Genomic DNA, 143,243 nt, shown 5'->3' with positions numbered 1-143,243 from the left:
GTGGGGGAGGAATGAGGTTGCCCACAGAGGTTCTGAAGTGAAAGACCTAAGGACACGTGGTGCTGAGGAGCTGGTGCCTCATGGAGGGAGCCACAATGCCAGAATGCTGGAGGCCTCTTGGAAAGCTGCCGGATGCTGTGCCGTTCTAAGCCTGAGCTACGGATCTTAGGATGGCATGGAAACCCTGCGAGATTTAGGAGACATTGCAAGTGCAACTGGCAAGCTGGAAGGAAGAACCCTCCAAAGGGAGTGTGCTTTCCTGTACAAAACTGAGCCCACGTGGCTGAGGCCGGTAGCGTTTTACTTCACAGAACTGGTATCCTCGTATGCCTGTCGCTGACTCTAAGGAGACGACACTGTCAGCCAGCTCTTCGAGAAAGCTTTCGGAAACGGCTCCGAGGGAAGAGCAGCGCAGTGGAGGCACAGACCATTATCCTAGATACCAGCACAGTGTCTCTGGCAGCGATCGCTCCCTGGAGGGTACTTAGGCCACACCGAGATTCCAGCAGGGATTTTTGCCTCGTAGCAGTACAACTTACCCAGGAAACAGGGATGAGGTGGAGGGCTAATCTATGTGCGCTTCCTCTGCGTGTCCCGGAAAAGGTTTCAGGGAGCAGAATTCATCACCGACCACTACCACGTGTGTGCCCCGAAGAAGCGCAGGCCGCTGGTGGTTGTCAGGCCGACAGAGAAGACCCAGTTGTGTGCTGCGCCTCCTTAGTGCTCCACACGTTCTGTGACACTGTGCCTTTGGAAGATTTTCAGAACTGGTGACACCTCTGTGCTGCCAGCGCCAAGAGGCGCAGAGGCCTTCCACACTGAAAGAAGGGCTTGTAGCTCATGGAGAAAATATGTACTTCGCTCACCAGATGGAGGCGCACGGTTGACACCCGTTGTTCTGCGAGTTTAAAATCCAAGTAGGTGTACTCGATTGGGGCTGCCGGGAGAAATAAGCCTGTATTGGCAGCACCGTGAGGACCTTTCCTGAAGTTTGCTTCCTAGCTGGATAAACTCAGGGCAGGAGCTCCATGAGAACAAATTTGCTCAGCGTGAGGGGAAGAGCCTCGGTGCCCTGCGCTCAGTGTTTGTGCTTCTGGCGAGCGCCATGCAAGTGCTTTGACACATAGGGTTCTTATCTTTACTGTGAGCTGTCCCTGTTGGCTGAAGCAGCCGGCCTGTCTGTTTTGCTGCCAGCGGGGCACGGCGTGAGGGGAGTCTGCCAAGTGACTGGCCTCCATTGTAGCTAACTGAGAAACTGCGTCAAGGCTTTCGGAACACACTTCCAGGGAGAGGATTCGATTGGGAATGGGGGAATTTGCTACCAGTCGTCAGCAGCTCCTCTCCCTCAGAGTGCTCTCGGTGGGTCGACTACTAACAGGCACCACGGTCTGCAGCTTGTGAACGGTTCCGTGGCGAGCCGGTTACATCCGTGAAAGATCCACATGGGGCTGTTCTCCAGCAATCGGGCTCCATACCTTGAGCACTTGGAGCAGGGCAGTCCTGAGCCGATGTGCCCACCGAGGGATGCAACCAAAGTTTTCTCACCCCCGGAAAGTGCATCAAGGCCTCGTGTTCCCTCCATGAAATGAACGTGAGCTTGAAGCGTAATGTGTAAGAGTACATTTTGGAACAGCTCGGTGGTACCCCTCTCTTTCTGCCTCTCACGGTCTCATGCACCCGGGCTCAGTTCCGTGTAGGAATGCTGAGTGGGAGCGTCAGCTTCCATTCCGGACACTCAAGCCTTCCTCCACAAAGGACATGTCTGTGTGTCTCTTACGTGGGGGAGGAATGAGGTTGCCCACAGAGGTTCTGAAGTGAAAGACCTAAGGACACGTGGTGCTGAGGAGCTGGTGCCTCATGGAGGGAGCCACAATGCCAGAATGCTGGAGGCCTCTTGGAAAGCTGCCGGATGCTGTGCCGTTCTAAGCCTGAGCTACGGATCTTAGGATGGCATGGAAACCCTGCGAGATTTAGGAGACATTGCAAGTGCAACTGGCAAGCTGGAAGGAAGAACCCTCCAAAGGGAGTGTGCTTTCCTGTACAAAACTGAGCCCACGTGGCTGAGGCCGGTAGCGTTTTACTTCACAGAACTGGTATCCTCGTATGCCTGTCGCTGACTCTAAGGAGACGACACTGTCAGCCAGCTCTTCGAGAAAGCTTTCGGAAACGGCTCCGAGGGAAGAGCAGCGCAGTGGAGGCACAGACCATTATCCTAGATACCAGCACAGTGTCTCTGGCAGCGATCGCTCCCTGGAGGGTACTTAGGCCACACCGAGATTCCAGCAGGGATTTTTGCCTCGTAGCAGTACAACTTACCCAGGAAACAGGGATGAGGTGGAGGGCTAATCTATGTGCGCTTCCTCTGCGTGTCCCGGAAAAGGTTTCAGGGAGCAGAATTCATCACCGACCACTACCACGTGTGTGCCCCGAAGAAGCGCAGGCCGCTGGTGGTTGTCAGGCCGACAGAGAAGACCCAGTTGTGTGCTGCGCCTCCTTAGTGCTCCACACGTTCTGTGACACTGTGCCTTTGGAAGATTTTCAGAACTGGTGACACCTCTGTGCTGCCAGCGCCAAGAGGCGCAGAGGCCTTCCACACTGAAAGAAGGGCTTGTAGCTCATGGAGAAAATATGTACTTCGCTCACCAGATGGAGGCGCACGGTTGACACCCGTTGTTCTGCGAGTTTAAAATCCAAGTAGGTGTACTCGATTGGGGCTGCCGGGAGAAATAAGCCTGTATTGGCAGCACCGTGAGGACCTTTCCTGAAGTTTGCTTCCTAGCTGGATAAACTCAGGGCAGGAGCTCCATGAGAACAAATTTGCTCAGCGTGAGGGGAAGAGCCTCGGTGCCCTGCGCTCAGTGTTTGTGCTTCTGGCGAGCGCCATGCAAGTGCTTTGACACATAGGGTTCTTATCTTTACTGTGAGCTGTCCCTGTTGGCTGAAGCAGCCGGCCTGTCTGTTTTGCTGCCAGCGGGGCACGGCGTGAGGGGAGTCTGCCAAGTGACTGGCCTCCATTGTAGCTAACTGAGAAACTGCGTCAAGGCTTTCGGAACACACTTCCAGGGAGAGGATTCGATTGGGAATGGGGGAATTTGCTACCAGTCGTCAGCAGCTCCTCTCCCTCAGAGTGCTCTCGGTGGGTCGACTACTAACAGGCACCACGGTCTGCAGCTTGTGAACGGTTCCGTGGCGAGCCGGTTACATCCGTGAAAGATCCACATGGGGCTGTTCTCCAGCAATCGGGCTCCATACCTTGAGCACTTGGAGCAGGGCAGTCCTGAGCCGATGTGCCCACCGAGGGATGCAACCAAAGTTTTCTAACCCCCGGAAAGTGCATCAAGGCCTCGTGTTCTCTCCATGAAATGAACGTGAGCTTGCAGCGTAATGTGTAAGAGTACATTTTGGAACAACTCGGTGGTACCCCTCTCTTTCTGCCTTTCACCGTCTCATGCACCCGTGCTCAGTTCCGTGCAGGAACGCTGAGTGGGTGCGACAGCCTCCATTCCGGACTCTCAAGCCTTCCTCCACAAAGGACATGTCTGTGTGTCTCTTACGTGGGGGAGGAATGAGGTTGCCCACAGAGGTTCTGAAGTGAAAGACCTAAGGACACGTGGTGCTGAGGAGCTGGTGCCTCATGGAGGGAGCCACAATGCCAGAATGCTGGAGGCCTCTTGGAAAGCTGCCGGATGCTGTGCCGTTCTAAGCCTGAGCTACGGATCTTAGGATGGCATGGAAACCCTGCGAGATTTAGGAGACATTGCAAGTGCAACTGGCAAGCTGGAAGGAAGAACCCTCCAAAGGGAGTGTGCTTTCCTGTACAAAACTGAGCCCACGTGGCTGAGGCCGGTAGCGTTTTACTTCACAGAACTGGTATACTCGTATGCCTGTCGCTGACTCTAAGGAGACGACACTGTCAGCCAGCTCTTCCAGAAAGCTTTCGGAAACGGCTTCGAGAGAAGAGCAGCGCAGTGGAGGCACAGACCATTATCCTAGATACCAGCACAGTGTCTCTGGCAGCGATCGCTCCCTGGAGGGTACTTAGGCCACACCGAGATTCCAGCAGGGATTTTTGCCTCGTAGCAGTACAACTTACCCAGGAAACAGGGATGAGGTGGAGGGCTAATCTACGTGCGCTTCCTCTGCGTGTCCCGGAAAAGGTTTCAGGGAGCAGAATTCATCACCGACCACGACCACGTGTGTGCCCCGAAGAAGCGCAGGCCGCTGGTGGTTGTCAGGCCGACAGAGAAGACCCAGTTGTGTGCTGCGCCTCCTTAGTGCTCCACACGTTCTGTGACACTGTGCCTTTGGAAGATTTTCAGAACTGGTGACACCTCTGTGCTGCCAGCGCCAAGAGGCGCAGAGGCCTTTCACACTGAAAGAAGGGCTTGTAGCTCATGGAGAAAATATGTACTTCGCTCACCAGATGGAGGCGCACGGTTGACACCCGTTGTTCTGCGAGTTTAAAATCCAAGTAGGTGTACTCGATTGGGGCTGCCGGGAGAAATAAGCCTGGATTGGCAGCACTGTGAGGACCTTTCCTGAAGTTTGCTTCCTAGCTGGATAAACTCAGGGCAGGAGCTCCATGAGAACAAATTTGCTCAGCGTGAGGGGAAGAGCCTCGGTGCCCTGCGCTCAGTGTTTGTGCTTCTGGCGAGCGCCATGCAAGTGCTTTGACACATAGGGTTCTTATCTTTACTATGAGCTGTCCCTGTTGGCTGAAGCAGCCGGCCTGTCTGTTTTGCTGCCAGCGGGGCACGGCGTGAGGGGAGTCTGCCAAGTGACTGGCCTCCATTGTAGCTAACTGAGAAACTGCGTCAAGGCTTTCGGAACACACTTCCAGGGAGAGGATTCGATTGGGAATGGGGGAATTTGCTACCAGTCGTCAGCAGCTCCTCTCCCTCAGAGTGCTCTCGGTGGGTCGACTACTAACAGGCACCACGGTCTGCAGCTTGTGAACGGTTCCGTGGCGAGCCGGTTACATCCGTGAAAGATCCACATGGGGCTGCTCTCCAGCAATCGGGCTCCATACCTTGAGCACTTGGAGCAGGGCAGTCCTGAGCCGATGTGCCCACCGAGGGATGCAACCAAAGTTTTCTCACCCCCGGAAAGTGCATCAAGGCCTCGTGTTCCCTCCATGAAATGAACGTGAGCTTGAAGCGTAATGTGTAAGAGTACATTTTGGAACAGCTCGGTGGTACCCCTCTCTTTCTGCCTCTCACGGTCTCATGCACCCGGGCTCAGTTCCGTGTAGGAATGCTGAGTGGGAGCGTCAGCTTCCATTCCGGACACTCAAGCCTTCCTCCACAAAGGACATGTCTGTGTGTCTCTTACGTGGGGGAGGAATGAGGTTGCCCACAGAGGTTCTGAAGTGAAAGACCTAAGGACACGTGGTGCTGAGGAGCTGGTGCCTCATGGAGGGAGCCACAATGCCAGAATGCTGGAGGCCTCTTGGAAAGCTGCCGGATGCTGTGCCGTTCTAAGCCTGAGCTACGGATCTTAGGATGGCATGGAAACCCTGCGAGATTTAGGAGACATTGCAAGTGCAACTGGCAAGCTGGAAGGAAGAACCCTCCAAAGGGAGTGTGCTTTCCTGTACAAAACTGAGCCCACGTGGCTGAGGCCGGTAGCGTTTTACTTCACAGAACTGGTATCCTCGTATGCCTGTCGCTGACTCTAAGGAGACGACACTGTCAGCCAGCTCTTCGAGAAAGCTTTCGGAAACGGCTCCGAGGGAAGAGCAGCGCAGTGGAGGCACAGACCATTATCCTAGATACCAGCACAGTGTCTCTGGCAGCGATCGCTCCCTGGAGGGTACGTAGGCCACACCGAGATTCCAGCAGGGATTTTTGCCTTGTAGTAGTACAACTTACCCAGGAAACAGGGATGAGGTGGAGGGCTAATCTACGTGCGCTTCCTCTGCCTGTCCCGGAAAAGGTTTCAGGGAGCAGAATTCATCACCGACCACTACCACGTGTGTGCCCCGAAGAAGCGCAGGCCGCTGGTGGTTGTCAGGCCGACAGAGAAGACCCAGTTGTGTGCTGCGCCTCCTTAGTGCTCCACACGTTCTGTGACACTGTGCCTTTGGAAGATTTTCAGAACTGGTGACACCTCTGTGCTGCCAGTGCCAAGAGGCGCAGAGGCCTTTCACACTGAAAGAAGGGCTTGTAGCTCATGGAGAAAATATGTACTTCGCTCACCAGATGGAGGCGCACGGTTGACACCCGTTGTTCTGCGAGTTTAAAATCCAAGTAGGTGTACTCGATTGGGGCTGCCGGGAGAAATAAGTCTGGATTGGCAGCACTGTGAGGACCTTTCCTGAAGTTTGCTTCCTAGCTGCATAAACTCAGGGCAGGAGCTCCATGAGAACAAATTTGCTCAGCGTGAGGGGAAGAGCCTCGGTGCCCTGCGCTCAGTGTTTGTGCTTCTGGCGAGTGCCATGCAAGTGCTTTGACACATAGGGTTCTTATCTTTACTGTGAGCTGTCCCTGTTGGCTGAAGCAGCCGGCCTGTCTGTTTTGCTGCCAGCGGGGCACGGCGTGAGGGGAGTCTGCCAAGTGACTGGCCTCCATTGTAGCTAACTGAGAAACTGCGTCAAGGCTTTCGGAACACACTTCCAGGGAGAGGATTCGATTGGGAATGGGGGAATTTGCTACCAGTCGTCAGCAGCTCCTCTCCCTCAGAGTGCTCTCGGTGGGTCGACTACTAACAGGCACCACGGTCTGCAGCTTGTGAACGGTTCCGTGGCGAGCCGGTTACATCCGTGAAAGATCCACATGGGGCTGCTCTCCAGCAATCGGGCTCCATACCTTGAGCACTTGGAGCAGGGCAGTCCTGAGCCGATGTGCCCACCGAGGGATGCAACCAAAGTTTTCTCACCCCCGGAAAGTGCATCAAGGCCTCGTGTTCCCTCCATGAAATGAACGTGAGCTTGAAGCGTAATGTGTAAGAGTACATTTTGGAACAGCTCGGTGGTACCCCTCTCTTTCTGCCTCTCACGGTCTCATGCACCCGGGCTCAGTTCCGTGTAGGAATGCTGAGTGGGAGCGTCAGCTTCCATTCCGGACACTCAAGCCTTCCTCCACAAAGGACATGTCTGTGTGTCTCTTACGTGGGGGAGGAATGAGGTTGCCCACAGAGGTTCTGAAGTGAAAGACCTAAGGACACGTGGTGCTGAGGAGCTGGTGCCTCATGGAGGGAGCCACAATGCCAGAATGCTGGAGGCCTCTTGGAAAGCTGCCGGATGCTGTGCCGTTCTAAGCCTGAGCTACGGATCTTAGGATGGCATGGAAACCCTGCGAGATTTAGGAGACATTGCAAGTGCAACTGGCAAGCTGGAAGGAAGAACCCTCCAAAGGGAGTGTGCTTTCCTGTACAAAACTGAGCCCACGTGGCTGAGGCCGGTAGCGTTTTACTTCACAGAACTGGTATCCTCGTATGCCTGTCGCTGACTCTAAGGAGACGACACTGTCAGCCAGCTCTTCGAGAAAGCTTTCGGAAACGGCTCCGAGGGAAGAGCAGCGCAGTGGAGGCACAGACCATTATCCTAGATACCAGCACAGTGTCTCTGGCAGCGATCGCTCCCTGGAGGGTACGTAGGCCACACCGAGATTCCAGCAGGGATTTTTGCCTTGTAGTAGTACAACTTACCCAGGAAACAGGGATGAGGTGGAGGGCTAATCTACGTGCGCTTCCTCTGCCTGTCCCGGAAAAGGTTTCAGGGAGCAGAATTCATCACCGACCACTACCACGTGTGTGCCCCGAAGAAGCGCAGGCCGCTAGTGGTTGTCAGGCCGACAGAGAAGACCCAGTTGTGTGCTGCGCCTCCTTAGTGCTCCACACGTTCTGTGACACTGTGCCTTTGGAAGATTTTCAGAACTGGTGACACCTCTGCGCTGCCAGCGCCAAGAGGCGCAGAGGCCTTCCACACTGAAAGAAGGGCTTGTAGCTCATGGAGAAAATATGTACTTCGCTCACCAGATGGAGGCGCACGGTTGACACCCGTTGTTCTGCGAGTTTAAAATCCAAGTAGGTGTACTCGATTGGGGCTGCCGGGAGAAATAAGTCTGGATTGGCAGCACTGTGAGGACCTTTCCTGAAGTTTGCTTCCTAGCTGGATAAACTCAGGGCAGGAGCTCCATGAGAACAAATTTGCTCAGCGTGAGGGGAAGAGCCTCGGTGCCCTGCGCTCAGTGTTTGTGCTTCTGGCGAGTGCCATGCAAGTGCTTTGACACATAGGGTTCTTATCTTTACTGTGAGCTGTCCCTGTTGGCTGAAGCAGCCGGCCTGTCTGTTTTGCTGCCAGCGGGGCACGGCGTGAGGGGAGTCTGCCAAGTGACTGGCCTCCATTGTAGCTAACTGAGAAACTGCGTCAAGGCTTTCGGAACACACTTCCAGGGAGAGGATTCGATTGGGAATGGGGGAATTTGCTACCAGTCGTCAGCAGCTCCTCTCCCTCAGAGTGCTCTCGGTGGGTCGACTACTAACAGGCACCACGGTCTGCAGCTTGTGAACGGTTCCGTGGCGAGCCGGTTACATCCGTGAAAGATCCACATGGGGCTGTTCTCCAGCAATCGGGCTCCATACCTTGAGCACTTGGAGCAGGGCAGTCCTGAGCCGATGTGCCCACCGAGGGATGCAACCAAAGTTTTCTAACCCCCGGAAAGTGCATCAAGGCCTCGTGTTCCCTCCATGAAATGAACGTGAGCTTGAAGCGTAATGTGTAAGAGTACATTTTGGAACAGCTCGGTGGTACCCCTCTCTTTCTGCCTCTCACGGTCTCATGCACCCAGGCTCAGTTCCGTGTAGGAATGCTGAGTGGGAGCGTCAGCTTCCATTCCGGACACTCAAGCCTTCCTCCACAAAGGACATGTCTGTGTGTCTCTTACGTGGGGGAGGAATGAGGTTGCCCACAGAGGTTCTGAAGTGAAAGACCTAAGGACACGTGGTGCTGAGGAGCTGGTGCCTCATGGAGGGAGCCCCAATGCCAGAATGCTGGAGGCCTCCTGGAAAGCTGCCGGATGCTGTGCCGTTCTAAGCCTGAGCTCCGGATCTTAGGATGGCATGGAAACCCTGCGAGATTTAGGAGACATTACAAGTGCAACTGGCAAGCTGGAAGGAAGAACCCTCCAAAGGGAGTGTGTTTTCCTGTACAAAACTGAGCCCACGTGGCTGAGGCCGGTAGCGTTTTACTTCACAGAACTGGTATCCTCGTATGCCTGTCGCTGACTCTAAGGAGACGACACTGTCAGCCAGCTCTTCCAGAAAGCTTTCGGAAACGGCTCCGAGGGAAGAGCAGCGCAGTGGAGGCACAGACCATTATCCTAGATACCAGCACAGTGTCTCTGGCAGCGATCGCTCCCTGGAGGGTACTTAGGCCACACCGAGATTCCAGCAGGGATTTTTGACTTGTAGTAGTACAACTTACCCAGGAAACAGGGATGAGGTGGAGGGCTAATCTACGTGCGCTTCCTCTGCCTGTCCCGGAAAAGGTTTCAGGGAGCAGAATTCATCACCGACCACTACCACGTGTGTGCCCCGAAGAAGCGCAGGCCGCTGGTGGTTGTCAGGCCGACAGAGAAGACCCAGTTGTCTGCTGCGCCTCCTTAGTGCTCCACACGTTCTGTGACCCTGTGCCTTTGGAAGATTTTCAGAACTGGTGACACCTCTGTGCTGCCAGCGCCAAGAGGCGCAGAGGCCTTTCACACTGAAAGAAGGGCTTGTAGCTCATGGAGAAAATATGTACTTCGCTCACCAGATGGAGGCGCACGGTTGACACCCGTTGTTCTGCGAGTTTAAAATCCAAGTAGGTGTACTCGATTGGGGCTGCCGGGAGAAATAAGCCTGGATTGGCAGCACTGTGAGGACCTTTCCTGAAGTTTGCTTCCTAGCTGGATAAACTCAGGGCAGGAGCTCCATGAGAACAAATTTGCTCAGCGTGAGGGGAAGAGCCTCGGTGCCCTGCGCTCAGTGTTTGTGCTTCTGGCGAGCGCCATGCAAGTGCTTTGACACATAGGGTTCTTATCTTTACTGTGAGCTGTCCCTGTTGGCTGAAGCAGCCGGCCTGTCTGTTTTGCTGCCAGCGGGGCACGGTGTGAGGGGAGTCTGCCAAGTGACTGGCCTCCATTGTAGCTAACTGAGAAACTGCGTCAAGGCTTTCTGAACACACTTCAAGGGAGAGGATTCGATTGGGAATGGGGGAATTTGCTACCAGTCGTCAGCAGCTCCTCTCCCTCAGAGTGCTCTCGGTGGGTCGACTACTAACAGGCACCACGGTCTGCAGCTTGTGAACGGTTCCGTGGCGAGCCGGTTACATCCGTGAAAGATCCACATGGGGCTGTTCTCCAGCAATCGGGCTCCATACCTTGAGCACTTGGAGCAGGGCAGTCCTGAGCCGATGTGCCCACCGAGGGATGCAACCAAAGTTTTCTCACCCCCGGAAAGTGCATCAAGGCCTCGTGTTCCCTCCATGAAATGAACGTGAGCTTGAAGCGTAATGTGTAAGAGTACATTTTGGAACAGCTCGGTGGTACCCCTCTCTTTCTGCCTCTCACGGTCTCATGCACCCGGGCTCAGTTCCGTGTAGGAATGCTGAGTGGGAGCGTCAGCTTCCATTCCGGACACTCAAGCCTTCCTCCACAAAGGACATGTCTGTGTGTCTCTTACGTGGGGGAGGAATGAGGTTGCCCACAGAGGTTCTGAAGTGAAAGACCTAAGGACACGTGGTGCTGAGGAGCTGGTGCCTCATGGAGGGAGCCACAATGCCAGAATGCTGGAGGCCTCTTGGAAAGCTGCCGGATGCTGTGCCGTTCTAAGCCTGAGCTACGGATCTTAGGATGGCATGGAAACCCTGCGAGATTTAGGAGACATTGCAAGTGCAACTGGCAAGCTGGAAGGAAGAACCCTCCAAAGGGAGTGTGCTTTCCTGTACAAAACTGAGGCCACGTGGCTGAGGCCGGTAGCGTTTTACTTCACAGAACTGGTATCCTCGTATGCCTGTCGCTGACTCTAAGGAGACGACACTGTCAGCCAGCTCTTCGAGAAAGCTTTCGGAAACGGCTCCGAGGGAAGAGCAGCGCAGTGGAGGCACAGACCATTATCCTAGATACCAGCACAGTGTCTCTGGCAGCGATCGCTCCCTGGAGGGTACTTAGGCCACAGCGAGATTCCAGCAGGGATTTTTGCCTTGTAGTAGTACAACTTACTCAGGAAACACGGATGAGGTGGAGGGCTAATCTACGTGCGCTTCCTCTGCGTGTCCCGGAAAAGGTTTCAGGGAGCAGAATTCATCACCGACCACGACCACGTGTGTGCCCCGAAGAAGCGCAGGCCGCTGGTGGTTGTCAGGCCGACAGAGAAGACCCAGTTGTGTGCTGCGCCTCCTTAGTGCTCCACACGTTCTGTGACACTGTGCCTTTGGAAGATTTTCAGAACTGGTGACACCTCTGTGCTGCCAGCGCCAAGAGGCGCAGAGGCCTTTCACACTGAAAGAAGGGCTTGTAGCTCATGGAGAAAATATGTACTTCGCTCACCAGATGGAGGCGCACGGTTGACACCCGTTGTTCTGCGAGTTTAAAATCCAAGTAGGTGTACTCGATTGGGGCTGCCGGGAGAAATAAGCCTGGATTGGCAGCACTGTGAGGACCTTTCCTGAAGTTTGCTTCCTAGCTGGATAAACTCAGGGCAGGAGCTCCATGAGAACAAATTTGCTCAGCGTGAGGGGAAGAGCCTCGGTGCCCTGCGCTCAGTGTTTGTGCTTCTGGCGAGCGCCATGCAAGTGCTTTGACACATAGGGTTCTTATCTTTACTATGAGCTGTCCCTGTTGGCTGAAGCAGCCGGCCTGTCTGTTTTGCTGCCAGCGGGGCACGGCGTGAGGGGAGTCTGCCAAGTGACTGGCCTCCATTGTAGCTAACTGAGAAACTGCGTCAAGGCTTTCGGAACACACTTCCAGGGAGAGGATTCGATTGGGAATGGGGGAATTTGCTACCAGTCGTCAGCAGCTCCTCTCCCTCAGAGTGCTCTCGGTGGGTCGACTACTAACAGGCACCACGGTCTGCAGCTTGTGAACGGTTCCGTGGCGAGCCGGTTACATCCGTGAAAGATCCACATGGGGCTGTTCTCCAGCAATCGGGCTCCATACCTTGAGCACTTGGAGCAGGGCAGTCCTGAGCCGATGTGCCCACCGAGGGATGCAACCAAAGTTTTCTCACCCCCGGAAAGTGCATCAAGGCCTCGTGTTCCCTCCATGAAATGAACGTGAGCTTGAAGCGTAATGTGTAAGAGTACATTTTGGAACAGCTCGGTGGTACCCCTCTCTTTCTGCCTCTCACGGTCTCATGCACCCGGGCTCAGTTCCGTGTAGGAATGCTGAGTGGGAGCGTCAGCTTCCATTCCGGACACTCAAGCCTTCCTCCACAAAGGACATGTCTGTGTGTCTCTTACGTGGGGGAGGAATGAGGTTGCCCACAGAGGTTCTGAAGTGAAAGACCTAAGGACACGTGGTGCTGAGGAGCTGGTGCCTCATGGAGGGAGCCACAATGCCAGAATGCTGGAGGCCTCTTGGAAAGCTGCCGGATGCTGTGCCGTTCTAAGCCTGAGCTACGGATCTTAGGATGGCATGGAAACCCTGCGAGATTTAGGAGACATTGCAAGTGCAACCGGCAAGCTGGAAGGAAGAACCCTCCAAAGGGAGTGTGCTTTCCTGTACAAAACTGAGCCCACGTGGCTGAGGCCGGTAGCGTTTTACTTCACAGAACTGGTATCCTCGTATGCCTGTCGCTGACTCTAAGGAGACGACACTGTCAGCCAGCTCTTCGAGAAAGCTTTCGGAAACGGCTCCGAGGGAAGAGCAGCGCAGTGGAGGCACAGACCATTATCCTAGATACCAGCACAGTGTCTCTGGCAGCGATCGCTCCCTGGAGGGTACGTAGGCCACACCGAGATTCCAGCAGGGATTTTTGCCTTGTAGTAGTACAACTTACCCAGGAAACAGGGATGAGGTGGAGGGCTAATCTACGTGCGCTTCCTCTGCCTGTCCCGGAAAAGGTTTCAGGGAGCAGAATTCATCACCGACCACTACCACGTGTGTGCCCCGAAGAAGCGCAGGCCGCTGGTGGTTGTCAGGCCGACAGAGAAGACCCAGTTGTGTGCTGCGCCTCCTTAGTGCTCCACACGTTCTGTGACACTGTGCCTTTGGAAGATTTTCAGAACTGGTGACACCTCTGTGCTGCCAGCGCCAAGAGGCGCAGAGGCCTTCCACACTGAAAGAAGGGCTTGTAGCTCATGGAGAAAATATGTACTTCGCTCACCAGATGGAGGCGCACGGTTGACACCCGTTGTTCTGCGAGTTTAAAATCCAAGTAGGTGTACTCGATTGGGGCTGCCGGGAGAAATAAGTCTGGATTGGCAGCACTGTGAGGACCTTTCCTGAAGTTTGCTTCCTAGCTGGATAAACTCAGGGCAGGAGCTCCATGAGAACAAATTTGCTCAGCGTGAGGGGAAGAGCCTCGGTGCCCTGCGCTCAGTGTTTGTGCTTCTGGCGAGTGCCATGCAAGTGCTTTGACACATAGGGTTCTTATCTTTACTGTGAGCTGTCCCTGTTGGCTGAAGCAGCCGGCCTGTCTGTTTTGCTGCCAGCGGGGCACGGCGTGAGGGGAGTCTGCCAAGTGACTGGCCTCCATTGTAGCTAACTGAGAAACTGCGTCAAGGCTTTCGGAACACACTTCCAGGGCGAGGATTCGATTGGGAATGGGGGAATTTGCTACCAGTCGTCAGCAGCTCCTCTCCCTCAGAGTGCTCTCGGTGGGTCGACTACTAACAGGCACCACGGTCTGCAGCTTGTGAACGGTTCCGTGGCGAGCCGGTTACATCCGTGAAAGATCCACATGGGGCTGTTCTCCAGCAATCGGGCTCCATACCTTGAGCACTTGGAGCAGGGCAGTCCTGAGCCGATGTGCCCACCGAGGGATGCAACCAAAGTTTTCTCACCCCCGGAAAGTGCATCAAGGCCTCGTGTTCCCTCCATGAAATGAACGTGAGCTTGAAGCGTAATGTGTAAGAGTACATTTTGGAACAGCTCGGTGGTACCCCTCTCTTTCTGCCTCTCACGGTCTCATGCACCCGGGCTCAGTTCCGTGTAGGAATGCTGAGTGGGAGCGTCAGCTTCCATTCCGGACACTCAAGCCTTCCTCCACAAAGGACATGTCTGTGTGTCTCTTACGTGGGGGAGGAATGAGGTTGCCCACAGAGGTTCTGAAGTGAAAGACCTAAGGACACGTGGTGCTGAGGAGCTGGTGCCTCATGGAGGGAGCCACAATGCCAGAATGCTGGAGGCCTCTTGGAAAGCTGCCGGATGCTGTGCCGTTCTAAGCCTGAGCTACGGATCTTAGGATGGCATGGAAACCCTGCGAGATTTAGGAGACATTGCAAGTGCAACTGGCAAGCTGGAAGGAAGAACCCTCCAAAGGGAGTGTGCTTTCCTGTACAAAACTGAGCCCACGTGGCTGAGGCCGGTAGCGTTTTACTTCACAGAACTGGTATCCTCGTATGCCTGTCGCTGACTCTAAGGAGACGACACTGTCAGCCAGCTCTTCGAGAAAGCTTTCGGAAACGGCTCCGAGGGAAGAGCAGCGCAGTGGAGGCACAGACCATTATCCTAGATACCAGCACAGTGTCTCTGGCAGCGATCGCTCCCTGGAGGGTACTTAGGCCACACCGAGATTCCAGCAGGGATTTTTGCCTTGTAGCAGTACAACTTACCCAGGAAACAGGGATGAGGTGGAGGGCTAATCTACGTGCGCTTCCTCTGCCTGTCCCGGAAAAGGTTTCAGGGAGCAGAATTCATCACCGACCACTACCACGTGTGTGCCCCGAAGAAGCGCAGGCCGCTGGTGGTTGTCAGGCCGACAGAGAAGACCCAGTTGTGTGCTGCGCCTCCTTAGTGCTCCACACGTTCTGTGACACTGTGCCTTTGGAAGATTTTCAGAACTGGTGACACCTCTGTGCTGCCAGCGCCAAGAGGCGCAGAGGCCTTTCACACTGAAAGAAGGGCTTGTAGCTCATGGAGAAAATATGTACTTCGCTCACCAGATGGAGGCGCACGGTTGACACCCGTTGTTCTGCGAGTTTAAAATCCAAGTAGGTGTACTCGATTGGGGCTGCCGGGAGAAATAAGCCTGGATTGGCAGCACTGTGAGGACCTTTCCTGAAGTTTGCTTCCTAGCTGGATAAACTCAGGGCAGGAGCTCCATGAGAACAAATTTGCTCAGCGTGAGGGGAAGAGCCTCGGTGCCCTGCGCTCAGTGTTTGTGCTTCTGGCGAGCGCCATGCAAGTGCTTTGACACATAGGGTTCTTATCTTTACTGTGAGCTGTCCCTGTTGGCTGAAGCAGCCGGCCTGTCTGTTTTGCTGCCAGCGGGGCACGGCGTGAGGGGAGTCTGCCAAGTGACTGGCCTCCATTGTAGCTAACTGAGAAACTGCGTCAAGGCTTTCGGAACACACTTCCAGGGAGAGGATTCGATTGGGCATGGGGGAATTTGCTACCAGTCGTCAGCAGCTCCTCTCCCTCAGAGTGCTCTCGGTGGGTCGACTACTAACAGGCACCACGGTCTGCAGCTTGTGAACGGTTCCGTGGCGAGCCGGTTACATCCGTGAAAGATCCACATGGGGCTGTTCTCCAGCAATCGGGCTCCATACCTTGAGCACTTGGAGCAGGGCAGTCCTGAGCCGATGTGCCCACCGAGGGATGCAACCAAAGTTTTCTCACCCCCGGAAAGTGCATCAAGGCCTCGTGTTCCCTCCATGAAATGAACGTGAGCTTGAAGCGTAATGTGTAAGAGTACATTTTGGAACAGCTCGGTGGTACCCCTCTCTTTCTGCCTCTCACGGTCTCATGCACCCGGGCTCAGTTCCGTGTAGGAATGCTGAGTGGGAGCGTCAGCTTCCATTCCGGACACTCAAGCCTTCCTCCACAAAGGACATGTCTGTGTGTCTCTTACGTGGGGGAGGAATGAGGTTGCCCACAGAGGTTCTGAAGTGAAAGACCTAAGGACACGTGGTGCTGAGGAGCTGGTGCCTCATGGAGGGAGCCACAATGCCAGAATGCTGGAGGCCTCTTGGAAAGCTGCCGGATGCTGTGCCGTTCTAAGCCTGAGCTACGGATCTTAGGATGGCATGGAAACCCTGCGAGATTTAGGAGACATTGCAAGTGCAACTGGCAAGCTGGAAGGAAGAACCCTCCAAAGGGAGTGTGCTTTCCTGTACAAAACTGAGCCCACGTGGCTGAGGCCGGTAGCGTTTTACTTCACAGAACTGGTATCCTCGTATGCCTGTCGCTGACTCTAAGGAGACGACACTGTCAGCCAGCTCTTCCAGAAAGCTTTCGGAAACGGCTCCGAGGGAAGAGCAGCGCAGTGGAGGCACAGACCATTATCCTAGATACCAGCACAGTGTCTCTGGCAGCGATCGCTCCCTGGAGGGTACTTAGGCCACACCGAGATTCCAGCAGGGATTTTTGCCTCGTAGCAGTACAACTTACCCAGGAAACAGGGATGAGGTGGAGGGCTAATCTATGTGCGCTTCCTCTGCGTGTCCCGGAAAAGGTTTCAGGGAGCAGAATTCATCACCGACCACTACCACGTGTGTGCCCCGAAGAAGCGCAGGCCGCTGGTGGTTGTCAGGCCGACAGAGAAGACCCAGTTGTGTGCTGCGCCTCCTTAGTGCTCCACACGTTCTGTGACACTGTGCCTTTGGAAGATTTTCAGAACTGGTGACACCTCTGTGCTGCCAGCGCCAAGAGGCGCAGAGGCCTTCCACACTGAAAGAAGGGCTTGTAGCTCATGGAGAAAATATGTACTTCGCTCACCAGATGGAGGCGCACGGTTGACACCCGTTGTTCTGCGAGTTTAAAATCCAAGTAGGTGTACTCGATTGGGGCTGCCGGGAGAAATAAGCCTGTATTGGCAGCACCGTGAGGACCTTTCCTGAAGTTTGCTTCCTAGCTGGATAAACTCAGGGCAGGAGCTCCATGAGAACAAATTTGCTCAGCGTGAGGGGAAGAGCCTCGGTGCCCTGCGCTCAGTGTTTGTGCTTCTGGCGAGCGCCATGCAAGTGCTTTGACACATAGGGTTCTTATCTTTACTGTGAGCTGTCCCTGTTGGCTGAAGCAGCCGGCCTGTCTGTTTTGCTGCCAGCGGGGCACGGCGTGAGGGGAGTCTGCCAAGTGACTGGCCTCCATTGTAGCTAACTGAGAAACTGCGTCAAGGCTTTCGGAACACACTTCCAGGGAGAGGATTCGATTGGGAATGGGGGAATTTGCTACCAGTCGTCAGCAGCTCCTCTCCCTCAGAGTGCTCTCGGTGGGTCGACTACTAACAGGCACCACGGTCTGCAGCTTGTGAACGGTTCCGTGGCGAGCCGGTTACATCCGTGAAAGATCCACATGGGGCTGTTCTCCAGCAATCGGGCTCCATACCTTGAGCACTTGGAGCAGGGCAGTCCTGAGCCGATGTGCCCACCGAGGGATGCAACCAAAGTTTTCTAACCCCCGGAAAGTGCATCAAGGCCTCGTGTTCTCTCCATGAAATGAACGTGAGCTTGCAGCGTAATGTGTAAGAGTACATTTTGGAACAACTCGGTGGTACCCCTCTCTTTCTGCCTTTCACCGTCTCATGCACCCGTGCTCAGTTCCGTGCAGGAACGCTGAGTGGGTGCGACAGCCTCCATTCCGGACTCTCAAGCCTTCCTCCACAAAGGACATGTCTGTGTGTCTCTTACGTGGGGGAGGAATGAGGTTGCCCACAGAGGTTCTGAAGTGAAAGACCTAAGGACACGTGGTGCTGAGGAGCTGGTGCCTCATGGAGGGAGCCACAATGCCAGAATGCTGGAGGCCTCTTGGAAAGCTGCCGGATGCTGTGCCGTTCTAAGCCTGAGCTACGGATCTTAGGATGGCATGGAAACCCTGCGAGATTTAGGAGACATTGCAAGTGCAACTGGCAAGCTGGAAGGAAGAACCCTCCAAAGGGAGTGTGCTTTCCTGTACAAAACTGAGCCCACGTGGCTGAGGCCGGTAGCGTTTTACTTCACAGAACTGGTATCCTCGTATGCCTGTCGCTGACTCTAAGGAGACGACACTGTCAGCCAGCTCTTCGAGAAAGCTTTCGGAAACGGCTCCGAGAGAAGAGCAGCGCAGTGGAGGCACAGACCATTATCCTAGATACCAGCACAGTGTCTCTGGCAGCGATCGCTCCCTGGAGGGTACTTAGGCCACACCGAGATTCCAGCAGGGATTTTTGCCTTGTAGTAGTACAACTTACTCAGGAAACAGGGATGAGGTGGAGGGCTAATCTACGTGCGCTTCCTCTGCCTGTCACGGAAAAGGTTTCAGGGAGCAGAATTCATCACCGACCACTACCACGTGTGTGCCCCGAAGAAGCGCAGGCCGCTGGTGGTTGTCAGGCCGACAGAGAAGACCCAGTTGTGTGCTGCGCCTCCTTAGTGCTCCACACGTTCTGTGACACTGTGCCTTTGGAAGATTTTCAGAACTGGTGACACCTCTGTGCTGCCAGCGCCAAGAGGCGCAGAGGCCTTTCACACTGAAAGAAGGGCTTGTAGCTCATGGAGAAAATATGTACTTCGCTCACCAGATGGAGGCGCACGGTTGACACCCGTTGTTCTGCGAGTTTAAAATCCAAGTAGGTGTACTCGATTGGGGCTGCCGGGAGAAATAAGCCTGGATTGGCAGCACCGTGAGGACCTTTCCTGAAGTTTGCTTCCTAGCTGGATAAACTCAGGGCAGGAGCTCCATGAGAACAAATTTGCTCAGCGTGAGGGGAAGAGCCTCGGTGCCCTGCGCTCAGTGTTTGTGCTTCTGGCGAGCGCCATGCAAGTGCTTTGACACATAGGGTTCTTATCTTTACTGTGAGCTGTCCCTGTTGGCTGAAGCAGCCGGCCTGTCTGTTTTGCTGCCAGCGGGGCACGGCGTGAGGGGAGTCTGCCAAGTGACTGGCCTCCATTGTAGCTAACTGAGAAACTGCGTCAAGGCTTTCGGAACACACTTCCAGGGAGAGGATTCGATTGGGAATGGGGGAATTTGCTACCAGTCGTCAGCAGCTCCTCTCCCTCAGAGTGCTCTCGGTGGGTCGACTACTAACAGGCACCACGGTCTGCAGCTTGTGAACGGTTCCGTGGCGAGCCGGTTACATCCGTGAAAGATCCACATGGGGCTGTTCTCCAGCAATCGGGCTCCATACCTTGAGCACTTGGAGCAGGGCAGTCCTGAGCCGATGTGCCCACCGAGGGATGCAACCAAAGTTTTCTAACCCCCGGAAAGTGCATCAAGGCCTCGTGTTCTCTCCATGAAATGAACGTGAGCTTGCAGCGTAATGTGTAAGAGTACATTTTGGAACAACTCGGTGGTACCCCTCTCTTTCTGCCTTTCACCGTCTCATGCACCCGTGCTCAGTTCCGTGCAGGAACGCTGAGTGGGTGCGACAGCCTCCATTCCGGACTCTCAAGCCTTCCTCCACAAAGGACATGTCTGTGTGTCTCTTACGTGGGGGAGGAATGAGGTTGCCCACAGAGGTTCTGAAGTGAAAGACCTAAGGACACGTGGTGCTGAGGAGCTGGTGCCTCATGGAGGGAGCCACAATGCCAGAATGCTGGAGGCCTCTTGGAAAGCTGCCGGATGCTGTGCCGTTCTAAGCCTGAGCTACGGATCTTAGGATGGCATGGAAACCCTGCGAGATTTAGGAGACATTGCAAGTGCAACTGGCAAGCTGGAAGGAAGAACCCTCCAAAGGGAGTGTGCTTTCCTGTACAAAACTGAGCCCACGTGGCTGAGGCCGGTAGCGTTTTACTTCACAGAACTGGTATCCTCGTATGCCTGTCGCTGACTCTAAGGAGACGACACTGTCAGCCAGCTCTTCGAGAAAGCTTTCGGAAACGGCTCCGAGAGAAGAGCAGCGCAGTGGAGGCACAGACCATTATCCTAGATACCAGCACAGTGTCTCTGGCAGCGATCGCTCCCTGGAGGGTACTTAGGCCACACCGAGATTCCAGCAGGGATTTTTGCCTTGTAGTAGTACAACTTACTCAGGAAACAGGGATGAGGTGGAGGGCTAATCTACGTGCGCTTCCTCTGCGTGTCCCGGAAAAGGTTTCAGGGAGCAGAATTCATCACCGACCACGACCACGTGTGTGCCCCGAAGAAGCGCAGGCCGCTGGTGGTTGTCAGGCCGACAGAGAAGACCCAGTTGTGTGCTGCGCCTCCTTAGTGCTCCACACGTTCTGTGACACTGTGCCTTTGGAAGATTTTCAGAACTGGTGACACCTCTGTGCTGCCAGCGCCAAGAGGCGCAGAGGCCTTTCACACTGAAAGAAGGGCTTGTAGCTCATGGAGAAAATATGTACTTCGCTCACCAGATGGAGGCGCACGGTTGACACCCGTTGTTCTGCGAGTTTAAAATCCAAGTAGGTGTACTCGATTGGGGCTGCCGGGAGAAATAAGCCTGGATTGGCAGCACTGTGAGGACCTTTCCTGAAGTTTGCTTCCTAGCTGGATAAACTCAGGGCAGGAGCTCCATGAGAACAAATTTGCTCAGCGTGAGGGGAAGAGCCTCGGTGCCCTGCGCTCAGTGTTTGTGCTTCTGGCGAGCGCCATGCAAGTGCTTTGACACATAGGGTTCTTATCTTTACTATGAGCTGTCCCTGTTGGCTGAAGCAGCCGGCCTGTCTGTTTTGCTGCCAGCGGGGCACGGCGTGAGGGGAGTCTGCCAAGTGACTGGCCTCCATTGTAGCTAACTGAGAAACTGCGTCAAGGCTTTCGGAACACACTTCCAGGGAGAGGGTTCGATTGGGAATGGGGGAATTTGCTACCAGTCGTCAGCAGCTCCTCTACCTCAGAGTGCTCTCGGTGGGTCGACTACTAACAGGCACCACGGTCTGCAGCTTGTGAACGGTTCCGTGGCGAGCCGGTTACATCCGTGAAAGATCCACATGGGGCTGCTCTCCAGCAATCGGGCTCCATACCTTGAGCACTTGGAGCAGGGCAGTCCTGAGCCGATGTGCCCACCGAGGGATGCAACCAAAGTTTTCTCACCCCCGGAAAGTGCATCAAGGCCTCGTGTTCCCTCCATGAAATGAACGTGAGCTTGAAGCGTAATGTGTAAGAGTACATTTTGGAACAGCTCGGTGGTACCCCTCTCTTTCTGCCTCTCACGGTCTCATGCACCCGGGCTCAGTTCCGTGTAGGAATGCTGAGTGGGAGCGTCAGCTTCCATTCCGGACACTCAAGCCTTCCTCCACAAAGGACATGTCTGTGTGTCTCTTACGTGGGGGAGGAATGAGGTTGCCCACAGAGGTTCTGAAGTGAAAGACCTAAGGACACGTGGTGCTGAGGAGCTGGTCCCTCATGGAGGGAGCCACAATGCCAGAATGCTGGAGGCCTCTTGGAAAGCTGCCGGATGCTGTGCCGTTCTAAGCCTGAGCTACGGATCTTAGGATGGCATGGAAACCCTGCGAGATTCAGGAGACATTGCAAGTGCAACTGGCAAGCTGGAAGGAAGAACCCTCCAAAGGGAGTGTGCTTTCCTGTACAAAACTGAGCCCACGTGGCTGAGGCCGGTAGCGTTTTACTTCACAGAACTGGTATCCTCGTATGCCTGTCGCTGACTCTAAGGAGACGACACTGTCAGCCAGCTCTTCGAGAAAGCTTTCGGAAACGGCTCCGAGGGAAGAGCAGCGCAGTGGAGGCACAGACCATTATCCTAGATACCAGCACAGTGTCTCTGGCAGCGATCGCTCCCTGGAGGGTACGTAGGCCACACCGAGATTCCAGCAGGGATTTTTGCCTTGTAGTAGTACAACTTACTCAGGAAACAGGGATGAGGTGGAGGGCTAATCTACGTGCGCTTCCTCTGCCTGTCCCGGAAAAGGTTTCAGGGAGCAGAATTCATCACCGACCACGACCACGTGTGTGCCCCGAAGAAGCGCAGGCCGCTGGTGGTTGTCAGGCCGACAGAGAAGACCCAGTTGTGTGCTGCGCCTCCTTAGTGCTCCACACGTTCTGTGACACTGTGCCTTTGGAAGATTTTCAGAACTGGTGACACCTCTGTGCTGCCAGCGCCAAGAGGCACAGAGGCCTTTCACACTGAAAGAAGGGCTTGTAGCTCATGGAGAAAATATGTACTTCGCTCACCAGATGGAGGCGCACGGTTGACACCCGTTGTTCTGCGAGTTTAAAATCCAAGTAGGTGTACTCGATTGGGGCTGCCGGGAGAAATAAGTCTGGATTGGCAGCACCGTGAGGACCTTTCCTGAAGTTTGCTTCCTAGCTGGATAAACTCAGGGCAGGAGCTCCATGAGAACAAATTTGCTCAGCGTGAGGGGAAGAGCCTCGGTGCCCTGCGCTCAGTGTTTGTGCTTCTGGCGAGCGCCATGCAAGTGCTTTGACACATAGGGTTCTTATCTTTACTGTGAGCTGTCCCTGTTGGCTGAAGCAGCCGGCCTGTCTGTTTTGCTGCCAGCGGGGCACGGCGTGAGGGGAGTCTGCCAAGTGACTGGCCTCCATTGTAGCTAACTGAGAAACTGCGTCAAGGCTTTCGGAACACACTTCCAGGGAGAGGATTCGATTGGGAATGGGGGAATTTGCTACCAGTCGTCAGCAGCTCCTCTCCCTCAGAGTGCTCTCGGTGGGTCGACTACTAACAGGCACCACGGTCTGCAGCTTGTGAACGGTTCCGTGGCGAGCCGGTTACATCCGTGAAAGATCCACATGGGGCTGTTCTCCAGCAATCGGGCTCCATACCTTGAGCACTTGGAGCAGGGCAGTCCTGAGCCGATGTGCCCACCGAGGGATGCAACCAAAGTTTTCTAACCCCCGGAAAGTGCATCAAGGCCTCGTGTTCTCTCCATGAAATGAACGTGAGCTTGCAGCGTAATGTGTAAGAGTACATTTTGGAACAACTCGGTGGTACCCCTCTCTTTCTGCCTTTCACGGTCTCATGCACCCGTGCTCAGTTCCGTGCAGGAACGCTGAGTGGGTGCGACAGCCTCCATTCCGGACTCTCAAGCCTTCCTCCACAAAGGACATGTCTGTGTGTCTCTTACGTGGGGGAGGAATGAGGTTGCCCACAGAGGTTCTGAAGTGAAAGACCTAAGGACACGTGGTGCTGAGGAGCTGGTGCCTCATGGAGGGAGCCACAATGCCAGAATGCTGGAGGCCTCTTGGAAAGCTGCCGGATGCTGTGCCGTTCTAAGCCTGAGCTACGGATCTTAGGATGGCATGGAAACCCTGCGAGATTTAGGAGACATTGCAAGTGCAACTGGCAAGCTGGAAGGAAGAACCCTCCAAAGGGAGTGTGCTTTCCTGTACAAAACTGAGCCCACGTGGCTGAGGCCGGTAGCGTTTTACTTCACAGAACTGGTATCCTCGTATGCCTGTCGCTGACTCTAAGGAGACGACACTGTCAGCCAGCTCTTCGAGAAAGCTTTCGGAAACGGCTCCGAGGGAAGAGCAGCGCAGTGGAGGCACAGACCATTATCCTAGATACCAGCACAGTGTCTCTGGCAGCGATCGCTCCCTGGAGGGTACGTAGGCCACACCGAGATTCCAGCAGGGATTTTGGCCTTGTAGCAGTACAACTTACCCAGGAAACAGGGATGAGGTGGAGGGCTAATCTACGTGCGCTTCCTCTGCCTGTCCCGGAAAAGGTTTCAGGGAGCAGAATTCATCACCGACCACTACCACGTGTGTGCCCCGAAGAAGCGCAGGCCGCTGGTGGTTGTCAGGCCGACAGAGAAGACCCAGTTGTGTGCTGCGCCTCCTTAGTGCTCCACACGTTCTGTGACACTGTGCCTTTGGAAGATTTTCAGAACTGGTGACACCTCTGTGCTGCCAGCGCCAAGAGGCGCAGAGGCCTTTCACACTGAAAGAAGGGCTTGTAGCTCATGGAGAAAATATGTACTTCGCTCACCAGATGGAGGCGCACGGTTGACACCCGTTGTTCTGCGAGTTTAAAATCCAAGTAGGTGTACTCGATTGGGGCTGCCGGGAGAAATAAGTCTGGATTGGCAGCACTGTGAGGACCTTTCCTGAAGTTTGCTTCCTAGCTGGATAAACTCAGGGCAGGAGCTCCATGAGAACAAATTTGCTCAGCGTGAGGGGAAGAGCCTCGGTGCCCTGCGCTCAGTGTTTGTGCTTCTGGCGAGTGCCATGCAAGTGCTTTGACACATAGGGTTCTTATCTTTACTGTGAGCTGTCCCTGTTGGCTGAAGCAGCCGGCCTGTCTGTTTTGCTGCCAGCGGGGCACGGCGTGAGGGGAGTCTGCCAAGTGACTGGCCTCCATTGTAGCTAACTGAGAAACTGCGTCAAGGCTTTCGGAACACACTTCCAGGGAGAGGATTCGATTGGGAATGGGGGAATTTGCTACCAGTCGTCAGCAGCTCCTCTCCCTCAGAGTGCTCTCGGTGGGTCGACTACTAACAGGCACCACGGTCTGCAGCTTGTGAACGGTTCCGTGGCGAGCCGGTTACATCCGTGAAAGATCCACATGGGGCTGTTCTCCAGCAATCGGGCTCCATACCTTGAGCACTTGGAGCAGGGCAGTCCTGAGCCGATGTGCCCACCGAGGGATGCAACCAAAGTTTTCTCACCCCCGGAAATTCCATCAAGGCCTCGCGTTCCCTCCATGAAATGAACGTGAGCTTGAAGCGTAATGTGTAAGAGTACATTTTGGAACAGCTCGGTGGTACCCCTCTCTTTCTGCCTCTCACGGTCTCATGCACCCGGGCTCAGTTCCGTGTAGGAATGCTGAGTGGGAGCGTCAGCTTCCATTCCGGACACTCAAGCCTTCCTCCACAAAGGACATGTCTGTGTGTCTCTTACGTGGGGGAGGAATGAGGTTGCCCACAGAGGTTCTGAAGTGAAAGACCTAAGGACACGTGGTGCTGAGGAGCTGGTCCCTCATGGAGGGAGCCACAATGCCAGAATGCTGGAGGCCTCTTGGAAAGCTGCCGGATGCTGTGCCGTTCTAAGCCTGAGCTACGGATCTTAGGATGGCATGGAAACCCTGCGAGATTTAGGAGACATTGCAAGTGCAACTGGCAAGCTGGAAGGAAGAACCCTCCAAAGGGAGTGTGCTTTCCTGTACAAAACTGAGCCCACGTGGCTGAGGCCGGTAGCGTTTTACTTCACAGAACTGGTATCCTCGTATGCCTGTCGCTGACTCTAAGGAGACGACACTGTCAGCCAGCTCTTCGAGAAAGCTTTCGGAAACGGCTCCGAGGGAAGAGCAGCGCAGTGGAGGCACAGACCATTATCCTAGATACCAGCACAGTGTCTCTGGCAGCGATCGCTCCCTGGAGGGTACTTAGGCCACACCGAGATTCCAGCAGGGATTTTTGCCTTGTAGCAGTACAACTTACCCAGGAAACAGGGATGAGGTGGAGGGCTAATCTATGTGCGCTTCCTCTGCCTGTCCCGGAAAAGGTTTCAGGGAGCAGAATTCATCACCGACCACTACCACGTGTGTGCCCCGAAGAAGCGCAGGCCGCTGGTGGTTGTCAGGCCGACAGAGAAGACCCAGTTGTGTGCTGCGCCTCCTTAGTGCTCCACACGTTCTGTGACACTGTGCCTTTGGAAGATTTTCAGAACTGGTGACACCTCTGTGCTGCCAGCGCCAAGAGGCGCAGAGGCCTTTCACACTGAAAGAAGGGCTTGTAGCTCATGGAGAAAATATGTACTTCGCTCACCAGATGGAGGCGCACGGTTGACACCCGTTGTTCTGCGAGTTTAAAATCCAAGTAGGTGTACTCGATTGGGGCTGCCGGGAGAAATAAGTCTGGATTGGCAGCACTGTGAGGACCTTTCCTGAAGTTTGCTTCCTAGCTGGATAAACTCAGGGCAGGAGCTCCATGAGAACAAATTTGCTCAGCGTGAGGGGAAGAGCCTCGGTGCCCTGCGCTCAGTGTTTGTGCTTCTGGCGAGTGCCATGCAAGTGCTTTGACACATAGGGTTCTTATCTTTACTGTGAGCTGTCCCTGTTGGCTGAAGCAGCCGGCCTGTCTGTTTTGCTGCCAGCGGGGCACGGCGTGAGGGGAGTCTGCCAAGTGACTGGCCTCCATTGTAGCTAACTGAGAAACTGCGTCAAGGCTTTCGGAACACACTTCCAGGGAGAGGATTCGATTGGGAATGGGGGAATTTGCTACCAGTCGTCAGCAGCTCCTCTCCCTCAGAGTGCTCTCGGTGGGTCGACTACTAACAGGCACCACGGTCTGCAGCTTGTGAACGGTTCCGTGGCGAGCCGGTTACATCCGTGAAAGATCCACATGGGGCTGTTCTCCAGCAATCGGGCTCCATACCTTGAGCACTTGGAGCAGGGCAGTCCTGAGCCGATGTGCCCACCGAGGGATGCAACCAAAGTTTTCTCACCCCCGGAAATTCCATCAAGGCCTCGTGTTCCCTCCATGAAATGAACGTGAGCTTGAAGCGTAATGTGTAAGAGTACATTTTGGAACAGCTCGGTGGTACCCCTCTCTTTCTGCCTCTCACGGTCTCATGCACCCGGGCTCAGTTCCGTGTAGGAATGCTGAGTGGGAGCGTCAGCTTCCATTCCGGACACTCAAGCCTTCCTCCACAAAGGACATGTCTGTGTGTCTCTTACGTGGGGGAGGAATGAGGTTGCCCACAGAGGTTCTGAAGTGAAAGACCTAAGGACACGTGGTGCTGAGGAGCTGGTGCCTCATGGAGGGAGCCACAATGCCAGAATGCTGGAGGCCTCTTGGAAAGCTGCCGGATGCTGTGCCGTTCTAAGCCTGAGCTACGGATCTTAGGATGGCATGGAAACCCTGCGAGATTTAGGAGACATTGCAAGTGCAACTGGCAAGCTGGAAGGAAGAACCCTCCAAAGGGAGTGTGCTTTCCTGTACAAAACTGAGCCCACGTGGCTGAGGCCGGTAGCGTTTTACTTCACAGAACTGGTATCCTCGTATGCCTGTCGCTGACTCTAAGGAGACGACACTGTCAGCCAGCTCTTCGAGAAAGCTTTCGGAAACGGCTCCGAGGGAAGAGCAGCGCAGTGGAGGCACAGACCATTATCCTAGATACCAGCACAGTGTCTCTGGCAGCGATCGCTCCCTGGAGGGTACGTAGGCCACACCGAGATTCCAGCAGGGATTTTTGCCTTGTAGTAGTACAACTTACCCAGGAAACAGGGATGAGGTGGAGGGCTAATCTACGTGCGCTTCCTCTGCCTGTCCCGGAAAAGGTTTCAGGGAGCAGAATTCATCACCGACCACTACCACGTGTGTGGCCCGAAGAAGCGCAGGCCGCTGGTGGTTGTCAGGCCGACAGAGAAGACCCAGTTGTCTGCTGCGCCTCCTTAGTGCTCCACACGTTCTGTGACACTGTGCCTTTGGAAGATTTTCAGAACTGGTGACACCTCTGTGCTGCCAGCGCCAAGAGGCGCAGAGGCCTTTCACACTGAAAGAAGGGCTTGTAGCTCATGGAGAAAATATGTACTTCGCTCACCAGATGGAGGCGCACGGTTGACACCCGTTGTTCTGCGAGTTTAAAATCCAAGTAGGTGTACTCGATTGGGGCTGCCGGGAGAAATAAGCCTGGATTGGCAGCACTGTGAGGACCTTTCCTGAAGTTTGCTTCCTAGCTGGATAAACTCAGGGCAGGAGCTCCATGAGAACAAATTTGCTCAGCGTGAGGGGAAGAGCCTCGGTGCCCTGCGCTCAGTGTTTGTGCTTCTGGCGAGCGCCATGCAAGTGCTTTGACACATAGGGTTCTTATCTTTACTGTGAGCTGTCCCTGTTGGCTGAAGCAGCCGGCCTGTCTGTTTTGCTGCCAGCGGGGCACGGCGTGAGGGGAGTCTGCCAAGTGACTGGCCTCCATTGTAGCTAACTGAGAAACTGCGTCAAGGCTTTCGGAACACACTTCCAGGGAGAGGATTCGATTGGGAACGGGGGAATTTGCTACCAGTCGTCAGCAGCTCCTCTCCCTCAGAGTGCTCTCGGTGGGTCGACTACTAACAGGCACCACGGTCTGCAGCTTGTGAACGGTTCCGTGGCGAGCCGGTTACATCCGTGAAAGATCCACATGGGGCTGTTCTCCAGCAATCGGGCTCCATACCTTGAGCACTTGGAGCAGGGCAGTCCTGAGCCGATGTGCCCACCGAGGGATGCAACCAAAGTTTTCTCACCCCCGGAAATTCCATCAAGGCCTCGTGTTCCCTCCATGAAATGAACGTGAGCTTGAAGCGTAATGTGTAAGAGTACATTTTGGAACAGCTCGGTGGTACCCCTCTCTTTCTGCCTCTCACGGTCTCATGCACCCGGGCTCAGTTCCGTGTAGGAACGCTGAGTGGGAGCGTCAGCTTCCATTCCGGACACTCAAGCCTTCCTCCACAAAGGACATGTCTGTGTGTCTCTTACGTGGGGGAGGAATGAGGTTGCCCACAGAGGTTCTGAAGTGAAAGACCTAAGGACACGTGGTGCTGAGGAGCTGGTGCCTCATGGAGGGAGCCACAATGCCAGAATGCTGGAGGCCTCTTGGAAAGCTGCCGGATGCTGTGCCGTTCTAAGCCTGAGCTACGGATCTTAGGATGGCATGGAAACCCTGCGAGATTTAGGAGACATTGCAAGTGCAACTGGCAAGCTGGAAGGAAGAACCCTCCAAAGGGAGTGTGCTTTCCTGTACAAAACTGAGCCCACGTGGCTGAGGCCGGTAGCGTTTTACTTCACAGAACTGGTATCCTCGTATGCCTGTCGCTGACTCTAAGGAGACGACACTGTCAGCCAGCTCTTCGAGAAAGCTTTCGGAAACGGCTCCGAGGGAAGAGCAGCGCAGTGGAGGCACAGACCATTATCCTAGATGCCAGCACAGTGTCTCTGGCAGCGATCGCTCCCTGGAGGGTACTTAGGCCACAGCGAGATTCCAGCAGGGATTTTTGCCTTGTAGTAGTACAACTTACTCAGGAAACAGGGATGAGGTGGAGGGCTAATCTACGTGCGCTTCCTCTGCCTGTCCCGGAAAAGGTTTCAGGGAGCAGAATTCATCACCGACCACTACCACGTGTGTGCCCCGAAGAAGCGCAGGCCGCTGGTGGTTGTCAGGCCGACAGAGAAGACCCAGTTGTCTGCTGCGCCTCCTTAGTGCTCCACACGTTCTGTGACACTGTGCCTTTGGAAGATTTTCAGAACTGGTGACACCTCTGTGCTGCCAGCGCCAAGAGGCGCAGAGGCCTTTCACACTGAAAGAAGGGCTTGTAGCTCATGGAGAAAATATGTACTTCGCTCACCAGATGGAGGCGCACGGTTGACACCCGTTGTTCTGCGAGTTTAAAATCCAAGTAGGTGTACTCGATTGGGGCTGCCGGGAGAAATAAGCCTGGATTGGCAGCACTGTGAGGACCTTTCCTGAAGTTTGCTTCCTAGCTGGATAAACTCAGGGCAGGAGCTCCATGAGAACAAATTTGCTCAGCGTGAGGGGAAGAGCCTCGGTGCCCTGCGCTCAGTGTTTGTGCTTCTGGCGAGCGCCATGCAAGTGCTTTGACACATAGGGTTCTTATCTTTACTGTGAGCTGTCCCTGTTGGCTGAAGCAGCCGGCCTGTCTGTTTTGCTGCCAGCGGGGCACGGCGTGAGGGGAGTCTGCCAAGTGACTGGCCTCCATTGTAGCTAACTGAGAAACTGCGTCAAGGCTTTCGGAACACACTTCCAGGGAGAGGATTCGATTGGGAACGGGGGAATTTGCTACCAGTCGTCAGCAGCTCCTCTCCCTCAGAGTGCTCTCGGTGGGTCGACTACTAACAGGCACCACGGTCTGCAGCTTGTGAACGGTTCCGTGGCGAGCCGGTTACATCCGTGAAAGATCCACATGGGGCTGTTCTCCAGCAATCGGGCTCCATACCTTGAGCACTTGGAGCAGGGCAGTCCTGAGCCGATGTGCCCACCGAGGGATGCAACCAAAGTTTTCTCACCCCCGGAAATTCCATCAAGGCCTCGTGTTCCCTCCATGAAATGAACGTGAGCTTGAAGCGTAATGTGTAAGAGTACATTTTGGAACAGCTCGGTGGTACCCCTCTCTTTCTGCCTCTCACGGTCTCATGCACCCGGGCTCAGTTCCGTGTAGGAATGCTGAGTGGGAGCGTCAGCTTCCATTCCGGACACTCAAGCCTTCCTCCACAAAGGACATGTCTGTGTGTCTCTTACGTGGGGGAGGAATGAGGTTGCCCACAGAGGTTCTGAAGTGAAAGACCTAAGGACACGTGGTGCTGAGGAGCTGGTGCCTCATGGAGGGAGCCACAATGCCAGAATGCTGGAGGCCTCTTGGAAAGCTGCCGGATGCTGTGCCGTTCTAAGCCTGAGCTACGGATCTTAGGATGGCATGGAAACCCTGCGAGATTTAGGAGACATTGCAAGTGCAACTGGCAAGCTGGAAGGAAGAACCCTCCAAAGGGAGTGTGCTTTCCTGTACAAAACTGAGCCCACGTGGCTGAGGCCGGTAGCGTTTTACTTCACAGAACTGGTATCCTCGTATGCCTGTCGCTGACTCTAAGGAGACGACACTGTCAGCCAGCTCTTCGAGAAAGCTTTCGGAAACGGCTCCGAGGGAAGAGCAGCGCAGTGGAGGCACAGACCATTATCCTAGATACCAGCACAGTGTCTCTGGCAGCGATCGCTCCCTGGAGGGTACTTAGGCCACACCGAGATTGCAGCAGTGATTTTTGCCTTGTAGCAGTACAACTTACCCAGGAAACAGGGATGAGGTGGAGCGCTAATCTACGTGCGCTTCCTCTGCCTGTCACGGAAAAGGTTTCAGGGAGCAGAATTCATCACCGACCACGACCACGTGTGTGCCCCGAAGAAGCGTAGGCCGCTGGTGGTTGTCAGGCCGACAGAGAAGACCCAGTTGTGTGCTGCGCCTCCTTAGTGCTCCACACGTTCTGTGACACTGTGCCTTTGGAAGATTTTCAGAACTGGTGACACCTCTGTGCTGCCAGCGCCAAGAGGCGCAGAGGCCTTTCACACTGAAAGAAGGGCTTGTAGCTCATGGAGAAAATATGTACTTCGCTCACCAGATGGAGGCGCACGGTTGACACCCGTTGTTCTGCGAGTTTAAAATCCAAGTAGGTGTACTCGATTGGGGCTGCCGGGAGAAATAAGCCTGGATTGGCAGCACTGTGAGGACCTTTCCAGAAGTTTGCTTCCTAGCTGGATAAACTCAGGGCAGGAGCTCCATGAGAACAAATTTGCTCAGCGTGAGGGGAAGAGCCTCGGTGCCCTGCGCTCAGTGTTTGTGCTTCTGGCGAGCGCCATGCAAGTGCTTTGACACATAGGGTTCTTATCTTTACTGTGAGCTGTCCCTGTTGGCTGAAGCAGCCGGCCTGTCTGTTTTGCTGCCAGCGGGGCACGGCGTGAGGGGAGTCTGCCAAGTGACTGGCCTCCATTGTAGCTAACTGAGAAACTGCGTCAAGGCTTTCGGAACACACTTCCAGGGAGAGGATTCGATTGGGAATGGGGGAATTTGCTACCAGTCGTCAGCAGCTCCTCTCCCTCAGAGTGCTCTCGGTGGGTCGACTACTAACAGGCACCACGGTCTGCAGCTTGTGAACGGTTCCGTGGCGAGCCGGTTACATCCGTGAAAGATCCACATGGGGCTGTTCTCCAGCAATCGGGCTCCATACCTTGAGCACTTGGAGCAGGGCAGTCCTGAGCCGATGTGCCCACCGAGGGATGCAACCAAAGTTTTCTCACCCCCGGAAAGTGCATCAAGGCCTCGTGTTCCCTCCATGAAATGAACGTGAGCTTGAAGCGTAATGTGTAAGAGTACATTTTGGAACAGCTCGGTGGTACCCCTCTCTTTCTGCCTCTCACGGTCTCATGCACCCGGGCTCAGTTCCGTGTAGGAATGCTGAGTGGGAGCGTCAGCTTCCATTCCGGACACTCAAGCCTTCCTCCACAAAGGACATGTCTGTGTGTCTCTTACGTGGGGGAGGAATGAGGTTGCCCACAGAGGTTCTGAAGTGAAAGACCTAAGGACACGTGGTGCTGAGGAGCTGGTGCCTCATGGAGGGAGCCACAATGCCAGAATGCTGGAGGCCTCTTGGAAAGCTGCCGGATGCTGTGCCGTTCTAAGCCTGAGCTACGGATCTTAGGATGGCATGGAAACCCTGCGAGATTTAGGAGACATTGCAAGTGCAACTGGCAAGCTGGAAGGAAGAACCCTCCAAAGGGAGTGTGCTTTCCTGTACAAAACTGAGCCCACGTGGCTGAGGCCGGTAGCGTTTTACTTCACAGAACTGGTATCCTCGTATGCCTGTCGCTGACTCTAAGGAGACGACACTGTCAGCCAGCTCTTCGAGAAAGCTTTCGGAAACGGCTCCGAGGGAAGAGCAGCGCAGTGGAGGCACAGACCATTATCCTAGATACCAGCACAGTGTCTCTGGCAGCGATCGCTCCCTGGAGGGTACTTAGGCCACACCGAGATTGCAGCAGGGATTTTTGCCTTGTAGCAGTACAACTTACCCAGGAAACAGGGATGAGGTGGAGGGCTAATCTACGTGCGCTTCCTCTGCCTGTCACGGAAAAGGTTTCAGGGAGCAGAATTCATCACCGACCACGACCACGTGTGTGTCCCGAAGAAGCGTAGGCCGCTGGTGGTTGTCAGGCCGACAGAGAAGACCCAGTTGTGTGCTGCGCCTCCTTAGTGCTCCACACGTTCTGTGACACTGTGCCTTTGGAAGATTTTCAGAACTGGTGACACCTCTGTGCTGCCAGCGCCAAGAGGCGCAGAGGCCTTTCACACTGAAAGAAGGGCTTGTAGCTCATGGAGAAAATATGTACTTCGCTCACCAGATGGAGGCGCACGGTTGACACCCGTTGTTCTGCGAGTTTAAAATCCAAGTAGGTGTACTCGATTGGGGCTGCCGGGAGAAATAAGCCTGGATTGGCAGCACTGTGAGGACCTTTCCTGAAGTTTGCTTCCTAGCTGGATAAACTCAGGGCAGGAGCTCCATGAGAACAAATTTGCTCAGCGTGAGGGGAAGAGCCTCGGTGCCCTGCGCTCAGTGTTTGTGCTTCTGGCGAGTGCCATGCAAGTGCTTTGACACATAGGGTTCTTATCTTTACTATGAGCTGTCCCTGTTGGCTGAAGCAGCCGGCCTGTCTGTTTTGCTGCCAGCGGGGCACGGCGTGAGGGGAGTCTGCCAAGTGACTGGCCTCCATTGTAGCTAACTGAGAAACTGCGTCAAGGCTTTCGGAACACACTTCCAGGGAGAGGATTCGATTGGGAATGGGGGAATTTGCTACCAGTCGTCAGCAGCTCCTCTCCCTCAGAGTGCTCTCGGTGGGTCGACTACTAACAGGCACCACGGTCTGCAGCTTGTGAACGGTTCCGTGGCGAGCCGGTTACATCCGTGAAAGATCCACATGGGGCTGTTCTCCAGCAATCGGGCTCCATACCTTGAGCACTTGGAGCAGGGCAGTCCTGAGCCGATGTGCCCACCGAGGGATGCAACCAAAGTTTTCTCACCCCCGGAAAGTGCATCAAGGCCTCGTGTTCCCTCCATGTAATGAACGTGAGCTTGCAGCGTAATGTGTAAGAGTACATTTTGGAACAGCTCGGTGGTACCCCTCTCTTTCTGCCTCTCACGGTCTCATGCACCCGGGCTCAGTTCCGTGTAGGAATGCTGAGTGGGAGCGTCAGCTTCCATTCCGGACACTCAAGCCTTCCTCCACAAAGGACATGTCTGTGTGTCTCTTACGTGGGGGAGGAATGAGGTTGCCCACAGAGGTTCTGAAGTGAAAGACCTAAGGACACGTGGTGCTGAGGAGCTGGTGCCTCATGGAGGGAGCCACAATGCCAGAATGCTGGAGGCCTCTTGGAAAGCTGCCGGATGCTGTGCCGTTCTAAGCCTGAGCTACGGATCTTAGGATGGCATGGAAACCCTGCGAGATTTAGGAGACATTGCAAGTGCAACTGGCAAGCTGGAAGGAAGAACCCTCCAAAGGGAGTGTGCTTTCCTGTACAAAACTGAGCCCACGTGGCTGAGGCCGGTAGCGTTTTACTTCACAGAACTGGTATCCTCGTATGCCTGTCGCTGACTCTAAGGAGACGACACTGTCAGCCAGCTCTTCGAGAAAGCTTTCGGAAACGGCTCCGAGGGAAGAGCAGCGCAGTGGAGGCACAGACCATTATCCTAGATGCCAGCACAGTGTCTCTGGCAGCGATCGCTCCCTGGAGGGTACTTAGGCCACACCGAGATTCCAGCAGGGATTTTTGCCTTGTAGTAGTACAACTTACCCAGGAAACAGGGATGAGGTGGAGGGCTAATCTACGTGCGCTTCCTCTGCCTGTCACGGAAAAGGTTTCAGGGAGCAGAATTCATCACCGACCACGACCACGTGTGTGCCCCGAAGAAGCGCAGGCCGCTGGTGGTTGTCAGGCCGACAGAGAAGACCCAGTTGTGTGCTGCGCCTCCTTAGTGCTCCACACGTTCTGTGACACTGTGCCTTTGGAAGATTTTCAGAACTGGTGACACCTCTGTGCTGCCAGCGCCAAGAGGCGCAGAGGCCTTTCACACTGAAAGAAGGGCTTGTAGCTCATGGAGAAAATATGTACTTCGCTCACCAGATGGAGGCGCACGGTTGACACCCGTTGTTCTGCGAGTTTAAAATCCAAGTAGGTGTACTCGATTGGGGCTGCCGGGAGAAATAAGCCTGGATTGGCAGCACTGTGAGGACCTTTCCTGAAGTTTGCTTCCTAGCTGGATAAACTCAGGGCAGGAGCTCCATGAGAACAAATTTGCTCAGCGTGAGGGGAAGAGCCTCGGTGCCCTGCGCTCAGTGTTTGTGCTTCTGGCGAGCGCCATGCAAGTGCTTTGACACATAGGGTTCTTATCTTTACTGTGAGCTGTCCCTGTTGGCTGAAGCAGCCGGCCTGTCTGTTTTGCTGCCAGCGGGGCACGGCGTGAGGGGAGTCTGCCAAGTGACTGGCCTCCATTGTAGCTAACTGAGAAACTGCGTCAAGGCTTTCGGAACACACTTCCAGGGAGAGGATTCGATTGGGAATGGGGGAATTTGCTACCAGTCGTCAGCAGCTCCTCTCCCTCAGAGTGCTCTCGGTGGGTCGACTACTAACAGGCACCACGGTCTGCAGCTTGTGAACGGTTCCGTGGCGAGCCGGTTACATCCGTGAAAGATCCACATGGGGCTGTTCTCCAGCAATCGGGCTCCACCCCTTGAGCACTTGGAGCAGGGCAGTCCTGAGCCGATGTGCCCACCGAGGGATGCAACCAAAGTTTTCTAACCCCCGGAAAGTGCATCAAGGCCTCGTGTTCCCTCCATGAAATGAACGTGAGCTCGAAGCGTAATGTGTAAGAGTACATTTTGGAACAGCTCGGTGGTACCCCTCTCTTTCTGCCTCTCACGGTCTCATGCACCCGGGCTCAGTTCCGTGTAGGAATGCTGAGTGGGAGCGTCAGCTTCCATTCCGGACACTCAAGCCTTCCTCCACAAAGGACATGTCTGTGTGTCTCTTACGTGGGGGAGGAATGAGGTTGCCCACAGAGGTTCTGAAGTGAAAGACCTAAGGACACGTGGTGCTGAGGAGCTGGTGCCTCATGGAGGGAGCCACAATGCCAGAATGCTGGAGGCCTCTTGGAAAGCTGCCGGATGCTGTGCCGTTCTAAGCCTGAGCTACGGATCTTAGGATGGCATGGAAACCCTGCGAGATTTAGGAGACATTGCAAGTGCAACTGGCAAGCTGGAAGGAAGAACCCTCCAAAGGGAGTGTGCTTTCCTGTACAAAACTGAGCCCACGTGGCTGAGGCCGGTAGCGTTTTACTTCACAGAACTGGTATCCTCGTATGCCTGTCGCTGACTCTAAGGAGACGACACTGTCAGACAGCTCTTCCAGAAAGCTTTCGGAAACGGCTCCGAGAGAAGAGCAGCGCAGTGGAGGCACAGACCATTATCCTAGATACCAGCACAGTGTCTCTGGCAGCGATCGCTCCCTGGAGGGTACTTAGGCCACACCGAGATTCCAGCAGGGATTTTTGCCTTGTAGTAGTACAACTTACCCAGGAAACAGGGATGAGGTGGAGGGCTAATCTACGTGCGCTTCCTCTGCCTGTCCCGGAAAAGGTTTCAGGGAGCAGAATTCATCACCGACCACGACCACGTGTGTGCCCCGAAGAAGCGCAGGCCGCTGGTGGTTGTCAGGCCGACAGAGAAGACCCAGTTGTGTGCTGCGCCTCCTTAGTGCTCCACACGTTCTGTGACACTGTGCCTTTGGAAGATTTTCAGAACTGGTGACACCTCTGTGCTGCCAGCGCCAAGAGGCGCAGAGGCCTTTCACACTGAAAGAAGGGCTTGTAGCTCATGGAGAAAATATGTACTTCGCTCACCAGATGGAGGCGCACGGTTGACACCCGTTGTTCTGCGAGTTTAAAATCCAAGTAGGTGTACTCGATTGGGGCTGCCGGGAGAAATAAGCCTGGATTGGCAGCACTGTGAGGACCTTTCCTGAAGTTTGCTTCCTAGCTGGATAAACTCAGGGCAGGAGCTCCATGAGAACAAATTTGCTCAGCGTGAGGGGAAGAGCCTCGGTGCCCTGCGCTCAGTGTTTGTGCTTCTGGCGAGCGCCATGCAAGTGCTTTGACACATAGGGTTCTTATCTTTACTGTGAGCTGTCCCTGTTGGCTGAAGCAGCCGGCCTGTCTGTTTTGCTGCCAGCGGGGCACGGCGTGAGGGGAGTCTGCCAAGTGACTGGCCTCCATTGTAGCTAACTGAGAAACTGCGTCAAGGCTTTCGGAACACACTTCCAGGGAGAGGATTCGATTGGGAATGGGGGAATTTGCTACCAGTCGTCAGCAGCTCCTCTCCCTCAGAGTGCTCTCGGTGGGTCGACTACTAACAGGCACCACGGTCTGCAGCTTGTGAACGGTTCCGTGGCGAGCCGGTTACATCCGTGAAAGATCCACATGGGGCTGTTCTCCAGCAATCGGGCTCCATACCTTGAGCACTTGGAGCAGGGCAGTCCTGAGCCGATGTGCCCACCGAGGGATGCAACCAAAGTTTTCTAACCCCCGGAAAGTGCATCAAGGCCTCGTGTTCCCTCCATGAAATGAACGTGAGCTCGAAGCGTAATGTGTAAGAGTACATTTTGGAACAACTCGGTGGTACCCCTCTCTTTCTGCCTCTCACGGTCTCATGCACCCGGGCTCAGTTCCGTGTAGGAATGCTGAGTGGGAGCGTCAGCTTCCATTCCGGACACTCAAGCCTTCCTCCACAAAGGACATGTCTGTGTGTCTCTTACGTGGGGGAGGAATGAGGTTGCCCACAGAGGTTCTGAAGTGAAAGACCTAAGGACACGTGGTGCTGAGGAGCTGGTGCCTCATGGAGGGAGCCACAATGCCAGAATGCTGGAGGCCTCTTGGAAAGCTGCCGGATGCTGTGCCGTTCTAAGCCTGAGCTACGGATCTTAGGATGGCATGGAAACCCTGCGAGATTTAGGAGACATTGCAAGTGCAACTGGCAAGCTGGAAGGAAGAACCCTCCAAAGGGAGTGTGCTTTCCTGTACAAAACTGAGCCCACGTGGCTGAGGCCGGTAGCGTTTTACTTCACAGAACTGGTATCCTCGTATGCCTGTCGCTGACTCTAAGGAGACGACACTGTCAGACAGCTCTTCCAGAAAGCTTTCGGAAACGGCTCCGAGAGAAGAGCAGCGCAGTGGAGGCACAGACCATTATCCTAGATACCAGCACAGTGTCTCTGGCAGCGATCGCTCCCTGGAGGGTACTTAGGCCACACCGAGATTCCAGCAGGGATTTTTGCCTTGTAGTAGTACAACTTACCCAGGAAACAGGGATGAGGTGGAGGGCTAATCTACGTGCGCTTCCTCTGCCTGTCCCGGAAAAGGTTTCAGGGAGCAGAATTCATCACCGACCACGACCACGTGTGTGCCCCGAAGAAGCGCAGGCCGCTGGTGGTTGTCAGGCCGACAGAGAAGACCCAGTTGTGTGCTGCGCCTCCTTAGTGCTCCACACGTTCTGTGACACTGTGCCTTTGGAAGATTTTCAGAACTGGTGACACCTCTGTGCTGCCAGCGCCAAGAGGCCCAGAGGCCTTTCACACTGAAAGAAGGGCTTGTAGCTCATGGAGAAAATATGTACTTCGCTCACCAGATGGAGGCGCACGGTTGACACCCGTTGTTCTGCGAGTTTAAAATCCAAGTAGGTGTACTCGATTGGGGCTGCCGGGAGAAATAAGCCTGGATTGGCAGCACTGTGAGGACCTTTCCTGAAGTTTGCTTCCTAGCTGGATAAACTCAGGGCAGGAGCTCCATGAGAACAAATTTGCTCAGCGTGAGGGGAAGAGCCTCGGTGCCCTGCGCTCAGTGTTTGTGCTTCTGGCGAGCGCCATGCAAGTGCTTTGACACATAGGGTTCTTATCTTTACTGTGAGCTGTCCCTGTTGGCTGAAGCAGCCGGCCTGTCTGTTTTGCTGCCAGCGGGGCACGGCGTGAGGGGAGTCTGCCAAGTGACTGGCCTCCATTGTAGCTAACTGAGAAACTGCGTCAAGGCTTTCGGAACACACTTCCAGGGAGAGGATTCGATTGGGAATGGGGGAATTTGCTACCAGTCGTCAGCAGCTCCTCTCCCTCAGAGTGCTCTCGGTGGGTCGACTACTAACAGGCACCACGGTCTGCAGCTTGTGAACGGTTCCGTGGCGAGCCGGTTACATCCGTGAAAGATCCACATGGGGCTGTTCTCCAGCAATCGGGCTCCATACCTTGAGCACTTGGAGCAGGGCAGTCCTGAGCCGATGTGCCCACCGAGGGATGCAACCAAAGTTTTCTAACCCCCGGAAAGTGCATCAAGGCCTCGTGTTCCCTCCATGAAATGAACGTGAGCTCGAAGCGTAATGTGTAAGAGTACATTTTGGAACAGCTCGGTGGTACCCCTCTCTTTCTGCCTCTCACGGTCTCATGCACCCGGGCTCAGTTCCGTGTAGGAATGCTGAGTGGGAGCGTCAGCTTCCATTCCGGACACTCAAGCCTTCCTCCACAAAGGACATGTCTGTGTGTCTCTTACGTGGGGGAGGAATGAGGTTGCCCACAGAGGTTCAGAAGTGAAAGACCTAAGCACACGTGGTGCTGAGGAGCTGGTGCCTCATGGAGGGAGCCACAATGCCAGAATGCTGGAGGCCTCTTGGAAAGCTGCCGCATGCTGTGCCGTTCTAAGCCTGAGCTACGGATCTTAGGATGGCATGGAAACCCTGCGAGATTTAGGAGACAATGCAAGTGCAACTGGCAAGCTGGAAGGAAGAACCCTCCAAAGGGAGTGTGCTTTCCTGTGCAAAGCAGAGCCCACGTGCCTTAGGCCGGTAGCGTTTTACTTCACAGAACTGGTATCCTCGTATGCCTGTCGCTGACTCTGAGACGGCACTGTCAGCCAGCTCTTCCAGAAAGCTTTCGGAAACGGCTTCGACAGAAGAGCAGCGCAGTGGAGGCACAGACCATTATCCTAGATACCAGCACAGTGTCTCTGGCAGCGATCGCTCCCTGGAGGGTACTTAGGCCACAGCGAGATTCCAGCATGGATTTTTGCCTTGTAGTAGTACAACTTACTCAGGAAACAGGGATGAGGTGGAGGGGTAATCTACGTGCGCTTACTCTGCGTTTCCCGGAAAACGTTTCAGGGAGCAGAATTCATCACCGACCACTACCACGTGTGTGCCCCGAAGAAGCGCAGGCCGCTGGTGGTTGTCAGGCCGACAGAGAAGACCCAGTTGTGTGCTGCGCCTCCTTAGTGCTACACACGTTCTGTGACACTGTGCCTTTGGAAGATTTTCAGAACTGGTGACACCTCTGTGCTGCCAGCGCCAAGAGGCCCAGAGGCCTTTCGCACTGAAAGAAGGGCTTGAAGCTCATGGAGAAAATTTGTACTTCACCCACCAGATGGAGGCGCACGGTTGACACCCGTTGTTCTGCGAGTTTAAAATCCAAGTAGGTGTATTCGATTGGGGCTGCCGGGAGAAATAAGTCTGTATTGGCAGCACCGTGACGACCTTTCCTGAAGTTTGCTTCCTAGCTGGATAAACTCAGGGCAGGAGCTCCATGAGAACAAATTTGCTCAGCGTGAGGGGAAGAGCCTCGGTGCCCTGCGCTCAGTGTTTGTGCTTCTGGCGAGCGCCATGCAAGTGCTTTGACACATAGGGTTCTTATCTTTACTGTGAGCTGTCCCTGCTGGCTGAAGCAGCCGGCCTGTCTGTTTTGCTGCCAGCGGGGCACGGCGTGAGGGGAGTCTGCCAAGTGACTGGCCTCCATTGTAGCTAACTGAGAAACTGCGTCAAGGCTTTCGGAACACACTTCCAGGGAGAGGATTCGATTGGGAATGGGGGAATTTGCTACCAGTCGTCAGCAGCTCCTCTCCCTCAGAGTGCTCTCGGTGGGTCGACTACTAACAGGCACCACGGTCTGCAGCTTGTGAACGGTTCCATGGCGAGCCGGTTACATCCGTGAAACATCCACATGGGGCTGTTCTCCAGCAATCGGGCTCCACACCTTGAGCACTTGGAGCAGGGCAGTCCCGAGCCGATGTGCCCACCGAGGGATGCAACCAAAGTTTTCTAACCCCGGGAAAGTCCATCAAGGCCTCGTGTTCTCTCCATGAAATGAACGTGAGCTTGAAGCGTAATGTGTAAGAGTACATTTTGGAACAGCTCGGTGGTACCCCTCTCTTTCTGCCTCTCACGGTCTCATGCACCCGAGCTCACTTCCGTGCAGGAATGCTGAGTGGGAGCGACAGCCTCCATTCCGGACTCTCAAGCCTTCCTCCACAAAGGACATGTCTGTGTGTCTCTTACGTGGGGGAGGAATGAGGTTGCCCACAGAGGTTCTGAAGTGAAAGATCTAAGGACACGTGGTGCTGAGGAGCTGGTGCCTCATCGAGGGAGCCACAATGCCAGAATGCTGCCGGATGCTGTGCCGTTCTAAGCCTGAGCTACGGAAATTAGGATGGCATGGAAACCCGGCGAGATTTAGGAGACATTGCAAGTGCAACTGGCAAGCTGGAAGGAAGAACCCTCCAAAGGGAGTGTGCTTTCCTGTACAAAACTGAGCCCATGTGGCTGAGGCCGGTAGCGTTTTACTTCACAGAACTGGTATCCTCGTATGCCTGTCGCTGACTCTAAGGAGACGACACTGTCAGCCAGCTCTTCCAGAAAGCCTTCGGAAACGGCTTTGACAGAAGAACAGCGCAGTGGAGGCACAGACCATTATCCTAGATACCAGCACAGTGTCTCTGGCAGCGATCGCTCCCTGGAGGGTACGTAGGCCACAGCGAGATTCCAGCAGGGATTTTTGCCTTGTAGTAGTACAACTTACTCAGGAAACAGGGATGAGGTGGAGGGCTAATCTACGTGCGCTTCCTCTGCGTGTCCCGGAAAAGGTTTCAGGGAGCAGAATTCATCACCGACCACTACCACGTGTGTGCCCCGAAGAAGCGCGGGCCGCTGGTGGTTGTCAGGCCGACAGAGAAGACCCAGTTGTGTGCTGCGCCTCCTTAGTGCTCCACACGTTCTGTGACACTGTGCCTTTGGAAGATTTTCAGAACTGGTGACACCTCTGTGCTGCCAGCGCCAAGAGGCGCAGAGGCCTTTCACACTGAAAGAAGGGCTTGTAGCTCATGGAGAAAATATGTACTTCACCCACCAGATGGAGGCGCACGGTTGACACCCGTTGTTCTGCGAGTTTAAAATCCAAGTAGGTGTACTCGATTGGGGCTGCCGGGAGAAATAAGTCTGTATTGGCAGCACCGTGAGGACCTTTCCTGAAGTTTGCTCCTAGCTGGATAAACTCAGGGCAGGTGCTCCATGAGAACAAATTTGCTCAGCGTGAGGGGAAGAGCCTTGGTGCCCTGTGCTCAGTGTTTGTGCTTCTGGCGAGCGTCATGCAAGTGCTTTGACACATAGGGTTCTTATCTTTACTGTGAGCTGTCCCTGTTGGCTGAAGCAGCCGGCCTGTCTGTTTTGCTGCCAGGGGGGCACGGCGTTAGGGGAGTCTGCCAACTGACTGGCTTCAATTATACCTAACTGAGAAACTGCATCGAGGCTTTCGCAACACACTTCCATGGAGAGGATTCGATTGGGAATAGGGGAATTTGCTACCAATCGTCAAGCAGCTCCTCTCCCTCAGAGTGCTCTCGGTGGGTCGACTACTAAAGAGGCACCATGGTCTGCAGCTTGTGAACGGTTCCATGGCGAGCCGGTTACATCCGTGAAAGATCAACATGGGGCTATTCCCCAGCAATCAGGCTCCACACCTTGAGCATCTGGAGCAGGGCAGTCCTGAGCCGATGTGTTCCACTAGTTCTCCCTTTGCTCCTCCGCTGCGGAACAGAAAGACTTAGGACTGTGGGAAGGTATTCTAACAGTATTGGTAAAAATCACTACCATCTGTCCAGTGCTTCCCAGCCTGCAAAGTGCTTTTACTTTCATTTCTTCTTTTCCTTCTTCCTGCTGGCACTCTGGGGGGAAAGCAGAGTGGGTATTATTGTAAGGCAGTCTGAGATTCCGGATCTGCATACTCCACCAGCGGCTTCATGGAGTCACTGTCCTTCCCTGAATACACGGACAGGGCATCCAAGTTGTCCTCCAGCATCTCGCTGGGCACGTCAGGCATCAGGAGGCTGGGGTCCAGGTCCAAGTGGCTCAGGCCGTCATACAGCAGGTCTCGTGAGCCAGGCCCCAGATCCCGGTTGAGGGTGTCGCTGCATTTGAGCGCTTGGCTCTCGGGAAACGAAGCGAGGTGCATCTCGGATGGAAGGGTGCCCTTGTCCCCCAGGCTGCACTGGTCCATGGCTCTCCACTACCAGGTCTCAGCCAACAGCTACTCTCTAGACAAGCAAGGCTGTGTAAGGAGTCAGGGAGGAGAGAGCTCTTGGTGGTGTTTATTTCCTGAGAATGAACGAGGAGGAATCACAATTATGAGATGGCAACACACATGGTGGATAGAGTGTGGACTTGGAATTCAAACAGACCTGTATGGGGGTTTGTTCTAGGCCACTTAACAGCCACATGACCTTGGGCAAGTCACTTAAGGTCCATGAGCCCTAGTTTCCTCATCTGTAAACTGAGCGTAAGAGTACCTCCATCATAAGAGTGTTGTAAGGAAAAAGCAACCGAAAAGTCCATCAACAGAGGAATGGATAAAGAAGATGTGGTACATATATACAATGCAATATTACTCAGCAATAAAAGAGAACAAACTAATGCCATTTGCAGCAACATGGATGGACCTAGAGATTGTCATACTGAGTGAAGTAAGTCAGACACAGAAAGACAAATATCATATGATGTCACTTATATGTGGAATCTAAAAAAAGGGGGATACAGGGCCTCCCTGGTGGCGCAGTGGTTGAGAGTCCGCCTGCCGATGCAGGGGATACGGGTTCGTGCCCTGGTCTGGGAGGATCCCATATGCCGCGGAGCGGCTGGGCCCGTGAGCCGTGGCCGCTGAGCCTGCGCGTCCGGAGCCTGTGCTCCGCAACGGGAGAGGCCACAACAGTGAGAGGCCGGCATACCGCAAAAAAAAAAAAAAAAAAAAAAAAAAAAGGGGGATACAAATGAACTTATTTATAAAACGGAAGTAGAGTCATGGATGTAGAAAACAAATTTATGTTTACCAGGGGATGGTGGGGGGAAGGGATAAATTGTGAGATTGGGATTGACATACACACTACTGTATATAAAACAGATAACTAATAAGAACCTACTGTATAGTACAGGTAACTATACTCAATACTCTGTAATGGCCTATATGGGAAACGAATCTCAAAAAAGAGTTGATATATGTATATGTATAACTGATTCACTTTGCTGTACACCTGAAACTAACACAACATTGTAAATCAACTATACCCCTATAAAAATTTTTTAAAAAGAAGAAGAAGAAGAAAAAAAAAGATTGTTGTAAGGAATAAATGAAAGGATTTTGTCAACATGGTGGACTAAACTGACCTCTTTCTCCAACTATAAACACATAGAGATATGAGAAAAGACCATTTTTAATACAGAGTCAAGCTCAAGAGACAGGTAAGACCCCAAGTGCCAGCAACAATGAGGAAACTCAAAGCCACAGTAGCGAGCACAAGTTGGCCCAAGGGGAAAGTCAGACTCCAATACAGGGCCTGGAACTGTCATCCAATATGGTGGCCACCAGTCACATGTGGTGATGACACACTTGAAATGTGGCCCCAAATTGAGACCTGCTGTGAGTGTCAAATACACTGGATTTGGAAGACTTAGTACCCCAAATAATTCATTTTCATATTGATTACATGTTGAAATGATAATATTTCGGATCTACTGGCTTAAATGTAATATGTTATTGAAATTAATTTCATCTACCTCTTTATTTTTTAATGTGGCTATTTGCAAATTTTAAATTATATACATGGCTCATATTATATTTCTCTTAAAGAGCACTACCCTGGAGGCTGGGACCTGAGGTTGTAACAAACACATGGAAAAGGAAACAGGGACTTGAGTTCACAGGCAAGGGAGACCTGGGACCCTGGAAGAGCCAAGCCATCCACAGGAAAACTAAATAAATGAAAGAAAAACACCGCACACAAGCCTTGAAAAGCATCACAAGAACTAGTTAAAAACAGGACGAGAGACAACAAAACCTAGCAGAGAAAAGAAGAAGACACAAGGGGCAAGGACATTTTTTAAAAGAAACAAATGAAACTTCTAGAAATGAAAGACTTTTAAATTTAAAACTCACTGGGAGGGTTAAACAGCAGATAAACAGTGCTGAAGAGACAAATAACGAACGGGCAGAGCAATCTGAAGATAATTCTCCCCCAGAATTCAGTGCAGAGAGAGAAACAAATGGAAAATACAAATGAAGAAGCAAATGCAAAAGTCCAACATATGCCTAAACGGGGTCCTGAAAGGGAAGAGGAGAGGATGGAGAAGACATGGTACCTCAGGATGGCGGAGGGATTTCCAGAACTGCAGAAACACAGGGCTCCAGACTTAAAGGTATGATTCTTGAAGGTATATGGTTAATCATGAACAAGCACTGCAAGGCCAGAGCAGGACAAAAAAAAAAAAAATGAATTCACTCCTCGACACACAAGCAGAACTGTAGAACCCTAAAGACCAAGAGAAAACCCTAAAGTCTACCAGGAAGACCAGGCAGATCATTTACAACTTCTCAACAGAAACGAGGCTAGAAGACAAGGACTCCCACCACCTGCAGACTGAGGAAAGGCAGGAGTCAGCGCAGAACTCAATGCACAGGAAAACCAGTATTCAAGAGTCTACACAGACTTTTCCAGACAAGGCATAAGACTGTACCTTGTAGACTTTGGCTCAAACACTACCACAGGTTTTGAATCATTTAGTAAAAACAAAAAGAAAGATGAAGATTAACTTCATACTTTAAGTATTCACACTCAAAGAATCTAACCGTAACCGCCAGACAAAAGGAATAAACTATGTAACATGTAAACTAGTAGAATTGATCCTAAAAAGAAAAAGAGAGAAAAGAGTCAAAATATTAAAATCAGAAATTAAAGAAGGGACATCACTCATGATCTTACAAAATTAAAAGGATTGTAAAGGAATACTATAAACAACTGCATGCCAACAAATTAGGCAACTCAGAGAAAAACGGACAGATTTCTAGAAAGATATAAATTACCAAAACTGACTCGAGGAAACAGACTATCTGAAAAGACCTATAAGGGTAAAAAGCTTGAATTACTAATTTAAAAACTTCCCACCCATGCCAGCATAGAAACAGTGAAAACAATCTACCTTGCCTGAACTGTGGAAAATAGTAAGGTTTACAGCAACCAAGCAAACACTTATCAAGAGAAAGGTGAATGAACCACCCCCGCTTCCCCACTCTCCAGCTCAGCAGTGATTCTGAAGACAGCACCCCCCTTCTCTTGTGGGTTCCTGGTGTGGGAGGCAGCAGACAGGACCTTGTTCTCAAAGAACTGAGGCTGTCTGTCCTGACCTGTCAAATAGCTGCTCAAGGTCTAATGAAAAGGTGTTGCCTTTGGGAGTTGCCTTCTGAGTTGTGTCTAACTCAGAATTTGCTCAGAGCAGAGAGTGGCCATGGGGAAGGCATTTGTCAAAAACATTCAAGGCAGTCAACCAGTCACTGCAGCCTGGGGCAAAGGATATTAACTGAGTCCGACAACAGACAGCACCGAAAGCCAGAGAGAAAAGCTGGAGAGTGAGAAGAAGGGGAACAAGGGGAACAAGGGCTCTGAAATGGCTCCACACTGGCAGTTTCTTAAAAAGCTAAACATAAACAGGGCCTTACCATACCATCCAGCCATCGCACTTCTAGGTATCCACCCCAATAAGCTGAAAACTTATGTCCATACAAATGTTTATAGCAGCTTTATTCATAACTGCCAAAAACTGGAAGCAACCAAGATGTCTCTCAACAGAAGACTGGATAAACGAACTGCGGTACATCATATAATGGGATATTATACAGCAATAAAAAGCAAAGAGCTATTGGACTTCCCTGGTGGCGCAGTGGTTAGGAGTCCGCCTGCCGCTGCAGGGGACACGGGTTCGATCCCTGGTCCGGGAAGACCTCACATGTCGCGGAGCAACTAAGCCCGTGCGCCACAACTACTGAGCCCACATGCCACAACTACTGAAGCCCGCGTGCCTGGAGCCCACGCTCCGCAACAAGAGAAGCCACCGCAATGAGAAGCCCGTGCACCGCAATGAAGAGTAGCCCCCGCTCGCCGCAACTAGAGAAAGCCTGCGCACAGCAATGAAGACCCGATGTAAGCTGTAAGCTGCCTGCTGAATGTTGAAGGCCTGTCCCAACACTCACCCAGAAGTCAACTGCAGAGACTGTGAGTTGTCTGATGTGGGGTTTGTTTGTTTTGCTTTGAACATTTAAGGAAATCTCTGTCAAATGTCTCTTTGGACAATTAAGGAAATCTCTGTCAAATCTCAGAAAAGAGACTTCACTGACCACGCGTGACAAAAAATACAGTCTTTCTAAAAATAGCCTAGAGAAGTCACTAAACGAACAAACAATTAGAACCCACACTGGACAACAGCAAAGCCTGGGGTGGAGGTGCGGGGGAGAATCTGATTCCCAGAGGTACCATATTATAATATTCAAAACGTCCAGTTTTTCAACAAAAAGTTATGACGTATGCAAAGTATGGAGAGGGCCATCCATTTCACATAAATGGCATCAAACAATATGCAGCCTTTTCTGTCCGGCTGCTTTCACTAAGCATAGCATTTTCGAGTTTGATCCCCCCCTTGGGGCACATATCATCACTTTATTCCCTTTTATGGATGAACACTATTCCACTGTGTGGATAGAACACATTTTCTTCATCCATTCATCTGCTGATGAGTATTCGGGTTGTTTCCATTCTGGGCTATCACGCGTAATTCTGTCCATAGCGAGACATTTAATAAACGCTTGACGACTCACTGATAAATCGAGTGGATCCTAGAATAACTGGAGTTTGGGCTAGTTTCCTAGGCCATAGGTTTCGACTGTTTTTAAACCTTTCATGTTGCAATGGAATAGACTAGCTGCAAGTGTAACGTCTGAGTGTCACATTATGTGTCCACCTGTGTGTCTGTGTTAAGTAGCCTACTGAGGGGGCTCAAATTAAAGTTCAGTGCAGGTCTGAAATCCTGTACCAGAACTCCGGGACCCAAGTGAGTTTCAGAATTCACAATCTGAGGGATTCAGAAAGGTAAATCAATGCATACGCCACACTGTAAGTAACCGCCAGTGGGTCCAGGGCAGCACCTGGTGACCAAATCATTCTTTCTGCATTGAAACCCTGACAGCTCAGAGTAAACAGAATAAATAAAGACAGGAAAGAGCAATATGTGAGCTCAGGTGTGGCCACAAAGAGGTCTGAGCCACCTCAGCATTTTCAGAGCTTCTGGGAATTCTAAATTGCAGACAAGGGAATGTGGATGACAGAAGTTTATATTTTAAGGCAAAGTGAATTTCTCTGCCAATTCCAAAGTTTCTTCTACAGTGCTGCTCTAAAGTGTTCCCAGCACTCCAAGGGGAAAAGAACCCATCTCCTTCACCTCCCAACTATAAAAACAAGCAAATAATATAAAACATAAAGCATTACTTAAAAGGAACATAAAGCAACATCTTATAAAGTAAAACTGTAAGCGTTTTCTCCTTGTCAGGTAGCACACCAAGTGCTCTTTGGGCCTTAATTCACTCACCCCTCACAACGACCCCGAGGTCGGTTCTATCATTACTCCCACTTTGCAGAGAAGAAAAGGGACTCTGAGAGGGTAAATCATTTGTCCACAGTCACACAACGAACAGGTAGTTGAACCAGATCTTAAACCCAGATTATTATTTTTTTTGTATATATATTTTTTGGCGGTACGCGGGCCTCTCACTGTTGTGGCCTCTCCCGTTGCGGAGCACAGGCTCTGGACGCACAGGCTCAGCGGCCATGGCTCACGGGCCCAGACACTCCACGGCATGTGGGATCTTCCCGGACCGGGGCACGAACCCGTGTCCCCTGCATCGGCAGGCGGACGCTCAACCACTGCGCCACCAGGGAAGCCCAAACCCAGATATCTTGACTTTAGAGCTTGTGTTCTTACCCGCTGCACAATACTGATTCCCTATAAATTAATCTGTAGACTGCACTGCACCAATTATACTAGAAAACACAAAAGGTGCCAGTGGGGGCGGGGTGGAACACAGGATTATGTTTCGGGATTTCCCCAATGCCGAAATCGCCTTCCTTCCAACATACTCCTACAGTCCATAGAACAAACTGGTCCGGTTACAACCTCAGGCAGGCACGCCAGAAGTCCAAAGGCTGGGCTTTGACATTTACATCCTTTTCCAGATAGTAAAGGAACCGCCCAACCCCCCCCCCCCGGCTCAACCAGTACTGAACTTGCTCTTGTTCTGTCAACAGATAAATTCAATTCAACAAGTTTTAGCACCTTCTATGCACAGAGCTCCCCGCTAGTCCCTGTAGGGCAGGGTTTCTGGTCCCCTGGGGACATTCCCAAGCATCCAACTACTCTCTACAAGAATTTTGTAATTTTGTGCTTTCGTTTTAAGAACAATCTGAACAAGAAAATCTGTATATCTGGATTATTGGATTACCACTTTATAACCCAGTAATACTACCATTTGGTTTCAATGCCCGGGCTTTGTTTTTGATTGCACTAATGCCACTAACGCTGACTAGGACTACTTTAATTGCTGCAGGCTAATGAGAAGAGGATAGAGGTGGATTGAGCTCATGATAGTGCTTTTGGGCTCAACTAAAGCCAGTGGACATCATGGTACAAGTGGAGGTTTTGCTGCAGTTCAAACTGAAAAAGGGATGGGAGATCTGAGATACCACAGGGCCTGTTAAACCCAAAAGGGCCCGGTGTGGCAGTCTGCAAAGTATTTGTTTCAAGGAAGCCGTTAAATTCCAGCAAAATAGCAGCCCTCTCATTAAATTAATGTTTGTAATTTGAGTTACATTAGTTTGGTTGCTTTGTTTCTATTTGATTGGCAAATTGACTTTGGCTTTATGGTGGCACGAGAGCTGTAAGCTTTAGGAATTTGTGCCTCATTTTATCATCATTTAGGCCTTGTTTAATTGTTTAAAAAACAGTTTAAGTCAACACTGGGGATCCAAAGCAATTTTATTTTTTTTTTCTTTTGAAAAAGGCCTATCGGGGCTTCCCTGGTGGCACAGTGGTTGACAGTCCGCCTGCCGATGCAGGGGACACGGGTTCGTGCCCCAGTCCGGGAGGATCCCACATGCCACGGAGCGGCTGGGCACATGAGCCATGGCCGCTGAGCCTGTGCGTCCCGAGCCTGTGCTCCGCAACGGAAGAGGCCACAGCGGTGAGAAGCCTGCGTACTGCAAAAAAATAAAATAAAATAAATAAAACTAAAAATAATAAAAAGGCCTATCATTCCACGACTGGTGGGGTAGGAGGAGAAAGAGATTCTCCTGTGAAATGCTACAACCTCGTGGGAAAGTAACCCACCATAGATTCTAGACCGCAGCCATAAATCCACAATTAGGTAAATAATATTTACTGAGGCCTTGTTTGGAGGGAAGGGAGAGAACAATTTCAATATCTACCTGTTCTATAAAAATGTTTTACTCAGCCTGCAGTAAATTTCAATATTTTTCAATTAGTTACCAAGTTGAAAAATCTGTCAGAGTTTCTTTGGACAGAGTATCACTGTCCAAAAGAACTTTCTGAGCTGCTGGAAATGTTCTAAATCTGCATTGTCCAATGACAGCCACTCAGCACATGCAGTTAATGAGCAGCTAGAAATGCAGCTAGTGCAACTGACAAACTAAGTTCTTTATTTTATTTAATTTTAATTAAGTTAGCTACAAATGGCTTGTGGCTACCACCTGGGACACTGCATTGAAAATAAGGTTATCCAAATTCTAGTTAAAAACCTGGGGAAAAATATCTGATGCTCTGTCAACACTGAGTCCACAAAGCAACAACTGGCTGGAGCTGAGAAGCCACAGCTGCCTTTAGACACAGCATGCACTCTCCAGTTTGCCACAGTCCTCACCACTCCCTAACCTCTCACACCTGGCCATACCGCTCATCTATATGCCCTGCCCAGCCCCTCGAGACATCTGAATTTATGACACTGATTTGTGCCGTTGCCCTTGACCACCTTCTCTTCACTCGGCTTTACCAAATGAAACGCTTCCAAATAAGACCGAAACGCCCCCTCTACTGCAGAGAATACTCCCAACATAACTAAGTCTGAGATTATTTCCCCCTCCTCTGAACTCTGATAAGCACTTGTCTGAAAATCCATGTAACACTCATCCTGAATGGCTTCAAAATTTAATTAGCTTTCAGGTTCTTCTATTTTCCCCCGGGCTATAAGCTCTAGGATGACTTTGACTCTACCTTATGTGTCTATACTTCTTATAGCATCTTGCTGGTCACAGCACTCTGATCAAAGAAGGCTCTCAGCATCCCTTTCCTTATGAGTGACAGGATTCCATTGGGCCACCTCTCTTCCTCTTTGAGCAGCCCTAACCTGTTGGTGTGTCAGCTTTGCCACCTCCCCCTCCCCACCAAGAGCCACCTTCTCTTCCTCTCTGTGCATCAGTGTTACCAGGGAGACAGTGATCATGTCTCAGTAACATCAGGTTGTTGGGAGCTGGGAGGTAGGAGAGACTTGCAGCTTTTACCCCGCCGATGCCAATTCTTTCCTTATTTTCCCACTCCAAACATTGTTGTAAACTACAGGCTTCTTTTGTTTAACCTACACAGTGTTTTTAAAAATTGGATCAAAAAAAAAAAAGAAAAGAAAAAAAAATTGGATCAGATTGCCTGAATATCCCAAAAATAAAAAATAAATAAAAATTGGATCAGCCACCAACATTTTTTTTAATGGGGAGATTACACCTAGAGATATGACTTTCTGGCTTCTCTTGAAAATGATTAGATTTGATATTCCCGGATAGGTAATAAATAATAGGATAGAGTGAGGGACAACGGCCATCTCTGGATGGGGCAATGGCCTCCAGGTCCCACAGTCCCCACTTACCTTCCGGCCTGGCCCCCATAATAACCACCATCATAATACTAAGAATAGCAGCACACATTTACCAAAGCGTTATCATGTTTCAAGCATCACTGCAATCACTTATATATCACTTCATTTAATTCCCACAACATCCCTTTGAGGCATAAACTATATTATTGACCCTATATTATGGATGAGGTGAATAAAGTCCACACAAGTTAAGTAACTTGTCCCAAATCAAGCTTAGCATTCAACCCTGGGAAGTCTGACTTCAAAGCCCTCACCCTTAACCACTCACTGTGCTGTGATTCCACGCTTGACGCTGGGATTCCTGCCCTATACTCTGCACTTACATTCTTCAGTTGAACAACCAAGGAAAACTCCTCCTCTAGCCAGGGAACCAATATATAATTTTAACCGTAAGTTTCACTCATTTCCTCTGATTGCTCATTTAAAAAGCAGATATAAAGCTTATGCTGGAAAACAGAACGACATAGAGGAATCAGAAGGCTATGACTGCACTTGCCAGAGAGACTTCTTACATAGAATTAACTAAACGAGGAAAAGAGACATCAAAGTTTCTCACTCCACAAGCTCTTCCTACCACAAAATGCAGATAATCGTTAAAATCTAGAATAGACATTTTCGTAGTGAGGACAATGAGAGGACCCCCGGGGTCCTCGAGAGTCTTTCACGGAGTCTCTGAGGTCAAAATTATTTTCATAACAATATTTAGATGTTATCTGCCCTTCCCATTCAGTGAAACTTTCCAGGGGCTACAGGACTTATCTCAAAAGGCTGAATGCAGAAGCAGATATAAGACTCCAGATGACTCTAAAAATGTAAAATGGGACTTCCCTGGTGGCACAGTGGTTAAGAATCCGCCTAACAATGCAGGGGACACAGGTTCAAGCCCTGGTACGGGAAGATCTCACATGCCACAGAGCAACTAAACCCGTGAACCACAACTACTGAAGCCCATGTGCCTAGAGCCCGTGCTCTGCAACAAGAGAAGCCACCTCAGGGAGAAGCCTGTTCACCACAACGAGGAGTAGCCCCTGCTCGCTGCAACTAGAGAAAGCCTGCGCACAGCAGCAAAGACCCAATGCAACCAAAAAAATAGAAGTAAAATAAATAAATTCAAAAAGAAAGAAAGAAAGAAGCTGCAGTGCCACTATGGAAAACAGTATGGAGGTTCCTCAGAAAACTAAAAATAGAATTGGCATATGTTCCTGCAATCTCTTTCCTGGGCATATATTTGGAGAAAACCATAATCGAGCAGATACATGCACCCCAATGTTCATAGCATCACTATCTATAATAGCCAAGACATGGAAGCAACCTAAATGTCCATCGACAGATGAATGGATAAAGAAGAGGTGGTATCAATACATATACACGATGGAATACTACTCAGCCATAAAAAGAATGAAATAATGCCATTTGCAGCAACATGGATGGACCTAAAAGTGATCATACCAAATGAAGTCAAACAGAGAAAGGCAAATACCATAAGATATCACTTATGTGTGGAATCTAAAATATGACACAAATGAACCTATCAACAAAACAGAAACAGATGCACAGACATAGAGAACAGACTTGTGGTCACCAAAGGGGAGGGGGAGTGGGGGATGGAAGGATTGGGAGTTTGGAATTAGCAGATGCAAACTATTTTAGAGGGGATGGATAAACAACAAGGCCCTACTGTAGAGCACAGGGAGCTATAGTCAATACCCTGTGATAAACCATGAGAGTTTATCACAAAAGAATGTGCAAAAGAATGTATATATGACTGAATCACTTTGCTGTACAGCAGAAATTAACACAACATTGTAAATCAACTATACTTCAATAAAAAAAAGAAATCCTTTGAGACTATAATAATAAAGATATTCTCCTTAAACAAAACAAAGCAAATAACAGAAGAAACTGCAGTAAAAATTTATTGAATGAGTTAACGCTGCAGGGTGTGGAGAGGAAGGGGGGTGGGGAGTTTGGGAAATGTGTTCCAGGTCATTTCAGCTCCCTCTACTTCAAATCCTTTAAAGGGGGACTTTTGTCTCGTTTGCTGGGTTTTTTTTCAATGATGGGAAACGTCCAGCCTTCACAGAATGCGTTTTCTGAGCACGAGTAGCACTGGGCCAGCCTGGCAGATGGGTCCCTGCTCTGTCATGCCAGGTCCTTTAGGGCACAAGGCTCCAAGATTCCAAAGTGCAGCTCCTTCCATGAAGAAAAAAATTCAAGTGTGTCCTATGTCTGAGGCCACCCAGGATATTCATTTTCCTAACAGAAAACTCCAGATTCACAGATACTGTCCCTTCCTTACCAAAGTCGTTGAAGTTTCCCTGTGTGGGGTCCAGAAAAGAGGAAAGGGTGTAACAAAGGCAATTTGGCCAAAGCCATCTTTGCGCAGGTGACGTGGGTGGCTGAGGAGGAACTGTGCTTCTCTCCCTTCCACTAGTACCTCTCACCTTATTTCCTGAGATTCAGCAAGATCATCAACTGCTCTGAAATCAAGACCATTGTCCCTTGATTGCAATGATAATAATAGCTCTCACCAAAACATGGTCCAAGTTTCAAAGCTGTTGTTCTTTGTCCCTGCCATTCTCTCTTGAAATGTTAATTCAGCATCCCTGGAAGGGACATATTTTGTATTATTAGCAGCAAGCTACAAGCTGAATATCAGAATAAGAGTTTCAAGAGGAAGTTGTTGAGGGAAAGGTGAGAGATAATTTTGGATTTCTTTTGTCATTCAATAAATACTAAAATACTGGGTGTTGGGGATGCCCACACGTTCATCCTAGTGCTTAGCCTCTCTTTTGTATCAGTTAGCTACAGCTGTGTAAGAAACCATCTTGAAATTTAGTAGCTTAACACAACAACTTTTTCTTTTTCTCTCACGTGTTTTTGGGTCATCTAGACAGTTCTGCTAATCTGGGCCAGGCTTGGCTGACCTTGGCTGGTTTCACTCGTGAACCTGCCATCATCCTCTGGCAGGTTAACTAGAGGCTGGCTGGTTTCGAATTACTTCAGCTGGGATGACTCAGTTCTTCTTTACCTCTCCCCCACATCCCTCCAGCAAGCTAGCCCAGGCATGTTCTCATGGCAAAGGTGGAGAAGAAGAGAGAGAAGAGAAATACTCTGAGCCTCTTAAGGCTTAGCCTTGGAATTTGTGCACTCCTGCTGTATTCTACCGGCTAAAGCAAGTTGTAAATTTCAGTTCAGGGGATGGGAAAAGAGACTCCATCTCTCTTGTTTTAAATTTTAAAAAATATTTATTTATTTATTTTGGCCCTGCTGGGTCTTAATTGCGGCATGCAGGATCTTCGCTGCAGCATGCGGGATCTTTAGTTGCGGCATGCATTTGGGATCTAGATCCCCCATCAGGGATCGGACCTGGGCTCCCTGCATTGGGAGCGCGAAGTCCTGCCCACTGGACCACAAGGGGAGTCCCAAGAGACTCCATGTCTTGATGGGAGGAGCTGCGAAAGCACACCGCAAAGCGCCCGGATAAAGGGAGGGGTGGAGAAGGGCAGCCTCAAGGCAGGGAAGAGTGGTCCTTCTTATTTCTGCTTCTCCCATGAGCCAATGAAAGTCTGATTCCCATTGTCCACAGTTGCCTCATCTGCCCCACAGTCCTGTTATCTGACTTTAACCTTCACTTCTTTCTGTGAGTCCCTTAGGTCTCTTTTGGGGCAGCTCTATCCCATTCCTTACTCTCCAAGCCCCCAACCCCACCTCCACCCATCATTGGAGGCTGATGAATCCCCCTCCTACTTCAGGATAAGGCCGATTCCAGCTTCCCTGCCTTTCGTTTATTTCTTCCATCTCCTGTGGGAGGTGTTTGTTCTTGAATGCTCATGAGGGAGGGGTTCAAACTGGACTCCTCCCACTTTCTCAGATCCCCCCACCCCCACAGCCCCAAGTTAGTCACCCTTCTACCTCCCTGTGGGTCAGTCCTCTTGTTTCCATCCCCACGTTTCCATCCCGGTCCAGGCCCCACCATTATCTCTTGCCCTAGACTAACATCACTGTTGCGGCCTCTCCCGTTGCGGAGCACAGGCTCCGGATGCGCAGGCTCAGCGGCCATGGCTCAAGGGCCCAGCCGCTCTGCGGCACGTGGGATCTTCCCGGACCCGGGCACGAACCCGTGTCCCCTGCAACGGCAGGCGGACTCGCAACCACTGCACCACCAGGGAAGCCCGGTGTCTGGTTCTTAATCCTGGTTCTGCTGTTGATCTGCTGGGTGACCTCAGGGACCTGACTTTGCCTCTCTGTGCTTCAGTTTCCTCCTGCTGAAGACTGAATGTTTATTTCCCCCCCAGCCCTCAAACTCTATATGTTGAAACCTAATCCCCAATGTGATGGTATTTGTAGATGGGGCCTTTAGGAGGTGATTAGGTCATGAGGGTGGCATTCTCATGTATGAGATTAGTTCCCTTAGAAAAGAGACCCCAGAGAGCTCCCTCACCCTTTCTGCCACGCGAGGACGTGCAAGAAGATGGCTGTCTGTGAACCAGGAAGCACCTTGATCTTGGACTTCCCAGCCTCTAGAACAGTAAGAAATAAATTTCTGTTGTTTACAAGCCACCCAGTCTATGGTACTGTGTTCCAGCAGCCTGAACAGACTAAAATACCTCTTCTATAAGACACCTCACTTCTACAGATTAGTGATGATAATAGTATCTGCTTATAAGGTTGTTTGCTGTAAGGATCCGAAAAGCAACCTCATCTGAAGATCTGAAGCACTTGGGACTCTTCTGGTCCTGGAAATTGACAGGGCTAAATGGCGATGATAGGATGGGGGTGGGGGGATTAATTCCGTCCTATGTACTAGGTCTGTGCTCAGTATGTCACTGGTCCTCCCAGTGAGCCTAGGGGTCAGTTCCATTTTCCCGATGAGACAACTGAGGCGCAGAGAGCCTCAAGGTCACGGTTGCCCAAGGTCACGGTTACTGAATAACTGGGCCACGATTTGAACTGAGATCCATCTGATTCCTAAGTTTCTCTTTCTGACTGTGAGCACCGGCTTCTCCCTTGTCTCCCCGCTTCCCCTCTGACCCCCCAGTCTCTGCTCCCCAGTCCGCCAAAGGGAGGCAAAGAAGGGGTCAAGCTAATCAAGTCTCCCCCTTCCTAAGATTTTGCAGCAACATGACTCAGTCCAATGCATGATCCAAGATTGGATCCTATACTGGCGAAAACATGGCTATAAAGGACATTACTGAAGGGAAGCGAGAGATTTGAATTTGTGGATTAAACAACAGTATTACTGTATCAGTGTTACAGTTCCTGATTTTGATAACTGTCCTGGGGTTTTTGAAGAGAATGTCTTTGTTCTGTAGCTCCATGCTGAAGTATTTATAGGGATCAAGGGACAGGATGTCTGCCACTGCCTCTCAAATGTTCCGAAAAGAGTGAGATAAAACACATGTGGTTAAGTATTGTTGACTGATGAACCTAGGAGGATGGGGTTCTTTTTACTCTTCTTGTTTGAGAAGAGTAAACTGTCAAAGAGTTCTGTAGTTTGATCTTATTTCAGGTGAAAAACAAATCAGCAAAAACACACTCTTCATTCTGCTCCTCAGTAGGTACCCATGAGAAAGGAAAATCTATGTCCACACAGACACTTGTACCCGAAGGTTCAAAGCAGCATTATTCACAGCAACCAAAAAGCAGAAACAACCCAAATGTCTATCAACTGATGACTGGATAAACCAAATGTGGTGTATCCCAACAGTAGAAATGTTGTTTTATTGAAGTATAGTTGATTTATAATGTTGTGTCAGTTCCAGGTGCACAGCAAAGTGATTCAGTTTTATATATATCCTTTTCCATCATAGGTTATTACAAGATATTGAATATAGTTCCCTGTGCTATACAGTAGGACCTTGTTGTTTATCTATTTTATGTTTAAAAATTTTTTATTGCCGTATAGTTGATTTACAATGTTATGTTACTTTCTGCTGTACAGCAAAGTGAACCAGTTATACATATACATATGCCACTCTTTTTAAGATTCTTTTCCCATATAGGTCATTACAGAGTATTGAGTAGAGTTCCCTGTGCTATACAGTAGGCCTTTATTAGTTATCTATTTTATATATAGTAGTGTGTATATATCAATCCCAATCTCCCGTTTTATACCTCCCCCCTTGTAACCATAAGATTGTTTTCTACATCTGCGACCCTATTTGTGTTTTGTGAATAAGTTCATTTGTACCATTTTTTTAGATTCCACGTATAAGCAATATCATACGATATTTGTCCTTCTCTGTCTGACTTACTTCACTCAGTATGACAATCTCTAGGTCCATCCACGTTGCTGCAAATGGCATTATTTCATTCTTTTTTATGGCTGAGTAATATTCCATTGTATATATGTACCACATCTTCTTTATTCATTCCTCTGTCAATGAACATTTAGGTTGCTTCCATGTCCTGGCTATTGTAAACAGCACTGCAATGAACACTGGGGTGTATGTATCTTTTTGAATTACAGTTTTCTCTGGATATATGCCCAGGAGTGGGATTGCTGGATCATATGGTAGCTCTATTTTTAGTTTTTTATGGAACTGCCATACTGTTCTCCATAGTGCTTGTCCCAATTTACATTTCCACCAAGAGTGTAGAAGGATTCCCTTTTCTCCACACCCTCTCCAGCACTTATTATTTGTAGACTTTTTAATGTCGGCCATTCTGACCAGTGTGAAGTGATACCTCATCGTAGTTGTTGTTGTTGTTGTTGTTTTTGGCTGCACCATGTGGCATGTGGGATCTTAGTTCCCCAACCAGGGGTCGAACCTACGCCCCCTGCATTGGAAGTGTGGAGTCTTAACCAATGGACTGCCACGAAAGTCCTCTACCTCACTGTAGTTTTGATTTGTATTTCACTAATAATGAGCAATGTTGAGCATCATTTCATGTGCCTATTGACCATATGTATGTCTTCTTTGGAGAAATGTCTATTTAGGCCTTCTGTCCATTTTTTGATTGGGTTGTTTGTTTTTTTGTTATCAGGTTGTATGAGCTATTTGTATATTTTGGAAATTAAGCCCTTGTCAGTTGCATCATTTACAAATATTTTCTCCCAATCCATAGGTTGTCTTTTTGTTTTGTTTATGGTTTCCTTTGCTGTGCAAAAGCTCATAAGTTTGATTAGGTTCCATTTGTTTATTTTTGCTTTTATCTCTATTGCCTTGGGAGACCCAACAGGGGAATATTATTCAGCCATAAAAAGGAATGAAGTTCTGATTCATGCTACAGCATGGGTGAACTTTGAAAACATTGTGCTGGGAATTCCCTGGCAGTCCAATAGTTAGGACTCTGCGCTTTCACTGCCAAGGGCCTGGGATCAATCCCTGGTTGGGGAACTAAGATCTCACAGGCCATGAGGGGTGGCCAAAAAGAAAACATCATGCTAAGTGAAAGAAGCCAGACACAGAGGCCATATATTGTAGGATTCCATTTATATGAAACGTCTGGAATAGACAAATTCATAGAGATAGAAAGCAGATTCGTGGTTGCCTAGGGTTGGTGGGGAGGGGGACATAGGAAGGACTGCTAATGGTACAGGATTTCTTCTTGGGGTGATGAAAATGTTCTGGAACTAGATAGTGGTGATGGTTGCACAGCCTTGTGAATATACAATAAACCATGGAATGGTCCACTTTACATGAATAAGTTTTATGGTATGTGAATTGCATAGCAGTTAAAAGTAATAACGACAGTGACAACAAACCCTTCAATGACTGTGTATGGCTTTTGGGATCAAACCCCAAATCCCCGGTGTAAGGTCACCCAGTCCCTAAGCCTCTCTCAGCCAAGCTCTCAAGACTCCAGCAGCCCAACCTGCCTTCTTTCCCTGCCGCTGCCACCTCTGGGACTTTGCACCTGCCCTTCCCCTCCAACCTTGTCTGACTAACTCTATTTATCTTGCAAGTCTTAGCTTACAACTGACTTCCTTCACGCTGTTGTCCCTTAATCTCCAGAGTCTAAGTCACCGGGTTCCCAAAGTAGCATTTGGGATGATTTCCAGGTGACTTTTTTTTTTTTTCCTGTACACGGGCCTCTCACTGTTGTGGCCTCTCCCGTTGCGGAGCACAGGCTCCGGACGTGCAGGCTCAGCGGCCATGGCTCATGGGCCCAGCCGCTCCGTGGCATGTGGGATCTTCCCAGACCGGGGCACGAACCCATGTCCCCTGCATCGGCAGGTGGTCTCTCAACCACTGTGCCACCAGGGAAGCCCTCCAAGTGACATTTTAATTGTTATGCATTTATTTTAAAGCACGTTGGGGAAAAAAGGAACTGGCCCTTCACACCTGTGACTTCATGACTATTGTTCCCTGGGATCAGCCTAAGGTAGCCCCAGGGGAACCCATCAAAGGAAGAAAAGAAGTTGGTTGAACGAACAAGTTTTATTTTATTTTATTGAAGTATAGTTGATTTACAATGTTGTGTTGATTTCTACTGTACAGCAAAGTGATTTGGTGATACATATATATTTTTTCATATTCTTTTCCATTATGGTTTATCACAGGATACTGAATATAGTTCCCTGTGCTATACAGGAGGACCTTGTTGTTTATGAGAGAACACATTTTCAAGGTACAGACAATAGAGGCAGTACTCGGCAAAAGTTGTGAAATAGACCTTTAGGAATAATAGAAGTGGGGAAACCCCGGTGGGCTGAGTTAACTCCACCTGACCTCCCATAGCAGCCGTCAGGCTAATATCTGTCACACCGCGAAATGATTTGTTTTATGTCTGTCTCCCGCACTGGGGTGTGAGTCCCATGAAGGCAGGGCTGGGCCTGGCTCTTCCCCGCTGTTTCCCTAGCACTGCCCACGCAGGGCGGGGCATGGAGCAGGTGCTCACACAGGGTGTGCTGAATAAACTGAGGCCAAGCTGTTCCGGACTGTGGACTACCCCCAAGGGCACTAGGGAGCCTTAGGAGGGTTTCAATCAGGGGAGTGTCAAGGTTGATCTGTGCTTTACAAATTCCAGGCCCCCTTTCTACTTTGCACCCAGAAAATCCACATTCCTCCCTGTCTGACCTTTCCTATCAGACTCCTCTTTACCCTTCTCCTCCTCCAGGAAGCCTTCCTGAACTGCAGGCTGGGTCAGGTGCCTGCTCTGGGCTTCCACAATCCCCCACCTTCCCCCATCACAGCCCTGTCTAATCTGGGGGTGGGTCTGTATCCTCCAGAGACTTGTGAGATCTCCACAAGTTCTGCCCTAGGCTCTCAGGAACCACTCCAGAGCAGGTACATTGACTGGACCCCTCTCCACTGCCATGTCCCCAGATCCCCCTCCATTATTTTCCTCCACCAGTCCCTCCCTAGCTGTATTTGGATCCTCTCCTCGTATACACTGCCATGTGTATTATTTTTAAAATCGTGTGCTTAACACCACTGCTTTCTCACCATTTAAAATTTAAAAACAATTTTTGTGTCCTGAAATTGACTGTTGTCACCATTTAAAATGTACAATTCAGTGGCATTAAGCACATTCACAGTGTTGTACCACCATCACCACTATCTAATTCTCGAAATTTCCCATCACCCCCAAAGGAAACCCTATGCCCATCTAGCAGTTACTAGCCACTCCCCCCTCCCCCCAGGCCCTGGCCACCTCTGCTTTCTGTCTCTATGGATTTGCCTCTTCTGGACAGTTCATATAATGGACTCACCCAATATGTGGCCTTTTGGATCTAGTTTCTTACACTTAGCATCATGTTTTCGAGGTTCCATGTCATAGCATGGATCCGTTCCTTTTTGTGGCTGAATAATATTCCATTGTGTGGATAGACCACATTTTGTTGATTCATTCATCTGCTGGTGGACATCTGGGTTGTTTCCACCTTCTGGCTATTGTGAATAATGCTGCTGGGAACATTCATGTACAAGTTATTGTTTGAACACCTGTTTTCAACTATTCTGGGTATACACATAGGTGTGGCCATGTAGTAATTCCAGGTGCAACTTATGGAGGAAACAGCAAACTGTTGTCCATATTGGTGGCCCCTTTACCGACCAGCAGTGTGTGAGGATTCTGATTTCCCCACATCCTTCCTAACACTTGGTATTGTCCCTTTTTTGGATTATGGCCATTCTAGCAAGGGCGAAGTGGCATCTCATGGTTTTGACTTGCATTTCCCGAATAACTAATAACCTTGAACATCTTTTTATGTGCTTCTTGGTCATTTTCTCACTACCTTTTGCAAACTGACCTCAGCTCCTACCACCTTGCTAAAGCCATTTTCCCCATATTCACCAGTCCACTGGCTTCCCTTTTTAAAAAAATTTTTTTAAATTTATTTTATTGAAGAATAGTTGATTTACAATGTTGTATTAATTTCTGCTGTACAGCAAAGTGATAAAGTGATTCATATATATATATCTATATATATATATATCTGTATATATATCTATATATATATACTCTTTTTCATACTTGTTTCCGTTATGGCTTATTACACAATATTGAATATAGTTCCTTCGGCTATACAGTAGGACCTTGTTGTTTATCCACTGGCTTATCTTAATTCCCATTTTTTCCTGTCTCTCAGCAACTCTGGAGGCCTTCCTCTCTCTCCCACCATGACCTACCCATTCTTGGTCTTCCTCTTCTTTTTCTGGAGAGAGATGTGGGACCTTGGGCCAGTTATTTAACTTCTCTGAGCCTCGGTTTTTTCATCTGTGAAATGAGACCGCTAACTATTTCGACTTCTTGGTTGTTGTAACAATTCAATGAGCTTAGAAGTGTGCCGGATGATTACCTAGTAACGATCAGGGAATTATTTAATGGTGAGAGGAGTAGGAGGGCTGAGGGCAGAACATTTCCTCGTGAAAGGTACTTAAAAAAATTAAAAAGCTGGAGGGTGAAAAAATAAAATAAAATTTAAAAGCTTGCCCTGATACAGAATTTTAGGAAACACCATCAGAAATTCTTTTATTAAAAAAAAACCCCACAAGAATATTACTCAGCCATAAAAAAGAATGAAATAATGCCTTTTGCAGCAACATGAATGGACAAGGAGATTATCATACTAAGTGAAGTAAGTCAGACAAAGACAAATATCATATGATATCGCTTATATGTGGAATCTAAAAAGAAAAAAAGAAATACAAATGAACTTATTTACAAAACAGAAAGAGATTCACGGACATAGAAAACAAACTTATGGTTACCAAAGGAGAAAGGGGAGGGGGGTAGGGATAAATTAGTAGTCTGGGATTAACATATACACACTACTATATATAAAATAGATAACTAATAAGAACCTGCTGTATAAAAAAATAAATAAAATTCAAAGATTCAAAAAAAATCTGCATTAAGCTTCTTATAGCTTTTAAAACAATGCATCAAAAGACAAAAAAGTTTTTAGGGGCAAGTGTCATCTGGTGGTTAAAAGTATGAACTTTGGGGCTTCCCTGGTGGCGCAGTGGTTGAGAGTCTGCCTGCCCGATGCAGGGGACACGGGTTCGTGCCCCGGTCTCGGAAGATCCCACATGCCTCGGAGCGGTTAGGCCCGTGAGCCATGGCAGCTGAGCCTGCGCGTCCGGAGCCTGTGCTCCGCGGCGGGAGAGGCCACAACAGTGAGAGGCCCGCGTACCGCAAAAAAAAAAAAAAAAAAAGTATGAACTTTGGAGAAGGGCTGCCTGGGTCCGAATCCCTGTGATGCCTGATGTGGGCAATTCTATAACTCTCTGTGCCTCAGTTTCCACAGGCGTAAAACGGGGGGCTGTTAGAAGCTGCTAGGATCTTTCTGGGCATTCACCGAGTTTATCTATGTACCTGGGCCGGCAGCTCCCGCTCTGGTAGGCGTTAACTTAGAACATCTCGTAGCCGGTCAAGTTTTCACTCCAGGCCTGGGTGACTTTCCCAGCCATCTAAAAACAATGTTTCACAAACCCTGTAGCGAACTTACACACAGGAAGTCTTAACAAGTAAGATCCGTAACAGGTCAAATCTCAGCTGCAGGAAGTCGTTCTCATTCTCTGCTCCAGATCTCCCGGAACAGAGAGGAATAATAAAAGTCAAAACCCGGACAACTCTCCCTTCTGCAGGTGAATTCCACCAGCGTCGTTGTCCGGAGGAGGCAGGCTTCCCTTCTTAAAGGGGCCTCTCCTAGTTTTGACTTTCTCTTCTCTCTCCTAAGAGGGCCTGGCTGGTTTCTCCTCCTCATCCCCCACTTAGCATCTCTCAGGAAGCGGCCCCTCCCTCTCCGTTGGGATGTTAAATCCTGCAGTGATTACTAATAAATAAAGCCACTCTTCATTGAATCTGGATTTCTGTTGGTCCTGAGTACGTGAAGCAGCTCAATTCCCCAAATACCATTGTGGGTTGTAGGGGGCGCAGGTCGGGGTTCCATGGCCTCTATAGGCAAGTCAAGAATTTTCCTAGGGGCCGTTGCTTCGAGGTACGTGGATGAAAAGGGAGAGTTCTCAGAACTTATTATTTGTTTACAAGCTTCTAACTTTACAAAGGTCCAAATAGATCTACCCTCCACGCACCCCGGTCTCCCTCCCCACAGACGCTGCAGTTACCAGTTTGTTTCTGCTTTCGAAGATATTCTGTGCATTTAGCAAGCAGCAGCTTAGATTTTCTCACCTCCCCCTTAAATTATTATACACTCTTCTTCCTTCATTGCCTTTCCCCCTTAACTGAATTCATAGCTTATTCCGCGTCGGTTCATGTATTACTTCCTCATTTTACGGTTAGTTCATGTCCCCCTGTGGGCCAGACCACAGCTTATTTAATGAGTCCCCTATCCATGGACAGCTAGGTTGTTTTCGGGCTTGTTTATCCTTACCACTTTTTTATGCAAACAGAAACAATGTTCCCTACCCCCTTGGTTAGCATTTATCAAGAAACCTGCGGAAGCCTCAACCTGCCCGCCCCCACTGCCAGCCTCCACTTAGAGTATGCCCATCTCCAGGGTTCCAGTGCTTGGGCGGCGCGTCTTATGTGGGCTGCCTAGCTGAAGCTGTCAGGCGCAGGCCGGGGCCCTCTGGCGCCCCGCCCCGCGGCCGGCCCGCAGTCGGGCCGATTCAAATCCAGCCAATGGCAGCGTGTAAACAAGCCCATGAATAATTCCCCGGGGCGGCGCGAAGCCTATTTAACTAGGCGGGGGATGGGGGCGGGACGGAGATGTGGCCCCGCCCCCCGGCGTGGGCCAACGGGCGACTAGGCCCCGCCCCCCGCACTTGCCGCTCTGAGGACCCAAGGTCGGGGTGGGCTTGTAGCTGCCTGATTTGCCGCCGCTCGTGGTCTTGGCGCTCCAGGCGAGCCAGCGTAGCTGCGTGTTGGAGTAGCACTGTCCCGCTGTACGAGCCATATTTAAAGGGCGCGGTCAGAGGGCGCAGGTCGCTCCGGAGGCAGTGCTCTCCTAGTCCTCCTATTTTTCCCCTCCTGGCGGCTAGAATTCGGATCCTGGAGAGGTCTTTGATGAAAACTTTCCCCTGAAGTCGGATTGAACGAGAAGTGGAGGGACCAGCAGGGGTGTTTTGGGCCAGGCTTTTTCTTGCTTTGTTCCTTCTTGTTATTGAAGTGTTACATGCCTCCAGAAAAGTGCACGGATCCTAAGCGTGCTGCTCAACTGAAAACGAAAAACACCCGTGGAAACATCTTGCCAGATCAAGAAACAGAACTTGAGTTGGCCAAGTTTTAGACTTTGCAGTTGCGGGTGCGAGGGAGGAGCCGCGAAGGCCGTTCTTTTGACTTTCAGAGGCACAAACGACTTGTTAAGAAAGAAAGGGAGGGAGGGAGGGAGGGAGGGAGCAAAAGGAAAACCACGCCTCTGTAGAGAACCGGGAATCAGGCCAGGCTCTGGTCAGGGTAGGAACTGGGCTGTTGGACGGGTAGGAGGTGTAGGAGTCAGAGATAAAGGGTATTAGGATCTGGTTGGGAGAGCTGAGGGTGGGGTGGGGAAGGACTAGAAATTGGAGGGGACTAGAAATTGGAGGGGTTAGAAAATGCGCCGGTACTGGGGGTGGGAGAGGGGAGGTTTCTGGGCTGGAGGGTTGGGAGGACCAGGGGGACTTGGAGTTGGTGGGCTAAAAGTGGAACAAGGCATCACAGCCCCTGGGAGAGGGCAGGTTAATTCTCCAGTGTCCTGGACTTTCCACAGCAAATGGGTTTCCTGCTGTTCCTTTTCAGCTGCACGGTTATAATTAAAACAGTCCATTAAACGTTGAGATGAGGGGTCCAGAAATCCAAGCTCATTCAGCAAATATTTGTGAGGTGTCTGTCTCCTGCCCAGACCTATGTTAGGAGAGAGAAAATATCATGACCTATATGGGATTAAGTTCCATATTGGCAGGCAAGGACCCTGTGTCCAGAGCCCAGCTGAGCACAGAGGTGTAGCGTATTTGGTAGATGAGAAAAGGTGGGTGCATCTTCTCCCGTCCTAATTTCTCACATCTGGATGCTGCTCTGTCCCTGTCCCATAAGAGCTTCTATGTGCCTCGTCCCATTTCATCCTTTCCATGGCCTTCATAACGTCTGGACTCGGGACAAACAGAGCTGGGTTTGACTCCCCGGCTGTGTGACATTGATCCGGTTTCTTACCCTCCCCGTACCGGTTTCTCCACACAAAAAAGTTAGAATTGAGGTTTAAATGAGAGTCAGCGGCTGGCCCAGGGGTTGGTATTAACAGTTGTCAGAGTGTTTATCAAAGCGAAGAGTTAGTTAGGATTACCAGCTTAATGATGTGTTCGGGGGAGATAAACAGATGGCTGCAATGCATCAAAAACTGAGATGGATTTGATGGATGGATAGATGCACAGATGTGTGATTAAGCTAGTAGAGTAGGATGCTGATGGTTGAATCTAGGTGGTGGGTATTTATCCTATTTCTTCCACTTTTCCGTATTTGAAAATGTTCAGAATAAAATGTTGGGGGGCGATGGGTTTTGGTGTCTGACTATACGGTCCCATTTTACAGATGAGAAAACGGAGGAGCTGGAGAAGTGACTTGCCCCAGGTTCATGTGGTGACTCGTAACAGAACATTTGGGATTAGTCCCTCCCCTGGCTGGGTATCTCTGGGGCAAGTTGCTGAACCTATCTGGGTCTCACTGCCAACCCGATTCTGAACCTGGAACTTACAACTTACATCTGATTTTCAAAGGGCAGGGGTGTGTCACCCCCTAAAGAATAGCAGGTCTCTTCCCATTTGGGCCCATATAGACCCCTCCTCTGGCCTTGGACATTTGACCTCCCAGGCCTTTGCCAGCCATGGCTAGATTGGGGGCTTCTTTCACACCCATGCCCATTCCAGGCCGCCTGGCCTCAAGACCATCTCCTAAGAGGTCAGGTATGCCTGTGGAAAGGTGGGTGTTATCTCATTGCTCAGCAGATCTTTCTTGAGCCCTTATTAAGTGCCAAGCACTGTTCTGGGGTGTGTGTTGGGGGGGTTGGGGGGGTAGATACCATAATGCACCTAAGAAGCCTGGAACCTGCTACAGAGGGCAGGGGAAACTGATTTGCTTACTTGCTCATTGTCTGTGTCCCCTAATCGACTGTGAGCTGCGGAATGGGGGTGGGGGGTAGCGATGGGGCAGGAACCAGGGTGTTCTTGGTCACTGCTATATTCCTGGCACACACTAGATACCCATAAACAATACTTCCTGTATGAATGAATAAACTTGGACAGTCACCCCCCCGCAATGCCTCAGGTCTGCTACCTTTGAACCCCAGTCAGTTCCCTAGTTCCGAGTCCCCCAGGGTTGGCAGCTATAACAGACATCAGTGCCACCCAGCTCAGATCAGGTCCCACTTCCCAGTTGTGTGACCTTGGGCAAAACGCTTCCCCTCTCTGAGCCAATTTAGTTTTCTACACTGCAAGGTGGGAATAACTAAAGGTCTCTAGATGGGAGTTCCTGGAGGTCTCTTCTTGGTGAAGACTGGAAAAATGGCATCCAGGTAAATGAATACCCAAGGTGTAGCCCAGTGGCTCAATCTTAGCAAATGGAAGGGCAAGCTGCACAAAAATAATGTCCTTGTATGTTGCTGTTCCTGGAAGGGTCACATACCTCAGTGGGCCATGGATGACTACTATAACTATATGAGTTATAGACTGACCACTGTCTTATGTTTGGGGCAACACGTGTTCACTTCTGGAATTGATCAAGTTTCCTTTTTCTATAATAGTCAATAATAACAGCACTTATCTGGCACTTCCTGTCAGATGCTGCTCTCCATGAGAACATTTTCTCCTAATGACCTTATGAAATGAGGCCTATTAATTATTTCCTCTTGGAAATGGAGGCACGGAGAGGTGAAGTAATTTGTCCAAGGTCACACAGCAAAGAAAGTGGCAGGATGTGAAGCACAGGCTCACTGGTTTGAGTCAGCACGCTTAACCTCCGTGGTCTCTTAAATAACATGCGTAGTGCCACCAAGATGCCAGGATCAATTCTAAAGCTTAAAACACATAGATCTCAATCACTCATTTATTCAACACATTTATTGAGCTGCTTCGGTATACACATGGCTTTTCCAGGGCACCGGGGAAACAGGAGGTAAGAAGAGACCAGAATATAAGTCCCCTTGGCCTGTGCGCCCCGGCAGGGTAGCTCCGAGCTGTCTGGGTGCTCGATGGGCCCCGAGCAAGGCGCAGGGCACACAGCAGGCGCTCAGCAAGCGTTCCCTGAACGAACGTGCTAATCGAAGTGTCATGCCCGCAAGGCGTACACGGCCCCGCGGGGCGGAAACAGACCCAACACCACCGAGGCGTCCCGGGGCTTCTGGGAGTCCCAGCTGCGCGGCCCGAGAGGCCTCGAGGAGGCTCTAAGACAGGTCGGACCCACGTCCCAGGCGCCCTCCCCGGGGCGTAGCAGCTCAAAAGACCGATTGAGGTGAGTGAGCGAGCCGCGTTCGGAGTCCCGGCCAGTAGCCCCAAAGCACCCCCCGCCCCCGCGCCTTCCACCCTTTTGGCTCCGACTCCCGGCTCCTTCGCGATTCCACCTGCGGGGCCTCCCCTCTCCTCCAGCCGCGACTCTCGCTACCTTTTCGAACCTTCGGCGCTCCCCCTGGTCGCGTCCTCCCGCCCGGCGACCATCCCCCGCGTCGGGGCGCGCCCAGCGCGCACCGCGCCCGCTCCCCAGACGGGCTGGGCGCCCGGGATACGGGAGGGCGAATCCCTTTAGCCTTTCCGCCTAATCCAGAGCATCGCTCGATGCAGTCGGCAGACTCCACAGTAGCCTGGGAAGGCACGCCCCCGAACCCCCGGGACTAGGGCTGGGGAGGGGGCGGTGCCGGTGCGGAGGTCACCCTCCCGGGGCGTTCGTAGCCTCCCATTCATTCGCGGACCCGCAGCTCGAATCCCAGAGCCGAAGCTGGTTTGCTGAGTCGCGGGGCGGGGCCTCCCCAAGCCCGTCCCTCTGCGAGGGCGGAGGGAGGAGGAGGAGGAGGACGACGAGGGGGAGGGGGAGGAGGAGGGGGAGGAGGAAAGGGGGGGAGGAACACAAAACCTGCAAGTTTTTTTTTCTTTTGCACGTAATTAAAAAAAATATATATATATATTTTTTTGCAAACCCGAGGGGTCCCGCCCGGAGCGGGCGCCTGTCCGGGGCGCCCGGTCCGCGGCGCGGGGCGGCGGCAGGGGCCTGGCGGAGGCTGCCGGGCGGCGGCCATGCGATCAGGCAGTGCGCTGACCGGCCCGGCCGTTCGGCCCCTTCTGGGTCCTCCCTTTGCAGCCCGTGCGGGGCCGTCTCGGAGAGCCCGCGTCGACGGCTGCTCAAACATCAGGGTGAGTTTCTCACAATGTAGCAATTTCTCTTTAAATCTCTTAACTCTCTCTATCTGCGAGTCGGGGCTGTGACAGGGCGCAAAAGCGAGGGGGGAGTGGGGGTTGGCGGCGAGGGTGTGTGTGGGGGGAGCCGGAGCCGGGGCCGAACCCACTCCCCCGACACTCACGCACTTAGCCCCCCAACCGGGGCGCATCGCCCGCTGCCTCTTTTTCTGTTCGGCGCCCACCACCCCCGGCAGCCCCCCCTCACCCCCCGCGTCTCTCCATCACCGCCGCCGCGATTCTGCGGGGATCCCCCCACCCACCCACCCCGGGCTCCCCTGCCCAAACCCGGCGCCCGGTGCCTCCCCGGCCCTCCCGCCGGCTGCCGGGGATAAAATGGAGCGGCGGAAAAACGAGACCTAACGTCCCACGGGGGGAGGGGTGGGGAGACCCCCTCCCCCGGGCGGGGGCCCCCCCTCCCCTCGCCCTGCTCCCTGCCTTTTGGGGAAGAAGAGGGCAATGGGGCAGCGGATGGTGGTTTCCCGGCCGGAGCTGGCGAGCCTTCCTCTCCCCCTCTCGCCCGTCCCCTGCGCTCCCTTCTCAGATCCCTCCGGGGGTGCCGGAGAGAAACGGGGCCTCCGGCCTGCTGGGGAGGGATGGATGCGGAAGGAAGCCACTGGGTCTCCTCCTCCCCACCGCCCCGAAACAATGAAAGGAGTTGACTTGGTCCCCCACCCCCCAGCAATGAAAGGAGTTGACCCCCGCCCCCGCTAGCTGGTTGTTGCCGGAGGGGGCCGCTACGGGGGGTGGGGGGAGGAGGGAGGTGAGCCTTACCCATGTCACCTGCGAGATTTGGGGCGGCCCCCCATCTCCACCCCCTCGGCCTAGCAATGGGAGGCACCAGGCCCAGCCCGGGCACCGCGCTCGGGTGGTGAGCTTTAGCCAAAGGCAGCCGTTTCCCTGTGGTGAGCCCGGACGAGCCGGGCCTGAGGCCTCCCCGGGCCCCTGCGGAGGGCGGCCGGGCCGCGGGCACCCGGAGGGAGGGATGTAGCAGGAGGGCGGAGGGATGGAGCCATCTGGTTTTCCCATCCCTCGCTGCCCCTCGGCTGCTTCTCCGGCTCCTGTCACGGGCGGCCGCGGGGAGACCAGGGACCGCGGTCTGCCCAGGCCTTGGTCCGAGGCCAGCGGCGAGCGGGGCGAGCAGCCGCGGGCGGGCTCGGGAGGCAGCGGTGATTGGAAGGCACGGCGGCTCCTTCCTCTCCGCACGCCTTTGTTTTGCTTTGTGGTTCGGAGCAGCTGAACTTCCCGGGAGGTGGGGTCAGAGGCCGCTGTGTCAGCTGTCCCCGGAGGCCGGGGTGACAGGTCCCAGCTCTCTGGTGTACCCGGACCGGGGCTCCTGCCCGTGCTCGGCCTTCTGCCCGGACAGGCAGCCCCTTTTGTCACACAGCCCTCCGATAGTCTAGATCTGGGGATGTATTGAGGGTTTGCTTTTCCCTCACACCTCCTTTCCCAGGGCGCTTGTCAGGGAAACAGTTTTTAGAAACACCCCCAGACTTCACGGCCTGAGATTTCTGAGAAGTGCTCTGTGCTTTCACACCTCTCCCCTCGCCTGGGGTGGGGATGGGGGCCTCAGTCAACGCCGACCTGCTAGGGTGGTGGGAGAACAGGGGAGGAGGACAGCTGAGGAGCCACCCCCTTCCCATGTGCCAGCGTCCAGTGAGACTTAAGGGGTGTGCTTAGCTACACCCCCCCTCCCCCAGAGCTCCCCCACTCCTGGAAGGTGGAAATAACATCTCCTACCCAGAGAGCATTAGGGATTGGCTACTGTTAGGTGCGCTACCCACTGGCCGCCACCCGAGGAGGAAGTTGGGTCAGTTATGTGATTCCCATTTTGCAGACAAGCTAATGGAGGCTCAGAGAAGCTAAGTGACTTGCCCGGGGCCACACAGCCCCAATCTGTAACCGTCTCAAGTTTTTCCAACTCAGCTCAAAACTCTTAGGTTCTCCTGTACCCCTCTTTGGCAATTTGTCCCTTTGACTTCAGTTGAGTCTCAAATGTAGATAATACCAGGAAGGAGCCGCCGAATCCCCCCCACCCCCCAGCCCCCCGAGTGATCGTTTGGGGAAGGAGTAAGGAGCATCTGGAAGCTGGGCTGAGGGCAGGATGCTTTCACCTGTGGCTGGAGCAGAGCGTTTGCCTGCAGGAGCTGAGGATTGGAGGTGTGGAGTCAGGAGAAGGGGGGCCCCAGGCCTCGCTGGCTGGGGTTTGGGGGGCACTTGGTCGGTGGCCCCTCTGTCATCCTCTTCCTCTTCCATCTGAGCTGGGACTCAGCCCCGCTGGGCGGGAATCTGAGCTGCCAGGGACCTTCGTCGTCGCTCTGCCCTGTGACCCTCCGTGGCGCCGTGATGTAGCTGGCAGAGAACTCCCCTGTCCGTTCTCCCCTCGGCCTGGGTGGCAGACTCCCTGTCCCACTCTGTAACCTCAGGCACTAGATTCAACTCACCAGTCCTCAGTTTCCTCATCTGCAGGTGGGGATCAGTAGAGCTTCCTTAACTGACCTTGCGGTGACTGAAAGTTTTATCCAAGCGTGTTATTTTTATTTCTCCTTCAGCATACGGGGATATGGCAGGCCTGTAGGGTGGGGAGGAAAGTTGGGTGCTGGGTATTTTAGGGTGAATGGCAAAAGGCATCTACCTTGGAGGAATTCCCTGTGGTGGTGGGTGAGGGCAGGCAGTAAGTAAGGAGTTCCGCTTTGGTGACCCTGTCTCCAGCTCTCTGGGACCCCGCCCCTTCAGCACTTACTGGTGCCAAATACACATTTGGTGGCGGTGGGGGGGGGAGGAGGAGGAAGGGCTGGGGAGGGCCCAGCTTACCCAGTGAGGGGGGCAATCCGGGAGATCTTGCCATTTTACAGATGAGGAAACAGTCCAGCGGAAACCTGTTCCATGGCTGAGAGGGGACTCCAGCCCAGACTTCAGGGACGGGGGTGTGATTGGAGAGGGGCTAACACTTTGAGGGACACCCTGCAAATACCTTCCTGAGGTGACAGGCATCATAAGTAATCATAATTCCTGTGGGGTGGGGGCAGGAGGGGAGGGGCTGTAGGTCTCTCTAGGGTGAGTGCTTCCTGAAAGTTGGAACTGATTTTGGGGGGGCAGGGTGGCAGTGGAAAAGGGGGGAAGTGTGAGGCCCAAGAGTGACAGGCCTATGCCCCGCCCCCCTTTTTTGCCCGCTTCCTTCCCAGAGGCCTCAGGGGCCTTCCCCAACCTTCCCTGGGGATGTGGGGTCTTCCCCCTCTCCCCTCTGAGAGGCTGTGAAAGGGTCCAGGGGTCAGCACCAAGCCCAGGGGGCCTGGTAGGAGGGTCCTTGGGTGTGGTGTGGGTACCCCGGGGTCCTGGGGGGGTCACCTTTGAGCCCCAGGCCCAGCCACCATCAGAGTTCCTGCCCGCTCTCCCAGCTCTCCCCCGTGGCTGTCTTGATTCCTGGTCTCCAGAATGCGGAGGGCTGCTGGTGGGGGGAAGTTAATTGGAAACAGGAGAACATGGCATTCCTTTCTAGCTGGCCTGGGCCTGGAAAGCAGTGAGGGGCTGCCTTTCTCCCTCTCCCGCCCTGCAGGGGAGAGGTGGGGGGGGGAGCATGGTTCTCTCACCTCTGTCTCTTCGGGGTCTTTCCCCCACCAGGCTCCCTGACTTAGTGGAAACAGCAAGTTGCCTGTTTTACGTCCATGATGTAAAATGCTCTCCCACCAATCAGAATGACTTGCCCCCCTTTTTCACCAGGTCATATCCAAGTTTGTCCCCGCTCTCTGAGGGCAGAGGGCCTGTCTCAGTTGGCTCCCCAGTGTAGGCTGTGTCACACTAGAGACACATGGGAAATGTTTGGTTGACTGGTCCCCAAGGATTCCCTCCTCCTTCCTTCCCTAGACTTCTCCCCTGCCTGGGGTACCACCAATAGAGTTTTATCCCCATTGACTGAAGCCTTTGTGTCTCAGTGGCATGCAAGATCCCCCAACGGGAAAAGAGAAGGTTTTCTAAGACATTTCTCGTTTGGCGACAGTTCTGTGTCCTGAGTTTGCAGGTATTCATGGTGGCGGGGGATCTGTTGGCAGGAGAAGCTGGAGAGAGGGCCTGTCTGTCTGTAATTGTTCCCGATGAAACTTCCTGAGGGCCTACTGTGTGCCACGGACCTGGGGCCCAGTTATGATACTGGGACCCGATCTGGGAGAAGGCTCGAGAGAAGTGTTGTCTTCAAGGCTGCTGGGGGACTTTGATGCCTTCTGTCTGGGTGGTTTGCAAAGGCTCCAAGGGGGAAGCAGCTTCTTTCTCTCTTTCTCTTTTTTTCTAAGTGATACATCCACATGGGACAAATTCAAAACCTCAAACATAGTAAGTCTCCCCCTTTACCCTCCGGGGCATCCCTGGTCCCCCAACTCGCCTCCCCAGAGCACCGCCTCAATCCTGATGTTCTGTGCGCACACATTTATATACCTGTGTATGTCTTAAAAAATATTTATTTTGCACAGATGGTAGCCCCCTCTTCCCGTCGTTGTGCACGTTGCTTTTTTCACTTCATCTCCCTGGGAGATGTGCACAATACATGGAGGCGTTTCTTTGGCTTTTTCTCAGCTGCATTGTATTCCTCAGTGTGGGCAAATCCTCCTTGACTCAACATGGATATGGAGGTGTTTCCTAAAGTTTCAGCGTGCAGAGCCAGAGGGCGTGCATCCATTTGTCTTACTGGGAAGTGGGTATGCCAGCGGGGTGAACTCCTGGAGGCGGGATTGCTGGGTCAAGAGCCTGCGGTTTGTCATTCGGTCACTCTTGGGAGGCACCTGTGGAGCTGTATCTTGAAGGAAATCGTTTCCCCTCCTGTTCAAGTCATCCCACCCATCCATCCATTGTCTTTGCCTCTTGTGACCTCCTTGCCCCTTCCTTCCTGCCTGTGGCCTGCACCCTGTGCTTGCCACTTGGTGTAGAGGTCAAGGGTGGGGGCGCTGTTGATTCGAATCCCGGCTCTGCCGCTTGCTGGCTGAATGGATGCAGGCAGGGGGCTTGCTGGCTCTGGGCCTCACTTGTCCCCTCTGTTAAATGGGTTCACCTCAGTACCTACTTTTGGAAAGGTTGTCGTGAGGATTAAATAATACCCATCAAGGTGCATGGGTAGCCTAGCTGAGTCATTCGGTGGAGGTGTCATCTGTCATTCTATGGCAGTTCTGTCTCCTGGGGTGAGGAGCCCCTTAGTTCTGGGCTGTGAGCCCCCTTACTGGCAGGCAGGGGAGGGAATGCTGGCTTTTGCACTTACCTGCAGCGTGACCTTGGGCAAGCGATCCTTTTCTGGGTCTCGATTTCCTTGTCTGTAAAATGGGCCCATGATGGCTCCCTGGCAGGTGTGCTGTGAGGGCTGAAGGAGGCACTGCCCTCCCCAGCCGGGCGTGCAGTAGCTGTTCAGGAAGGAGCATCTGATGTTGCTGTTATTTTCACTATGGTTACTGTTCTCCTGTGGGCCCCACGCTGACTTCGCCACTCTGAAAGCTCTCCATTGTCTTCCTGAAAGGCACATAGGGAACATTGTTGGCATTCTAAACCGCACAGCAGCGGAGGGCACAGGGCAGGCTGCTGCGGTGGCATGGCCCTGGGGACAGACAGGGCTGTCCTGCTCTGGGTCTCGCTTTCCTCATCTGGAAGAACGGCTGTGATGGGAGACCTACCTGTGTGCTCACGGATGTTCAGTGCTTAACACAGTGCCTGACATATCACAAGTGCTCAGAAAATGTCAGTGGCTGTGATGGTGGTGGTGGTGGTGGTGGTGGTGGTGGTTTTGATGGTGTTGGTGGTGATGATGATCATGATGGTGGTGATGATGATGATGATGATGATGGAGAGAAATCTCCTGTGGAATTAGATACCTGCGTCCTTGCCTCCTTCCCCTAAAACCCCGGGCAGTCAATGTTGGCATTTTAATCAGAGGGAAGGTTCCAAGGCAATCAAATACCCTTTGGACCTCAGTTTCCTCATCTGTAACAGAACTCATGGGGTCTTTGTGAAGCTTAAATGAGTGAAGATGTAGAAAGCTTTTAAGACAGGCCCCGGCTTGCAGGAGTGCGGTGAAAATTCACTTTGCTTGTTATTATTTAAATTTTTTATCATGGAAATTTTAAAGTACCTACCAAGAGTTGAGAGAATAAAATAATCAACCCCTGTGTACCCATCGCCAGCTTCACCAATTTTCCGCTGATCCCTCCTCCCGCCCCACCCCCCACCCCCCGCGCCACCCTGCACTTTCTTTTCCCTTTTCTGCTGGAGTACATTTAAGCAAATTCCAGATAGCATATCAGTTCAATTGTATCATTATCGTTACTAATGGTGTTATTATTTTTGGTATCCAGAATCTGTTTCATCACCTCCGGGTTCTATCCTGTTCTGTGCTGGAAGAGACATTAGACCCATTTCATAGATTGCGGAAATCGAGGCTGCAGGCAGTAAACTTTGGTCAGGTTGTCCTTGATCTGTGTTCCCATCCTGTCTTGGCCAGCCCAGGCTTTGCACCTTGGTGGCTGTTTCTGATCACACGGGCTTGGGGATTTATGCCTGGATGTGGGTTCTGATATTCTGTGCAGAAATCACAGTCAGAGAAGGTGGGCCAGTGGCAGGGGGATGGACAGATGACCCCGGCAGTGAGGGGTTACTGGGTCAGCCGCCCGGGTTCGAGTCCTCTTTCTGCCGCTTCTAACCTTGTGACTTGGGGGCAAGTTACTTCCTTTCTCTAATTCCAGATTAGAGAACCAGAAGTACAGGAATAATAAATCGATGCTTCTTTCAAGAGCTTTTGCATCAGTTAAATCAGGTCCTGAGTGGAAAAGTGTTTTGCAAGTGCCTGGCTCAGAGTAAGCGCTCTGCAGAAGGTAGCAGTCACCATTGTCACTGTAGTTAGTTATCACTTCCGTGGAGGCTGTAACCAAACGCTCCTTCCAGGGGTAAGAGGGTCAGAGGAAGGGTTATATCCCTGGAGCCCCTGACCAGGCCTGGCTGCCTTAATCCCCCACTTTTGCTCACTCCATCCTCTATAATTCTCCTTCAAAGTGTTTCTTGTCCTTCGAGGGGCTGGAGGGGGCTGTTGGCTTCTAGGTAACCACCCCCCCCCAGCCTCCTGTGTCCCCTATGTCCCATCCTGGCAGCCTTGGGTGCAGAGTGAGGGAGGACCATCTCTATGGCTGTGGGACCCTCGTTAATGACCCCTGGGGCCCTGGAGGGAGCCCCGGTGGCCTCCGCAGCTTGGAGGTGAAGGGCGGTCCATTCGTCCAGGACACCTGCAGATCGAAGGTGCCTGGAGCCCCCTTTCCAGAGGATGGATGCCGCCCTGCCTCTCGTCCACTATGTGGTACTGGGCAGGCTGTTGCTCGCAGATGCTCACGGGATGATTGTGGCAGTTGGCTAGATTGTAACCTCCCTCCTGTCCTTCAAGGCACCTCACCCATCTTCGAACACCAAGCCCTCCAGGCTAGGTGACGGGGGCCCCCGGAAGAGTTCTCAGCTCTTTACCCTCTCAGGCCAGGCTCCCCTCGGCCTAGCAGGCTCTGGCCACGGTGGCCTCACTTCTCTCCCCAGAACATGCCCAGTGCCCTCCCGCTTTCGTGGACATACATCCCCCGTGTTTTTTTTTTTCTTTTTTTGGCGGTACATTGGCCTCTCACTGCTGCGGCCTCTCCCGTTGCGGAGCACAGGCTCCGGACGCGCAGGCTCAGCGGCCATGGCTCACAGGCCCAGCCGCTCCGTGGCACATGGGATCCTCCCGGACCGAGGCACGAACCCGCATCCCCTGCATCGGCAGGCAGACTCTCAACCACTGCGCCACCAGGGAAGCCCCCATGCATCCCCTTTCACAGAAAGTTTTGTGTGTGTGTGTGTGTATGTGTGTATGTATTTCTCCCCCATCCTCTCATTGAGTGTAATTGGCATACAATGAACTACACAGATTAAGGGTGCTTCTCCATGAGTCTTGCCAAACCATAGCAGCGTGTGTAATCCACACCCCTTCGAGATCCAGAGCGTTCGCATCGCAGCCAAAAAGTTCCTTTGTGCCCCTTCACCGTCAACACCCCCTCCCAGAGCAGCGGGTCACTGGCCCGCTGCTCGTTTATCCTGTTGTGGATCTGCCTTGCCTCTTCTTGAATCTCGCAGACGTGTGTGGTCCTTTGGGTTGAGCACCTCAGCTCAGCATCACTGTTTTGAGATTTAGCCTTTTTATCACTGAGCAGGAGTCCTTGGGAAGGCTTTACCTCCTTTCTCTCGGGAGAGAGAAATCTGCCCCCCCGCCCCCCCTTGAAGTCTCATCATCCCATTTGTCCCTCCCCTGGGTGCCCTTCCCAGCCTCAGCCTCCGGCCTAGGGCCGCTCTCCCATTTCACTGCTCCACCCCTCGTAGCCCCATTGGGATGTAGGTGTCCCGTGAGCTTTTCTTCAGGCCTGGCTTTCTCACTAGATTCTATAAACTACAGAAGGAGGGAAATGATGTGCCCCGTGTTCTCAGCTCCTGGTGTGCAGTAGGAATCCTGTAATGTTTGTTGCCTGACTCACTGACTGACTGAAGGATGGACATGTCACAGGCATGGAGAAAGGGAGCAGAGAGCCTGTGCTTGCAGTCGCTATTCTGTTTCTTAAAAAGTGTGACCCACCTGCTTCCAAAGCACCAAAAATGCCAATCTCGGGGTGCCACGCATCTCCTGGGAGTCCTGGTGGGTAGGGCCCGAGAGGCCCCCAGCCAGGCTCAGCTGCCTTCATTGCCCGCCCCCCCGGGCCCATCCCCCCACCACTTTTATCAAGCCCGACCCCTGAGTGGTTCCTTGGCTCAGGAAGCCCAGCCCTCAAAGCTGCAGGGCTCTGCCTGCAGTGGCAAAGCTCCACCGGCAGGCCCCTCACCCAGGACAGGCAGCCATGGGTCTCCCAACTGCACTTGACACTTGGTCCATGGACATTGCCCATCCTGCCCTAGCCACCTCCCCACTGCCCAGTACTCGCTCCCTAAGTGTCTTCAGAGACGGAGTGAATCAGGGCCCATGGGACAGGTCAGGACTGCCCACTGCTCAGCAGGGAGACTGAGGCTGGAGGGGGGCGCTCAGGTGCTGCCCTCCTCAGTTCAGCCAGGACTGGAAGCCACACATGCTGTGTTCACACAAGCCATTTGCTGTAAGTTATGCCTCCTCTTACAGAGATGCTAAAATGGGCAAAGACTCAGGTCTCGAAGTTGATAAAAATGTCCGGGAAACTTCTGCTCCGTCTTTGCCTCTGGTTTCTGTGGCCCTTCCGGGCTGCCTGTGCTTTGCCACCTAAAGTCTCAAAGCTGTTCCGTGAGGAGCTGTTTTCCTTTGTCAGATTTCTGTCTCCTTAGCTGGACCAGCAGAATTCCCTGACATCTGCCCAGCCCTTGCCCGTCCCCGAGCCTGTCCCCCTTCCACAGTCCTATTTTTTCTTTGCGACCTTTAAGGGGCAGGGAGTCGTGTGTGCATTGGTCACAGGGGACACTGAGCCAACTTCTGGGCCTGAAGAGCCCCCGGCCAGACTCTGTAGCAGAATAGGGAGATTTATTTAAGGGAGTTCCTAACAGAAGTCTGCTTTAAGCAAATGAACAGTAAAATATATATACCCACACACATACATTAATATATGTTACATATTATTATACTTTATGTAATAATTTAGTGGTAAATTTAAACTTAGCAGTATAATAGGCATGTAGTAAATGTATATATTATATACACATATATGCAAGTGCATATGTGTCTATATCTATATCTATATCTATATCTATATATCTGTATAAGATTCCCTTGTATTCTCATTTCCTTCCCTGGCCCAGTGCCCTGGCAAATTGTTCTGTGCCCTGGCAAATTGTTTGCTTTGTGTGGTGGATTTTTGCTTTCTACAGAGGATCCTGCTGTATTTTTCTTTCTGAGTCTTTTTCGCCCAACACCCACTCTCAGGCCTCCTGTGTTGCTACTTGTGCATCTTGTCTGTTGCTTCTCCTGGCTGTGGGACTCCGTGCGGTGCAGTTTTCATGGTTTGCTTAGAATTTTCCCAAGGGCCAGACCCCTGGGTTGCCTTCCTTTCCCAGTTACAGTGAGAGGTGAAGTGCCTTGTCCAAGGTTACACAGCTAGCTGCTGGCAGAGCAGGGATGTGCATCCAGGCGCATTGTACTGGTTAATTCAGATCCACATAGCAGGCCTCCCTTGTGCCGGGCCTCAGAGCTCTGCACTCGGGACAGGGGAGGGGGGTAAACCCAAAACACACCCATCCTCCCTGCAAGGTGAGCTCAGTGTCTCAGGAGTGTCAGCTGGGCTGGTGAAGGCCAGGAGGAGGCATTGCTTGTGGGGTATGTTGGTGCATCAGGGCAGGCTTCCTGGAGGAGAGGGCTTCTGGGGGCAGGCTTTGGGCTCCATGCCATTTCTAGCAGAGAGAAACCTGGGATGCTTTGCACAAAGGCCAGTTGAAGCTTCACGGGGAAAGAGGACCCAGGACACTGGGGCTGAGATCTGGGGTGCTTTGGTTTTGTTGATGGGAGGTAAGGGAAGGAGGGAGTCCAGGATGATCCAAAGTCACTGGCCTGAGCAACTGAGTGGATGCAGGTGCCCTTTCTTGAGATGCTGTAGTGGTGTCTATAGTTTTGGGAACACAAACCCCAGAGAGTAAAGCTCCAGCACCCTCTCGGCTGGTGGTTAGGTGCAGACGGAATGAATGAATGAACTGGAGGCATCATGAGTGAGAGACGGTGACATGGAGTGATCACTGAAGTCCCAGGGATGGGGATGATTCCCCAGGGGGAGGGCAGGAGAGGGTGGAGAGTCAACTTAGGCGGGCCACCCACGTGTAGGGAGGGGTGGGAGCTTCTTTGGCCAAAACAGAGAAAGGGAGGAGGAGCAGGATAAGGCAGGATCAGCTTCTCAGGAACAAAGGGGGAGAGTTTTTGGAAAGGTTTAACTTCCATGGACCTGAGGACAGGCTTCCTGGGTTGGATGAGGCTGTTGTGGAAGCAAAGGTTTCCTGGGTTTGATGGGTATGTAGGGGCGGAAGCCAGACTGGAATATGGTGAGGAGTCATGAGAGAAGGATGGCTTCGTGGATGGATGGATGGATGGATGGATGGACGGATGGACAGACGGAAGGCAGGCAGATGGAGCTCTTGGCAGCCAGAGATTGGAAAAAAAAATCCTGCTACCCTTTATGGCTCCCTAGTGCCCTCAGGTGAAAGTCTAATCTCACCTCCCCCCACAGAGCCCCATTAGTCTGGCCTGGGCTTATCTCCCTGACCTAATCTCCTGCCCTTTCACCTTGCATTCTTCCCACACCCAGCTTGTTCCTGCCTCCCCACCTTTGCCCTTGCCTCTACTTGCCATGATCTTCTCCCACTCCTTCCTGTCTCTGGGCTCCTCATCCTGTCCTGCAGGCCTCTGCTTAAATACCGCCTCCTCTGGGAAGCCTTCCTTGACGACCCTGTCCAACTTTCTCCATGTCACGCGGTTTGCTTCTGTGTGAGGATTCATCCCCCGGACCTGACTGGGAATGCGTCCAGACTCAGTATTCACTGCATGAGTGAGGGACCAGGCTTAGAGAGTTTTAGGATCTGAGGAGGCTTAGAGAAAAGGAAAGGAGCAAAGGAAGATTCTAGAAGAGGGAGGAGTGGGGGTGGTGGGTTGGGCTCAAGAGTGAAGCTTCCTTACAGGTCAGGAGGTGAGGAAGAGAGGGGTGTGAAGGCAGAAGAAAGATGTTTGTGCAGTTGGGAAGGAGTTCAGGAGGCCAGTGCAAAGCTGCTTGGAGACAGGAGGGGGTGGCAGGAGGTGGGGGGCGGGAGCGGGGGAGGCTGGTGGTATTGCCAGCTGTTGGGAGGGCGAGAGCTTTGGCCGTCCTGCCCCAGCTGGGAGAGGCAGCCGCCTTTTATCTTTTCCAGGACAAGGTCTTAAGAGCACGAGGTGGTCCTTAGTGTGGGGGAAGGAGGGCTGAGGTCCTTTGGGGAACCTGCTCGGCGGCCTCCGACCTTTCCCCCAGAGAAACGCATGCTTGACTCTACATCGCAACCTTTGGCGGAGGGTTTCAGGGGTGTTGTGGATCCAGTTAGGAGCTTTCCACAGCTCATGACCGTAGCAACAATAATAATAACAGCCCACACGGCCATGGGCACCAGTCTAGGGCCCTCACAAGTCCTGACTCCGTTACTCACGTTAGGACCTTAGGAGGTAGGTGCAGTGAGCATCCCCATTTTACAGATGAGGAAACTGAGGCACTGGGCGGTTAAGTGACTTGCCCAGAGTCACACATCTGCTAAAGGGTATACTGGGGATCCCCCACCCCACCCTGGGGGTCGCAGTCTGGCCCCAAAGCCCAGGCTTTTAGCCATAAAGCCTCACTGTTTGCTTGTTACAGGGACCAGGACTGAAAGCCCACAGTCAGGAAGTTGCCTTTGCCCCGCCCGCCTCCACTCCGCTTTTTGCCCTGGGATGCAGCTTGGGTCTCAGCTTAGCCAGTGGAGGCCCCGGCTCAGCAGGGTGCCGTCCCACCCTCCTCTTTCCCTTTTTACCCTCCGTGGTGTCTTCATTAACATAACTGTGGCGCCCCCAGCTTCCTCGGATGTGTTTGTGAGTTTGTGAGGGAACCCCGGTGGGTGACTGACAGGGAGACCTGCAAGGAAGGGGTCAGGACCCCGGAGGCAGATCTGGCCTGGAGGCAGCTGCGGGACTTGGAGCAGGGGCCCACCACCTCTCGCAGCCTCAGTTTCCCCATCAGCGAGGGGGGGCGCCTGATGCCTTCCTCTCGGAGGTTTCATAGATGACATCACATGTCAACAGATGTGCTGCAAATTTATGGCAGTAAGCAGCTTCCGAGGTGTGTCAACATTCAGAATATTTCAGACCACAGCGCAGGCTGCAGTGAGGTGGAACAGCCCTCAGCCAGGCAGGGCAGCTCTCCTTCCCCAAATAGGCTAAAGATTTCTGCAGCAAATACTATTCCTGCTGCTAATATATCTGTGGCTGTTCTACACTAAGAAGGATACATAAAGATAGTCATTGCAGGTTAGCTTTTGCCCCACAGTGAGTAAAGGGGAAAACAAAGGGATGGTTTTTAGAGATTTTTGGAGGTTGGAATTGCAGGTATGGGGTAGTAGATCGAGATGATCTGGGACATGGTGGGATGTCTGTGGCGTTTCATTGAGATAAGGTACCACCTGTCACTTAATAAGCCCGTTGTAAGTGCTGGCTGCTATTATTATCACTGACCAGCCTTTAGTCTGTACCTACTAAGTCTGTGCAGACAGATTGGGCTGTGTTGCAGATCAACAGTTTCTCAAACTTGAACGTGCACACGAATCCCTTGGGGAGCCTGTTCAAATGCGGGGTCTGATTCAGCGGGTCTGTGGCAGGCGTGAGACTCTGCATTTCTAGCAGGCTCCCAGGGGACACTGAGGCCGCTCCTTTGAGTAGCAAGGGGTAGAGTGGTTTCCGGACGATTTCCGAGTTGCTTCAAGGGCCCTGCACTGGATGCGGAGGCTAAGATCAGATTCCTTAACTCTTTGGGGTTTGCCAGTTTGAGGGCAGATCTGTATGAATTAATTCAACACGGAAAAAAGTCATATATAACACTATGAAAGTCTTTTCACTGTCCCCTGTCCTGCCCTCTCTAGAGGAGCCCTACGTGAGGAGTTTGGGTGCATTCTTTCTACCCCTCTATTCTGTGCATACATTTTTTTCCTCTTGCTCACACGTACCATATGAATTATTCTACAGCTTGCTTTTTAACTTGAACAAGTGTCTTAGAATTATTTCCATGGCAGCAATCTAGAGCTCCACTCTTTTTTTTTAATTGAAGTATAGTTGATTTACAATGTTGTGTTAATTTCTGCTGTACAGCAAAGTGATTCAGTTATACATATATATTTACATTCTTTTTCATAGTCTTTTCCATTGTGGTTTATTACAGAATATTGAATACAGTTCCTTGTGCTATACAGTAGGACCTTGTGTTTTTTTAAATATTTAATTAATTAATTAATTAATTAATTAATTTTTGGCTTTGTCGGGTCTTAGTTGTGGCACATGAGCTCTTCACTGTGGTGCATGGGCCTCTCTCTCCAGTTGTGGCACGCGGGCTCCAGAGCACGTGGGCTCAGTAGTTGCCGCGCACACGGGCTTAGGTGTGGTGTGCGGGCTTAGTTGCCCCAAGGCATGTGGGATCCTAGCTCCCTGACCAGGGATCGAACCCACGTCCTCTGCACTGGACAGCAGATTCTTAACCACTGGACCACTAGGTTAAGTCCCCAAGAGCTTGTTTTTGTTGTTGTTGTTGTTGTTTGTTTGTTCATTTGTTTTTTAAGTTTTTTTGTGTGTGTGGCTGCACTGTGCCGCACGTGGGATCTTAGTTCCCCAACCTGGGATCAAACCCACATCCCCTGCATTGGAAGCACAGAGTCTTAACCACTGGACCTCTGGGGAAGTCCCAGGACCTTGTTGTTTATCCATTCTGTATATAATAGTTTGCATCTGCTAATCCCAAACTCCCAATTCGTCCGTCCCCCACCCCTCCCCCCAGAACCCGTTCTTTTAGCAAACTAAAGGAGGAGTAGTAGTCCATAATTTATTTAACCTCTGCTCTATGGATTTTTTTTTTTTGGTTCCAACTTTTACTGTGAGCCTATATATGTCTTTATATTTAAAGTGTGCTTACATTTAAAGTGTGTCTCTTGCAGACAGCAAATAGTCTATGTCCTTTTGATGATTGGAATGTCGAGACCAGTGCTGTCCAGTAAGAAAATCCTAGCCACTTATACGTTACTTAAAATTTTCTAGTAGCCACAGGAGAAAGAAATAGGGAAAATTAATGTGAATATATTTTATGCAACCTGTTATATACAGAATACTATTATTTCAACACGTAATCAGTCTAGAAGTCACTAATGAGATATTTTACAGTCTTTTTTATTGTGGTAAAATGCACGTGACCTAAAATTTCCCATTTTCACCATTCTTAAGTGCACAATTCAGTGGCATTATGTATATTTGCAATGTTGTGTAACCGTCACCACTCTCCATTTCCAGAACTTGTTCATCCTTCCATACAGAAACTCTGTGCCCCTTAAACAATAATTCCCCATCCCCCTCTCCCACCACCTACTGGTAACCTCCATTCTACTTTCTTTCTCTATGAATTTGACCACTTCTTCCTCATATAAGTGGAATCATACAGTATTTATCCTTCTGTGTCTGGCTTATTTCACTTACCGTAATGTCTTCAAGGATAGTCATCACATTCGTAGCATCTATCAGAATTTCCTTCCTTTTTAAGGCTGAATACTATTCCATTGTCTGAATAGACCACACTGTGTTTATCCATCCAATAATAGACAGACACTTGTGTTATTTCCACCTTTTGGATATTGTGAGTAGCGCTGCTATAAACATTGGCGTACAAGAATCTGAGTCTGCCTTCAGTGCTTTTGGATATACACCTAGGAATGGAGTCGCTTGGTCATCTGGTAATTCTCTTTTTACCTTTTTGAGGAATCACTGTTGTCCACGGTGGCTGCACCATTTCACATTGCCACGAGTAATGCACAAGGGTTCCGATTTCTCCACATCGTCGCCAACACGTGTTGTACAGTGTTTTCCGCCTTCCACCCCGCACTGAGTTTTTGAAATCCAGTGTGTATTTTCCACTCAGAACATCTTATTGGACTAGCTCCGTTCCCAGGGCTGGGCAGTCACACGAGGCCTCTCTGAGTGGACGGTGCAGGGTTAGACCGTTCGTATTTGCCCTCATTACTGATGTGGCTGCATTGAAATCTTCTGTCTTACTGTTCATTTTTGGTTTATCTCTGGTGTTCTTTGTTCCTTATTCTCTCGTTTCCTGCCTCCTTTAGATTAATTGAGTAATTTGGCCTTCCATCTTATCTCCATTAGGAGCTGATTCATGCTACCTCTTTATTACTCTAGAGTTTCCATTCTGCGTCTTTGACCAGGACCTGGGCTCTGCTCCTGAGTGAGATGGGAGCCATGGCAGGCTTTTGAGCAGGGGAGTGACCCGACCTGGCATTTTTGTATCCACATCTGCAGTTGCTTGTGCAGGAGCGTTTCTACTGGCCAGATTCCTGGAAGAGGACTTGCTAAGGCAAAGGGAAGCGTGTGCTGAGGTTTGAGGAGGCCCTGGCAAATGGCATTCCAGAAAGGCCTCACTGTTCTCATCCCTTGCAAAGAGCAGCCAGAATTTACCGAGTGACTGCTTGGTGCCAGGCCCTAGAGATGCTGGCGAGAATCAGCCCAAGTCCTGCTACTTAAATAACTCTTGGTCCTGGAAACGCAGGGCAGTCTCTGGAGTGGCCTCTGAGCTCAAAGGAAGGTGAAGCTTTCGGAGGAACCAAAAAAGGAGAGGCCAGAGGCTATTCTAGGTGGCAGAAGGAGGCCTGGCACAGCCCTGGTGTGAGCTCTGGCTGGACCAAGAAGTGGAGTGTATTGGCCTGGAGACTGCTTGTGTGGGCCCCCCATCCATGTGGGACGTATCGAGGTACAGCTAAGGAGTAAAATAATAGCACCTCCCCCTTGGGGCTTGTCTGGGAGGGTTCAGCAGGAAGCAGACAGCACACGGTTGTTGTTTGGCTAACTTATCCCCCCTGGGAGGGGATCAGTATCAGGGACGGGGCGGCCTGACCTAGGGACAGGCATGATCCATGCTTTGGACATGTTTAGGCCCTGTGGCAGATAGACTTGGACTTGGAGCCCCAGCTGTCTCCTTCTTCAGGCCAGCTGCGCCAGGCCTCTGTTAAAAGAGGATACATAACAGTAGAAGCTGCTTCTCAGGAGAGTGATGAGGGCCAGGCAATGAGACGGTCACCACATGGAGCGCAGGGGCCTCCTGGACCAGAGTAGGGTTCCATGAAGGTTAGCCACTATTATTATTATTGCTGCTGCTGCTGTTGTCATTGTTGTTGATTTAAGGCTTATAGGCACCAGCCAGATCCTTCCAGACCTCCCCCCCAAGGACTGAGACCCCTGGAGAAGTGAGGTCAGTTGCTCAGGGTCAGGAAATCTCAGAGCAGGGATTTGAAGCCAGGTGTGTCTGACCTGAGCTCAGGGGCTCCCTGCTTCCAGGCCTTGGGGGAGCCTTGGGCTTAGCACAAAGACTCTTCCCTTCTTAGATCAACCAGGGAGCAAGGCGTGCTATCACAGTGACACCACCTCCATCAGTGATGATATCGGCAGCTCGCCCGCTGTGACTCAACAGGCAGCAGGACCTGACCCAAAGCCAAGCTATTCGTAGTCTGTCTTTGCTCTCCATGTGAATATTCATACATTTGGCTGCAGAAATATTAATGTTTGATTACTGGGTGGCGTCTCAGAGCTGGTTGTGGGTGTTCCGCCATAGACAGGTGCGCATCCCAGCACCTGGCAAAGTCTGGAAAAGAATCTGCTTTTCGGAAAGCATCTCCCCTCAAAGGTTTCGGATAAAGGCTCTTGGACCCCTTAGAATATATATTCTGTCTCGCGCTTGCCCACCCCCCAGGGTGCGTGTTGCCTGTACTGTTTGGCGACGTTGGATGGTGTTTACTATTCAGATTCCGCGCTCCTTGCTAGACGATGCAGAACGAGCAGCCGCATCGGGCCTTCATGGGCTCCAAAGGCGAGGAAGCTGGGTGGGTGGTAGGAGTGGGCAGGGAGGCTTCTGGAAGCCTGTTCCCTGAAAGCTGGGAGCCTGGAGGCTGTGTTGCGCTGTGACTGGTGATGAGGGAGGAAGGGGGAACGTGATGATGGGCCAGACTGGGGCCTGCCCTGTGACAGGATGCTCCTGCGCAGCTGGACACTGTGTCAAGGGAACCAAGAGAGAAGCCAGGCCCTGGAAATGGGCAGGAGAGGAATTAAGGGCAGATTTTATTCACTTTTGTCTCCAGCCCGTCCCGCTCTGCCGAGCCCTCCACTGGGTTGTCTCAGAGGCACCTCAAACTTAACACATCGGACCCCTCACCCCCACCCCCCAAGCAAACAAACAAAAGTAAAGCCTGCCCCCTCCAGTTTGTCACCATCTCGGTTCATCCTCCCAGTGGCCTGGGTCAGGTACTTTGGCATCATCCTTGACTCTTTTTTTTCCTCTCTCTTTTTAAATTTTATTTATTTATTTATTTATGGGTGCTGCTCAGCTTGCGGGATCTTAGTTCCCCAACCTGGGATCAGACCCAGGCTGTAGCAGTGAAGACGCCAAGTCCTAAGCACTGGACCGCCAGGGAACTCCCGATTTTAATTTTTCTTATTGTGATAAACAACGCATGACATAAAACTTACCATCTTAAGCCCTTTTTAGTCACATTGCTGTGTGGATGCCCCTTATCCTTCTGTCTTCTGCACCCCGTCAGTCCAGCAGTGTAGCCTGTGAGCTCTGCTTGTGGAAGATCTCCACCGTCTGGCCTGTCTCCCCACCCCGGCTGCGCCCACCCCGGTCCAGCCACCATCACCTCCTGCCTGGACCATCTCAGTCTCCTCCTCCTGGGGCTCCCTCCATCCCCTGCCCCCCACCGGCTATTTCCCTCACTCAGCCAACCAGACCCTGTTGTAACCTGAGTCAGCTCAGGGCCCTTCTCTGCTCAGAGCCCCCCCGTGCTCGCCCAAGAACTCCGCTCACCGATGCACTAACCACTGGGTGAGTGTAAGTGTTAAAAAAAAACAAACAAACACACTGGATTTCAAAGACTTCGAAGGAAGGGGGAAAAAGTCAGTTCCCCATTAATACTATTTTTATGTTGATGACACGTTGAAATGATCGTGTTTGTATATATCATATTACATAAAATGTATTCTTGAAATTAACATACGTTAAATTCACCTCTTCTTTCCACTAGAAAATTTAGAATGACATATGTGGCTTGCATTGCCTTTCTGGGGGGCAGCACTGGTTTAGAAGGCACCTCCCCTATTGGGTTGTCGGAGGGGTGAATGAATGAACATACGTAAAGCTTTGAGGACAGTGCCTGATACGTCTAATGCAACATGTTACTGTTGCTTTTTTTTTTAAATAGATATTTAACTGCTAGGATATTTTATTATTTTATATTTATTTTATTCATTTATTTTTGGCTGTGTTGGGTCTTTGTTGCTGCGTGTGGGTTTTCTCTAGTTGCAGCGAGCGGGGGCCACTCTTTGTTGCGGTGCACAGGCTTCTCATTGCGGTGGCTTCTGTTGTGGAGCACGGGCTCTAGGCGCACGGGCTTCAGTAGTTGCGGCACACGGGCTCAGTAGTTGTGGCTTACGGGCTCTAGAGCACAGGCTCAGTAGTTGCGGCACACGGGCTTAGTTGCTCCGCAGCATGTGGGATCTTGCTGGACCAGGGCTCAAACCCGTGTCCCCTGCATTGGCAGGCGGATTCTTAACCACTGCGCCACTAGGGAAGTCCTGTTATTGCTTTTTAATTGTGGGAAAATGTGCATACCATAACATTGACCATTTTCACCATTTTTAAGTGTCCAGTTCAGTGGCACTAAGTACGTTTATGGTGTTGTGCAGCCATCATCTGTATCCATTTCCAGAACTTTTTCGTCATTCCAAACAGAAACTCAGTACCCATGAAACAATAACTCCCTGTTCTCCCCTCCCACCAGCCCCTCATAACCTCTCATCTACTTTCTGTTTCCATGAATTTGCCTATTTTATGCACCTCATTTAAAAATTTTTTAAATTTTTTTAATCTTTTGGCTGCACCCTGCGGCATGTGGGATCTTAGCCTCCCGGCCAGGGATGGAACCCGTACCCCCTGCAGTGGAAGCACAGAGTCTTATCCACTGGACTGCCAGGGAGGTCCTGTATGGTCTCATGTAAATGGAATCATACCATATTTGTCCTTTTGAGTCTGAGTTATTTCACTTAGCATAATGTTGCCAAGGTTCATTGCTAATGTAGCATGTATCAGAATTTCATTCCTTTCCAAGACTGAATAATACATCCAGTGTGTGGCTGTACCGCATTTTGTTTCTACACCCCTCAGGTGATGGGCACGTGGGTCGTTTCTGCCTTTTAACTGATATTATTTTTAGTTCATGATCTGACCCCTGGCTTTCTATCTATCTATCTAACCTCATCTCCCACTAACTACTCTCCCCCTTACTCACTCCGCTTCAGCCTCACTGGCCTCCTTCCTTGACTCAGACACGTATCCACCTCAGGGCCTTTGCACTTGCTATTCCTCTGCTCCATGATTCCCTCCCTCCCCTCCTCAATCAAGCCTGCCTTTATTACTCTAGTTAAAATTACAAATACCTTGTCCTTCTTTTTCATTGCTTTTCCTCCACAGCACTTAGCAACTTCTGACATAATATTTATTTTACATTTATATTGATTTTACGTGTCCTAATCTTTTATAACATTTGTATTTTAAATATGATAAATAATTCTATACATGACATATATTCTAATATCTATTAAATATTTATTCAATAAAGCTAAATACATGTAAATTAAATATTTGTAAATACTTAGTATAATCTGTTATATTGTTCTTTCTTTGTTTCCCTCCTTACTCTCCTCAAAAATGTAAGCTCCACGTGAACAGGGATCTTTGTTTTGTTCACAGCCATCCCTCCAGCGTCTAGAACAGAGCCTGGCATGCAGCACATATCCCAAGCCTTAATTGCTGAATGGCTGGATATTTCGTGAATGAGGAACCCGGGAGGATGTGAATGAGCCAAAAGAAAGTGTGTTAATCGGGGAGAGGAGAGGAAGTTGGGAAGAGCAGAAAAAGGGCCCCGAGGCTTAAAAGCTGGTGTGATCAGGCCCTGGGTGAGTGTGAGGGACACTAGGGAACAGGCTGGCAGAAGAGACACAGTGCGTGCTTTGGGGGTGGTGGAGGTCTGAGCTTTGCCTGAAATGTGGTTCCCTCTTTTGCTGGGTAACCTTGAGTCAGTGACTTGTCCTCTCTGGGCCTCATTGCCTCATCTGTAAAAGGGGAGAAGAGCAGCTGTTCGTTCATGAATGCGACATGAACATACATATTTCCTGCATTCCTGCCATGTGCCGGGCACTGTGGTAGATGAGGCAGGCAGCGTCCTCACCCTCATTGATCTATTCCAGGCCCCCACCTCCAGGGTCATGTAGAATTAAGCACTGTGGTGGCCTGTGGTGAACCGCAGTTCCCGTCGTCAGGTTAGCTGTAGGCTTCAGCTTTGCTCATCGGTAAGGTAGGGATAGAGGTACCCACCGTGCGTGGTTGTCATGGAAGCCCGGTACCCCGTGTATGGTAATGGCGATTTCTAAATGAGGGCTTTGTTATTGGTGTGGTCTTGGGCTCGAGATGCAACTTGGATCCTTCCTCATTGAGCTTATGTTTCTTTTCTTTTCTTTTTTTTTCTGGACCACGCCACACAGCTTGCGGGATTTTAGTTCCCCGACCAGGGATTGAACCTGAGCCCCCCCAGGCAGTGAAAGCGCTGAGTCCTAACCACTGGACCGCCAGGGAATTCCCATGGAGCTTATGTTTCTTTTCAAAATATGAACTTGGCGTGGCTTAGAACGCATTTTGTGGATGCTAAATCTCTGGCCTTGGACGTGACCCTGATGCTTCACTAGGCTTTTCTGAGTTGGGCACATGTGCTGTTCTGTGAGGCGTCCAGAGACTCAGTTTCCTCTCCTCTCCTCTCTGGAACTTCAGCAAAAGATTCTTCGTTCAGCAGGCTGCTGAGTTAACCAACCTTCGTTTGGGGTGTGTGTAAGTTAGCACAGATCATGCTAGCTGCTGTAACAAATAAGCCCTTTCTTCTGAGTGGCTTCAGTGTACTAAATGGCTTCGAAGCATTTTTCTCACACGTGTTATAGACCAGTGAGGGTGTTTCAGGTGGGGCAGCCTCATGTGAACTCAATGAGAGAACCAGACTCCTTCCCTAGAGTGTCTTTGCCCTCCCTAAGTCTGTGGAGTCCACTTTAGATGAAGAAGTGTGGAGGGATGTCTTTTGTGCCAGGCCTGGAAAGTAGGAATGTGAATGTCACTTCCAAGTACATTCTGTTGGCCAGAATTCAGTCATGTGACCACACCCAGCTACAGGGGATGCTGGGAAATGTAGTCCAGGGAAAGAAAATGGTTGGGAGAAACATACAGCAGTCTTCACCATAGTGGGTGTGTATTTGTAGATGCCCTGGGTGGCCAGTGGAATGAGTGGGAAGGTCTCAGATCTATGGGAGGAGGCATCTGGATTAGCTGTTTTCCTGACCTTTGGACCTGCAGTCTCTGTTAAGACATATATATTTCACACCATGATCCAGGAGGGATACACACACACACACACACCTGAAACAAAGTTTTGTGGAATACTTAGCTAAACCACCTTTGAGTCATTCAATCTGTTTTTTCAATTTTACTCTCTTCTTTTTCCTTCATTTGTTTCAGTGATGGTTGAGACTCACTATACTGATTTCATCACTGCTCAAATTTTCCAACTCACAATTTGAAAAGCGCTGAAAATGAAAGTAGAAATGTGAGGAACCCTATGGGCAACTTCTACGCTCCTGAGAGAGTACCACCTCAGTTCCCCATGTGTCCCAAGCCCAGTTCCAGAAGCACGTTGGAGGCATTGGGGCAACTCTGGAAGGTTAGAACACTTAGGACAAAATCTACTGGCTTCCCGTGCTTACTGCCCCCCCCCTCCCAGCTACTTCTCTGATGTCCTTCCCAGCGCCCTCCCCCCACCTCACAGTGATCTAGTTGTTCTTGGTGCCTGTCAGGCACATTCCTGCCTTAGGGCCTTTGCACTCACTGTTCCCTCAGCCTGGGATGCTTTTCCCGCATCTATTTGCACGGCTCCCTTCATTTCAGTCTCTGCTTCAGTGTCACATGTATTGACCACCCTGTTTTAAAAGTAAAGCCTCCCCTTCCCCATCATTCCCTTATCCTGCTTTTTGAGCTCCTTCTGGCCACTTGCCACTAGCCAATATCACGTCGTAGATGACTTTGTTTACCAATTTATGGTTTGCTTCTTCCAGGAGAATTTAGCTCTATGAGGGGTCTCCCAGGGCCTGGGGCATAGTGGGTGTTCACTGAATATTTGTTGAGTGAATGAATGCACATGTTTTGGTTTTGTGGTTTTTTCTCCCTGCCCAGTGGGAAAGCAGCTTCCGCTCACCAGCATTTTGGGAAGGTGAATTGTCCACCGGGTGTTGTAAGAGAGGGTCTGGGTGGGGGTCGGGTGGGAGGGAGAGAACCGAGCTGGGAAAGCTGTTCCCAGGAATTCTGTGGAATCAATAGCTTGGTTGCTTGATGTGAGAACATATGGCTATAGGTTATTATTTCATAAAAGAATCGCTTAGAAAAAAAAAAAAAAGAATCGCTTAGGAACTGTGTGGGTTTTTCTGTCCCCCCTGCTGAAATAACAGTGCTAAATCTCACCTCCTAACCAACTTAATCTCCCAAGGCACCGTAGAGCGTGGCGGGGCAGAGGGGGGGTTCCCTCAGGTCCCTCTGGCCTGATTTGCTATGTGTGTGTGTGTTTTCACTTTTTGTTGAAGTCTAAAGGTTTCTATGTTTGCTTGGTTTTGTGTTTTGAAGTATAAAGTTATTTCTGCCTCCGAAATCAGCACTTTACACGCTTAGAAAATTCTACAAACCCAGCACATTTCACATGCCTCTGTGGTTTCTGTGTTTTCTTGCCCATTTTTGGCTTTGGTGGGGTTGGGGGGCGGGGTGTGGTGGATGGAATGAGAGGCTAAAGCTTCACACTCACCTCTCACACGTGGCGCCCCCATCCCAGGGCCAGTAGTGGGTACAGAGGGAAGTGACCCAGGGACGTGCTGGGGGTGTCCCACCTGGGTCATGGAGGGCACCCAGGAAATTCATCCAGGGCTGGAGGCGGGGGTCCCGGCGCTGCCCCATGCGTTTGAGGGGTGGGGGCCGTGCTGAGGGAACATGTTCTGGGAGGATGTGCAGCCTGGTAAGTGCAGGTTGGGAGTCATGGTCCAGGTGGGGGTGGGGGTGGGCCATGTGACCAGTTCCTTCCTCCCTCCCTCCCTCCCTCTCTCCCTCCCTCCCTCCCTTCCTCCCTTCCTTCCGTTTTTGCTTGCTTAAAATTTTGAGCAGCTTTACTGAGATATAATTCACATACCATAAAGTTCCCCCATTTAAAGCATACAGTTCAGTGGTTTTCTGGTACATTCGCAGAGTTGTGCAGCCATCCCCACAATCTAGTTCCAGGACATTTTCATCCCCCCAAATGGAAACCCCGTCTCCTTAACAGTTGCTCCCCATTCCCCCTTCCATCCAGCCCCTGGCAACCCCTAACCTGCTTTCTGTCTCATGAATTTGCCTGTTGTGGACATTTTCTATAAATAGAACCCTACACTATGTGGCCTTTTGGGTCTGGCTTTCATGCAGTGTGTTTTCAAGGTTCATCCATGTTGTAGCATGTGTCAGAGCTTCATTCCTTTCTTTTTTTTCTTTTTAAACATTGAGATATTTGCATGCCATTAATTTCTCCCCTTTAAGCGTACAATTCAGTGGGTTTTAGTACATTTACAGAGTTGTGCAACCATCCTCACAATCTAGTTCTAGAACAATTTCACTCAAAAGGAAACCCTGTATATTTTCCTCTAATCCCTGGCAACCATTAATTTACTTTGTCTTTGGGGATTTGCCTTTTCTGAACATTCGTACAAATGGAATCGTGCAAGATGTGGTCTTTTGCGTCTGGCTGCTTTCATTTCATGTATTGTTTCCAAGGTTCATCCCTGTTGTAGCATGGATCAGTGCTTCATTCCGTTTTATGGCTGAATAATATTCTGTTGTACAAATGTACCGCATCTGGTTTATCCGCTTGTCAATTGGTGGACATTTGGGTTGTTTCCACTTTTTGTCAACTATGAATAAAGCTACTTGGTGGCTGTTTCTTCAGTTGAGGTGGAAGATGGCATTTTCAGCCACCCCCTGCCCAGGCCTGTTCTTCCTTTGTGTGCTTACAGGTACACAGGCTTCCCTTTCCCTCTCTCCCTCCCCGCCTCCCCTTCCTCTTTTCCTTTCTCTTCCTAGTCTTCCTGTTCTTCTTGTGTTGTATCTCCTCCTCCCCCAGCCTCAGCCCAGGGCTTAGGAGTCTGGAAATCTTTTCCAGGGAGCCCTGGGCAGTCCCACAGGGTGGTTCTGCTCTCCCAGCAGGAACGCCTCAGCCCTGCCTGGCCTCCCACCCCTGGGAGGGAACAGAGGGGACAACCTGATCCTTCTAATCCAGCCCCAGGGGAGATGTGTGGGGACAGGGCCACATGTAGGAAACAGCTTTTCTTTGGGGCTTAAAAAATTGTTTTTTTCTTTTTTTTAAATAGGAACAACGCACCCAAGTAGAAAACTCGAATAATATCAGAGATTTCTAGTCAAAAGTCTCCCTCCCTCTCCCACCTCCCAGCTATCTGTACCCATATCCTCTTCCCAGAGGTAAATGGTTATTGTTTGGGGGCCTCTTTTCAAACAGACATTCTGTGCATGTGTAAGCATCTCTCCCTCTCTCTCTCTCTCTCTCTCTCCCCTTCCCCCTCCTTCCCTCCCTCCGTCTCTCTTCATGCCCCACCTCCCCCCATTTTTTAAGGCACTAATGACAAGTTCTTCTAACACTGTTCTGCCCTTTGCCTTTAGCTTTTAATGATATATCCTGGAGGTTCTAACTTGTCAAGTTCTGTGTCTTTCTCAGCTGCATGGTATTTATTCCATTGGAGGGCCCTAGCTTGCTGAAGCAGTCCCCATCTGCTGGACACTTAGGTTAGTTCTAGGCTATCACAAACAAGACTACAGTGAGGTACCGTGTGTACCACTGTTGATTTGCATGAATGCAAGCAATGTGAGTACCGTGTAAGTTAAAAGCCCAGAGGTGGAATTGCTGGGGCAAAGGGTGTGCAGAAGAAAATAAAATTTATTAATGAAAAATTCCAACTGTATACAAAATTAGAGAGAACTGCATAATGAACCCTCCTTACTTATCCCCAGGTTCCATAGATCGAGATCTGGCCACACTTGCTTGTATCGATATCTTTTTTGTTGCTGTTGAAGTATCAATATTTTAAAGCAAATCCCAGATCTCCTGTCATTTTAATTCTACAAACTCAAGTGTGTATTTAAAAAGCAAAACTAAGCATTTTCTTACATAGCCACAATGACATTGTCAAACCTAGTAAAAATTACGGTCATTTGGTATCATCAAGGGATGTGCTTTTTTTAATTACTTTTTTTTATGGAGATGTAATTCACATACCATAAAATTCACTGTTTGAAAGTATACAGTTCAGTGGTTTTTAGTATATTTACAAGGTTGTACAACCGTCACCGTTATCTGATTCTAGAATATTTTCATCACCCTCAAAAGAAATCCCATTTCCATGAGAAATCTCCTCATTTCCCCCAGCCCTCCTTCCCCACTACAAGCCCGTGATCACCATTAATCTACTTTCTGTTTCCATAGATTTGCCTGTCTGGACATTTCACATGAATGGAATCATCCAGTATGTGTGTGGCCTTTTGTCCTTGGCATCTTTCACTGAGTATAATGTTTTCAAGGTTCGTCCATGTCGTAGCATGGATCGGTGCTTCATTCTTTTTTCTGGCTGATTAATGTTCTATTATATGAATATACCAGGTTTTATTTATCCATTGATAGACATTTGGGTTGTTGCCACTTTTTTGTGTCTTGTGAATATGCATTTGTGCACAAGTCTTTGTGTGGATGTAAGTTAATTCTCTTGGGTCTATACCTAGGAGTGGAATTCCTGGATTAAATGATAATTCTGTGTTCAGGTATTGAGGTACTGCCAGACCTTTTCCCCCAGCGGCTGCACCAGTTTACTTTCCCACCCGTAATGCATGAGGATTCCAATTTCTCTTTTCTAACATAACCATCCTACTGGGTGTGAGGTGGTATCCCATTATGTTTTGTTTTTAAAATTTTTTAAATGTATTTTTGGCTGCATTGGGTCTTTGTCGCTGCGCATGGGCTTTCTCTAGTTGCGGTGAGCGGGGGTTGGTTATTCTTCGTCGCGGTGCGCAGTCTTCTCACTGCGGTGGCTTCTCTTATTGTGGTGCACGGGCTCTAGGTACGTGGGCTTCAGTAGTTGTGGCACGTGGGCTCTAGAGTGCAGACTCAGTAGTTGTGGCGCACGGGCTCAGCAGCTCCGCGGTATGTGGAATCTTCCTGGACCAGGGCTCGAGCCCATGTCCCCTGCATTGGCAGGTGGATTCTTAACCAGTGCGCCACCAGGGAAACCCCCCATTATGGTTTTGACTTGCATTTCTCTAATGGCTAATGATGTTGAACATCTTTAAATGGGCTGGGGGTGTGCATCTAAATTCTCATCTCTGTTTCCACTTGGCGGATGGGACCACTGGTTTTCACTGGCTTGTCTTTAATTTTCCCTGAAACACTCTCCTTCCCTCTTCCCTGCCTATTTTCTCTGCCCCTGCTTTCTCTGTCTTGACTGAGTAGTCTTTGTGTACAGAGACCGCCAATCGTTCTTGCTGCCTGTCATTCAGGGGAGGAAATCTGGGCTTCATGGTGGTCTGGGCTCATGCCCTTCTCTGGGGCAGCGTGCAGTGTGCAGTGTAGGTAGTTGGTGGTGTCAGCCTGCCCAGTGGGGACCCAAGCTCCACCCCTTCCTTGCTGTGTGACTTGGGGCCAGTGCCTTTGCCTCTCTGAGCTTCAGATCCTTGAGGTTAGTGGTGAAGCCCATTTCTTTCCATCTTCCCTTGTGCTTTCTCCTTCTTTCCTTGACTAGATACTTATTGAGCATTTTGCAGTTCACATCCCCCAATGGGAGTAACATGTATCCCTTAGCTCAGTTATTCAGCAGTTATTTACTAAGTGCCTATTGTGTGCCAGGCACTATTCTAGGAGGGGGGATATAGCATGAACAGGACAAAAATCCCCACTGTCTGGGGACTGGCTGGCTAGTGGGGGAGACCCATGATAGGACTCATCAGAAGGTACTGAATGCAGTGGAGCAAAAGGGAAAGTGGGTGGAGAGGGCTGGTGGTGCGAGTGGTCATTTTAACCTGCCTTCACTGAAAATGTGACATTTGAGCAAAGACCTGAAGAAGGTGAGCTGGAAGCCCCGTAGCTATCTGCAGGAAGGGTGTTCCTGACAGAGAACAGCAAGTGCAAAGGTCCTGAGGCAGGGAAGTGAAGGTACTTGCCCCAATTCACAGCTGGTAACTTGTGGAGCCACAGTTTGAACCAGGCAGTCTGGAGTTGGAGTCTGTTTTTGTTTTTGTTTTGTAATGAACTTCATTAAGATATAATTTATATTTAATGTGATACATCCATTTGAAAATGTTTTTAATTTAATTTTTCAAATTGAAGTGTAGTTGATTTACCATGTTTCAGGTGTACAGCAAAGTGATTCAATTATACATATGTATATTCTTTTATTTATTTATTCATTCATTCATTCATTTATTTATTTATTTTTGGCCGCATTGGGTCTTCGTTGCTGCGCGCGGGCTTCTCATTGTGGTGACTTCTCTTGTTGCGGAGCACAGGCTCTAGGCGCGCGGGCTTCAGTAGTTGTGGCTCACTGGCTTCAGTAGTTGTGCCTCGTGGGCTCTAGACCACAGGTTCAGAAGTTGTGCCACACAGGCTTAGTTGTTTCGTGGCATGTGGGATCTTCCCAGACCAGGGCTCGACCTGTGTCCCCTGCATTGGCAGGCGGATTCTTAACCACTGCGCCACCAGGGAAGCCCCACATATATATATTCTTTTTCAGATTCTTTTCCATTATAGATTCTTACAAGATATTGAGTGTAGTTCCCTGTGGTATACGGTAGGTCCTTCTTGTGTATCTATTTTATATATAGTAGTGTGTATCTGTTAATCCCAAATTCCTAATTTATCCCTCCCCCCAAGTGATGCATCCATTTTAAGGGTACTTATTGGATGCATTTTGACAAATCAGTACTATTGTGTAACCGCCTTCCCAGTCAAGGCACAGAACATTTTCTAGCGTTTGATGTAAGTAGAATCACACAGCCTGTATTCTTTGGTGTCTGGCTCCTGCCACCCAGCACAGTGATTTTGAGGTTCATCTATGTTGCACATCTTAGTGGTTCGTTCCTTTTTGTTGCTGTGCAGTAATTCCATTGTGCAGATATAATACATTGCGATGTGTTTATCCTTTCGGCTGTGGGTGCACCTTTGGGCTGTTGCCAGTGTTTGGCCATCACACATGAAGCTGCTGTGAACATTCGGGTACTAATCATTGTGTGACATATGCCATCCTTTCTCTTGGGTAAATACGTAGGCGTGGAATGGCTGGGTTGGATGAGGATACGTTTAACTTTATTAGAAACTGTCAAGCCATTTTCCAAAGTGCCCGGAACATTTAACATCACCCCCAGCCGTGCATAAGAGTTCCAGTTGCTCCACATCCTCACCACCACTTGCTGTTATCAGTCTTATAAATTTTCAAATGGGTATGTAGTGGTGTCACTATGGTCTTAATTGAAATTTCCCTCATGACTAAGGATGTCGAATATCTCATTGGCTTATGCGCCATTTGTAGGTCTCCTTTCGCTCATTTTTAAATTGGGTTGTTGGTCTTCTTATTGTGTTGTAGTATTTCTGAATATATGTCCTAGTCTGATATATGTGTTGTGAACATTTTCTCACAACATGTGAGTCCATTCTTGTTATTTGCAGTAGGTGTGTTCTGTAAAGTTGACAAAGTCACCACATTGGGGTCTTTTCAGAGATCCTGCTGGCTTTCCAAGTGGCGGGCAGCTAACTGAGGCCCCCCAGCTGATGTGCCGCTGTGGTGACTCCCCCCTCCAGCCTACATCCCAATTCAGATACCTCTCAAGACCACCCTGTCTCTTCTGCAAGCACCCAGGCATCCCTGTTCCCACCTTATGCCTCCTCTGGTGCTTCTCTTTAAATGGCTTTATGGGATGTAGTTCGTATAGCCTCCATTTCACCAGTGGCTCTTCGTATATTCACAGAGTTGTACGACCATCACCACAATCAATTTTTGAACATTTTCATTCCCCGCCAAAAGAAACTGGGAACAGTCCCCTGCCAGGTGGCCCTGGACAGACAGGCAAGGGAGAAGAAAGTTGAGGAGGCCCATGTCGCTGGAGCTGAGTGGAAAAAGGAGGGAGGGCAGGGAATGGGGGCAGTGGGAGCAGGGCCAGTTCCTATGTGGCCTGGTGGGCCTCAGTGAGGAGTTTGCTTTGACTCCGAGTGAAACAAGAACTCTGCTCGGATTCAGGGCAGAGGAGGGACAGGAGGTGACTCAGGATCAAACCAGATCTCTAGACTGGGAGTGGGGGTGGGGAGACTGTTGAGGAGGCCGCTGAAGAAATTCAGGCATAATGTGGGTTCGGGAAATATTTATTGATTTTTGAATTGAAGGAAGGAATGATTTCAGCAAAGCAGTAGGAGGCATTTGCTGAAGCAAATGCGCAGGGGAGAGGGCTGGAAGGTCTGTCCCAGCCACACCCCAAAAGCAGTCTCTCATGCTTCTGCCCCCTAGAACCAGCAGGGTATCGGGAGGACCCAGCCACTTAACAACCAAAAGCCCGGCTTCCAGGCAGACCTACTCTGTGACCTGGGGCATGCTCAGGGGGGTGTTGCCTCAATTTTCATTCTGTAAAATGGGAATAATCAGGTGCCTGGGTGTGGTCAGTACATGTTTGCTAGTTTTCTTTTTTTTTTAATTTTGAAATAGAGAGTTCATACAGAAGAGTAGAAAACGTGTCTTCCACCTAGCAACGATCAACTAACGCTCTCACAGTTACTTTGTTTTTAAACAGCTTTATTGAGCTTCAGTTCACGTATCATACAATTCACCCATTTAAAATGTACGACTCTGGTTTATGGTACATTCGCAGAGATGTGTAACCATCACCATTTCAATTTAAAACATTTTCATCACCCCCAAAATAAACACTGTGCCACTGAGCCATCACCCTCCCCCGCCACTCCCATCCATCCCAGGCCTGGCAACCACTGATGTACTTTCTGTCTCTATGGATTTGTCTATTCTGGACATTTCATATAAAGAGAATCATATAATATGTGGTCTTTTGTGCCTGGCTTCTTTCACTTGGCATGATGGTTTCTCTGTTCATCCATGCTGTAGCATGTGTCAGTGCTTCATTCCTTTTCGTGGCTGAGTAATATTCCATTGTGTGGATGGACCACATTTTGTTTCTCCCTCCATCAGTTAATGGGCATTTGGATTGCTTTTACCTTTTGGCCATTATGAATAATGCTGCTGTGAACATTTGTGTACATGTTTTTCAGTGCATACATATTTTCATGTTTCCTGGGTAATGTACCCAGGAGTGGAATTGCTGGGTCATAGGGTAACTCTGTTTAACCCTTCGAGGAGCTGCCAGACTGTTTCCCACGTGATCACACCATGTTACATTCTACCAGTAGTAGATGAGGAAGACAGTTATTCTTTTGTATTCTTCTGTCTTCTCCCCCTTTGGGGGAACTTGTTGTTGAATTACAACATGGAGAAAAGAGCACACATCATAAATGTCCAGTTGGATGAATTTTTTGCACATTGGACACACCCATGTAACTGGCTCCCAGATTTAAAAACAAAACACACAAAACACGCCCAGAACGTGACCTCCTCCCAAAAGATGCCCCAACCCTTTCTGGCCCCTCCATCTGCCCCCCGCCCCTCTGACCCCCAGGGAACCACCATCGTGATTCTAACTCCATAGTTAAAAGTGGGTGTGTACTTTACACATGAAACCGTACAGTGGTGTTTTCTTTCACTCAACACGATGTTGGTGTGATGATTCCATGTTGTACATACCAGTAGTTTGTTCCTTTTTCGTTGCTGTGTAGTATTCCATTATGTGATGGACCGCAGCGTATTCATGCATTCTTCCGTTGATGGACATCTGGGTTGTTTCCAGTTCAAGGGTGCTGTGAACATTCTAGAATGTTCTACATCTGCCCCATTATTCATAAGGGTGGACTTAGAGTAGCCGCAGGCTCTGTGTGATGCCAGGTAGAAATTATCTGTAGACTCCCCTCCCTTCTTGACGGAGGTGTGCCCCCCCATCGCATGTTCTAGAACCCTCCTTTCTGAGTGAGGGTTGAAAGCCATCATGGCAGTCCCTGCTGCTGTTGTTGGTTCTTTAACTCTTGCTCTGTGGACTTGAGAGATGTTCTCTTCCACAGCACCTGTGAACGAGCCGTCCACGATGTCGGTGGGGATGCGGGTGTTGTCTGGGCGTCCTGTCCCTGTGGAGGGTTCCTAACCAGCTTGACAGGGTTCATCCGGGTGGTGTCTGTACACATTCTGCACACTTGCCTGGAGTTTTTATTGTCTTCCATATTGGGGTGGCTCCTGGCATTTGGGGCAGGAGCCACTGGTGTAGACTGATTGGCTTAATTTGCCTCCTGGGTTGGTGTGCAGGGTGGGGCGGGTGGGTAAGTCCTGTGGAGCATCCCCCCACCGTCCTGGGAAGATGCGCCCACCTCCTCTCTCTCTCCGTGTCTGTCTCTGAGACGTTCTCTATGGCATCGGCCCCATCAGCACCTCTGCTCAGTTCTCCCTTCTCTGAGCAGCTTTCTGTGGTGGGGCCCAATTTCACCCCTCCCCCACCTGTGACCTTTCACCTCTTCTCCCATCTGCCCCTGACAGGTTCCCTCTGGGCCCCTGGGCCTTGCTCTCATCCCAGTGGCCAGTCCCCCATTGTGAGCCCTGCCCGATGGGTCCCTGGTCAGCCTGTGATGTGCCCCCCTGCCCACCACACCCACCCCCAAACCTGGTCACACACCTACTCTGTTCAGAATCAGCTGTGACCACGGAGAACGGTCCCCCTCTGTCGGGAACAAAACAGACTGAAAACTGGGCTCACACCCTCCTTGCAGAGCCAGGCAATAGATAAGACAAATCAGAGTCACACATGAGATAGTAATCAGAGCTCTGAAGTAAAGCAAAGTAGGAGAGGGAGGTGGACGTGCTGGGTGAGGGGGTGGGGATCACGACTGCCAGCAGAATCAGGTTGAGCCTCACCGATCTGGTGCCAAGGTCCTGAGGCAGGTGTGTACCTGGTGCATTGGAGGAATGTGGAGCAGGCTGGTGTGGGTGGAGGGGAGTGAAGGAGGGAGAGAGGGTGAGAGGTGAGGGCAGAGGTGGGATGGGGGCAGATGGTCACAGTAAGAACTTGGACTTTGATTCAGAGTGAGGCAGGAGCCATGGGAGAGCTCCGAGCAGAGGAGGGACGTGTGAGCAGACTTGCATTCTAACATGATCCCTTTGGTCACCATGTGGGGATGAGATTGTAGGAGAACCAGGGCAGAATCAGGGGGACAGAGGGGACAGAACCTGGTTGATGTTTGTCACAGCGAAAAACCAACATCACTATGAACCCAACTCCAGAATTGATTCAGATTTCCTTAGTTTCCCCCTAATGTCCTTTTTCTGTTCCAGGACTCCACCCAGCACACCACATTACACTGCGTCGTCATGTCTCCTTAGACCTCTCTTGGCTGTGACAGTTTCTCAGACTTTCCTTACTGCTGATGACCTCGACATTTTGGGGCACAACTGGCCAGGGATTTTGGAGAATGTGCCTCTCTCGGGATTAGTCTGATGTCTTTCTCGTGATTCGATAAGGGGTTAGGGGTTTGGGAGGAAGACCACAGAGATAAAGTGCCCTTCCCATCTTATCACATCAAAGGTACATAGTATGCACTCGACTTATCATGGCTGATGTTGACCTTGATCGCCTGGCGGAGGCCACAATACTTGTGATTCTACACTCGTGGCAGTAAAAATGGTAAGCATGTGCCTAATGCATATCTATTTACATGCATCCATTCGTTTTAATCCTCACAACCCTCTGAGGTGGGCACTACTTTTAATCCCATTTTATAGAGAAAGAAACTATAGGGAAAGGGAGACTGAAGTGACTCGCCTGAGGTCACACATCAATTAAGTGGCATTTGAACCCAGAAGGTCTGGCTCCAAAGTCCAGGCCTTAACCGTCACCTGTTTTTTATAAACTATACGTACATGACTCCACTTTGGTACATTATAAAAAAATACATAAAAAGTAGATTAAAAACAGGTGAGGATTTTTAAAAATCAAACATTTTACATAGCATTATATTTATCAATAGTCATTACTAATGATAAAACCTAAAGGCTCTATTTTGAATGATGTTCTTGATAATTAAAGTTTCAGTCAGCTTTTTGCCAGTTCTGTTGAAAACATCACTGATTTTCCTTTTTTTTTTTTCTTTTTTCTTTATTTTTGGCTGCGTTGGGTCTTCGTTGCTGCGCAGGCTTTCTCTAGTTGCGGCGAGCGGGGGCTACTCTTCCTTGCAGTGCGCGGGCTTCTCATTGCAGTGGCTTCTGTTGCTGCGGAGCACGGGCTCTAGGCACACGAGCTTCAGTGGTTGTGGCACGTGGGCTCAGTAGTTGCGGCTCGCAGGCTCTAGAGCGCAGGCTCAGTAGTTGTGGCACACAGGCTTAGTTGCTCCGTGGCATGTGGGATCTTCCCAGACCAGGGCTCAAACCCGAGTCCCCTGCATTGGCAGGCGGATTCTTAACCACTGCGCCACCAGGGAAGTCCCTGACTTTACTTTTTAATGTGGCTTAAAAAGAGCTTACAATAGGAACAGCTTACAATAGGAATGGGACCATCGTCTTTATTTTCTGCTTGCGTTAACTGTGTTTTCTTTTTTTGAGATAACATTCACATAGCATAAAAATTAACCATTTTGAGGGGGAAGGGATAAATTAGGAGTTTGGGATTAACAGATACACACTACTATATATAAAAGAGATAAACAACAAGGACCTACTTTGTAGCACAGGGAACTATACTCAATATTTTGTAATAACCTATAAGGGAAAAAGCAACTGAAAAATTATATGTATATATATATATATATATATATATATATATATATATATCTGAATTAATTTGCTGTACACCTGAAACTAACACAACATTGTAAATCAACTATACTTCAATTTTAAAAAGTTAACCATTTTAAAGTGCACAGTTCAGTGGCTTTTAGTACGCTAATAATGTTATGCAACCATCACCTCTATCTAGTTTCCTGCCAACCCACCTATCTGGGATAATTTCGTTTGCCCAAAAGGAAACCCTATACCCATTAAGCAGTTTCTCTTTGTTTCTCCTCCCCCCAGCCCCTGGCAACCACTAATTTGCTTTCTGTCTCTATGGATTTACCTTTTCTGGACATTTCTTAGAAATGGCATCAGACGATATGTGACCTTTTGTGTCTGTAGATTATGATTTGTAACCTTTTGGTTTCTTTGTTAGTACTTTCTTATGCCTTCTGTCTCTTGTGAAGATAGTTTCATTAAAAGTTGATAACGTGATATATAAGTCAAGTTACTCGAGAATGTATTGTCAAGCAAAGGGACATCACGGTCTCTGCTTTGGGGACCTTGTACCCTTCTGAGGCACCTTGCTGCCTGGACTATCCATCACCTTCTGCCCAGCATCAATGCATATATTGATTACCCGTCCAGCTGAATATGTTTTATCTCCGAGATTAGGGAATACATAGAAATTGACATTTTACCAATGGAAAAGAACAGAGAGCCCAGGATGAGAGCCAGGCAAGATATGGACATGTGGTCTGAGGCCAAAGTGGCCAGTGGTCACATTGATGGGGAAGGGAGAGACTTAATAAACCAAGCTGGGGACCAAAAACCAGTCATTCATTTGGAAAGAGATGAAATGGGATCCCTACCTTACACCATATAGCCCCAGATGGTTTAAGGATTCAAAGTCAGATGTAAACTGCCAATCTCAGTTTAGACTTTGGGGAAAGGCCAGGTTCTGAAACAAGACACACAAAGAGCTGCTGGGTGAGGAAGATTTGAAGGCCTTGCATATCTCAGCTATTTTTCTCTGTCTCTGAGGCTCTGAGCAGCAGCCCTCCCTGCTTTGTCCTGGGTGGGAGGCCAACCCCTCTCCTAATAACATAATTAGTAGCTTTGGGACCATCAGAATACCTTAGCGAGAAATGGCCTTAGCTGGAGCAGCTGCTTGATCAACCAGGAGAGCTGGTGTAAGGGTGCGTGTGCACTTCACATCCTGCCTGGCTGCCCACTTTTAGCTGCTCTGCCCTGCTGTCCGGCTCAAATTCCAGCGGGCCCTTGACTCTGCTCTTTCCCCTACACTTCCTGGTCAATCCGTCTGCAGACCCTATTGCTTTGCCATCAAATCCAGACTCCAACCACTTTTCGCCTCTTCCCCTGCCACCATTGCCACCTCTCTGGGCTCCCTGCTCCCATCCTTGCCTCGTGCAATTCTTTCTCCACTCAGCAGCCGGAGGGATCCTGTGAAAACCCAAGTCAGGTCACGTCCCTGGACTCACCCAGAATAAAAGCCCGAGTCCTCACCACGGCCCACCAGGCCCTCTGTGGCTGACCCTGATCGTCTCCTCAACCCCGCTTCACCTCCTTGCTGTTGCTCAAGCAACCCCAGCATGTTTCTGCCACAGGACCTTTGCATCTGCTGTTCCTTCTTCCTGGACCACCCTTCCCTGGGTGTCTGAATCACTCCTTCCCTTACCTCCTGCACATCAACTCAGACTCCCCTTTCTCTATGAGGCCGCCCCAACCACTTTCACTAAAAATGCACCCGCAGCCCTCCCTGCCCCCTCCCCACAGCACCTTTCTCCCGCCTTCTTGCTTTCCTCCTCTCGGCACCATGTCTCTGTTCTCTGTTTGTCATCTGACTCCTGCCCTAGAACGTCACCAGGAAGAGTAGGGATGTCTGTTGTCCTTGCCGCTGTCTCCCCAGCACTGTTTTGTTGAGTGGGGCAGTGGAGAGTCCTGGGAAGGGGAAACCACGTGACCTCAAATCAAATGGACCTCTTTGGCCCGAGTGGGGAGCTGAGTTTAGAAGGGACCCGAGAGGAAGCTGGAGGCTGGTTAGCCACTCCCCTGCAGCCCTCCAGACGGTGAGCACAGACAGGGTTAGACGGACGTTGCTGCTTGTAAGTAAGCCCTGGAGGAGGGTGGGGGGCATTTGTTAAGAAACAGGATGAAGTGTGACATCTTGAAACCAGGACCACAAACCCATGGCTGGCTCAGGACCTGCCCACCCAGCTCCCTGGCCCTCGTGGGGTAGACCTCAGGCTCCCACTTCTCAGGACTCCCCAGTGGTTCTGCCTCAAGCATCATGTGAGAGAAATCGGGCCATGATTAGGGAAGGCTCCTGACAAGTTCAGGAAGAAAAGAATTTCTGCCGGGGAAGGGTAGAGGGAAGGGAGGTCGTGCCAGCAGATGCCCAGTTTCCCAGCATTTTCATGGACACTGGAGTTGAGTCAGTGGGGAGTCCTGGAAGGCTGTCCAAGGATTTGGTGTCCCGAAGTCTGGGTTCAAATCCCAGTTCTTCCTTTTACCACTGAATAGCTTTTTAGTTTGTGTGCATTCGGCTGCAAGTAACAGTTTACGCTGATGAGTGATGGTGGAAACTGTCCTCTTATTTTTTTTAACACATTTTTTAAAATGTACTTTTTGGGGAATTCCCTGGTGGTCCAGTGGTTAGGACTTGGAGCCTTCACTGCTGTGGCCCGTGTTCAATCCCTGGTCAGGGAACAAAGATCCCACAAGCCTCGGGGCATGGCCAAAAAAAACCCCCCAAAACAAAAAACAAATTATAAAAAACCAAAAGCTATTTTTGAAACATTTGCAGCGGAGTGTCTCCGTCCCATCTTTGTCCCATCTGCTGGGTCCCCCTCCTAGTTCATAAGTGGGTTTAGTGCTGTAGAGATCCTTCTGGAAGTTCTTTAGACCTAGAAAGGCATTTAGGATATATAGTCTTTTTTTTTTTAAGTAGATGTATAGTTGATTTACTAGAATATATATTCTTGTATCTCCTCCCTACTGTCTTTAAGCAGATGGTAACGTTTTATACACTGTTCTGCATTTTACTTTCACACAGAACAATAGTCGTGGAGAACTTTCTCTGTCAGTATATGGAGAACATCCTTGTTCCTTTTTTAAAAATAGCATCTTTATTAACATATAATTCACATACCATGAAATTCACCCATCTAAAGTGTACAATTCAGCACTTTCTAGTAGATTCACAGGTTATATATTTAAGATTATATAATGTGCAACCATCACCACTATCTAGTTTCAGAACATTTTTATCACCCCCCCCCAAAAATTTTGTGCCCAAGAACAGCCACTTCAAATTCCTCCCTCTCCACAGCCTCTGGCAACCACTAATCTTTCTGTCTCTGTGGATTTGTCTATTCTGGACAGTTCATAAAATGGGATCATACAATATATGGTCCTTTGTGTCTGGCTTCTTTCACTCAGCATGATGCTTTCAAGGATCATCCATGTTGTACTGTGGTATATCAGTACCTCATTCCTTTTGATGTCTGAGTAATATCCCACCAAATTGAGAGACCACGTTTTGTGGATCCATGCATCCGTTGGTGGACATTTGGGTTATTTCAACCTTTTGGCTATTATGAATAATGCTGCTATGGACATTTGTATACAGGTTTTTGTGTGAATGCATGTATTCATTTCTCTTGGGTCTATATGTAGGAGTGATATTGCTGGGTCACATGGTAACAGTGTTTAACTGTTTGGGGAGTTTCCCAGACTACTTTCCACTGAGGCCCCGCCATTTTCCATTCCCACCAGCAGTGTATGAGTGTTCTGATTTCTACACATCCTCACCAGCACTGATTATTGTCTGTCTTTTTGATTGTAGCCATCCTAGTGGGTGAAGCAGTCTCCACTTGTGGGTTTTTTTTTTTTTTTTTTTTTGCGGTACACGGGCCTCTCACTGTTGTGACCTCTCCCGTTGCGGACGTGCAGGCGCAGCGGCCATGGTTCACAGGCCCAGCCGCTCCGTGACATGTGGGGTCTTCCCAGACCGGGGCACGAACCCGTGTCCCCTGCATCAGCAGGCGGACTCTCAACCACTGCGCCACCAGGGAAGCCCATCCACTTGTGGTTTTGATTTGCATTTCCCTGGTGGCTGTTGATGTTGAGCATCTCTTCATGGGCTTGTTGGCCATTTGTATTCTTTAAAAAAAATTTTTTTTTAAATTTTACGTTGGAGTATAGTTGATTTACAATGTTGTGTTAATTTCAGGTATACAGCAAAGTGATTCAGTTATATATGTACATATATGTATTGTTTTTCAGATTCTTTTCCCATATAGGTGGCCATTTGTATTCTTCATTCTTTTTTACAGCTGCATAGTATTCCCATTTAGATGGACCCAGTTTATTTCACCTGTTTTCCCGTGATGGCCAGTGGATTACTTCCAATATCTCGCTGGTAGACACACACCTTGCCCTAAAAACCTCCTAAATGTATAATTTTGGATATATCAGGTTGTACCTGTAGGATCAGACCATGAGTGAAATCTCCAGGTAAAGGGTAAATAAATGTGCTATAGTCTTGACCAATATTTCCCTGTACTGTTGATTCTCATTCCCACATGCCATATTTGTGAATTCATCTACCTGCTAAAATTCCTTTGTAACCCCCAGATCAGCACACCGGGTGCTTTCCCAGTCATTTACAGACATGTGCAGAGCAAGTGAAAAATTTGAGTTGTGCTGTGTGCCTGTTCCCAGCTGAGATCAACCAGGGCGACCCTCTGTCTTCTTGTTTCAGCTCTTACTGTAGCCAAGTGGCTTTTTCTTGGTCTGTTTAGTGCCACGTTTTTCACATTTTGGGGCTTTTGGTTGCTGGTTTAGCTGTTTAAAATGCCCCGCAAACATTGTGCTGAAGTGTTGGCTAGTGTTCCTAAGTTCCAGAAGGCTGTGATGTGTCTCAGATGAGCTTCGTTCAGGTGTGAGTTACAGCGCCGTTGGTTATGGGTTTACTGCGAATGAATCAGCCGTATATATTAAATCAGGCGTCATTAAACAGAAACACATGTAAAAACAAGGTTATGTATTGATCAGTTGATGAAAATGTTGGGACCAGAGGCTCATAAGAACCTGTATTTCCCCCAGGAGCAATAGTTCCTTATTCTCTAATTCAGTGTTTGTGGCAACTTTGTCGAACATAAGTACCACGAATAACAAGAATCGATTGTGTAGGGTTTTTTTGTTTTTTGTTTTTTTAAGCTGTGCTTTACTGGGATACAAAGTAAGTATAATAAAAGGCACAAACCTTAAGTGCACTGCTTGATGAATTTTGGCAAATATTACTTATGTAACCATCACCCAGATCTAGCTACAGACCATTTCCATCATCCCAGAAGATTTCCTCGTGGACCTTCCTAGTCAGTACTTAGCCCTCTCCCCCTCCTGCTGCTCGCTTAAGGCAATCACACCTCCGATTTTTTTCACTAGAACTTTACTTCAAGGGGATCGCACAGTGAATGGTCTTTTGTGTCTGGCTTCCTTTCCTCAGCATGGTGGATTTGAGATTCATCCATGACCTTGCGTGTATCAGTAGTTTATTCCCTTTCATTATCAAGCTGTATTCAAGTGCGTGGATATAACATAGTTTGTTTCTCCATCTACCAGTCGATGGACACTGTGCTGTTTCCAATTTGGGGCTTTTGTGAATAATGCTGCTATGAAAATTTCTGTACAAATGTTTTTGTAGACATACTTTTCACATCCATTAGGTCAATTCCTTGAAGTGGAATTTCTGGGTCATAGAGTAGGTGTATGTTTAACCTTAGTTAATTCAGGCTTTTAGTTCTCTTCTGGAACAACACATCTAGTTGAAGGCCATTCCAGGAATATTTGGCAGCTCAGTATTGCCAGGATGCTGGGTCTGTCTCTGATTCACTGGGCCTTCCCCCTCAGGAGTGCAAAATGGCTGCTGTAGCACTGGCCATTGTCACCATGCTTCACATCATTCTCTCAAGCAGGAAAGAGTAGGGGCAAATAATCTTCCCAATGTAAGGTTCTGTCTTTTTTATCCAAATGTAAAAATCTTCCCATGTCCACACTTGGCTGCAAAGGAGGCTGAGAAAGGAAGTCTCTGGCAAAGGGGCAAAAGGCCTATACTCACCGTGAGTCGTCCTCTTAGGAGGGTACATTGCTGAATGGAACCAAATCCAAGTTCTGTTTAAAAGGATATCAGACTGAGACTGGCTGTTGGACCCTCCTGAGCCTCGGAGAGCACCCTGCGAGGCCACATTGTCAGGGGCCTGGGCACTGGCTAGGAACTGGTGGCTTGTGTTCTATGCAAGAGCAAGAGCCCCAGAAGGAAAACTAAAGAGACAAAAGCTTCTAGAGCAGTGGTCCTTGGACCAGCAGCATCAGCATTACCTGGGAACTTGTTAGAAATGCAAATTTTCAGCACCCCCCGCCCCTGCCCCCAACCTGCTGATTCTGAAGTCCATTCTTTCATTCTTTATTTTAAAAGCCTTCCAGGTGATTCTGGTGCCTGCCCACGTTTAGGAACAAGTGGTCTAAAGCATGTGTGGAACGTTGTAGGGGCTTTTCTTTCCCCTTCGCTTCTCTTAACTCCATTTTTTCCTGAACTTGAAGTGTTCTCTTTTGCTTGATGCCCTGGGCAGCCCTGTGTCTGGTCAGTGTAATCGCTGCTTTTGTTCCCTTCACCCCACCCCGTTACCTGTTTCACTCCTCAGAGTTTCCCCCCTGTTTTTTATACACTAGTATTAAGAAAAAATTCAAAAACCTTTTCAGATGCCTGATTTTCTTGGCAAGTCTGTGGCTTTATAGCTTCATTTAGAACAGCGGTGAATGGCAAAAAGGGAAAGAGAGAACATACCAAACATTTCTAGTGTGTGACTACCTGTGTAAACAAGGCTTTTAGGAGCTAGACACCAGTTGCTTTATGAGCAATCCAAGTTTTATAGGGCACGCTTTTATGTTGTTAAACTAATTCAGTGATTTTAGAACTCTAAAGGTCACTGGACATAAAGGTGGTGTCGATTTTAATTGCTCTCCAAAGAGCTCTTTCTTTCTCTCTCCCCAAAAGTCTGGGTGGATGGATAGATGAAAAGAGAGATGGTGAGGCCTGGATCTGGGCAGGAATAGTGGTCATGGAGAGGAGGAGATAAAGTGGAGAGATTTGGGAGGTGGAATGGGTAAGACTTGGGTGAGGGGCTTCCCTGGTGGCACAGTGGTTAAGAATCCACCTGCCAATGCAGGGAACATGGGTTCAATCCCCGGTCCGGGAAGATCCCACATGCTGCGGAGCAGCTAAACCCATGTGCCACAACTAATGAGCCTGCGCTCTAGAGCCCGTGAGCCACAACTACTGAGCCTGCATGCCACAACTACTGAAGCCCATGCACCTAGAGCCCATGCCCCGCAACAAGAGAAGCCACCACAGTGAGAAGCACGTGCACCACAACAAAGAATAGCCCCCGTCGCCGCAACTAGAGAATGCCTGCACGCAACAATGAAGACCCAATGCAGCCAAAAATAAATGAATTAATTAAAAAAAAAAAAAAGAAAGAGTTGGGTGAGTCAGAGGTGTGAGGTCAAAGTTGGTACTTAGTCTCTAGAGAGGGCTGTATCAGCTAGCTGCTGCCACATAACAAATAACCCCCAACTTTAGAGGCTGTTCTGGTTACTGTCGCTGTTTAACAAATTACCCCAAAATGTAGCAGCTTAATGGAACAACTGTATTATGCTCACAGGTTTTATGGGCCAAGAATTTGACATGGAATTTGACATAGTGGGTCTCTGCTCCATGATGTCTGCAGTCTTGGCTGGGAAGACTCGCAGGCTGGGGGCTGAGGGCTTGTTCATATGCCATGCATGGCACCTGGGCTGGGATGACTTGAAGGTAAGACCATCGACCAGAGCATCTACTCATGGTCTCTCCATGTGTCTAGCTTAGGCTTCCCCATAGCATGGTGGCCTCAGAGCGGTAAGAATTCTATTAAGGTGGCTTAGGGCTTCCAGGGTAAATGTCCTGGTGGACATGGCAGAAACTGAGTTGACTTTTATGACCTAGCTTCAGAAGTCACATAGTGGCACTTCTGTTGCACTGTCCTGGTTGAAGTAGTCACAAAGTTTCCTCAATTCAAGGGGACTGGCAAGATCACACCTTGGTAGATCATGGGAGGTTGTAGACATTATTTCAGCCATCTTTGGAAAACACGATGCGCCACAGTGGATTAAAACAAAACTGTGGTTCCACTGGTTAGAATTTGGCCTTGGGTACCTCTGGTTACTTCTGTCTTACCTGGGTGTGGTCAGCAGTAGGTCAGCTAGGCAGCTCTGCTTCTAGGGCTTGGCTGGCTGTGAGCTGGGATGATAGAGGTGATGGGCATGTGTCTCTTGTCCTCCGAAAGGCTAGCCTGGACTTTGTCACATGGCAGCTGGGCAAAGAGTAGGCTCAGAAACGCACACCATCACTTCCACCACATTCTGTTGGCCAAGGCAAGTTAAAAGGCCAGCCCAAGTTCAAGGGTTGGATAATAAATAGGAGGAGCTGTAAACAGTGGGACTAGGGAGAAGAAGAGTTTTTGGCCCCAGTGGTCTTTTTTCCAGATCCCCTTGCCATCAGCCCTCTCCCATTTTGCTGGGCCTCTCTTCTCAATCAGCGGATTCACAGAGTACAGTCCTTGACCCACGGAAGGCTTTGAGAGTCCTTGTGATGGGCTGCAAAGATGTGTAGAAATGCCAACTCGTTTGTGTCAGGTTGTGTTTGACTGCAAATAACGGAAAACCTAACAGTGGCTTAAACTGTAAGGATTAAGAAGTCTGGAGGCAGGCAACCCATGAGGAGTTGTTAAGAACCTAGTCTTTTTCTCTCCTCTCATCAGTTATCCTCCGTAGGTGGGCTTACCAGCCTCAGATTTATTGCCTCATGATTGCAAAATAGCTGCCACAGCTCCAGTCTTCTCAACTGTATTCAAAGCTGGAAGCAGGAAGCAAAAGACTTTCTCCCTAGAGAAGCTCTGTCTTTATATTCTGGAAGAAAACCTTTCCCAAATTCTGTCTTCCCCAAAAGATTCATTGAGCAGAACCCAACTCTGTACACTTTGGCTTTTACTTATTTGCAAAACTATGGCTAGCCTAGCTGCTAGGAAGCCTGGGAAAGTGAATGGCTGATAAAGGGGAGAGCAGTGCCACTGGCCTCGTCCAATTATTTTAAAGCTATTTTGGCCACAGCCCACAGTCGGAAACATGTACACACAGAGACACACAAAATTGAAACGAGTATCACAAACTGATCCTTTTGCTTACCCTGTGTGATGCCTTTTAATATTTCCTATTCTATCCCATTCCATTTGACCCCATACTCTTTAACTGAAAACAAAATTCCTTGTCACAACCTGCTAATTTGATTTCACAACCCTCAAAGGCATGACCCATAGTTTGAAAAAGACTGACTGACTCAGAACAGCGTTTGTTTACATCTTGGAATTGGCAGGGGTTACCCCGAGCAGCATCAGGCTTCTGTGAGCAAGGCGAGGAGGGGTGGGGAAATGGTGTTTGGAAAAGCAACAGCTAGACTTTGCCACATCCTCTTCACCTATCACTTCCCATGAGCAAATGGTAGTGTTCCGTCGACTTTCATTTTTATGACTTGCAAATAACCTGAGGGTTACTAGCATTAAATTAAATCTAAATTAAAATTAGCCTGTTTCTGGAGCTTTGCGGGGACTTTTAATTCTGTATCCTGCTCAGCAGCCTGGCTTCTGCACAACTCCTGATGACAACGCAAAACTCCGATGGCATTCCAAGTGCCGGAGGAATTCACAGGATTTTCTGGAAGGACACTTTGTCATTGTTGCATCGTGGCTGTTCTCTTGAGCTGGTTGTGGTTTCGCAAGCCCATCTTTTCGTGCTTTTGATAGCCCAGTGGTGGAGAAGGAGGTTCTTCAGAATCACAGGGTCTGAGTTCAAATTCTGGCCTCACAGTGTGGTTTGGGGCAAGTGTCCTGACCCCTGGGAGCCTCAGTTTCCTGCGCTGTGGGAAATGTTCCTCCTGCCTCCCCGGGGCCTGGGAGGAATCAATAGGCGTGGGGTTAGCACAGGGCCTGATACCAAGGAAGCACTGGGGCAGGGTAGGCTCTTCCTAGATGTATCAGCCAGCTTCGGCTGAGTGCTTTGCAGTAATGAGCGAGCCCTAGATCTCAGCAGCTGACAGCAGCAAAGGCTCCTCTCTCGCTCGTGTGTCCGAGCTTCGTGCATTGGCTGTGGCTCCGTCCACGTACCCATTGTCATGCCAGGACTTGGGCAGAACCGTGCGATGGCTTTTAAAGCTTCTGCTCTGAAGGAGCGCAAGGCGTCCACTCCCCTGTGCGTAATTTGGGGTTGCAGCTTTGCATGCTAATTGTGTGTCCCCCACCTCCCCTGGTCACTTTTTCAAAAGCTTTTTGAGTATGTGTGTGTCGAGGAAGGAGAGGGGCGTCTAATGTCACCCCTGGTTGAGAACCACTAGTCCTGATCTTGCCCAAAGTCAAGGACTGGGTCTGCTTTTGTTCGTTACGGTATCCTCAGCTCTCCCCCATGCTGGGCACAGAGCGGGCAATTAGTAAATGCCTTTCTCACCAGGCTGCTCTTTGAACGAATGATTGGGTTTGTTTAACCACCTGTGCAAATTCATTTGTTCACCCCACAAATATTTAGTGACCCCCTACCACGTGCCATGCTCTGTGCAGGCTCTGGGTGTCCCACAGGGAACAAAACAGACAAAATCCCTGTCCTTGGGGGGGGGGTTGACATTTTGGTGGGGGAGACAGACGACAAAAAATCAGAGAGACGTATGATTTTTTGATGTTCAAGTATTTTCAAAATAAAAAAATTTTCATTTTGGAAAACTGCAAATGTGCACAAAGTAGAATAGTAAAACATGGACCCCATCAACCAACTCTCTGCCAATTTTCAGTTTTCCGCCACTCTGACAGACCAGCGCTGTCCAAGAGAGCTTTCTGCCACCGTGGGAATATTCTAGATCTGCGGTGTCCTGTGTGGTAGCCAGCAGCCCCGTGTGGCTGTCAAGCCCACGAAATGTCGCCACCGTGACCGCGAACTAAATGTTTAATTTCCTTTACACTCTTAAGGTAAATCTTTTTTATTTAAAACTTTCACATTCCTCCTTGTCCCCATTTTTTCCCATTTGTTTATTGCAGTAAAATATACATAACACAACCTACCATCTCAGCCATTTCGAAGTGTACGATTCAGCGACAGTAAGTGCGTTTGCATAGTTGTGCAACCTTCACCCCCATCCTTCTCCAGAACTTGTAGCATCTTGCAGAACTGAAACTCTGCACCCACTAAACAATAACTCCCGGTTTCTCCTCCCCTGCCCCCAGTCCCTGGCAGCTGCCATTCTACTTCCTGTCTCTCCGTCATAAGTGGCATCAGATGGTATCTTTGTCTTTTTGTCACTGGCTCACTTCACCTAGCTTAAGGTCATCCATGCCGTTGCGTGTATCAGAATTTCCTCCCTGAATGCTATTCCATTGTAAATAGACACCACATTTGGCTTATCCATTCATCTGTTGATGGACACTTGGGTTGTTTCTACCTTTTGGCTCTTGTGAATAGTGTTGCTGTGATCGTGGGTGTATAAATCTGTCTTCAAGACCCTGCTTTCAATTCTTTTGTGTATATATCCAGAAGTGGACTTGCTGGGTCATATGCTAATTCTATTTTTAATTTTTTGAGGAACCGCCGAAGTGTTTTTCGCAGCAGCTGCAACATTTTACATTTCCACTAACTAACAGAGCACCAGGGTTCCAGTTTCTCCAGGTCCTCGGCAAGACTTGTTAATTTTTGGTTTTTTGATAGTAGCCCTTCTAGTGGGGGTGGGGCGGCATCTGTGGTTTTGATTGCATTTCCCTAATGATTGGTGGTGTGGATCATCTTTTCCTGTGCTTATGGCCATTTGTATATCTCCTTTGGACAAATAACTACTCAAGTCATTTGCCCTAATTTCATTTCATTAGCTTGAACTTAAATGCGCGTAGTCACACATGGCTAGTGGCTTCCGTATTGGACAGCGCAGGTCAGTATGCCCCTGACCTCCCAGAACTGGATTATTTTGCAGTAAATCACAGACATTTGATCACTTCACCCCTATGTATTTTAGGATGTATTACTAAAAGGTAAGAACTCTAAAGGAAAAAAAGCAGAAAAACAAAAACACTATGCCATTGTTATACCTAGAATCTTAATCACAATTTCTTAGTATCATCAGATATCCAGACAGCATTCAAATTCTGTCTTTCCACTCTCAGTGGGTTCATTTGTGTCTTTCAAGGCTCCCTCTGTCTGCCGGGTTGAGAGCTGCAGGCTCCTGGGTAGCCCTGTGCATGAGTGGGTAGGGGGCACATATCACGGGTTGTGTGTGGCCCATGGTTTCCCATTCACCACTCTATTTAGCCTCGTTTATCTCACCTGACAAATGGGGTAACAACAGGGGTTTGGAAGGACCCAAGGAGACCTGGTAGCTGGCAGTTTAAGTCGGACCACGTGCATAATCAAATGATATGTAAACCCTTCCATATGGTAACTCCATTTTTAGTTTTTTAAGGAGCCTCCATGCTGTTCTCCATATTGGCTGCACCAATTTCCATTCCCACCAACAGTGCAGGAAGGTTCCCCTTTCTCCACACTGTCTCCAGCATTTATTATCTGTAGACTTTTTGATGATGGCATTCTGACTGGTGTGAGGTGATACCTCATTGTAGTTTTGATTTGCATTTCTCTGCTAATTAGCAATGTTGAGCATCTTTTCATGTGCCTGTTGACCATTTGTATGTCTTCTTTGGAGAAATGACTATTCAGGTGTTCTGCCCACTTTTTGATTGGGTTGTTTGTTTTGTTGTTATTGAGTTGTATGAGCTGTCTGTATATTTTGGAAATTAAGCCCTTGTCAGTCACATCATTTGCAAGTATCTTCTCCCAGGCTATAGGTTGTCTTTTCCTTTTGTTTCTGGTTTCCTTTACTGTGCAAAAGCATATAAGTTTGATTAGGTCCCATTTGTTTATTTTTGCTTTCATTTCTATTGCCTTGGGTGTAAACCCTTCAAAATGTGCTCAAGGGCCAAATGTGACAAAAGGCACCAGGTGGAAAAGCTGGGGCCTGGGGACTTTTGTCCAACCTGACTGTGCTGTGGCCAGAAAGCTTTGGGAGTTGGCCCACTAGGTAAGATTCACAATGGCAGCTAAAATGATTGTGTAACAGTATCTATCGCTTACAGAATACTTTACTACACCAGAGGATTAAAGGCCTAAGAGCCTCTCCACTGCCATACGTGAAAATAAGGACTATGATTGTGCCCATTTTACAGATGAGGGCACTGAAGCCTAGAGCGGTGAAGTCACTTGCCCGACTTCAGCCCATGTGTGGGGAAGTGGAGATTTGAACTGCTGACTCCAACCCCAAACTGTAACCCCATGCTGGGCCTCTTGGCATCAACCTGATAGGCGACATAGATGCCAACCCTGGCACCTGAACAGGGGACCCATCTCAGAGGAACCCCGGACCTGCTGATCATTGACGAATGGTTTTCTTTTTATTATGGAAACTTTCGAGAAGATGTACATTAACTAGAACGGTGTACTGAGCCCCCAGGTAGCCATCATCCAGCTCTAACAGTTACCAACATTTGCCATGTCTGTTAGCTCTCCTCCCCCACTACAACTCTATGCTGATTATTTATTTTGTACAGTTTTGGTTTGTTTTTTTGTTTTTTTGTTTTTTTTTTTGCGGTACGCGGGCCTCTCACTGTTGTGGCCTCTCCCGTTGCAGAGCACAGGCTCCGGACGCGCAGGCTCAGCGGCCATGGCTCACAGGCCTAGGCGCTCCGTGGTATGTGGGATCTTCCCGGACCGGGGCACGAACCCGCATCCCGTGCATCAACAGGCGGACTGTCAACCACTGCGCCACCAGGGAAGCCCTGTTTTGTACAGTTTTTTAAAGGTAAAATTAACATGGTTGAATTGATATGTGTTGACATACAGAAACCTGAGCTGTGAATTTTTAAACCCCCATGTAACAGACACCCCATCACCATGCAGAACCTTGCCCTCTCCCCGGAAAGTCCCCCTCGTCCATTGCTCTGCTGTTACCATCTGAATGAAAACACATGGATAACAGATTCTCACAGGCTGGAGCCTCCCACTGGACATTCACCCGCAGATCCCCTTTGGAGAGCCCTGTTCAGGAGACACCCACCTCCTGGCTCTACTTCTGGTCCGATGTTTACAGAACTTGGGCCACACCCAAAACTTGGGGCATGGAGGAGGGGGGAACCCACATGGAGCTGGCGGCGCTCCCAAAGCCACCTTGGGCGCTTGTGATCACCCTGGTCCAGGGCAGTGCACCTGGAATCTAGATGGGCCAGGATCCCGTGTTCCAGGGTCTTGTGACAGATGCTTTCTAGATCTTTCCAGGGCCTGGGGCTCTCCATAAAAAGGAGAAGCAGCTCTCGTTCCTGCTCTCTCTTCCATCTGCTCGCTTTATCACTTTTTTGGATCTGAGCTATCCCAGGCATTCACAAAATGCTAACAAAGGCTGTCACCCAGCTTCGTCTTATCTTGACCCTGTGGCGTGTTGGCTTCACATTTAAAAGAGAAACAATATGAGGAGAGGACCGTCTGTGGGATAGTGGTTAAGGGCGGGGACTCTGGAGTCAGCCGACCTTGGCTCAGACCCCAGCCTGACCACTGACCACTGGAGGGATATAGGGCGTATGGCTCACCGTTCTGAGCCTCGCCTTCCTCATCTGTGGAATGGGGCTGCGAAAAGCACCTGCTTCATAGGGATTCAAAGACGGTGAACAGGCTGATACGTGCAGAGTACTTCAAACCAGCAGCCATCATCATCGTCATCACAGCCACCATCATTACTGTCATCAGGTCAATCCTTGTTATTCGTGGATTCCATATTTGTGAATCTGCCTATTTGCTAACATTGTTAACCCCCAAATCAGTACTCACGGCGCTTTCCTGGTCACTTGCAGACGTGTGCAGAGCCGTGAGTCTATCTTGAGTCTCCCGATGCACGTGCTACCAGCTGAGGTTGAACGCGGCGACCCTCTGCCTCTCTGTTCAGCTCGAGAGCTATAAAGAAGCATCCTCTTTAGCGCCCTGTTGTTTTGCACTTTTGTGCTTTTTGTGGGTGGTTTTGCTGTTAAACCCGGCCCCTCCCGTGTAGGGCTGAAGGGCCGCCCACTGTCCATAAGCACAGGAAGGCTGCGATGTGCTCTGGAGAGATCGCGCGTGTGAGGTGACCTGCCCTCAGGCATGAGTTACAGCGCTGTGGGCCTTGAGCTCGGTGTGAGCGAATCAACCGTTTATGTTAAACAGGGTGTCTTTATTGTTTTTTTAAATTATTTTTAAAATAACTTTATTTATTTATTTATTATTTATGGCTGAGTTGGGTCTTCGTTGCTGTGCGCGGGATTTCTCTAGTTGCGACGAGCAGGGGCTACTCTCGTGGTGCGCGGGCTTCTCATTGCGGTGGCTTCTCCTGTTGCGGAGCACGGGCTCTAGGCGCGCAGGCTCAGTAGTTGTAGCGCACGGGCTCTGTTGCTCCACGGCATGCGGGATCTTCCCGGACCAGGGCTCAAACCCGTGTCCCCTGCATTGGCAGGCAGACTCTCAACCACTGCGCCACCAGGGAAGTCCCAAACAAGGTGTCTTTAAACAGAAACACACATAAACCAAGGGGATATATTGATGGGTTGATGAGAATGGGACCAGAGGCTGGCAGGAAGCTAACCCTGTCTTTCCCCAGGGGCTGCGGCTCAGCGGCCATAATCGCAAATTCACGGTGACCTTATAGGACATAAGCACCTCAGATGATGAGACCTGACTGTATTTTGCTAGATTGAAGTGCTGATGGATTATATCATATAATGTTATATACTATTGCATGATGTGTGTGTGTGTGATTATATATATATATATATATATATATATATATATATGTACACACACTGTATGTAGATATAGTGCAGTGTGTCTGCATATATATATGTGATAATGTACAGTGTTGTTTCCTCTGGGGTTTTTTTGTTTGTTTTTTTGTTTTTCTGCGGTATGCGGGCCTCCCACTGTTGTGGCCTCTCCCCTTGCAGAGCACAGGCTCCGGATGCGCAGGCTCAGCGGCCATGGCTCACGGGCCCAGCCGTTCCACGGCATGTGGGATCTTCCCAGACCAGGGCACGAACCCACGTGCCCTGCATCGGCAGGCGGACTCTCAACCACTGCACCACCAGGGAAGCCCCTTTCCTGTGGTTTTAAACTTGTATTTGACCTCTCGTCTCTCTGGCTACATCTTTCTCCTTTTCACTGACTGTCTCACTCACAGCCTCTCTCTCATTCTCTCTCCACAGCTGGCCCCCAAAAGGACCCTCCCCACATCCCCAGCTGGGGGCCCTGCGTAGAGCTGGAGTGGACGCCCCCTCCTTCCCTTCATGATTCGTTTGTAGCGCAGGTAACCAGCCAAGCATCCCGCTCTTTCCCGGAGGGGCCGTGGTCTCCCGTCCACCTCCCCGGAAGGGACGTTCCTTCTTGGAAGAGCCTGGCTCAGCCACATCCTTCAGCCCCGCCCTCTCCAGCCTGGGCCCCCTGGGTCATTCGGGCCATTCCCCCCCAACCTCCATGCCATCTGCAGGCAGGATCTCCCTCCCCCCTTTCCGTCTTCTCCAGATTCTCTGCAGATCCTGCCTTGTCATTCCCTGGCCAGGCCTTGCCCACCTTAGGCTGGTTGGGAAGGGCAGGGGCTCGTAGGCCACAGAGCTGGTGACATGGGAAGACAGTGGGTGTGGGCGGAGATATGAAGCCAGAGAGAGTGTGTTATCTTGCCGCACGGATGCAGCAAGAGCCTTGGAAGGGCCTCTCTGGGGACAGTCCCCGGGGCCAGCTCTAGAGGCGAGCGTGATGGGTGTGTGAGGCTCCGGGGCCATGTGTTTCTGTTCTAGACTGGGCTTGTTAACCCAGGGCCCGTGAAGTGTGTACGTGTGTGCATACGTGTGTGTGTGTGTGTCCCATGACACACTTCCCCCTGGGAAAGAACGTGTAACATTTCTGGCCCACATGCATGTTTCTGGCAAGAGGGTCCTTTGTTTTCATCAGACTCTCCAGGGTACTTACTGTTCAGAGAAGCCCCTGAACTAACCATGTGGGTTCCCTCCCTGAGATTCTTTACGTCACAGAGCCGTCGAGGGTAATAGGGGCTGTAGTGGTGATCAGGAAGTTCAGAGAATGCTATTGGGGGTTAGGGGTGGTGACCCAGCTGGGTGGGGGCACGACAGTCACCATGTCCTCAGTGAGTTCGGGACCATCCCCCTCCCCCTACCAAGAAGAAAAAGAGAGGGTAACAACTCCATGGCCCTGGACTGGGATTGTGTATGATTTCTCATCGTGTTCTGTCTGCATGGTTGGGAGGGAAGGATGCGTGGGCTGATGGAAGGATAGGCGGATGGGGACTTCCCTGGCGGTCCAGTGGTTAGGACTCAGTGCTTTCCCTGCCCGGGCCCGGGTTCAGTCCCTGATCGGAGAACTGAGATCCCGCAAGCCTCTCAGTGCGGCCCAAAACAGTAAAAAGGAGGAGCGGATGGAAGGACGGGTCACTTTGTGTGTTTGGAAGACAAGAAAGATGGGCGGTTGGGTGGAAGTTTGTAAAGATGGGTGCATGGAAGCTTGGTAGGATGTCTGGAGCAGTGGTGGTTGGCGCGGGGGTGGATGGGCAAACAGAGAACTTGTTTTCTCACTTGTAAACTGGAGCACACGGCATCCCTTTCCCATGGGGGCTGAACAAGCTAACATTTGTGAAACGCTTGGGACAGTGCCTGGCACATGGTAAGCAGGAGCCAAATGTTAGCCGTCCTCATCCTCATCATTCTGACAGGCTCGGCCCGGCTCTGGCGGTTCCTCTGACTCAGAGCGCCTGCCCTCCTGGCCCCTCTCCCTCTCTGTTCCCTTCCTTGAGAACCATGCTGCATGTGTCTTCCAGGGGGACCCAGAGCCTGGGCCCCTTCATGCCGCCTCCCCTCCCTCCCTCCTTCACCCAGTCACGTGTAGGACAGGAGCACAGGCTTGGGGCCAGACTTGTGGGTTCAGGGCTGGCTCTGCCACCTGCTAGCTGGGAGACAGAGAACCATGGTCTCAGCTCTTCCTTTTACTCATCTGCAAAGCGGGGGTGGCAGGACCCACCTCGAGGGATACTGTGGGGATTAAATGAGATACATGTGTGTGAAGCACTTAGCACGGGGCCTGCATGTGATCAGGACTCAGTCTGGGTTGATGTCATCACCATCGTCATCAGATGCTGGGGAGAGAGAGGGAGGAGGAAAAGGCAGCTGTCTGTCTCTGATCAGGAGGCTCTGGTACGGAGGGCACCTGCCCCACCCCTACCCATGCCCCTAGACTTAAGGGGACAGAAACCCTGACCCCTCCAGGGGTCTTGGCCCCAGGGAATGGTCCTTGCAGGGAGGGTCCTGGCACGCTGCCGACATCTAACTTGTCTCCCTTGCCCTCTTCCCGCCCCGCCCCGTCCAGTGGCGATGGATGATGAGGATGGGAGATGCTTACTAGACGTGATTTGGTGAGTAATGGGCTCCCCTCCCCACCCCACCCTCCCCCACCCTCTCCCTCCCCTCCCCTGTCCCTCATCTCCTCAAATGTCTCTCCCCTTCTCTCTTTCAGTGACCCTCAGGCCCTCGATGACTTCTTACATGGATCTGAGAAGGTGAGTGCTGGGGCAGGGAGAAGCATCCCCAGGGCAGGGGCCTGTGGAATTGGGAGCTGAGAGACACTCCCCGCTGATTCAGTAGACATCTGCCCCTTGCCTTCCATGAGCCAGGCCCCAGGGTTATGGCAGAGAGTGAAAGAGATGGCAAATCCCTGCCCTCACTCCATACACATTTCCTTGGTAAACAAAGCAACCGAGAGCTAATAAAGGTGATGGTGGAAAGCACCATGCAGAGCAGCATAAGAAATAATAATGTCACTTGCACAACAAAAGAGGTTTAAAAGAAAATGAATGGGAGGCGGAAGCAGGGGCTTCTTCTCTAGCTGGTGTGAACCTGAAGGATCAAAGGGAGGTGCCCAAGGCGCTCTGGGCAGGGGAAGGACAGGTAGGAAGCTTGGAAAGTTTGAGAAAGAAGGCCAGTGGGGCCGGAATGAAGGGGAAACTAGAAGGTGGTAAGACTGGAGTGGACAAAAATCACCAGGTCATGAAGGGCTTGGAGGACTTGATCGAGGAGTTCAGACTTTATTCTGAATGTGACAGGCAGTTCTGACGGGTTATTAAGCAGGAGAATGCCACATTCCGTTTGCCCTCCAGAGAATGGAACAAAGTGGGGGAGAGTGGATGTCTGTTGAGCCATGAGGAGCTGTATCAGTCACCTACAGCTGCATAACAAGTTATCCCATCACTTAGTGACTTAAAACAACATTTGTTAGAGCCCTCAGTTTCTGAGGGTCAGGAACTGGGGGAGTGCTTAGCTGGGTGTCTAGCTCAGTGTCTCCCCTGAGTAGCAATCAGGATGTTGCCTGGAGCCACTGTCATCTGAGGGCTTGTCTGGGGCTGGAGGATGTGCCTCCACAGTGACTCACTGCCGTGGCAGTTGGCTGGAGGCCTCAGCTCCTCACCATGTGGGCCTCCCCCTAGGATTGCTTGAGTGTCCTCACAGCATGGCAGCTGGTTCCCCCAGAGCAAGTGACCCAAGGGAGAGAGCCAGGAGGAAGCTCAGTGCCTTTTATGACCTAGTCTCCAAAGTCGCACACTGTCACTTCCGTCACACTGCATTTACTAGAAGCGCGTCACTAAGCCCGCCCACACTCACAGCGAGGGGACGGAGCTCAGCTCCTTGAGAGGGGATGTATCAAATCATCTGTGGAGCGGAGGCGAGTGCGGAGCAGAAGTTGGTGGCCTGGGCCCCAGGGCAGGCACGGGAGGAGGTACCAGACGCTGGCTCTGGGATCTGTCTGGGAGGCAGGATCACTAGACTTGCTGGTGGCTTAGACGGTGAGGAAGAAAGAGCATCCAGAATGCCTCCTGGACTTGACCTGAGCAGCTGAGTGGGTGGTGGTACCGTTCTCTGAGACTGGGAGTTCGAGGTGGATGCCAGAAGTCCAAGGGCGGCTATTGGGTATACCAGTCTGGGGTTCTGGAAAAAGATCAGCTGGACAGAGAAACTGGGGAGGCTTGGCTGTGGACAGCCATTCATTGGGCGCTTAGGGCCTGTTGTAGACATTGCCTATGTCTGCAGGAACGAGACAGGTCCCTGTGCTCCCAGACACGGGAACACACGCACGTTAGGCGCCCGGGTGGCAGGGCGTGCCGGGTGCTTGGGCTGGGCAGTGGAAGGAGTGACTTAGTAGGAAGGGACGGACAGTTGTCGGGAGGAGGTGACAAATGCGACAGGCCCTGCCAGATGTGTTACCAAAGACGTTTGAGCAAAGCCACGGAGGCAGTATTCTAGAGTTCAAGGCAGGCATGTCAGGAGAGGCTCGGACTCAGTGCTGGAGTTGCCTCGCATTTTAATCTTGCAGCCAAGCCCCTTTCTTTGGGGCGACTTTTCTGGAGGCGGAGTTTCCTGTACCCCTCGAATCTCCCCCCGCAACCCCCCCACCTCGTCTTTGTCTTTTTGTCCCATGTAACCCTCAATTGGTTTTTGTTCTAGAGGTGGGCCGGCCCACTGCCCAGCTGACCTTTGACCTTGGGTGGGGGCGGGTCTTGGTGCAGCTTGACAGTGATGAGCTCCTGGATAATCCCGGGGAGGTCCAAAGTGCCTTCTATGAAGGTCCTGGGGTAAGTGGCCCGGGGGCTCGGGGAAGGCCGTCGGCTCCAGGCATCACCCAAGTCGCCTGTGGTGGCAGCCAGTGGGGGAGGGGAGAAGGGGGTCACACTCGTCCCCTGAGGCACTTTGCCGGGAGGGGGGCAGGGGGCAGTCACTGAGGAGCAGTGTGGGGTGGAGGTGAGGCCGGAGCTGCTGGACCCCCAGCTGTGCCCTCCGGGCCCCTCAGAGAAGGAGGTGTGGTCCTGAGTCCCTGGCCTTGGAGGGCAGCTGCTACAGAGCTGGAACAGAGGCAGAGGCTGGCTCTGGAGTTCACAGTGGGCAGGGCGGGGGCGCTGGAGGGTCCTGTCCCGGCCCAGCCATGGGTGGGGTGTGTGACCTGGGGGAAGGGGATCGACTGTTGTGGACCTCAGTCTCCACCTGGAAGATGAAGGCAGGGGTGATGAGCAAAGCCCAGAGCGGGGAACACAGTGGACTTTTATTGAGCACCTACTGTGTGCCGGGCCCATTACTCAGTGCCAGTCGTCCCTCCCTCTTCTTCCTCTTCTGTGGCCTCTCCCCTCCCCGCTTCGCTCCCCATCCCTCCCCTTCCTTTTTCCTCCTCCCCCCTCTTCTCTCTCCCTCCCACTCCCCCCTCCTCCGTCTTCATTAACATAACTATCAGTTACCAAATACCTATCATATGCCAGGCCCTTTACAGTAATTTTCATTTAGTCCTCACAACAACCACAGTAACATTCCAAATAATTTATCTGGCATAATATAAATGACTCAATCCAGAACCCAACAAATACACATTGTGTTCATGTTATTACATTTACGGACCAGTAACAATGTGCATTATTCTTACCCGTGCCATCCTCTTAATGCCCATAACGTCCCTGGTCAGGTTCTCGGCACCTCCTGTACGTGACGTCAGTGAACGTCACGACTGTCCTAGGAGGCGGGTTTGGTTATGGCCATTTAGCGGTTAGGAACTCAGAACTGCCTGGTCCTTGGTTGGGGGCTGAGTCGGAGCCCCATCCTGCCAGGCACTGCCCTCCACTCAGCAGCAGGGTAACCCGTTTCCCCGGTCTGGGAGGCAAGGAGGGAGCAGTGCCCACCTCACTGAGCTGTTATTAACGACAACATGGACAGTAATAATGACGGTAACAACGATAGATGATGTTTCTCGTGTGCCAGCCAAGAGCCACGTACTGCTCTGAGCCCTCCACTAGGATTAACTCAGAATCTTTCAAACTACAGGTGTTGTTATTTTTTTTTAATTTTTATTTATTTTATTTATTTATTTTTGGCTGCGTTGGGTCTTCATTGCTGTGCGTGGGCTTTCTCTAGTTGCGGCGAGTGGGGGCTACTCTTCGTTGCAGTGCGCGGGCTTCTCGTTGCAGTGGCTTCTCTTGTTGCAGAGCATGGGCTCTAGGCATGCGGGCTTCAGTAGTTGTGGCTTGCGGGCGCTAGAGCACAGGCTCACTAGTGGCGCATGGGCTTAGTTGCTCCGCGGCATGTGGGATCTTCCCGGACCAGGGCTCAAACCCGTGTCCCCTGCATTGGCAGGCAATTCTTAACCACTGTGCCACCAGGGAAGCCCCCGAACTACAGGTTTTGATCCATCGCCTGGTCAAGTATCAGTGGGTTTTCCATGCCCTTGGCATAATTATTACTTGTGGAATATTTGCTCTAAAATGCATGTATAGATTACACACTCGTGTCCTGGATTGCCATCCCGGAAAGCATTTAAGAAACATCAGGTTCGGGACTTCCTTGGTGGTGCAGTGGTTGGGAGTCTGCCTGCCGATGCAGGGCCCTGGTCTGGGAAGATCCCACATGTCGCAGAGCAACTAGGCCCGTGAGCCACAACTACTGAGCCTGGGCGTCTGGAGCTTGTGCTCCGCAACGAGAGGCCGTGACGGTGAGAGGTCCGCGCACCGCGATGAAGAGTGGCCCCTGCTCGCCGCAACTAAAGAAAGCAATCGCACAGAAACGAAGACCCAACACAGCAAAACAACAACAACAACAAAAAGTTAAAGGGCATTAAAAACAAACCAACCAGATATATGTGGGTAGGCATTTTCCATCCCAGTTACAGAATGAGAAAACTGAGACTCAAACAGGGAAAATGACTTGCCCAAGGTGGCAAAGAAGGAAGAAGAGCCAGGCTGTAGATTCTGGTTCATCTGATGCCAGAGTCCTTTCCCCAACCACAGTGCCCAACTCAATTTCCTCCTCTGCTCCTTCTCCCTCCCCGTCTTTTCAGATGGACTGAACTGAAACCTGGCCCTTCTGTGAAGCCTCCTGACACCACCGTTTGCCCTGCTCCCCTAGCCAGTCCCTCCGAAGGCAGCACACAGTTACAGACACAATCACGCCTTTAAGCCATCAATCCTCTGAGGTGTCCCTCTTCCTCATCTCAGTTAATAGCATCTACTCAGTTGCTCAAACCCCAACCTGCCCTGCCAACCTCCATCTGTCCTTTTCCTTACCAGCTCTCCCTGTGACGTGTGACCCATCAGCAAGTCTGAATCTACTTCTAACCTGATCCCTAATCCTTGCGCTTCTGGCCTCTTCACTGCTACTCCAGCCCAGGCCACCATCTCTGCTGAGAGCCTTCCAGCTACTCTCCAGGATTCCCGTCTTGCCGCCCACGGCCCCCACACAGCAGCTAGAGCTTTGCACAGCCTCCCCTGGTTCCCACGGCAGAGTCTGTGCTTTGCCGCACCGTGGCCTGGAAGTGGGTCTCAGCCTCAGCAGCCTCCTCACTGTGGCTTCCCACCCCCGCGCCATCCACCTGCCAGCGTCTGCCACTCCCTGTCACTCCCTCGGACTTGGCCCCCTGCTGTACTTTCCTCATGTCGCTTTGTGTTGCACACAAGGTCTGACTCCCCAGTGGCCGTTTCTGCTTCCTCTTCTTTTCCTGGCAAATGGGATTCCAGTTTGGATCGTGCGACAACAAATTTGAGGGAGCACACTGGTTCTCCCCACTCCTGGAACTGGGGGGAACACAACTTACGCTTTTGTCCTGGAGAGAAATCTTGAGGGTCCGGGATAACGGTGGCCACTTCCCTTTCCACTGCCACGGATCAGTTTAGAAAGAGCACGGGCTACAGTTCTGGCCGAGGACACGTGAGGGGCGTTCTGTTGGGCGCTGCTACAAGCCTTCCTCACTTTTAAAAAGGGGAACAAGGAAGGGAGGGAGCTGTTCTCTGCCCTGCACCCTCCGAAGGTTTGGGTGCTCCGCGTACAAGAGGGGATTCTTGCTGCTGCTGCTGCAGCCGACTTGCAGACGCTGGCCACTGCTGGCAGGCCTTGACTTCACCGTGGAGCCACTGGCACCACCACGTGTCCTGAGAGCTTAAACCTACGCTGACTTCTCTGTTGTTATGGCCCAAGGCATACGCACTATAGATATCTAAACTCACCTTTTTGCTGCTTTATCACTGCTACCTTCCCGCTCCTAAACTGTAAGCTCTGTGACGGGAGGGGCCTGTCCCTCCATCACTATGTCCCCATCACGTGGACTGGGCATTGTCTGGCACAGCTACAGCAGGTGCTTGATAAATGCTGGCTGCATTCATGTATGAGGGTCCTCCAGGGCAGGGACTCAGTCACTGTGGCTTCTGGAAGCGGCAGGGGCTCAAAAGCCTTCGCTGGATCAACAGGCAGGGAAGCCAGAAGACAGCTTCTTAAGAAACAAATTTAATAATATATACAAGGGAAAACGTACAGAAACAACAAAGGAGACGCAACAGGGCTGGAGGTGCCCATCCCAACTAGCTGCCCACGCAGAAGGCCGATGCCAGCCCCTAGCTCGCCCTCCTCCTCCTACACTTGGAAGGGCTGCACGGGCCACCTTGCCCTGGCGGTAGGATCCACGTGGTCCTGAAGCCGGTGCCACTTCATGTGGGCATTCCGACCCTTGATCTTGCCAAACACCCTGAGGAGGCACCAGAGGACACAGGGGTCAGAGCAGGGGGAGGTGGGTAGCCCTGAGGGGGGCACCCCAGAGGGCTGAGGGCAGGCGGTGTGGGAGCATCCAGGGAAAGGGCGGTACCTCTCACACTCCCGGCAGGGAAAGAAGCCCTGGCCCTTGCTGCTCCCCGGCAGCTCAGGGGTCCGCTTCGAGCCGGTGTTTGGGCTGGAGTTGGGGATGGACTCCCTCCTGTAACTCTCAGTAGTCCTCTGTAATTCGGGGGTTGGGCGGTGGCTGGGTTTCCTCCGAGGGCTACGAGTGACCTGCAGAGGGGGCAGAGGTGATGAAAGGGTGCTGACCGCCCCGCCGCCCTTCTAAGGGAGAAGCAGGTGTCCAGAGCGTCCAGACGTCGCGGGGTGCACCCCCCATCGCCAGCCAGCTTGGATGAGCACCGGGCATCCAGATCCGTGAACTCCTGAAGCCCTATCCCGAGACCCTCTACCTTCGCTTCTGTCCTGTCTGCTTCACCCAGCTCTCTCTTGACCCTCTTTTCCGGCATTGGGGCTCGGCCGCAGTCAAAATCGATCATTATTTTCTGCGTGTAGTAGTACTCGACACACTGGGCTACTGTTTTTGTCTGGACCTAGTGGAGGAAGACAGAAGCCGGCTAAGGACAGTGCCTCAGGAGCAGCAGTGAGGATGGCCTTGACGCCCTAAATCCCCTCCCCATGGGGCCAGCCGCCACTTTTTGAAAGCCCTCCTGAAACGTCTCTCCCCTACGGCTTGGTATGCTCCTCTGCTACGGGGGACAGAGAATCACAAAGTCCTCCTGGGGATGAAGGAGTTCAGAGAGAAGCCACCAGAGTCAACACCATCTAAGCTCTGCACGCTCTGAGCAACAAGGCTGGCCCAGGAAGGCTTCTCTCCAGGAAAACGCACACAAAGGTACACACGAGGACGCTCACTGTGACATCATGTGGAGCCACATGTCTACCGACAGGGACTAATTAAAGCAGAGTGTCCTTACGTGGTGGATACCTCATAGCCTTATGCGACAGCTAGGCAGAGCCCTCCAGAAAACTGAAGAGGGAGGAATACTTCCCAACTCAGTCCATAAGTTCAACATTTCTCTGACACCAAAGCCAGACAAAGATATTACAAGGAAAGAAGGCTACAGAGCAATGTCCCTCATGAACATGGATGAAAATTTTTAAACAAAACTTTAACGAACAGAATCCAACAATATATATATGTATATGTATGTATGTATATATATATATATATATATATATATATATATATATATAAAGGACAATATACCATGACTAAGTGGAGCTCATCCCAGAAACGTGAGGTTGGTTTAACAATCGAAAATCAATGTAATTCATCATATTAAACTTAGAAAAGAGAAATCATATGAGCATCTTGATAGGTGCAGAAAAAGCATTTGATACAATCCAATGTCCATTCCTGATGGAAACTCTCAGCACAATAGGAATAGAAGGAACTTCTCTTCAACCTGGTCAATGATACCTACAAAATCCCTACAGCTAATGGTGGAGCGGTTTCCCCTCAAATATCATGGACAAGACAAGGATTTCCACTCTCACCACTTCTACTCAATACTGTACTGGTGGTTCTAGAGTGCAAAAAGGCAAGAAAAAAAGTAAAGGCATCCAGGTTGGAAAGGAAGAAATAAAAGTGTCTTTATTTGCAGATGATATGACTGTCTATGTAGAAAATTCAGTGGAATCCACAAAAACGTTACCAAAACTAGTAAGTTAGTTTGGCAACATTTCAGAACACAAGATCAATATAAAAATCAATTTTATTTCTATACATACTAGCAACAAACCATTGGAAACTGAAATAAAAAAGAACTCTATAACATCATAAAAAACACAAGTACTGGGCTTCCCTGGTGGCGCAGTGGTTGAGAGTCCGCCTGCCGATGCAAGGGACACGAGTTCGTGCAATGGTCCTGGAGGGATGCCACGTGCCATGGAGTGGCGGGGCCCGTGAGCCATGGCCGCTGGGCCTGCGCGTCCGGAGCCTGTGCTCCGCGGCGGGAGAGGCCACAATGGTGAGAGGCCCGCATACCGCAAAAAAAAAAAAAACCAAAAACAAAACAGAAAAATACCAAGCGCTTAGGAATAAATCTCACAAAAAGTATGCAACAACTGTACACTAAAAACTTCAAAACATTGCTGAAAAATTAAAGATTGAAATAGATATACCCTGTTCACGAGTCAGAAGACTCAATATTGTTAAGGTAACAACTTTCCCCAGTTGACGTAGAGAGTCAAAAACAGTACCAATCAAGTTCCTAGCAGGAATTTTTATTTTGAAATTGACAAGTTATTTCTAAAATTCATAGGGAATTAAAAAGGATCTACAATACAAAAAATAACTTTGAAAAAGAATAACAAAGTTGAAGGGCTAACATTTTCTAATTTCAAGACTTAGAATAAAGCTATAGTAATAAAGACAGTATGGGAATAGCTTAATAAAAGACAAACAGATCAATGGAACAGAATACAGGGTCCAGAAATAGATGCATATATATATGGCCAACTGATATTTAACAAAGGTACAAAAGCAACTGAGTGGAGAAAGTATGGTCTTTCCAACAAAAGTTCTTGGAATAAATATCCATATGCAAAAATGAACTCACCTCGCACCCCATACAAATATAAACTTAAAATGGATCATAAATCTAGAAATAAAACCTAAAACTATAAAACCTCCAGAAGAAAACATAGGGGAAAATCTTTGTGACTTTGGATTAGGCAAAGATTTCTTAGATACAACACGAAAAGCACAGACTATAAAAGAGAAACTAGTAAGTTATGCTTAAGCAAAATTTAAAACTTTTCCTCAAAAGACACTGTTAGAAGACTGACAAATGGCATATTGGGAGAAAATATTTCCAAAGCATATATCTGGATAAAGGACTGGTGTTCAGAAGAAAATAAGAACTCCTACAGCTCAATAAAAACACAGACACTCCAATAAAAACAGAGGCAAAAGATATGAACAGACAGCTCACCAGAGAAGGTGCACATATAGCAAAAAAACACAAAGATGCTCAGCATCATTAGTCATTAGGAAAATGGAGTCAGAGGCTACTGTACACTCATTAGAATGGCTAAAATTAAAGAGACTTAGCATACCAAGTGTCGACGAGGGTGTGGAGCAACTGGACCTTTCATAACCGGCTGGTGGGAATGGGAAGTGGGAGAGCCACTTTGGAAAACAGTTTGGCAGTTTCTTAAAAAGTTAAACATACATCTACTATAAGTTACCCTCATTCCCCTCCTAGGTATTTATAATCCCAACCCCGTGTCCGCAAAAAAAAAAAAAAAAAAAAAACCCGTACATGTCCGTACAAAGACTTGTATGTAAATGTGCAGAGCAGCTTTATCTGTAGTCATCAGTAACTGGAAACCACCAACAGGTGGATGATTAAATGAACGGTGGTCCGTCCACACAGTGGTATACTCCTCAACAGTAAAGGGATGAACTATGGGTACACACGACAACAGAGATGACTCTCAAAATCATTAGGTTGAGTGTAAGAAGCCAGACAAAGCAGATCACATGCTATATGATTATTCCATTTATATAAACCTCTAGAAAATGCAAACTCATTTAGAGTGACAGAAAGTAGACAAGAGTTGACTAGGGACCCGGGTGGCAGGAAGGAAGGGTTGCAAAGGGGCAGGAGGGAACTTTTGGGGGTGACAGATATTCTCATTATCTTGATCATGGTGGTGGTCTTACAAGTGTATAAATATGTCAAAAACATTAAATCTTACACTTTGATTATGTGCAATTTTGCGTACATCAAGTTAAAAAAAGCAAACTAATCAGCAGGATATTAAGTATATGATGTCATCCTTTTTTGAGAAAGTGCATATAGGTGTGTAAAATCCGTATGGGCAGTAAATACCTATCAGGTTATCAATCAGACGTAGGATTGTGGGGAGGGGCCTGGAGGGCTTTATTTTGAACATGAGATTCATTTCTGTACCGTTTCAGGTTGTTCCAAGCAATGGCATTGTAGTTGTCAACTGTTCACAGCATGAGCAGAGTATCGCCCCTGACAGGCCCTGCAGTTCTAGCGCCTCGGCTGTGTGAAGGAGCCTTGTCTACACCAGCCTGCCATGTTCGCCTTACCATCTTGTGTATCAAGTAGAAGTCCTTCTTGTAGGCACAGAACGCCTTCTTAAAGAGCCTCTTCTCCATGGAGGTCCAGATGTCCGAACCTATTGGAGAAACAGCCAAGAGGAGGAAGGCTGTTTCTCCTTCTGGGACCACAGCCACGGCTGAAGTGCAGACTCCCCTCCTTTTTCAGGCCACCGAGCACCACTTATATGCCAAGATTTCTGCTAAGCCTCTTACTTGCTTTATCTCACACAATCCTCACAAAAACCTTAGCAGGTAGGGGCTATTACCATACCCACTTGACAGGTGCAGCAACTTGAGGCTTCCTCTGGTTAAGAGACTTGCCAAGGGCAGGCGTGGGCCCCTGGTTGCCTGACTCCAACGCTGGAGTGCTCAACTGGGAAACCTGAGCCCACCCCAACCTGGCACCCCCCTTTGGCCAGGAAGAGCCCACGAGGGAACCAGTGGAAAGGGGAAGGTTGGATCCAACTAGAGAACAGCATCCACTGAGTCCCCCAGAGAGGACGGGCCGTTCTGGGAGGGCAGGTGTAGGCCCCAAGAGAACTCCGGGAGGCACGTGCAGAGCTTGCCATGGAAACTGACTGGCTCGCAGGGGCCTCAGCCAGGCCAAAACCACGCGGGCCGCCACGCTCGTTACCTGTGTAGTGATAGTTGGCGAGAGGGTGAGTCCGTGGCTTCTGGGGTCCTCTCAGTAAGAGGGTCTCCAGGGCAACCTGGAACGACAGGAGTGGTGGGCAACTCTCTGAGGGAGGGAAGGTGAGGTAGAGGCCCGCCTTCATTCTTTCATCCATTCAGAAAATATGTGCAGCCCTCCCTAAAGCCACCCCTACCCCAGGGCGACTCAAAGTGTGGTCGGTCTGTGGACCGGCCACCAGCTGTGAACCACTTGGGACACATTGCCTACAGCACTAAGCGGACTGTTGAGTGCAGCTGACGTTACCTTTTTCATAGCAAGATTTACTTGATGACCAAACAGTGTGTGGACTTATTCTGGCACAAGCTCCTTATTTCTTCAGGGAGCAGCATTTGGAGTGGCACTGCCCCCGCCCTAACCCATGTTATGGTCCTCATAGCACTAATCATTATCTATCACTTTTTAAAAATGTATTTCATGTGCTCACTCTCCTAAAATGTAAGCCCTGCAAAGAGAGGGCATTTGTCTTGCTCAACAGCGTAACCCCGGTCAGGACTCGCTATGCAGTTTGCAGGACCCAGCGCAAAATGGAAACACGGGGCCCTGTGCTCACAAACTATTAAGAATTTCAAGATGGTGGCAGCAGAGCATTAAACCAAGAATGGGCCCCTGAGCTGGCCCCAGCCTGATACCATGACATCACCAGGTATCGGGAGGACCCAGTAAATGTGTGCTGATTACTCTGCTGAGCACCCACCACGTGCCAGCCACTGCCTCTCAGCTTGAGAAATAGCACCATGTAGCCCTGACTCTTGGGTCTCCAACTCGGGTGACGTGACTTCCTCTCCCACTACACACAGTTGGACTTCTTCATTTTCTAAACTTCAGGATTGTGAGGAGGGTCCTTGGAGGAGCCAGAGGCATTTCTGTTGCATCAGAGGTTTTCATACACCGTTTTTAATCCAAAAGTTCATGTTCAGTAAATAAACCAGATTAATGCAGGCCCTGAGTTGGTTCTGCTAGGCACTGCCTCCCCAGTGCCGCGCTGACATGAGGTAACGCTGGAGGAACCCTGGTGCTCTGCTGTCACCCCAGATAAATAACTGCTTGAGCCCGTATGTGTGCATTTCCCCTACGTTCAAAAGGACACCACCACTCCCAAAGCGACCAGGGAGAAGGGTGGGTGGCCAGCCTTTGGTTCTCGTGAGCTGCAAAGCCCCAAGTAGAAGGCACGTGTCTTGCGCCTAGAGCCCCTGGCCCTAAGAGAGCAGGGAGCTTCCCACAGCTCCTCTGAGCCCTCCCTCGCCTGCACCGCACCTGGATGTTGCCCTGGGCTTCATGCAGGCAGTGCAGAGCGAGCTCCAGGTTGGTGCCCCCACCCGGCATCACGCTGGAGCAGGCCACGTTGAAGAGCTCAGTCACTGTTTCCAGCAGGCAGCCCGGCAGCGGGAAGGAGAGGAGACACAGAGGGTCAGCAAGTGCCAGAGAGGAAACCTCCCCAACAGCACAGATGGGGCGGGGGGCTCCTGTCACCATCTCCCTCATCTCTCTGCTAAAAGCAGACTGAGGGAAGGGAGGGACAAGGAGGATGGGCAGAAACCCTGCTCCTGGCACCTGCTCTGGATGGCCTGCCCAGCTACTGGGTGAGAGGAGAGGTGGGCCAAGGGACTTCAGCACAGCAAATCCGTCCTGCGCTGAAGGCCAGCTCTGCCCACCCCACCCCCGCCTGGGGATCACTGCTTCTTGGTCAAGGTGAGAACTGGGAGGAGAAAACCCTTGGGGATGGAGGAGGGCCCTCGGGAACCTGGCCCCAAAGTCTCAGCCACCTCTATCCTGTGTTTTCGGGTTGGTCATCACATCTCCCCATGGCTTCCAGACCAGAGTAGCTACATGCTCGTCACTTCCAGCCAGTGATCTGTCCTGGAGCTCTGGGATCTCAGCCTGAAACTGGCTTCCTATGTTGATGTGTCTGAAATGAGGCCACACACACGGACATAGAGACATATGTGTGTGACCAAGATGGGAAATACAAGAGAGATGTGCGGTGAGCCCTGCTCACCAGGGCTGTGGAACCCACCTTTTGGCCATCTCTCAGACACAGGGAGTGCTCATCAGCCCAGTAGACACGCGCAGGTATTCCAGAGACCTCTTGAGGGATACTTCCTTCCTTCCTGCAATTTGCTTTATCGCCAGATTTCTGGCTTCAGGCGTTTGGGGTCTAGGACAGGGGAGGTATGTGCTGATACCTGGCATTCTTCTGTATCCAAGGTAACATCCAAGCTACAAAAGAGTATCTCATTGTGCCATCATCAATTCTATCTAGAACCCCAGGGTGCTGGGCATTCTGTCCCCAGAGATCCAACTATGGTATGTCTGGACAGAAGGAATATTGGGGACATGCCTGGAAAAATCCACCACTTCTCTCCTAGGGAGGCTCTGGATCTAGACCTGACTTTCCCGTGATGAAGGCTCCCTTGGGGAAAACCGACACTGGAATGCAAGGAGGGTAAAAGCATCCCCACATTGCAAGGACCCTCAGGTTCTAAGTCTGTTCCAACTCACGGTTCAGTGCTGATCTTGCTGTTGTCCTTCACCACACTGATGCCAAAAGAGCCGTCCATGTGATCTGGAAAACACCCAAAGAAGAGCCTCAAGAAGACTGGCTACAACTGACCCATGAGGCCCGTTTTGCCTGACTTTCCAGAGCAGCTAAAAGCAGGCTCTTCAAGATTGCATGGTATACACACACTACTGTATATAAAATAGATAATCAACAAGGACCTACTGTATAGCACAGGGAACTATACTCAATGCTCTGTAATAACCTATATGGGAAAAGAATCTAAAAAAGAATAGATATGTGAATATGTATAACAAAATCACTTTGCTGTATACCTGAAACTAACACATTGTAAATCAACTCTAATCCAATGTAAAATTGAAAATGACAAAACAAAGATTGCAGGGTATGGAGTTTCCTCAAAAATTAAAAGTAGAACTACCATATCATGCAGCAAACCCACTTCTGGGTACTCATCCAAAAGAACTGCAGTCAAGACCTCAAAAAGATATCTGAACTCCCATGTTCACTCCAGCACCATTCATAATAGCCAAGATGTGGAAACAACCTAAATGTCCACTGACAGATGAGCACATAAAGGAAATGTGCCATAAACATACAATGAAATACCATTTAGCCTTAAAAGGAAATTCTGCAATATGCAACAACATGGATGACCATTGAGGACATTATACTAAGTGACATAAGCCAGTCACAGAAAGAGAAACACTGCATGACTCCACTTATATAACATATCTAAAGTAGTTGAATTCATATTGATAGAATCAAAGAGTGGAATAGGGGTTACCAGGGGTTGGGGCAGTGGGAAATGGGAGGTTACTAATCAATGGGCATAAAGTTTCAATTAATCAAGCTCTAGAAATCTGCTGTAGAACATTGTACCTATAGTCAACAATACTGTATTGCACACTTCATTCAATATTTGTTAAAAGGGCAGATCACAGATTAACTGTTCACATCACAATAAAATAAAATAAAAAGATTGCATGGAAGGGGGATAAGACTTCTGAAAAACTAGAGTAAGAAACTGGGCAAAACAACAAATTTACTGACAAAAATCATTAAAAAGAGAAGAACAGTAAGCTAAAGTCTCTGCAAGTTGTCCTAAAGGCATACAGCATTTTAAGAAATACTCATTCAAGGAAATCTACTAAATCGTGGGAAGAACAGTGAGAGTCTGTGGCACTGGAGCCATGGCCCACTCCCTTACCCACCTAGCCCCCAGCTCTTTGTAATGGAAGCTCTACCCAGGTAGGTGCAGCCAAGGAGATGGGGACTTCTTCTTCCCCTGGCTCCCATGCTTAAAGAATTAAAGTAAGATAAAATAAAAATTTCTCATCAAAGAGAAAATGCCATCAAGAGATGGAAATTATTTTTTAAAAAGAAACAAATGTGGACTTCACTGGCGGTCCAGTGGTTAAGATTCCACGCTTCCACTGCAGGGGGCACGGGTTTGATACCTAGTCGACGAACTAGGATCCTGCATGCTGTGCGATGCAGCCAAAACAAAACAAAAAAAAAAAAAAGAAGAAGAAGAAGAACCAAATGGAAATAATTCAGGGGTTAAAAAAGTACAATAACCAAAATAAGGCTCAACAGTAGATCTGAGCTCGCAGAAGAAATGATCAGCAAACCTGAAGATAGAACAATGGAGACTATGAAATCTGAAGAAGAGAGAGAAAAAAAATGCAGGAAACTGAAGAGAGCCTCAGAGAAATGTGAGATGTCATTAAATGCAACAATATATATGTAGTGGGAGTACCAGAAAGAGGGGAGAAAGGGACAGAATATTTAAAGTATTAATGGCTGAAAATTTCCCAACGTTGATGAAAAACAATATGTATATCCAGCAAACTCTACAAACTCCAAGAAAGATTAAACACAAAGAGCTCTACATCCAGACATAACATAGGCAAAATGTGGAAAGCAAAAATAAAGATAAGATCTTGAAAGCAAAAAGGGAAAAACAATTTGTTACACACAACGGCACTACAGTAAAATTAACAGCTAACTTCTTAAGAGAAACGATGTAGGTTACAAGGCAATGGCATAATATATTCAAATTACTGAAAGTAAAAGAGTGTTAACCAAGTATCTTATATTCAGCAAATTATCTTGCAAAAATGAAGGTAAAATAAAGACACTCCCAGATAAATAAAAACTGAGGATAACTGTTGCTGGCAGACCTGTCTTACAAGAAATATTGAAGGTGAAATATTATTCAGCCCACAAAAAGGAACAAAGTACTGATACATAGTGCAACGTGGATGAAACCTAAAAACATCATGCTAACTAAAAGAAGGCGTTCATAAAGGACCACATACTGTATGATTCCACCCATATGAAATAGGCAGAATAGCCAAATCGATAGAGACAAAGTAGATTAGTCATTACCCATGGCTGCGGATGGGGAGGATGGAAAGGAGGGACTGCTAATAAGTACAGGGCTTCTTTTGGGGATGATGAAAATTTCTGAAAACTGATGGTAGTGATGGTTGCACAGCTCTGTGAATATACTAAAAACCATTGAATTCTATACTTGAAAGGGATGAACTGTATGGTATGTGAATTATATATCCCTAATAAAAATAGATACTAAAGAAAGTCCTTCAGATTGAAAGCAAATGACATCAGATGGTGAGTTGAATCCAAACCAAAAAAAAAAAAAAAGAAGCGAAGCGCTAGTAAATATGGGTAACTATAAAAATCACTATGATTACATATTTCTTTTCGTTTCTTAATGGCCTTAAATATAACTGCATAAAACAATATGTATTGTGGGCCTGTAACATACAGAGATATAATATATGTGACAGTAACTGCACAAGGAGCACAGCTGCATTGGAGTAAAGGAATACCACCTCAGACAGTAACTCAAATCCACAAGAATAAATGAAGAGATCAGAAATGGTAAAGAAGAAGGTTAATATAACAACCTCTATAAATCATGCTTGCTTTCCTTTATTCTCTCAGTGTTTTTACACGAAATAAAAGTATATAAAGCAAGAAACATGACCAGTAAGGTTATTACTGGGTCTCTCACATATAATAGCAAAAGAGTTAGAAGGAAGAGAGCTAGATAGGAGCAGTGTTTCTATATTTCATTGTTAGTGAGTTATTACACATCCTAACAGATTCTGATAAGACATATATTTTAAGTCCTAGAGCAACCACTAAGAAATGACTAAGAAAAAGTGAAAAATTAACAGAATTAAAATGTTACACTAGAAAATACTCTCTTTATACAAAAGAAAGCAGGAAAGGAGGAACAGAGGGAGAAAAAGACATGTAACGTATAGAAAATAGAAAGCAAAATGGCAGATGTAAATCCAACCATATCAATCTAACATTAAACAAGAAGGGATTAAACAAACCAATCAAAAGGCAGAGTTTGTAAGACTGGATAAAAAACACATGATCCAACTAATGGTGTCTAGAGGTAACATGCTTTATTTTCAAAGACACAAATAGTCTGAAAGTAAAAGACGAGAAAAATATATATATACCAAGCAAACAACAACCAAAAAAGAGAATGGAATGGCTATACTAATGTCAGGCACATTAGACTTTAAAACCAAAAATATTACTAGAGATAATGATAAAATTATTGTAATTATGAAAAATGATGTCACAATCACATCCTAATGATAAAAGGTCAAGCCGTGAGGAAGATGTGACAATTACAAACATATACACACCTAAAAACAGACCCCCAAAATACACCAAGCAACAAACGACAGAACTGAAGGATGAAATAAACCATTAAAAAAGAACAGTTGGAGATTTCAATACTTTCAACAGTGGATAGGGCAACTAGGCAGAAGATCAACAAGGAAATTGAAACTAACTAGACAAAACAGACAAAATACAGCATTCCACCAAACATCAGTAGAATACATTCTTCTCAAATTCACATGGAACATTCTTCAAGACAGACTGGATTCTAGCCCACATAACATGCCTCAATAAATTTTAAATTTTAAAATAAATTTAAGGGAATTCCCTGGCGGTCCAGTCATTAGGACTCCACGCTTCCGCTGCAGGGGGCATGGGTTCGACCCCTGGTGGGGGAACTAAGATCCTGCAAACCGCACAGCACAGCCAAAAAAAAAATAAATTAATTAATTAAATAAATTAAATTGATAAAGAAACAAAGTATGTACTCTGACCAAAAGAGAATTAGATTACAAATCAATAAAAGGCAGCAATTTGGAAAATTCACAAATATGTGAAAATTAAGCAACACACTCTTTAATAGTCAGTGTATTAAACAAGAAGTGGAATGATAAATTAGAAAATACTTTAGCTGAATGAATATAAAAACACAACATACTAAAACTTACAAAATGTAGCTAAAGCAATGTTCAGAAGGAAATCTATAGCTGTAAAATGTCTGTATTAAAAAAGAAGAAACATCTCAAATCATTTATGGTCTACTGACTTTCCACAAAGGTAGCAAGACAGGGCTTCCCTGGTGGCGCAGTGGTTGAGAGTCTGCCTGCCGATGCAGGGGACATGGGTTCGTGCCCCGGTCTGGGAAGATCCCACATGCCGCGGAGCGGCTGGGCCCGTGAGCCATGGCCACTGAGCCTGCGCGTCCGGAGCCTGTGCTCCGCAACGGGAGAGGCCACAACAGTGAGAGGCCCACGTACAGCAAAACAAAACAAAACAAAACATGGTACGAGGACAATTCAATGAGAAAAGAAGAGTATTTTCTAGTGCTAGAAGAACTGATACATACATGCAAAAGAGTGAATTTGGACTCCTACCTCATACAGTATATAAAAGTTAACTAAAGATTGATCGCAGGCCTAAGAATAAGTTGGACTTCATCACAATTAAAAACTTGTGTACTGCAAACCATATCACAAATAAAATGAAAAGACAACCCACAAAACGGGAGAGAATTTGCAAATCATATATCTGATAAGGGGCTTGCATGCAGACTATATAAGGAACTGAGACAACTCAATAATAAAAGGATAAGAATTCAATTGAAAAAATGGGCAAAGGATCCGAATAGACATTTCTCCCGAGAAGATATACAAATGGATAATAAGCACATGGAAAGATGCTCAACATCATTAGCCATCAGGGAAATGTAAATCAAAACCACAATGAGGGGGCTTCCCGGGTGGCGCAGTGGTTGGAAGTCCGCCTGCCGATGCAGGGGACGCAGGTTCGTGCCCCGGTCCGGGAGGATCCCGCGTGCCGCGGAGCGGCTGGGCCCGTGAGCCATGGCTGCTGAGCCTGAGTATCCGGAGCCTGTGCTCCACAACGGGTGAGGCCACAAACAGTGAGAGGCCCACGTACCGCAAAACAAACAAACAAACAAACACCTCACAATGAGCTACCACTTTACACCCACTAGGATGGGTGTAATAAAAAAGACAGCTAAGAAGTGTTAGCAAGGACGTGGAGAAACTGGAACTTTCATACAATGCTGGTGGAAATTTAATATGACCCAGCCATTTTGGAAAGCAGTCTGGCAGTTCCTTAAATGGTTAGATATAGTTACCCTTTGACCCAGCAATTCCACTCTGAGTTATATACCCAAGAGAAATGAGGACTTATGTCCAACAAAAACTTACACATAAATGTTCTTAACGGCTCTGTTTGCAATAGCCAAAGGACACAAACAACCCAAATGCTCGTCAACTAATGAATGGATAAATAAAATGTTGTCTATCCAGAGAATTCAATATCATTCATCCATAAAAAGAAGTGAAGCACTGATGCATACTACAACATGAACCTTGACAACATTATTCTAAGTGAACAAACTAGACACAGAATGTCCCGTAATTTATGATTCCAATTACATGAAATGTCCAGAATAGGGAGACCCATAGAAAAAGTAGGTTGGTAGACTGGTGGTTGCCCAGGGCTGAGGACTTGGGGGCTACAGGGCCTGTGTGTCACCGCTCGTGGATATAATCTTCTGGGGTGATGAAAATGCTCTAGAATTAGATTGTGGGATGGGTGTACAATCCTAAGAATACACTAAAAAATCACTGTACACTTTAAATGGGTGATTCATATGGCATGTGAATTATACCTCAATAAAGCTGTTTAAACAATTACTCGAAAGGGCAGGCAGAAGGGTGGTTAGGCTAAATGGCGTCTATTTTCTTTCTGGCTACAAAGTTATAAGCACCTAGAAGGCTGCTGGTCCCAGATGGTCCTGGGATAGTTCTGAACAGCAACGGGACCCCCAGAGCAGACCCAGGCGTAGGCCAGAGAGAGTGGCTGGACCAAATTCTACAGGGGGCGGGGGTCTGGCCCCCCGCAGGCCTATCATGGGGTGATCAAGCTCACTCACCAAGCATGGCGCTGATGAGCCTGTCGGGACGGGCCCGGGCAGATGTGGAACAGAGAGTGTTGAAATACAGTCCAGAGCCCTCCCGGATGGGGCTGAGCATCGGGGGCGGTGTGTAGGGAGGTCACTGGGACAGTCCCTTCAGGAGGTGGTCCATCAGGAACACGGGCGAGCGCAGGCAGCCCTGGCGGCATCCTCCCGGGCCCGGCTCCCCAGACATGGAGGGCGGAGGAGGGATGAGTAGTGCCTTGGGCCGGAGGAGCTTCTTCCGCTTCCTGTGTTGGCTGCTCTCCTTGATGTCTCTCTCTTCCCCGTCCTTCTCCTGACCCTGGAGAAGAAGAGACTTCAGAACCACGGGGGTCACCTGAGGCCACCGGCCCCAAACCTCAGACCTCAAGATGGCCTGAGAGTGGGAAAGGGTACTGACCAGCCAGATGCACACCCAGCATGGCCGTGCCCAGAGTCCTCAGCGCAGGAAGCCGGGCAGGGCCACCACGCCTGAGCCAGACTCCAGACCCTAAGCCGGGCGACATTTGACGCTGGGGCCTTCTCAGGCACCCACACCCCCCAAGGAGGGCCCTCACTCAGACCATTTTGGAAACTCATGTCCG

The 143,243-nt window shown here is 50.1% G+C and overlaps 2 protein-coding genes across 2 annotated transcripts; one reads left to right on the top strand and one right to left on the bottom strand.

Annotated features, from left to right (window-relative positions):
• Window positions 1–66,856: 66,856 nt before the first annotated feature.
• LOC308605735 (uncharacterized protein) lies at window positions 66,857–134,214 on the top strand (the record flags this gene model as incomplete). The annotated part of the gene is made up of 6 exons (XM_081216016.1): window positions 66,857–66,921; window positions 68,308–68,448; window positions 69,133–69,341; window positions 122,761–122,806; window positions 122,908–122,950; window positions 132,952–134,214. The coding sequence occupies 6 exons, from the start codon at window positions 66,857–66,859 to the stop codon at window positions 133,048–133,050; spliced, it is 603 nt and encodes a 200-aa protein (XP_081072142.1). The 3' UTR covers window positions 133,051–134,214.
• On the bottom strand, window positions 128,209–131,596 carry LOC308606515 (zinc finger protein 541-like; the record flags this gene model as incomplete). Its single annotated transcript, XM_081217454.1, has 4 exons — window positions 128,209–128,934; window positions 129,052–129,233; window positions 129,413–129,553; window positions 131,585–131,596. 4 exons carry the CDS (start codon window positions 131,594–131,596, stop codon window positions 128,823–128,825), a joined length of 447 nt encoding a protein of 148 aa, XP_081073580.1. The 3' UTR covers window positions 128,209–128,822.
• Window positions 134,215–143,243: the final 9,029 nt, after the last annotated feature.

This window comes from Mesoplodon bidens, assembly GCF_964165515.1.
Source record: "Mesoplodon bidens genome assembly, chromosome: 18".
NCBI classification, from domain to species: domain Eukaryota; kingdom Metazoa; phylum Chordata; class Mammalia; order Artiodactyla; family Ziphiidae; genus Mesoplodon; species Mesoplodon bidens.
This window is presented reverse-complemented; position numbering and strand designations above follow the sequence as displayed.